We start from the raw sequence: 144,179 nt of genomic DNA, 5'->3' as shown, positions 1-144,179 counted from the left end.
CTGTGCATTGATTCCTACATACTTGCTTATTGCACTTATTATACTACTCTATGTTGACAATATCCATGAGATATACATGTTACAAGTTGAAAGCAACCGCTGAAACTTAATCTTCTTTTGTGTTGCTTCAATGCTTTTACTTTGAATTATTGCTTTATGAGTTAACTCTTATGCAAGACTTATTAATGCTTGTCTTGAAGTGCTATTCATGAAAAGTCTTTGCTTTATGATTCACTTGTTTACTCATGTCATATACATTGTTTTGATCGCTGCATTCACTACATATGCTTTACAAATAGTATGATCAAGATTATGATGGCATGTCACTCCAGAAATTATCTGTGTTATCGTTTTACCTGCTCGGGACGAGCAGAACTAAGCTTGGGGATGCTGATACGTCTCCGACGTATCGATAATTTCTTATGTTCCATGCCACATTATTGATGTTATCTACATGTTTTATGCACACTTTATGTCATATTCGTGCATTTTCTGGAACTAACCTATTAACAAGATGCCGAAGTGCCAGTTGCTGTTTTCTGCTGTTTTTGGTTTCAGAAATCCTAGTAAGGAAATATTCTCGGAATTGGACGAAATCAAAGCCCAGGGGCCTATTTTTCCACGAAGCTTCCAGAAGTCCGAAGATGAAACGAAGAGGGGCCACGGGGTGGCCAAACCCTAGGGCGGCGCGGCCCCACCCCTGGCCGCGCCGGCCTGTGGTTTGGGCCCCCCGTGCCGCCTCTTGACCTACCCTTCCGCCTACTTAAAGCCTCCGTGACGAAACCCCCAGTACCGAGAGCCACGATACGGAAAACCTTCCAGAGACGCCGCCAACGCCGATCCCATCTCGGGGGATCCAGGAGATCGCCTCCGGCACCCTGCCGGAGAGGGGAATCATCTCCCGGAGGACTCTACACCGCCATGGTCGCCTCCGGTGTGATGAGTGAGTAGTCTACCCCTGGACTATGGGTCCATAGCAGTAGCTAGATGGTTGTCTTCTCCCCATTGTGCTATCATTGTCGGATCTTGTGAGCTGCCTAACATGATCAAGATCATCTATCTGTAATTCTATATGTTGCGTTTGTTGGGATCCGATGAATAGAGAATACTTGTTATGTTGATTATCAAAGTTATATCTACGTGTTGTTTATGATCTTGCATGCTTTCCGTTACTAGTAGATGCTCTGGCCAAGTAGATGCTTGTAACTCCAAGAGGGAGTACTTATGCTCGATAGTGGGTTCATGCCTGCATTGACACCTGGGACAAGGATGTAAAGTTCTAAGGTTGTGTTGTGCTGTTGCCACTAGGGATAAAACATTGATGCTATGTCTAAGGATGTAGTTGTTGATTACATTACGCACCATACTTAATGCAATTGTCTGTTGCTTTGCAACTTAATACTGGAGGGGGTTCGGATGATAACCTGAAGGTGGACTTTTTAGGCATAGATGCAGTTGGATGGCGGTCTATGTACTTTGTCGTAATGCCCAATTAAATCTCACTATACTCATCATGATATGTATGTGCATGGTCATGCTCTCTTTATTTGTCAATTGCCCAACTGTAATTTGTTCACCCAACATGCTGTTCGTCTTATGGGAGAGACACCTCTAGTGAACTGTGGACCCCGGTCCAATTCTCTTTACTGAAATACAATCTACTGCAATACTTGTTCTACTGTTTTCTGCAAACAATCATCTTCCACACAATACGGTTAATCCTTTGTTACAGCAAGCCGGTGAGATTGACAACCTCACTGTTTCGTTGGGGCAAAGTACTTTGGTTGTGTTGTGCAGGTTCCACGTTGGCGCCGGAATCCCTGGTGTTGCGCCACACTACATCCCGCCGCCATCAACCTTCAACGTGCTTCTTGGCTCCTCCTGGTTCGATAAACCTTGGTTTCTTTCTGAGGGAAAACTTGCTGCTGTGCGCATCATACCTTCCTCTTGGGGTTCCCAACGAACGTGTGAGTTACACGCCATCACCCCTGCTATTTCCACTAGTGAAATTAGCTCTTCCCTCTTGTCATCGTAGATTAGCACTTGTTATCTTGCACTCTTGCAAAGTACCTTTCTTGATGGTTTGCGAGTACAATTCCAAATGTACTCACGGTTTTGTCCCTGGCTATTTACTTGGCCAGACTTGGAGGAACACGACGGATGAAGAAGGAGTTGGCGACGTCTATGCGAGCTAGGAACGTCTTCCCAGTCAGTTGCCTGTAGGGTTATGGCAGATGACTTGGGCTCTACGCTGTTGAAGTGATGATGCTACTCTGATGTTTAGTTAGGCCCTTCGAGGCTATTATGTAAGTATTGGTCATGTGACCTTATTGTAATTTTCTTATTCCGCTTTGTAATGGATGGTGTAATTTGATATCAGTTCGGTTATGTGTTCACGGCGCACTGATCATGGGATCGTGAACTATATACATAACAGGGTATTTCGGACAGTTAGTCCTGGGTCCCCACAACATGGATGAGAGAAACTCATGTAACAATCAAAGCAGAGCATTTGCAGATAATAATAAAACGGTGTCCAAGTACTAAACAATCCATAGGCATGTGTTCCGTATATAGTCGTACGTGCTCGCAATGAGAAACTTGCACAACATCTTTTGTCCTACCAGCCGGTGGCAGCCGGGCCTCTAGGGAATCTACTGGATATTAAGGTACTCCTTTTAATAAAGTACCGGAGCAAAGCATTAACATTCTGTGAACACATGTGATCCTCACATCACCGCCTTCCCCTCCGGTTGTCCCGATTTCTGTCACTTCGGGGCCTCGGGTTCCGGACAGCGACATGTGTATACAACTTGCAGGTAAGATCATAAAACAATGAATATCATCATGAAACAATAACATGTTCAGATCTGAGATCATGGCACTCGGGCCCTAGTGACAAGCATTAAGCATAACAAGTTGCAACAATATCATCAAAGTACCAATTACGGACACTAGGCACTATGCCCTAACAATCTTATACTATTACATGACCAATCTCATCCAATCCCTACCATCCCCTTCAGCCTACAGCGGGGGAATTACTCACACATGGATGGGGGAAGCATTGTTGGTCGATGGAGAGGCGTCGGTGGTGATGATGGCGATGATCTCCTCCAATTCCCCGTCCCGACGGAGTGCCAGAACGGAGTTTCTGGTCCCGAGACGGAGTTTCGCGATGTGGCGGCGTTCTGGAGGGTTTCTGGCGACTTCGACTTCCTTCCTCACGTTTTTAGATCGAATCCTTTAAGTAGTCCAGAGGAGGGCATCAGAGGGCAGCCGAGGGGGCCACACGCTAGGGCGGCGCCCCCCCCCCTCCAGGCCGCATCGGCCTAGCGTCTGGGGGCCCTGGGCCTCCCCCAGGCCTTCCCTTCTGGCTCCGTGATTCTTCTGGTAAAATAAGCCCTTTGGTATAAATTCCGAGGATTTTCCCGAAAGTTGAATTTATGCACAAAAACGAGACACCAGAGCAATTCTGCTGAAAACAACGTTAGTCCGTGTTAGTTGTATCCAAAATACACAAATTAGAGGCAAAACAATAGCAAAAGTGTTCGGGAAAGTAGATACGTTTTGGACGTATCAACTCCCCCAAGCTTAGCTTATTGCTTGTCCTCAAGCAATTCAGTTAACAACTGAGTGCGATAAAAGAACTTTCACGAACACATTTTCTCATATGATGTAAATATTCTCATGATATGGCTAACACTTAGGCAGTTCATAATAAGATACATGCAAATAAGATCATCTAATAGCTATGTCAATCATGGAAAGGTACCAACAATTAATAATAAGCATCATGAATCATGTCTATAAGCAGGGTTGCAATGTTCATAAAAGGGTATGATAAAGTGGTATCTCGCTTGCTCGAATTTGAACAGCAAAAAATAAATGCCCAGGCACCTCTGAGGTTCATAGAAAGACTAGAAATAGAGACCGTCAAAGATAAAAGCATCAAAGTTATACCACAGTCAATCATATTTTGGGACAAGCATATTATACTAAGAATGACAGTTGTGCTCTCAAGAAAGTGTTCAAAGAAAAGATGGTGACACAACATGAAAGTAAAAGATTGACCCTTCGCAGAGGGAAGCAGGGATTAACATGCGCTAGAGCTTTTCATTTTTAAAACAGGAGTAAAATTATTTTGAGAGGTGTTTGTTGTTGTCAACGAATGGTAATGGGTACACCAACTACCTCGCCAACCAGACTTTCAAGAGCGGCTCCCATGAAGGACGTTATTTCTACCAGCAAGGTAGATCATCCCTCTTCTCTTTTGTTTACACACGTACTTTAGTTTTATTATGGGTGACACTCCCCCCAACCTTTGCTTACACAAGCCATGGCTAACCGAATCCTCGGGTGCCTTCCATCAATCTCATACCATGGAGGAGTGTCTATTTGCAAAATTAAGTTGCTTACTGATGAATCAGAGCAAAACGTGTGAAGAGAATTATTAATGAAGTTATTAGTTGGGGCTGGGCACCCCGTTGCCAGCTCTTATTATGAAAGTACGTCAAAAGTAAATGACAAGGTTGAAAGATAAACACCACATACTTCCTCATGAGCTATAAAACATTAACACAAATTGAGAAGCATTTTGAAGGTTTAAAGGTAGCGCATGAGAATTTACTTGAAATGGTTTGAAATGCCATGCATATGTATTTATGGTGGACACTTTGGAACAACTTGGTTTTCAGGGGTTTGGAAGCACGAGCAGCGTTCCCGCTCAGTACAAGTGAAGGCTAGCAATAGACTGGGGAGCGACAAATCAAGAGAGCAGTCACTGTCATAATCATGCTTGCGGCAAAATAAATTAACGGAGGCATAAAAGTGATACAAGAACTCTGAAGCAATGTAAATCATCGAGGCTTAATTGACTTTGGTTCAGTCATATGCATGCGTGAACATGTGCCAAGTCAATTCAAATGAATTATTCAGAGGAGGATACCACAATGTCATACCTATTTATGAATAAAACAATGCAAGCAAACATCCATGACATGCTACTCATATTAATAAATTGGAGCTAAACATGAGAGATCATGAACTACTAGACTTTCTTAAATGACATATACCTCACATGAACCAACTAAGCATGCTCACATGGATGAGTATATGTACAAAAATGAAAACAAATAGAGTTCATACCAGCCTCTCACCACAGTCGAATTGTCGTAGATCGTCATTATTGCCTTTCACTTGTGTAGCTTGAATAATATGAATTGAAAACCATGCTCCAGCCACCGAAGACCATTGAACTCATAATGAACTTTACAAAACCAAAGAAGAACAGCAAATATTTTTGGTGTTTTCGAATTGGAAACAAGAACAAGAGGATACAAGCAAACAAAGCAAAATCTTTTTGGATTTTCTTATAGCAAACCAACGATAGCAAATAAAGCGAAATAAATGCAAGAAAACAAAATAAGCAAAGGGTGAAGAGAAACAACAGAAATATTTTTGGTCTTTTTGTGTTTTAGGAAAGAAACAAAACAAAAACAAGAAAATAAAAAAAAACTAGAAGAGTCACATAAACACAAAGCAGCAGGAATTCGTCAAACTTGACAGCAGTACAGTAATCGATTTTTAAGAAATTCTTCCGCTGCTCAGCTCGAAAAGTATTCAACTAATGAAAGTTAGATAACAACCTGGGGAACATGCACAAAAATTGTCTTCGCAAAATAACGTTCTGGCTGTTTTCGAGAATTTTTTTGGTAACAGTCCAGAATCTGTTTTCAGGCAGCACTTCCCCAAATATCATCTCCCTCTTATTAGAAAACCACTTAAAGATGCTAAACAAGTATATGCAAGTATCCAGCAATCATAATATGCATAGAATGAGTGATGCCGGTATACCTCCCCCCAAGCTTAGGCTTTTGGCCTAAGTGGAGTTCAATCCCATGGTGCCCATGAAGTAGCACCTCCGTAGTATGAAGATGGATCATATTCCGGGTATGTGCTGGAAGAAGCACCCGGATACGTGACGGTGTAGTCGTAGGAGGGCTCGGCGTCCTCGGAGTCATGCTGCTGGTGGAAGCCCTGTATCTTCATTTTCTCATCCACCTCCTCGTTAGAGCGTGACCATGGTTTCCTGTCAACACTGAACAAATCTGGCTGTGGCAAAGGGATTTCCCTCTCATCCCCGTCAGCAAACAACATTCTATAGACCATATTATCTGAACTAGAGTCAGCTGTAACAAATTGATGGCTCTTCATAGCAGCAATATCAAGCCTTATAGGAGTTAATTGCACATCAGTAGGATCAAGAGGAAGTTCTAGATGTGCTAAAATGCGTGATGCAATAATTCCTCCAAAAACAGGCCCCCTGTTAGACAAGCGGCGAGCAATAAGAGCACCAAGATGATAAGGTGTCTCTCCAGTGAGTGCAGCAATTAAGAAAGCAAGATGATAGCTAGAAATATTGCTAGTGTTCTCCCTACCAAGAATGCTAGTAGCAATGTAATAAGCAAAATACTTAATGGCGGGGAGTTGGATGTTTCTTATCTTGCCACGCTGAATGGTGCGGCAATCATCATTGGTGATCTCCCGATAGAGCTCCAACAAGGCCCTGGGGTTGTCCTCAATCCTCTTCGCTGTACCTACAGGGGCAATATCCAATGCAACACAAAATTCTTCCAATTTCATAGTAACAGGATTACCATAGATCTTGAATGCTTGTCGGGTGATAGTGCTTGTTGTTGAACTTGAAGCTCTCAACAAAGATTTTAGTGAGCATGAGGTATTGCTCCCTTTCATCTCCCATATAGGCGGTTAAGCCCGCCTTATCAACGAGGGTCAAGAAATCATTCAGCAACCCTGCATTACTCAAAAAGTCATAACATGGGAAAGATGAAGCGTTAGGGACTCCATTGTCCTCTTCGGGCTCGAAGCTTGGCGCGATGACATCCTCATTGTAGGATCGCCTGAATCGAGTGGCGGTCCTAGAGGGCCTTCCCGTGCTTGTCGTCTCTCTCTCAAACATTTCTCCAAAGTTATAATTATCCATCTCCCTTTTCTGAAATTTTCAACAATCATTATAAAATTTGATTTGGTGACATATAATTGAGGGAAACTACCATAGGAACTTGCTAGAGTGCTAATCATGCATCAAAACTAGTTTTTACAACTTAGAACAAGCATGCAAGCTCACTAAACATGTTATCTACAGCAGCAAAATATTCAAGATATACTCAACCAAACAAAATTCTACTTGGATAATCGGAGGAGTCACATACCGGAGAGCAAATGTGCCAAATTTCAGACAAAAATCTGGGCTGAACAAAGAGATCGAGAAATCTTGAGCTCTTGAGCAGAAACGCGAGTGAGAGAAAGCTAGTGCCGGTTTTTTCGGGAGAGAGAAGAGAGTGGGAGGAAGAGATGAATAAGTGAGGCAAGGAGGGCCCCACACAACAGGGTGGCGCGCCCCCCTTGCTGGCCGCGCCGGCCTATGGGGTGCCACCCTGGGGTGCCCCACTGGTCATCCCCAGGTGCTCCCAGGTGCGTCTTCGAAAAATAGGACCAACGGTATAATTTTTGTGAATTTTTGAAAACTTTGAAAAATGCACATTTTTGGGTATTAAATTTATTATTACTGGGCAGAAAAAGATTTTGAAATTTCTATACAACTAAAGAACTTTGCAAAACAAAAGTGCTACAGCAAGTAGAACAAGTGGAGGAAGAAAGAAATGTTGTTTACCTCCTCTATGCATATAAAAGGTATTTGTTAACAAGGTTGATCAAGTCTTGCCACCAAATAAATTTTACATAGCATAAGAAGAAATAAACCTCAAATCAATCATGTTACCTTGAACTGTATTGATATGGATCCAATCATAAGATTTTGATATCCTTCTTTAGGCTCATATATAGGACAATCAATAGTTCCCACTTTGATAGTTCTCACATTAGAAATGGTATTAACTCCACATACTTTATCAATCCTCTTGGGAAAATAAACGGTATGCTCCTTGTCATCGATATTGAAAGTAACCTTTCCTTTATTGCAATCAATAACAGCCCCTGCGGTGTTAAGAAAAGGTCTCCCAAGAATAATAGACATATTATCATCTTCAGGCATTTCCAACACAACAAAATCAGTTAATATCAAGCAGTTATTAGTAACTTGAACAGGAACATCCTCACATATACCAACAGGAATAGCAGTAGATTTATCATCCATTTGCAAAGATATATCAGTAGGTATCAACTTATCCAAATAAAGTCTCTTGTAAAGAGAAAAAGGCATAACACTAACACCGGCTCCCAAATCACATAGAGCAGTTCTAACATAATTATTCTTAATAGAACAAGGAATAGCCGGTATACCTGGGTCGCCCAACTTCTTTGGAACTTTGCCATTGAAAGAGTAATTAGCAAGCATAGTGGAAATCTCCTCATTAGGAATTTTCCTTTTGTTAGAGACAATATCTTTCATATACTTTGAATAAGGTGGCAATTTAATAGCATCAGTCAAGGGGATTTGCAAGAATAAAGGTTTCATCCAATCGCAAAATTTATTATAGTGTTCTTCTTCCTTTGATTTTAGTTTCTTAGCAGGAAAAGGCATTTGCTTTTGAACCCAAGGTTCTCTTTCATTACCATGTTTCTTAGCAATAAAATCTTCTTTGGTATACTTTTTATTTTTAGCATGCTTTTCAGGTTCATCTTCAACTTCTTCTTTATCAGAAGCATCATTCTTATCATTATCATTATCATGTTCATTACCACTTTCAGTTTCATCATCAGAAATAGAAATACTATTAGGATCATTAACAGGTTCAGAGGATTCTACAACATTTTTATGTTTTTTCTTCTTTTTCTTAGAAGGAGCACTAGGTTCAATTCGTTGAGAATCTTGTTCAACTCTTTTGGGATGCCCTTCAGGATATAGAGGATCCTGGGTAGAGACACCGCCTCTAGTTGTTACTTCATAAGCATGTTTCTCTTTAGAATTATTTTTTAACAAGTCATTTTGCACTTTAGTGAGTTGATCAATTTGAGTTTGAACCATTTGAAAATGTTTAACAAGCATCTTAACATCATTGGAGGTTCTCTCCACAATATCATGCAAATTTGTAATAGCTTGAGAATTTTCCATTAGATGATTCTCTACTCTCATATTAAAATTTTCTTGCTTAACAATATAATTATCAAAATCATCTAAGCATTGAGCAGGAGGTTTTGAATACGGAATATCTTCCCTAGTAAAGCGTTGAAGAGAGTTTACCTCAATCATGGATGAAGGGGGAATTATCTCACATATATCTTCTATGGGAGGTAAATTCTTCACATCTTCGGATTTAATACCTTTCTCCTTAAGAGATTTCTTGGCTTCCCTCATATCTTCATCATTTAATTTAATTAAACCCCTCATCTTCAATATTGGCGTCGGAGTTGGTTCAGGTGTAGTCCAATCATCATGATTCCGGCCTATTTTAGCCAATAATTCTTCAGCTTCGTCTGGAGTTCTTTTCCTGAAAACACAACCAGCACAACTATCCAAATATGCTCTAGACTCAATGGTTAGTCCACTATAAAATATATCAAGTAAATCATGCTTTTCCAAATCATGTCCAGGTCGAGCTCTGATAAGAGAACAAAATCTTGCCCAAGCTTCTGGCAATTTCTCTCCATCTTCCTGGTCAAAGCTATAAATTTTCTGCAAAGCAGCATGTTGAGCACTAGCAGGAAAGTATTTCCGAAAGAAAACATCAAGCAAATCACCTGGACTTTTAATAGAGCCAGGAGGCAAATTATTATACCAAGTTTTAGCATCATCCTCAAGCAACGAAATAAGTACGCATCTTGACATCATCAGAAAACAAGCTACTCATAGAAGAGAGTTCATTCATGCGTTCTACAGCACTTTCTTTTTCAGTACCACAAAAGGGTGTTTTCTCAACAATAGCTATATGAGATAGATCAAGAGAAAAATCATAATATTTATCCTTAATGTTTATAGGAGATGTGGAAAATTTAGGATCAGGAGACAGCTTATATCTAACAGTATGTTGTGCGAGAAACTTTTTAATTTTTGTTGCATCAGTAATAGCATTGCATTTATCAATAAAATCATCATTAAGCTCCACATAATCCTCATCAGGATCATCACTAGAATAATCAACAGACTCAGGTGAATTAACAGGTGTAGCAGCATTTTCATTAGGAGTTTCAACATTTTCAATTTGTCTAGACCTAGCAATTGTAGCATCTAGAAAAGATCCCAATGAACCACTATCATCAAGAACAGTAGAAGCATCATCAATATTATAAGAGTTTTCAGATTCAGCAGAAGTACCAGCAAGTGAAGCTTGCGGCGGTGAAACAAGTTGACTTATCAGAGATGGTGAATCAAGAGCAGCAGAGGTACTCAGAGTTGTACCTTTTCTTGTAGTGGATGGTAATATGGCGACTTTAGAATCGCGAGATTTACCCATGATGGAGAATTTGCAGCGAACAATATCAATCCAAGTGAACTTCCAAATAGAGCTATGCTCCCCGGCAACGGCGCCAGAAAATAGTCTTGATAACCCACAAGTATAGGGGATCTCAACAGTCTTCGCGGGAAGTAAAACCCAATTTATTGATTCGACACAAGGGGAGACAAAGAATACTTGAAAGCCTAAACAGCGGAGTTGTCAATTCAGCTGCACCTGGAAACAGACTTGCTCGCAAGAGTTTATCAGTATTAACAGTTTTATAGCAGTAGCAGTAGTGAAATAACAGCAGCAGTGGAACAAAGACAACAGTAGTGATTATAGTAAACAGCAGGATTAAAATACTGTAGGCACAGGGATGGATGACGGGCGTTGCATGGATGAGAGAAACTCATGTAACAATCAAAGCAGGGCATTTGCAGATAATAATAAAATGGTGTCCAAGTACTAAACAATCCATAGGCATGTGTTCCGTATATAGTCGTACGTGCTCGCAATGAGAAACTTGCACAACATCTTTTGCCCTACCAGCCGGTGGCAGCCGGGCCTCTAGGGAATCTACTGGATATTAAGGTACTCCTTTTAATAAAGTACCGGAGCAAAGCATTAACATTCTGTGAACACATGTGATCCTCAGATCACTGCCTTCCCCTCCGGTTGTCCTGATTTCTGTCACTTCGGGGCCTCGGGTTCCGGACAGCGACATGTGTATACAACTTGCAGGTAAGATCATAAAACAATGAATATCATCATGAAACAATAACATGTTCAGATCTGAGATCATGGCACTCGGGCCCTAGTGACAAGCATTAAGCATAACAAGTTGCAACAATATCATCAAAGTACCAATTACGGACACTATGCACTATGCCCTAACAATCTTATACTATTACATGACCAATCTCATCCAATCCCTACCATCCCCTTCAGCCTACAGCGGGGGAATTACTCACACATGGATGGGGGAAGCATTGTTGGTCGATGGAGAGGCGTCGGTGGTGATGATGGCGATGATCTCCTCCAATTCCCCATCCCGGCGGAGTGCCAGAACGGAGTTTCTGGTCCCGAGACGGAGTTTCGCGATGTGGCGGCGTTCTGGAGGGTTTCTGGCGACTTCGACTTCCTTCCTCACGTTTTTAGATCGAATCCTTTAAGTAGTCCAGAGGAGGGCGTTAGAGGGCAGCCGAGGGGGCCACACGCTAGGGCGGCGCCTCCCCCTCTAGGCCGCGCCGGCCTAGCGTCTGGGGGCCCTGGGCCTCCCCCAGGCCTTCCCTTCTGGCTCCGTGATTCTTCTGGTAAAATAAGCCCTTTGGTATAAATTCCGAGGATTTTTCCGAAAGTTGAATTTATGCACAAAAACGAGACACCAGAGCAATTCTGCTGAAAACAACGTTAGTCCGTGTTAGTTGTATCCAAAATACACAAATTAGAGGCAAAACAATAGCAAAAGTGTTCGGGAAAGTAGATACGTTTTGGACGTATTAGAGATGCCTCCCATTGATGATGAGATGCTCCAGAATTTTGATCTCTCCATGTACACTCATGGTGGTCTTCCTCCTCGGTATGCTCAGGACCATGATACTACTGGAGATAGAGAAGATGATGATGATGATGGCAACGAACAGTATGATGAGGATGAGGATGATGAAGAGGGTGATGGTGATGCTAGTGATGATGGCTCTCCACCCACAGGGACCGAGTTCTATTGACGGGAGCGCTAGCATCCCTACTCTTTTCTTCGCCTTTGTGGTGTTCCGATGCCAAAGGGGGAGAAGAGAGTAGAGTCTAGGATCACAGGGTTCCTTGGTCGCACAAGCCATGCTTGACATTTTATTGCTTCTTATTTGGCTTGTGCTTATTTGTTTGCTTTTTCATTCCAAGAACCACTTGCTACTTTAAATAATTCGTGTATGGACAAGTACTTGTATACTTAATCCCTATGTAGGATGATTATGTGCTATGCTTATATATCTTGATATGCACATGTCCATACCATGCTTGTTTCCTAAAGATATTGGGGGAGCTTCTAATATTCCACAAATGGTGCACTTTGCATTCAAACGCAAATTCTCCAAGTGCATACATTATGGGGGAGCTATCTTAATATCTTATATGAAACGAAGGTTTAAAGCCTATCATAATATCTATATGTGACTCTAGCTCGGTTTGTCATCGTATAACAAAAAGGGGGAGATTGTAAGGGTATTTTACCCTTATCCATTATTTTGGTAACTATGACACCGTGCTAGAAGTATTTGGTCTAATACATGTCTACAAGATGATTCCCAGATATTAGCCAAAGAGGTATAATGGTGTATCAATGGAACAAGAAGGCAATGGGAGAACCCTCACTTCGATGAAAAATCAACAAGGTAGTTTCAGCACCCGGCCGGTCAGTGGCCCGATCAAACCGGCCCTGGCGCCGGTCAGCCTGGCGTCGATCGACCCCAGGACTGGTGCCAACCGGGTGATATTCAGTATGCTCGGAGAGCTCGTCCGGTTTGGGTCCGGTTGAAAGAACATTTCCCGCCCTTTTGGGTTTTGTGTGTTTGACGTCAACACTATGTATATTTTTATGTGTGTTGATGTAGACAGGTACAAGCCATCAAAAATTATGTTGGATCGGTGTATTGGTTTAGCTGTTCTGAAGTTCTGCAGGTTTTCTGTATCTAGCGGAAGTTCCGGCCTAATCTGGCGGAAGTTCCGGCCTGACTTTTTCAGCAGAAGCTTCTCAGCGACGTCTGTGCTCAGGTTTTCTCTTCAGGACCGGAAGTTCCGGTGGAGTTGGCCGGAAGTTCCGGTCAGCGGAACTTCTGCCCAACTTCCGGGCAAGTTCCGAAATTCCGTGTTTGTGGCTCAGTATAGTCCAGTAAGGTTTTCGCAAGTTTCCGGAACTTGGCCGGAACTTGGCCGGAACTTCCGGCCACCGGAAGTTCCGCCCAAGTTCCGCCCCTTCTTTTGCTTTGCAGGAATTTTATCAAGGGCGGAAGTTCCGGCCCGAATGGCCGGTACTTCCGGTGGAAGCCGGAACTTCCGGCCATCCTGGCCGGAACTTCCGGTGTAAGTGGAATTTGTCCCCAACGGTCAGATCTGAAAGCTCCACCCATATAAATAGCTTTCTTCTCCAAAGGGACAAGTTGCTCAATCATTGCAAGAAAAATCTGCCAAGCTTCACCACCATTAGAGCCACCTCAAGAACACAAGATTTGCAAGATCTCCTTCCTCCCCCAACCAAAGCTCTTGATCTTTGGGGATTCGAAGGAGAAGACACCGATCTACATCCTCACCGAAGCGTTCTTCATTTCCCCCTCTCTTGTTTGAGGGATCTCATGCTAGTGTTCCTATTTGGTTCCCTAGTTGATTTGTGTTGATGTATTGTTGTTGATTGTTGTGTTGTAACAGATTTGGGAGCCTCCAATTTGGTTGTGGATGTGTGCCCCAAGAACCTTGTAAAGGCCCGGTTTCCGCCTCGAGGAAATCCCTTAGTGGAAGTGGGCTAGGCCTTCATGGCGTTGCTCACCGGAGATCTGAGTGAAGCCTTCGTGGCTGTTGGTTTGGCTTTCGTAGCAACCACACTCCTCCAAACGTAGACGTACCTTCTTGCAAAGGAAGGGAACTACGGGAATCATCTCCGTGTCATCGCGTGCTCCACTCTCGGTTACCTCTATCCTATTCTATCTCTATATTGCTTAGATATATCTTGCTTAGTTGTTAGCCTTGTCATATAGGTAAATTCACTTAGTTGCATATCTAGAGAATTTACCTTTTGTGTCAAGCCTAAATTGAAAAAGAACTAAAAATTGGTTAGCACCTATTCACCCCCCCCCCTCTAGGTGCGGCATACGATCCTTTCAATTGGTATCAGAGCCTCGGCTCTTATTTCGGGCTTAACCGCCTAAGAGTATGCCGGACGAGGAACCATCGGAAGGGGAGACTAGGCCGGTCACCATGGATGACATCAACTTGTTGAAGTCATACATGGATGCTCAAACGGAAAGCATGAGAAAGATGATTTCCGAGCTTTTGACCCCTCCCCGTCCCGTGGCTCCCACCATAGAGGTTAATATCACGGATACGGTTGTAGAGGGTGATACTTCGGTATTACCCTCCGCTACCGCACCCATGAATGGTGATAACTTAAACACTATCAAACCCCCCATTGCATCTCCCAAGGGAACTAGTGGAAGTGAGAGCTACAATCGAGTACCTCCACCTTTCCAATCACCCGATATACCGGTTCCCCATCCTCATATAAACATCCGGGGCGACCCACCTAAGTTTTCCGTTAATGATTACGATACTTGGCCATTTGAGTTTAGCTCTCATGTTCGCAGTGCCTCCAATGAACTTTGGAGAATCATCGAGGAAGGCTTCAATCCTTACAACCCCAAGAAGTTGACTAGAAGAGAAGCGGTTGATAGTCAACTCAACAACACCGCCTTGCACATGATTCAAACCGCCATGGGGACAAAGGAGTTGACTCGTGTTCGGCATTTCACCACCGCCAAGGATGCTTGGGATGCTTTGGCCGCGAGTTGCATTGGAAGCGAGAGCACAAGAAGGAACAAGTATAATGCTCTTCGGAATAAAGCCGAAGGATTCATGAGGCTTCCGGATGAAGATCATGAAGACATGTATGGAAGACTTCTCACCATTGCCGACGCCTTCCGGATTGTTGGTGTCTCTCACATTAATGACTCTTGGATCAAGGAGAAGTACATTGAGTGCATGATGCCGTTCGAGCCTATTGATGTCAAGACTCTTGTCGGAAGAGAATGCTATGCCTCTCTCACCTCTCAACAAGCCGTGCACGAGATGCAAGCTCTCAAGGTGCTTGAGCAAAACTCTCATGATTCCCGCAATCGTGCCATTGGGATGACAAAAGGGTCCAACCTTGCCTTGGTGGTCAACCCCGTGCAAGAAGTGATTCCTCAAGAATCTTATAGGGCATCTTGGAGCATGACCTATCCGGAAGACTTGGAACACCACTACCATGACCACATGGCATTCCATGCAAACACCTTTTGGATTGATCCTTCCAAGGCCAAGGAGGACAACATCAAGAGAAACAACTCAAGGGGTCCCTCAAGCTCGGGCCCAAGAACAAGATCTTGCTACAATTGCAATGACAAGCGCCATTTCATTGCCGAATGTCTCTATGAGAATAGGGAGACTCATGGTGGAAGGCTCATCCCCAAGGACAAGAGCAAAGACTCAAAGGGAAAATATTCAAAGCCCCTCAACAAGAAATTCTACAACAAGAACAAGAAGGGCAAGAGGCCCTCAAGGATTGTGCTAGTGGCTAATGAAGAATACTCTTCCGATGAGATTGCAAGTGCTAGTGATGATGATGAAGAGGAAAGCTCAAGAGAAGTGGCCGCCATTGTCACCACCAACATTCCCTCTTCCTCTCTCTTTGATTCACCCAATGAGAACCCTCAACGCAAGAATGCACATTGCTTCATGGCAAGGTCCACCTTGGACACATCAATTGTGCTATCAACTCAAGAAGAGTACACCTCCGGAGATGAAGATGTTGAAGATGAAGAAGATGCAACCTCAAATGGATTGGTTGCCCTTGCCTCCCTCGCTACTAACTCTTCATCAACAAGCGAATCTCCCAATGAGGTCATTCATGTGGAGGAAGAAAGTTGCCTCATGGCTAAATCTTCCGAGGTATCATCTCCTAACCCCTCTATGCCTAACATTGCTAATGATCTAGGGGTTGACCCCGCTAGTCTAAAAGTGAAACAAGAGATGCTAGAGTTTGATGAGTTCATTAGTAGCCTACAAGGTAACACTAAGAAGCATGTTTCAAGTCTCATGGTTCGTATGGCTCAACTAAATGCTACTCTTGAGAAAAAGTGCCAAATAGAGAGAGAAGACTCTCTAGAAATACATGCTCTTAAAAATGCTCTTGAGGAATGTCAAGAAACCATAGCATCTCTTGAAGAGAAGCTAGAAAGTCTTGAAGAACCTCAAGAGAAACTTAACAAGCTCACTAAAGCTAGAGATCTTGCTAGAGCTAAGACTAAAGTGCTTATAAAGGAAAAGGCCAAATTTGGTGTTGATCATGAGAAACTTGTGAAGGATCTAGATGAACTAGATAAGGCTCACAAAGCCTTGAAGAGTGAATACTCTCTCCTCTCCGAGTCTTATGAGCAACTTCAAATTAGGCTTGCTTCATATGACATACCTAGTACCTCTACTCCTTCATGTGATCATGCAAATATAATTGAGGAAAATGCTAGGTTGAAAGATGAACTTGCTAGGACCTCCTCTCCCCAAAGTAAACTTTCCTTGGATGATCTTTTGAGTAAGCAAAGGTCAAACAATGGGAAGGAGGGACTTGGTTTTAATACCAAGGCTAAAAAGGCAAACAAGAAAAAGACCAAGCCCGCACATGAGAAAGCTAATGGTGAACCCCGAAAGGGCAACACCATTAATGATGATGGTGCGGGAATAGATAACCCTCACTATGTTCTCTTTAAAGATTATTATGGTGATGTTTATGCTAAATATGTTGGTCCATATGATGGTTATGTTGCTTGGTCTATTTGGGTTCCAAAGACCCTTGTTGCTAACAAAAGAGGACCCATTGAAAAATGGGTACCTAAATCCAAGAATTGATCTCATGTAGGACTATGCCGCCGGAGGTTCAAAATGGGTACTTGATAGTGGATGTACAAGTCATATGACCGGCGGCAAGAACCTGTTATCACCAAAATTTGACCAAATCGGAGGTGGGCCACGATCAAGATAAGCCTGAAGGTTATTCTTGGAGAGAACACGAAGATCGGCCTTTTATACCAAGTTGGGCTTAATTGCCCGTGTATCTGTAAAATATTAGATTGCATCTTAGTTTAGAAGTTAGAATCTTACTCGTGCACGGTTTGGTGCACGCCCACATTAGAAAGTCCCCTGGACTATAAATATGTATCTAGGGTTTATGGAATAAACAACAACTCACGTTCAACCCAAAACAAACCAATCTCGGCGCATCGCCAACTCCTTCATCTCGAGGGTTTCAATCAGGTAAGCGACATGCTGCCTAGATCGCATCTTGCGATCTAGGCAGCACAAGCTCCACGTTGTTCATGCGTTGCTCGTACTGAAGCGTCTTTGATGGCGAGCAACGTAGTTATCATAGATGTGTTAGGGTTAGCATAGCTCTTCGTATAACATGCTTACGTAGTGCAGCCCTTGCATGTCTAGCCGCCCTCACGCCTATCTCAGGCGTGGGGGCGGCACCCTGCTTGTTCATCATCTAGTAGATCTGATCCGTTACGATTGCTCCTTGCTCTGCAAGGATTAGTTTAATATCTGCAATAGTTAGGCCTTACAAAGGGGTGGAGGATCCAGCGGCACGTAGGGTGGCGTTCGCAAGTCCTAAACAGGATGTTCCGAGGATCAACGTCATGTTGGTTTTTAGGCCTTGTTTAGGATCGGCTTATGAGCACCGTGCGTGGCCGCGAGGCCCAACCTGGAGTAGGATGATCCGATTATGCGGTGAAAACCCTAAATCGTCGTAGATCTCATTAGCTATATTTTGATCAAGCAGGATCACCAAGTATTCGTGCACCCCGTACGGATCATGGGTGAATCGGCTCTTTGAGCCGATTCACAGGATAACCTGAGAGCCGATCGAGGCTCGTATTTAATGTTTACGTGTATGCCATGCGCAGAACTAAGCGAGGCATCCCCATCACCTTCCCGACCAGGTATAGGTCAGGTGGCACGCCCTGCACTTCGCATCGCCGCGTGTGACCAGAAGAGCATTGCGGGCCGTCGCTCGGAGGGGTCTCAGCCAGCCGCAGCTCTAGGCTCTTCCCGGCTCTACCGTGTTGCCAGGCCGCTGCCCGCCGGTGGGTTTTGGCAGGCAACACATTCTGGCACGCCCGGTGGGACAATCGTCTACATCAACCACATCGCCATCTACATCTGAGATGGCGGCGGACGGCACGCCAGTCACCTACGAGGAGCTGCCTGACGAGCTCAAGAAGAGATACGACGAGATCAAGGTCACCCTCGAAGCCGACCTCATCGGCTCTTTCCAGAGAACCCGTTCCCATGGCATCAGATGGAAGGGATTCTCACCGCAAGGTGCACTCGATGGGATAGATCTCTCTGCCCCGTCGGAGGAACGCACCAGGGGCCTACGGCAGGAGATCAACTACTTGGTGGCTCACTCGCTACACCGCCACTCTGAAAACCTGGTCAACGTGTTGGAGCGTCTCGCTCTGCGCGTGATCCAGGAGATCATGAGCCACCAGTACTCGCCGTCAGGACCAGCTCTCGGGACGCATCAAGGAGAGTTGCCGCTCCAGTCCCGTCCACCGCTGCCATATGCGTTGGCAGCACCACCTGAAGTGCCGGCTACACCGGCATTCGTCGTCTACAAGATTGGTGGTGATCCTAGTGACTACCAGTTCTTGACCGAGGCGCCTAAGGAGATCCCTCAAGGATACGCGTGCACGTATGTGCCAGATTGTGGCAACTGGGCACTCTCAAACCAGGCCACAACATCAGGGACTCCGGCGAAAACAGGAGAAACGTCGGCTACACGAATCCCAACGGAGCCGAGGTACGAGTATGGCGCATTGGCATAATACAAAGCCGATACCTGCAGTCACCTGTCAGATTCGGCTCGGGGGAGGCGCATATGGTTATCAGACAGACGCATGGGCAAGAAATGTCGGGAGCCGATGGAGAATCGGCCAGTAAAAAAAAAAAAAAAGGGGGGGGGTGTAGCAAGTACAGAAAGATCCAGTCCAATGAAACATCATTTGTCTCTGAAGGCCCTACTGAAGAAACACACCGAGGGCGAGAATGGCGTCGACACGGACGCGATCCGCCTCAGCAATCTCAGCCTTGTCATCCTCGTCCTTACCCGTCACCAGCTGATGGCTCAGGGTACGGATTTCAGCCAGATCGGTCTTCAGACCGGCCGTGAGGCTTTTTGCTTCGTCTTGAGAACGGGCAACGAAGGCTTCCTTGTCCTGGATGAGCTGTTTGGTCACCCTTACCCTCTCTTCAAGATCCTCCAGCTCCTTGCGCAGGGTCTCGAGTTCAGCACGAGTAGCAGAAGTATCCGTCTTGGCGTCCAGAGCAGCCTTCTTCTCATTAAGCCGTCGACATCTTTCGGCGATATCGGCCCTCAGCGGAAGTTGGGAGTGGCGAAGAGCAATCCTTTGGCGAGCCGATTGCACCCTTGACTTAAAGACCGGCAGGGTAACAGCGGGCCAGAGCTTCACTTGCAGGGTCATAGGGAGATGAAGCTGGATATCCTCGAGAATGCCTTTGGCTTCCTCGGAATCTTCAATCAAAGTCTCAGTTGGGGCAGAAAGCAAATCTTTGAGACGCTGGAGCGGACCACGGACCGTACTAGGGATCGGCTCCCCACCTGCCTTGGAAGAAGTTGGTTCGATGGATTCTGGATCGAACGAGAGCAAGCTCGAGAGATCATAACCCTGGCAGGGCAAACCAAGTGAGTTTAGCAGGCAATGGTGGAATTGATGGGGCCAAGGAGGAAAGACTTACCTCTCCCAAGGAAGGGGGAACAGCCGATGCAGTGACGATCGGCTTTTCTGCGGACTGAGATGGGTTAACCATTTGGGCAGCCGCCACCGCCGGGGTGGCCAGGTCCAGAGTGGCGGACGGCATCTGCATCTCCTCGACGTCTCCGCTGGAAGTTTCTTCGGCCTACAAGAGGAAATGATTAGCCGATCTGTACGTAACGACGGGAAAGCCTTAAGTATGATCAAAGAGATGATTACATTTGAGACCTCCTGGCTTGATGAAGAGGGTCGTGGGTCTTTGCGAGCCCTCTTGACGCAGCGCTTCTTTGTGCGTGACCCCGATCTGTTTGGAGCTTGGGGGGCAGGGGGTTCAGTGATCGATTTTTCCTTGGGAGCCGGCGCTGGTGAAGCCGTCTGGCTTTGGGTGGTGGACCTCTCGGAATTGCCCGAGCTTGAGTCCCCTTGACTGGTTTCCTCAGCTCCGCTGGAGGTTCCTTCAGTGGAAGGCTGTAGGAAAGAGCATGAGCGTACTATAAGCAAATGATTGAAAGCGGACAAGCGTCTGCAGGGTCGGGACCGACTTACACGCAAGCTTTCGTGAGCCGGAGCTTTACGCTTCAGGGTTTTTCTGGCAGCCACCTTCCTCACCACCGTCCTCGCCTGAGTCGAGGCTCGGGGGGCAACCGGTCCCGAAAATGCTTTACTCTTGGGAGCCGATTTCGGTGAAATCGGCTGACCCTGCATTATGACTTTCTTCAGAGGTGGCGAGTTCTGGCAGAAGAGAACCACTGGTGCAGGGGGGAGGAACACGAAAGGGGAACCATCGGCTTGAGTGGGAGCCGGACCATCTTGTTGCTGCCAGGAGAAAGGATTAGGTCACAGATAATCGCCGTAAGGCGGGTACAGGAAATGCTTGATGGTACCTGGTCTGCAGGGATGTCATACTCGGCGTCGAGCTCTCTCAGCAGTGGTCCTAGAGCCTTCTGGAAGACGTGGGTCTTCCACATAGACCACCAAGTTTCAAAACCATCGGTGGTGGAGGAGAAGCGGAGGTCGTGAGGAATTGGGATGGCCAAAGCATCAAAGAAGGTATAACACCTTTGGGCGGTGATGATGTCAGGCAGGTCAGCTCTACTTGCTGTCAGATGATGTAAGAAGAAGTGTGGAGGCACCTGTCCGAGACCAAGCTGTCGGGCTGCCACGACCGGTTGGTAGCACTCATAACCAGGCTTTGTGATCCGGTTTGAGGTACTCATGCCAACAGGGAGGAAGCAAGGGCGAATCATGATGGAGTACAAATGCTGTGTGCCGGCATCATCGGCAAGGTCACCCAATCGGAAAGAGACGGGGTTTTCAAAGTTTGCCGATTCAGTATAAGGATCAAACAGGGGGTTGTCCAGACCTTGGAAGAAAATCTTGAACCACCCTGCTGCTTCCTTGGGGATCAGCCTGCTGCCCGGGAGACCATACAGGGCTTGGCCGTAGCTGGTGCATCGGATTTCCTTTCCATTCACATCCGGAAAGGTGCAGGTGGTCAGTGGTGGGAAGTCTGGTATCTGGTTTTGGAAGTATAGTTGTGCCCAAAGCTGAATGAACCACCAGGGGCCGCCAGTTTTGACTGTCTTTCGATGGAACAGTTTGACAGACATCAGTTGGAGGGATCGATAAATCTCTCCAAGGAATAGTTTGCCTAGGCCGAGTTGGGTGCCTTTAGCAAGTTCATAAGCCAGGGAGAGGTAATTCTTGGTAGGAGCAAGTGATGGGCCGCAGAATATGAAGTGCTCCAGCCAGAAATTCAGAAAGGCTGTGTGCTCCCTCTCTGTCACGGGGCCTTTGTTTTTCATGTAACGATTAAGGTAGGCACCCCAGCTGGTACACTCTTTTTTGGAGGAGAGGGTGAAAGGGACTTTTGGCAGTTTGAATGCAGAAGGGCTGGGGGATGCAATGTCCAGCCCCGTGATCATAGCCACATCCAGTAAGGTTGGTGTCATAGGGCCATGACCAAACATAAAGCAATTCAGTGCATCAGACCAGAAGTAGCCGATGGTTTTCAAGATGTTCTCGTTCTTCTCAAGGGGAGATAATGATAGTGACAGAGCATCGGCTATCCCTATGGTTTCCCAAGTGGCATAGTGGGATTTTGATACTCTATTGTACCATGCCACCCAACCTTCAGGAGGATTAGGCCAGGCTCGTAGGCAGTCGGCCCAGGAAGTTAGATCTAGGTTTTGGCTCACAAAGGGGATTCTGTTAGCTTCACACGAAATTAACAGGGCAGGACTCTCAGAAGAACGAGGACCGAGGCACATCGAATTTGCGAGAGAAGGGTGTGGCAGGAGGATATCTGAAGCCTAAAATAGTAGCGGAGCGAAACATTAATTCAGGTGTTTGCCATTAATCTCATGTCAAGTCGAACAGCGAGAGGGGGGTTGAAGATTACCTTCAGTCCGGAAGCTGTGGTATCGGTGTTGGATGATTCCGCCATGGGATGCGTTGAAGGAGCCGGGGGCGGCGTGGCCGAGATCTGTGTGGATGGTTGTGGGTTGGAGCTGTTCAGGCGGCGATTTGGGGATCTGAGTTCGCCTTTTCAGATGGAGGTCGCAGGTTACCGTTTGGAAGGACGGTTAGGTCTACGTTCCTCGTATTTTTATAATGGAGACCGATGCAATGCCGTCGGCTCTCTTTGGAGATTGCGTGACTTTGACCATCGGCAAAACAATTGATTGGAGAATACTTCTTCATTAACAGAGGAAGGTTTGTTGCAATGAAGAGCCGATAGTTCAAAGGGGAACAGAAGAAGAGCCGATTGCTCGCATCTTGCTGGTGCTATGTCACTAGTCCTCGCTACCTTCGTCGTCAGCATCGCAGCTGTCACCGGCACTGTTTCTGGAGAATGCCTCGTCACCGCTGCTCTAGCCCTCGGCTGGAGTTTTCTTCCTCTGCGTCATCGTCATCATCTTCACTAAAGTCCCACTCGGACTCCGACATTGGCTCACTGGGGGGAATAGATTGGAAAGAAAGGTCGGTGGCCAGATCAGAGGATGAAGAGGGTTGATTGGTTGTCACGGTTGAATAATGGGGAGCTTGGCGGAAATTTAACGCCATTACAGTTTCCAAGGAAGTGATGCAGAGCTATCGAGTTTTCCGGAAGAGCTGACAGGGCATAATGATGACGGAAGCTGCGACGACTCTGCTATATCATGACATGACCCGACGAAGGAAAGCATGATGATTTTGGAAATGTTATTTCCAAAACCAGGGGGGCATGTGTTATCACCAAAATTTGACCAAATCGGAGGTGGGCCACGATCAAGATAAGCCTGAAGGTTATTCTTGGAGAGAACACGAAGATCGGCCTTTTATACCAAGTTGGGCTTAATTGCCCGTGTATCTGTAAAATATTAGATTGCATCTTAGTTTAGAAGTTAGAATCTTACTCGTGCACGGTTTGGTGCACGCCCACATTAGAAAGTCCCCTGGACTATAAATATGTATCTAGGGTTTATGGAATAAACAACAACTCACGTTCAACCCAAAACAAACCAATCTCGGCGCATCGCCAACTCCTTCATCTCGAGGGTTTCAATCAGGTAAGCGACATGCTGCCTAGATCGCATCTTGCGATCTAGGCAGCACAAGCTCCACGTTGTTCATGCGTTGCTCGTACTGAAGCGTCTTTGATGGCGAGCAACGTAGTTATCATAGATGTGTTAGGGTTAGCATAGCTCTTCGTATAACATGCTTACGTAGTGCAGCCCTTGCATGTCTAGCCGCCCTCACGCCTATCTCAGGCGTGGGGGCGGCACCCTGCTTGTTCATCATCTAGTAGATCTGATCCGTTACGATTGCTCCTTGCTCTGCAAGGATTAGTTTAATATCTGCAATAGTTAGGCCTTACAAAGGGGTGGAGGATCCAGCGGCACGTAGGGTGGCGTTCGCAAGTCCTAAACAGGATGTTCCGAGGATCAACGTCATGTTGGTTTTTAGGCCTTGTTTAGGATCGGCTTATGAGCACCGTGCGTGGCCGCGAGGCCCAACCTGGAGTAGGATGATCCGATTATGCGGTGAAAACCCTAAATCGTCGTAGATCTCATTAGCTATATTTTGATCAAGCAGGATCACCAAGTATTCGTGCACCCCGTACGGATCATGGGTGAATCGGCTCTTTGAGCCGATTCACAGGATAACCTGAGAGCCGATCGAGGCTCGTATTTAATGTTTACGTGTATGCCATGCAGGAACTAAGCGAGGCATCCCCATCACCTTCCTGACCAGGTATAGGTCAGGTGGCACGCCCTTGCACTTCGCATCGCCGCGTGTGACCAGAAGAGCATTGCGGGCCGTCGCTCGGAGGGGTCTCAGCCAGCCGCAGCTCTAGGCTCTTTCCGGCTCTACCGTGTTGCCAGGCCGCTGCCCGCCGGTGGGTTTTGGCAGGCAACAGAACCTCGTCAAGGAGTTGAGGCCCAACATAAATAATATCACCGTCTCCTTTGGCGATAATTCTACATCCGAGGTATTGGGTTTTGGCAAGGTTGTGGTTGCACACAACATTACTCTTGTGGATGTCATGCTTGTCAAAACCCTTGGTTACAATTTGCTTTCCGTTTCCGCCCTTGGCAAGATGGGTTTCGCCGTCTTTCTTGATAAAGATATTGTGGTCCTCTTGTGGAGCAAGACTCTAAAAGTCACATTCGTTGGGTATCGCGAACACAACTTGTATGTGGTGGACTTTTTGGGGACCACCACGTCAAGTGCGATGTGCCTATTCGGAAAGGCGGACGTGGGTTGGTTGTGGCATCGCCGCCTAGCCCATGTCAACATGAGAACTTTGCAAAGTCTTCACAAGGGGAACCATATTGTGGGACTAATGGAAAATGTGTCTTTTGCCAAAGATCGTGTTTGTAGGGCTTGTGTTGAAGGCAAAATGCATGACTCTCCGCATCCAAGCAAGACCATCATCTCTTCCAAGAGGATCTTGGAGCTCCTTCATGTGGATCTTTTTGGTCCCGTTACTCATGCAAGTCTTGGTGCGAAGAAACATTGCTTGGTGATTGTCGATGACTACTCAAGATACACTTGGGTCTACTTTCTCAAGACGAAAGATGGGACTCAACAAATATTTATTGACTTTGCTACCGAGGTGCAACGCCAACACAACCTCCTCATTATGGCAATAAGAAGTGACAACGGCTCCGAGTTCAAGAACTACACACTCAATGATTTTCTTAGTGATGAGGGGATTCGTCATCAATATTCCGCTGCTTACACCCCTCAACAAAATGGTGTTGCGGAGAGGAAGAACCAGACTCTTATGGATATGGCAAGGTCTATGATGGCGGAGTATAAATCCCACTATAACTTTTGGGCCGAAGCCATCTCCACCGCTTGTCACTCCTCCAACCGGCTCTATCTCCGCAAGGGCTTGAACAAGACTCCATATGAAATACTCACCGGGAACAAGCCTAATATCTCATACTTCAAGGTGTTCGGGTGTAAGTGTTTCTACAAAATCAAAGGAGTTCGTTTATCTAAATTCGCTCCTAAAGCTTTGGAGGGTATATTTGTTGGTTACGGTGCCGAGTCTCACACTTATAGAATCTTTGATAAAGCCTCCGGGATTATCATTGAATCTTGTAGTGTGAGGTTCGAAGAAAATGATGGCTCCCAAGTGGGGCAAGTTGATGTTTGTGCAGGTGATGAAATACCTCAAGATGCCATAGTAAGAATGGGTGTGGGATTTTTCCGCCCCGTTGAGGGACACGGTGTGGCGTCTCGGGAAGGACTATGCTCTACCACGGTGGAGCCCTCATCTTCTCAACATCAACAAACCCCATCAAGTGAAGCAAATGATGCACCAACCCAAGAACAAGAACAAAACCCTCCCTCTAATGTGCAAGATCAAGGACAAGATCAAGGACAAGATCAAGGTCAATATCAACCAAGAATTCATGATGGTTCCGACGAGTATCCATTCGATATTTGCTCCGCACCAAATGATGTCCAAGATCAAGCACATGATGTTGAGCACTCACAAGAAATTGTAGTTGCTCAAGTTGAAGGTCAAGACGGGGACCCAAAAGATCAAGTTGATCAAGTGATACCTCCAAGGCCAAGAAGAACCAAGGAGGAGATCGAGGCCCGTCATCTAGCAAGAAGAGATAGGAACCTTGAGCTTCGTGATCACACTCATGATAAGGTTCTTGGTGATATAAGGGCAAAGGTTTCCACAAGAAGGCAATTGGCTAATTTTAGCAACCATCATGCTTATATCTCCTTAGTGGAACCCAAGAAAGTATTTGAAGCCCTTGAAGATTCGGATTGGATGGAAGCTATGCATGAAGAACTCAACAACTTCAAGCGCAACAAAGTGTGGACCTTAGTAGAGAAGCCAAAGGAGTGCCGCAATGTTATTGGCACTAAATGGATATTCAAGAACAAGCAAGATGAGTTTGGCAATGTTGTGAGGAACAAGGCAAGATTGGTAGCTCAAGGGTTCTCTCAAGTTGAGGGAATTGACTTTGGAGAAACCTATGCTCCCGTGGCTCGCCTTGAGTCCATCCGTATCCTTCTTGCTTATGCATCACATCATAACTTTAAGTTACAACAAATGGATGTGAAAAGTGCATTTCTTAATGGTCCTTTGCATGAAGAGGTTTATGTTAAGCAACCCCCGGGTTTCGAGGATCTCAACTTCCCTAACCATGTCTACAAGCTCGATAAAGCTCTTTATGGTCTCAAACAAGCTCCTAGAGCTTGGTATGAGCACCTTAAGGAATTATTGGTAGACCGTGGGTTTGATGTTGGGCTAATCGATCCCACTCTTTTTACTAAGAGGGTCAATGGGGAGCTTTTCGTTTGCCAATTATATGTTGATGATATTATCTTTGGCTCTACTAACAAAGCTTTCAATGATGAATTCTCAAAGCTTATGACCGATAGGTTTGAGATGTCTATGATGGGAGAGATGAAGTTCTTCCTTGGTTTTGAGATCAAGCAATTGAGAGGAGGAACCTTCATCAACCAAGCAAAATATCTCCAAGACATGCTCAAGAGGTTCAAGATGACCGAGATGAAGGGTGTTGCCACTCCTATGGTTACCAAATGTCATCTTGCACTTGATCCCAATGGTAAAGAGGTGGATCAAAAGGTATATCGCTCCATGATTGGATCCTTGCTTTACCTTTGTGCATCTAGACCGGACATAGTGTTGAGTGTTGGTGTGTGTGCAAGGTATCAAGCTTCTCCTAAGGAGAGCCACATGATAGCTCTCAAGAGAATCTTTCGATATTTGGTTGATACCCCAAGATATGGTATTTGGTACCCCAAAGGCTCAAGTTTTATTCTCAATGGGTACACCGATGCGGATTGGGCGGGAGACAAGGATGATAGGAAATCAACCTCCGGGGCTTGCCAATTTCTTGGCAGGTCCTTGGTGTGTTGGTCATCTAAGAAGCAAAATTGTATATCTCTCCACCGCCGAAGCCGAATATGTTGCCGCCGCAAGTGGATGCACTCAATTGTTATGGATGAGGCAAACTTTAAAGGAATACGGTGTCATTTGTGACAAAGTGCCTCTATTATGTGACAATGAAAGTGCTATCAAGATTGCCTATAATCCGGTGCAACATTCAAGAACGAAGCATATTGAGATCCGGAATCATTTCATTAGGGATCATGTTGCCCGTGGTGATATTGAACTCATCTATGTTCCTACCAAAGATCAACTTGCCGATATATTCACGAAGCCTCTTGATGAAGCAAGGTTCACTTATTTGAGGAATGAGCTAAATATCATCGATTCAAGGAGTATAGCTTGATCATCTTGCAAACACACCTTCGTCTCAAAACTTTATTTGTTTTAGATGTGGGCATGGAGATAGGGGGAGTGCGGTTTAAATTATTGAGCTATCCCTCCCCCCATAATGCCAACATTAAAGATTTCATTCTCGTTATATCATATGTTGATATGTGAGCTTAAATGATGAGTATTGGTTTGGACCCAAGATATATCTTCGCGGTGCCATATCATAACACTCATATATGGTGGCCTAGGCCACCGCACTCTTCTTCGTGAAGAGTTGGAGTTGTTTGGATCTTCATTGGATTTTATTGACATCTCCTTGTTTATGGGACATCACTCATTTTTGGCCTTCATTTGATTTATTTGCAAAAATGAGTGATCATGTACCATCTCACAGTTTGGCGTATCTGTCCTAAGCCTATCTCATCTAAGACATATCCTTCACCTTCTCCAAGTGCACCTTGTTCGTGTCAAAATCCTGTTTTTGGGCACAGTTTCCTGTTCCACCGGAAGTTCCGGTCGTTTCGACCGGTACTTCCGGCCGGTATCCTTTTCGCCAGTTCAGCCCTGTTCGTGTCCAGCCTGGGTGGTTCCTGAGAGACCAGAAGTTCCGGCTCTAACGAGCGGAACTTCCGGCCTTAAGTGGCCACTATATAACTGGGCCGAACGGGTGAGCAGTTCCATCTTCCTCACTTTTCCCCTTTCCAAGATCTATTTGGTGGTGCTCCTCCCCTGTGACGGCTGCTGCTCCTCCGGCCGGATCTCCCTCCTCCGGCGCTCCCCGCCGGATCATCTCCGTGGATCGGCATCCTCTCCCTCTTCTCCTCCATGGCTCCCCCCGGTTTGTGCCCTCTCCCTCTCTATGTGTGGGTAGACCTCACTAGATGAAATATAGGGCATACTCTAGGCAAAGCTATGGTAGAAATCCTCTAGATGCCTTTCCTCTACTAGATCGTGCTTAGGATGTCGTGGTAATGCGGTTCTCTTAGCCATTGCCTCAGATCTGGTGAGAAACTGCCGCTGTTTTCGAACAGCCGGAAGTTCCGGCCCTTCACGCCGGAACTTCCGCCCGGGGCGGAACTTCCGCCGGTTCTCACCGGAACTTCCGGCCTGGCGATTTTTTCTGCTGTTACCTGATATCCTGTGCATGCTCTGGCGTTTGGCCTCCTTGCTTATGTGCTTTCATTCATCATTCCTATCTTTTTGATTCCGTTATCAGGTGGTTCCAAGAAGAGAGGCAAGGATCATGTGGATGAGGTTGAGGAAGAGCTTGAGCAAACCCGACCATCCAAGCTCACCGCTCGCCAGCAAGCTGCAGCTGCTCAGAGGCTCAAGTCACCGGCTGTTCGTGGGAAGAACATACATATATCCGTGAAGGGCATGCAATATAATGAGTACAAGGAGCTCCGTGACATGAACCCTTACCTCACCCCTCGGAACAATTGGGTTGGGGATAAGCGGTTCCACAACAAGTCCCAAGAGGAGATATTCTATGAGATCTACATTCCATTCAAGAAGGGGGTAGCCCCTCAACATGCTATTGACACCGGGAAGATGGCCGCTAATAAGTACTTTGAAGAAGCCTATGCCATGTGTGGAGAGTTTGGGCTCTATCCCATTATGGAGCTCAACAAGGACTATGATGTTGGGTTGATTCAACAATTCTATGCCACCGTCCACTTTGAGCAAGATGAAGCAAGAACATTTCGGTGGATGACTCATGAGAGGCTCCTTGAGTCTAACTTGGCAAAGTTTGGAGCCGCCCTTGGATATCCTCGCTACCCGGGTGTGAATGCAAATGGTTGGAGGTGCCATGATAGCTCATGGGCTCAAACAAGGGAAGTCTTGGAGAACCTCTACATCCCCGGTTGGGGTATACCGGGCAAGAGTGCGGATCTTCTCCCTACTTGGGATATTATGCTTAGAGTCTACCGGGAAACCATTGGACCAAAGGGTGGCAACCTTGATGAGATACATCTTTATGAAGTGGATCTAATGGCAAACTCTTTTGCTAAGAAGGGCACCGGTGAGAAGATTGATGTGATGGACTACATCTATCATGAGATGTGGTCATGTGTGATGGAGAAGAAGCTTCCCGCCTTTGCTCCGTACATTATGAAGCTCATTGAGGACACTTGGATGCATACTTGTCAGGCTAGACTCGTTCAATCCATTCCACTCACTCTCACATCCCATGAAGTGAAGTCATTGAGGGCCAAGCGCCACAACTCTCCTCTTGAAGATGTTAACCCCATGGATGAGAAGCCACCTAGTTGGGCTTCCAAGCTAGCACGCCGCATGAGACAGATCTTTTGCCTCACCTCTGCAGTCAACCAACGTCAGTATCAGCAGCATGTTGAAGCCAAGAAGTCAAGGGTTCGTCAGAAGAGCATCATGAGGGCACTTGAGGTGGAAGTGTCTCCCCCCGGATCCGAGGAGAATGTCACTTCGGAAGCTGAGTGGGTCTCTCGTTATGGTGTCCCTCTTCCTCCGGATGGCCTTGAGATCGAGTCTCCTCCTCACACTCCTCCCTATCCCGGCGCTTCATCGAACCTCCCTCCCGGCTGGGCTAACGCCGACCCTTGGGGCGCGTAGATTCTCTTTTTCCTTTTTGGTGCTTTGATGCCAAAGGGGGAGAGTGAGACCTTGTTAGGTTGCTCTTCGGTGGGTATTTGCATGGGGGAGTCACAAGCTCGTGTTGGCTTTGGTTTTATTGCTTGTGATTCTAGTTATCTTTATGGTGTCGAACTATGTCTTAGCTATTTGGTTTGTAAACTCTATCTATGTGCTTGGAACCTTATTTGTGTATGGTAAACTCCGTATGTGAGTCTTCCTTGGTTATCTATGTGTGCATGATCTTATTATCCATATGCTTATCACTATGTTGTATTGCTAACCCTTGGAAGACGGATGCAAGATATAGGGGGAGCTTCTTATGTACCATTGCTCATATCTAGGGGGAGCTCCTCTATATCTCTCACATTGTTGTTTACATTATCTATTCCTTGCAAATACTTGTGTTGTCATCAAACACCAAAAAGGGGGAGATTGAAAGAACATTTCCCGCCCTTTTGGGTTTTGTGTGTTTGACGTCAACACTATGTATATTTTTATGTGTGTTGATGTAGACAGGTACAAGCCATCAAAAATTATGTTGGATCGGTGTATTGGTTTAGCTGTTCTGAAGTTCTGCAGGTTTTCTGTATCTGGCGGAAGTTCCGGCCTAATCTGGCGGAAGTTCCGGCCTGACTTTCAGCGAAGCTTCTCGGCGACGTCGTGCTCGTGTTTTCTCTTCAGGACCGGAAGTTCCGGTGGAGTTGGCCGAAAGTTCCGGTCAGCGGAACTTCCGCCCAACTTCCGGGCAAGTTTCGAATTCCGTGTTTGTGGCTCGGTATAGTCCAAGAAGGTTTTCGCAAGTTTCGGAACTTGGCCGAACTTGGCCGTAACTTCCGGCCACCGGAAGTTCCGCCCAAGTTCCGCCCCTTCTTTTGCTTTGCAGGAATTTTATCAAGGGCGGAAGTTCCGGCCCGAATGGCCGGTACTTCCGGTGGAAGCCGGAACTTCCGGCCATCCTGGCCGGAACTTCCGGTGTAAGTGGAATTCGTCCCCAACGGTCAGATCTGAAAGCTCCACCCATATAAATAGCTTTCTTCTCCAAAGGGACAAGTTGCTCAATCATTGCAAGAAAAATCTGCCAAGCTTCACCACCATTAGAGCCACCTCAAGAACACAAGATTTGCAAGATCTCCTTCCTCCCCCAACCAAAGCTCTTGATCTTTGGGGATTCGAAGGAGAAGACACCGATCTACATCCTCACCGAAGCGTTCTTCATTTCCCCCTCTCTTGTTTGAGGGATCTCATGCTAGTGTTCCTATTTGGTTCCCTAGTTGATTTGTGTTGATGTATTGTTGTTGATTGTTGTGTTGTAACAGATTTGGGAGCCTCCAATTTGGTTGTGGATGTGTGCCCCAAGAACCTTGTAAAGGCCCGGTTTCCGCCTCGAGGAAATCCCTTAGTGGAAGTGGGCTAGGCCATCATGGCGTTGCTCACCGGAGATCTGAGTGAAGCCTTCGTGGCTGTTGGTTTGGCTTTCGTAGCAACCACACTCCTCCAAACGTAGACGTACCTTCTTGCAAAGGAAGGGAACTACGGGAATCATCTCCGTGTCATCGCGTGCTCCACTCTCGGTTACCTCTATCCTATTCTATCTCTATATTGCTTAGATATATCTTGCTTAGTTGTTAGCCTTGTCATATAGGTAAATTCACTTAGTTGCATATCTAGAGAATTTACCTTTTGTGTCAAGCCTAAATTGAAAAAGAACTAAAAATTGGTTAGCACCTATTCACCCCCCCTCTAGGTGCGGCATACGATCCTTTCACCGGTCGCCGGCCCGGTATGGACCGGCCGATCCGGTCCTAGGCCCGGTCGGACCGGGTGGAGGACCGGGCGCCCCGGCGCTCAACCGGCCAGTGCCCTGACGATATTCTGCGGGACAACTCCTAGCTCCGGTCAAGACCAAACCCCAGCTTCGGTTTGGACCGGCCGGTCCGGTCCCAGGCCCGGTCTGACCGGACCCTACGCTGGACTGCCCGGTCCCTGGCCCGGTTGACCGGGCTGCTCGAGAAAACTGCTGATGTGGCAAGTCATCAACGGCCATATTTCAAGTGACACTATATATACCCCTTCTCCTACCTCTGAAGGGGTAGGCACTACGCTACAAGCTGTTTCTTGAGCTCTCTCTCTCTCTCTCATACTCCATTCTTAGAAACACCAAAAGCCTCAGATCTCCCTCCTCCTCCACCCAAACGCAAATCCCTCCGGGGAAACGATAGAGGAGGACCCGATCTACTGTTCTGCTAAGCCAAATCTTATTCCCCCTAGTATGCATCAAGAAACTTGCTCTCTAGGGTTCTTTGAAAACCCTAGGTTGGCAAGAGAGGTCCGGAAGCATCCGGGCTGTGGATTTGCTCCTGACAAGATTGTGAAGGTTTGGAGGCTACCTCAAAGTCTACCACAAGTGAGTGAGCTATTCCTTCGTGGGACAGGCTCCGGAGAATAGGGCGAGCCTTTGTGGCGTGGGGAATCCTTCGTGGGACCTCCACCCCTCCAAACGTGACGTACATTCTTGCAAAGGAAGGGAACACAGGAGTAAACCCTCGTCTCCACGTGCTATCGGTTATCTCTAACCGAACTCCTTACTTGTGATATAACTGCCTGTGAGAGCCTTCATGCTTGAGTTACTTGTATCCTCATATAGGTTGTTTCACCTAGTTTGCATTAGGCTCATCGTTCTATTCTGCAAAGCCTAATATTGCAAAGAAAGAATTAAAATTTGTAGAAACCTATTCACCCCCCTCTAGGTTTACCATCTCTGAACTTTCAGATGGAAATGATACTAGGGTTAGTAGGGTGGCCGGTCAGGCGTCTTAAGGAGTTAGGGTCCATTTACTCAATGACAGGTGGGCTCCATATGTCGGAGGCGGGTTAACGGTATGAGTTTCATACCTCCATACCCGCCTTCGCCAGACCCAGTGGGTCAGAAATTTTACCATTAGCAGACACATGTCTTTTTTTCCACCATACCCTCCTCCATTTGATGGGGTACCCGGCGAGTTAACGGGTGACGGGTACCCATTTCCATCCGAAGGCGTGGCTAGCTTGGCGCACGCCCCACACCAATGCCTCCTACGCACCGATGCCACTCCAAGGCGGCACGGCGATGCTGAACCTGGGTGTTGGAGTGAATTCCGCAATGTCGGCCGCCTCGTGGACTCTCTCGCTCTCCTCCTCCGGTGCACCCTTGCCGCCTCCATGTCGGCATCCTAGCGGACTCTATCCCTCGCCTCCACCACCATGTCAGCGTGCAAGCGAGCTCTAACCTGCTCCACACTGTCTCCAAAGCCTCCGCATGTGTCGCCACTGCATTTTCTATTTCCTAGTTCTCGATGTTGTCCTCCTCCTACCGGCTCCACCTTGCCTCCACCACGGCCTAGCTCGCCTGACGGGTCACCGCCCCCGGGGAGCCGCACACTGTGACGCATTTGGCGGCAGTGACCGCCGCTGTCATGTCCACCATGTCATCTCACACAGATACTCAGTCACTGACAGCCGTACCCACAGGAGTGTGCACTTGTGTATCTATGTCCAGCAAAGCAATGCAAGGACCTACCAAGTCCAAGCATGTCTGGCCGACACGTGGTCCAACCCTAACTCCACACCCACTTTTTAAAAAAAAAAAAATAGAACTCCACACCCAAACACCCAAATCCGCACCGAGCTGGACTAGAATTCCGTGGCGCGTCTTCTTGCCGCCTCTTCTGTCCCAAACTTGACCGCTACCCTTCTGCTCCCGCTCCTCCCAACCCCGCGATCGATTTCCGCAATCTCGTCACGTCTGCCCCGATCTTGCGCGCGCTGCTCCGGCCATGGGCGCCACGGTCCATCCCCACTCCCTGGCCGCTCACGGATCCGCCGCCGCCGCCCGCCGTGCCTGCGCGTCCTCCAGCAGCATCCTCATCAACCCCGCTTGCGTAGCACCCGCCTCCGCCGTCGCCGTCGCCAAGAAACCGAAGCGGACCGGACCGTGCCACGAAGGCGACTCTCCGGCGAAGCGCGCACGCGGCGCTTGCGGGGAGGTCCAGCCCGATGCCGCCACCAAGGTCAAGGCACGCCCGCGTCCCGGCAGCGACGGGGACCGGTGCCCCGCGGGCTCGGTGCTGGAACCCCTCTGCGTGACCAAGAACCAGGCCAGCGCCTCGCCCGTTCCTCTTCCCGAAGTCGCGGCGCCACCGAAGCACCCTGCCTGCAGCATGAGCGAGCTCCTCGAGAAGGCCCGCCTCGCCAAGGCTCGCTCTGCCGCCCCCGGCGCTGCCGCCGCTGCCGACGCGGAGGCCGTCTGCCGGCGCGAGATCGAGCGGCGGAGGGCGGAAGCTCGCCGGGAGATCGAGCGGGTGGTGCGGACGGTAGAGTTCAACGACCCTTTCATTGATCCCCGGGACGTGCTCAAGTGAAGCTTGGGATTCATCTCGCGGCAGCGGAAAGAACGAAGAGAGGATTGCTACCCGCCCAAGAACTCAACCTTACGTATGCTTGGTAGAGTAGATTACTCCGAGTAGATGGTGCGCACGCTGGAGTTGTGTTCAGCCACCCTTTCATTGATCCTCGTGTAACGCTGAAGTGAACATTGGGGTTCATCTCGCCGCAGAGGGAAGAACAGAGAGAATCGATCCCGTCCATGAAGTGAACTTAGTTTAGGCTTTTGGTTAATTAGCCTTTTTTAGATGTGGTTACTTAGCCTGAGGAGACATGTGTCTTGTGTTTGTGTATAGATGGGTTACATTCTTAATTACTACTAGCAGTATATATTACTAGAGCCATTCCCTCTGTCATTAAGTCAAGAAATAGTGGGGTGATGATGATGACCATAAAACAATGCATTGGGCAGCATGGTGAAAATTATGTGTTTCAAAAGAGATGGGAGGCATGGGCTTTAGAGATCTTCACACTTTTAATAGAGCAAAGGTTGCAAAACAATGTTGGAGACTTATGGAACAACTGGATTCTTTATGTGCAAGAGTAATTAGAGCTAGATATTACCCTGATGGTAATCTTCTTAAATCAAAATTGAAGAGTGGAAATTCATACACTTGGCAGAGTGTGATATATGGTTTACATGCTTTTAACCGTGGATGCATTTGGAGAGTAGGAGAGGGTGACCAAATTAACATATGGGATTCTTTATGTGCATGAGTACTTAGAGCTAGATATTACCCTGATGGTAATCTTCTTAAAGCAAAATTGAAGAGTGAAAGTTCATACACTAGCTTGGTAGAGTGTGATGTATGGTTTACATGCTTTTAAGGGTGGATGCATTTGGAGAGTAGGAGAGGGTGACCAAATTAACATATGGGAGGATGCGTGGATCCCTACTAGCCCAAAAAGGAAGGTTGCTGACCTTATTAACCCAACCACAAGATCATGGGATGAAGAACTTATTCGAGAGAATTTTTGGAGTGTCGACGTTAACAGAATTCTTGAAATCCCATTGCCTCCGACGGGTATGCAGGATGTTGTGGCATGACATTATACTAAAACTGGTACGTTTATTGTCAGATCAGCGTATCACCTTGAGTGGGACTACCAATTTGGTTGATGCCATCCTGATGTGATGAGCACTGGAAGTCATGGCGTGTTCTGCATGGTTTTCTACCTTGTAAAGGAGTTCTAAAATCAAAATCACCATATTGGACATAGTAGCCTTTGCCCAATGTGCAATGTAGGATGCGAATATATTCAACATACTTTATTCTCTTGTCTGAGAGCACAACAAATATGGTCTGATCTTGGGTTGTGGAGTGCAATCAGTGAAGCTGTCAATTTTTATCAATCAGGTTCTATTTGTCTGGACCATATACTTCCGAACCCCAGATCTTGTGCATCTATGGGTAATATTGGATTACCAAAAATTATATTGACATGGGCTTGATATATTTGGTGGAACCGAAGGCATAGAACACATGGAGAAAATATTCAAATACCCATGTCTATCGGTGTGCTGCCTACAAATTATTGTAGAGCTAAGAAGAAACCAATTGAGAAAAAGGAGACCTGGAGTTGTCCGTCGGAAGGATGCCTCAAAATAAACGTTGATGCGACATTCGATCTAGATATTGGTACTGGTAGTATAGGGGCAATTGTTAGAGATTTAAATGGAAAATTTATTGTTGCAAGCTGCAAGGAGATTCTTTTTCTAATTGATGCTATGATGGCTGAAGCTTACGCATATGAGAGATGGACTCGGCCTGGCACAACATTTGGGATGTCAAAATTTCATAACCAATCTGATAATGTGCAGGTTATTGAGACTATGCTTTTGGGTGTCTTCTCCTCGACGTCTTCTGCAGCTATATATGATGATTGCAAGATCCTATCTTCGGGTTTTCGAAATATCACTTTTTCTACAGAAACGGCAAAGCTCGAGAGCCTCCTTTCTTGTCCCTAACAGGCAAAAGAGGTGAGTTCTAAATTAAGAGTACAAGGGAAATGAGTTCAGAAGAAAATGATAATTAGAAGTGAACCAGCACTTAACAAAGGGCCGACCTAACAACTAGTTAACTGGAGGCAAAAGAGTAAATTACTAGTTAAGTAGAACGTTTTGAATTCCATCAGGAAGAACATTTGGAGAAATAAGAAATATTCTTACAAATCAGTTTCCGGCTTTCCTCAACAGTGTTGAGTTCTTCCGCATCAACAATCTAATTAAGTTCACTATACCATCTAGAAAACAGAGTGCGGACATTTTGACAGCACATCAAGTAAATCAAACGGATCAGACAGTGACTCTGGCTTTGATGGAGTTTCCATTCCAGCATCCTATGCAACATACAAGGATCTGAGCATTATCCCATCAGATAAACTTATTCGGATGATAAATATGTAACTACATGATAGCCATTATTCACTTTCAAGTTTCAAGAGCCCTCTGAAATTAATAGGAATCTCAACGGATTACAAAGTCAATGTTACATCATTTAAGAAACCAGAATACAACTACAGGAAGCCTTTAACAATCTCTCGAATTCAAGTGATAGATGATCTCACTTAAATGATAGCAGCATCGAATTCCAAGGGAGCAGCTTTTCTGCATGTTTTGTTCGCTAAGTGCCCAAGGAATAGAATCAGTGGTTGCCCTCAGAGGGTTGTGCATAGGAGAATGTAGCCTGTGGAGGAGCTGCCGGGGCTGGAGGGCCAGAGGCTGGGCCTGCACTTGGTGGTTGATTTGGCTGATACATTGGTGGAGGACCTGGAGGTGCTGCGCTGTTGGACATGGGGGCACCTGGGGCTCCAGACGTTGGAGGCGGTAGCGTCGGAGGCCTTGGGAGAGGTGCCATCTGCATAGGCATGGAACCAGGAGGGCCCCCTTGTTGCGGCATCTGCTGCATGGGTGGGCCACCAGGGTAACCTGTTGAACATTTGCAGAAAAGCAGTCACATAAACGATCTTTATTTTGTTTGTGCAAATGCCTCAATGGATCAGAGGTTAAAGTGTTTCATCGAAAATAGAAGTTCAATACTTCTGAGGAACAGCCACATCAGCTTAGTGAGCATTTATGGCTCCTCTAAGATACAGTGAGTGTTTCCCTGTAAATGCACTCCATAGGAAGTGAACATCAACAGCTGTGATCCTGCCTTTAACTGGTGAGAGGCAACACGTCTTATGGAGCATTGAATATTATGATAGTACTAAAACTTATTATGATCGAGCTGGATTTACAACTACCTCCTTAGGCTGGTCATAGTGGGGAGTAACTTAGACTAGTAACATATGCCATGTTACTAGTCTAGGTTACTACCTTCATAGTGGGTAGTAACTTATATGTGCTGTCATGCATTGTATCATTTATTATGTTGTAGACTCATCTTGCTTTGAGGTGTGTGATGTTATGGTAACATAGCTAGTTACCACCTCACTCTCTTTCTTTATTTATTAGCATGTCATGTCACCAAAATGCCTTGAGATGTGTGATGTTACTAGCTATGTTACTCCCACTATAAGCAGTCTTAATGACCCTAGCTGAACCAATTCCACAGCAAAAAGATATGCCGAAATACACTAAACCACAAAGCTAAAGTACATTGCTCAGAAAAATCACGGATGCCATTTGGAATATTTGAGAGCTTATCCATCCTCTCCAAGTAATTTAAATTAACTATAAACTTCTGAATTTATCAAGATAAAAAAATCGTTGGCTTTTCACTGTTTTGACATCATTTTTAAAAAGATCTGCCCATCAAAATTGGATTGTTACATCATATGTCACCTTCATATAATTGGTCTCAATTCATAAGTTTCACTCTCATGATCCACAATACATGGTAAAACTGTAGGTAAATCTTAATAAATATAGAGACATACATTTTACACAGCGTATCACATGCAACTTATGACTGGCTGAAACATCTGGCTTGAGGAAGTATTTAGCAAAGACTTGAATTGGTAGTGTGAACCACGTAACCTGGTTGCGAATCACCCATAACAGACATACACAATAGCAAGATATGCTACAATTTGACACAATATACTAGTCTAGGACTGGTAACTAACCACTGCAAGTGCTGGTATGAATCTATTTATTACGCCATCCATCAAATAGTGATCCTCCACCAAGGGCTAGATTGTTTTCTTCTTCAATAACTCTAACAAGGGCTACATTCATAGTGATCCTCCATACGTTTTTCTATATGGAGCTTTTGCCTACACAGTCATGAAGGAGACAGTAACCTACTACACAATTTCGGAAGTGTCCCCTGCCCCCTCTCCTACCTTTTCCATACAGCCTTTAGTTACCCTTATCACAAGAACCAACATCTTTGAGCACTTGATGTGGCACAAAGTTCCAAGAAATGCATGCTATATTGCTACAGTAATTGACAGTAGATTATGTTTAATATAATAATAAGTTTATATAGTCAATAAGCCTAAGATAGGATGCAACATATAATAAATCGCGTGTGTAAATCTATACCTAATAATAAAGGGAGGATTGTTTCCTTGGTCCAACACTTTTTTGGACCGATTTGCCCTCCCACCAAATCGCATAATACTGCTAAAGCCATTGTATACCGGTTGGTTCGTTTCGTTTTTCTTTTTTCTCCGCTAGCCGAGAGCAGGCATAGAACTGCTCTGCGCGAAAGGAGACGACCCACGCGGTGCACACCACGCCAGGCCCGCGCCGCCGGCGCGGCTCCCGCCGTCGTAATGCATCCCGCCGCCAGGGACACTTCTTCCAGGCCCCCTCCGCCAGAGACCATTCTGCGCGCCCTCCGGCCGCCGGCCGGGCGCTCGCCGACCGCCAGCGCCCCTCCGGCCAGGCAGCCGCCGCCAGCGCCCCTTGTGCGAGATTCCCGCCGTTTCACGGTTGTCTTCTTTTATTCTTTCCGGCCTCCTCTCGCCGAACAATCCCCCCAGGTAATCCCCAGGAACAGGGATCAAGATCAAGATGGAAATTGGAGCCGCCAGATTGGGCTGGGCAAAGATTGGGGTTCAGCCCCAGTTTCTCTCGCGTGCGCGCTGAAATTTGTAATGACTGAACGCATTCAGGCATGCGGGGGATATGGATCATCAGCAACGCGTCGTCCATTGCCTGACTCTCAATTTCTTACCAAGCGACAACCAGCAACAACGATTGTGTCCTACAGGGGACGAGCGGCGCACGCGAGCGAGCAGCCCCGGGTGGCGGAAGCGGGCGAGCTCGGGCAGGGATGGGCGAAGCAAGCTCCAGCGGCCGCGGGCGAGGTGCAGCATGGGCGAGCTCCGCGAGCGAGCAAGCGCGGCGAGCTCCGGCAAAGGACGAGCGAAGCGCGCGAGCGAACAGGCGCAGGCAGCGGCCGCGGGCAAGCTCGTGCAGGGGATGGCCGCTGCGAGCTCCGGCAGGACGCCCGTGCGCGGGCCATGGCAGTGGCGGTCACGGCGAGCTCGGGCAGTGACGGCCGCGGGCGAGATCAGGCGGAGACGGCCGCGGGCGAGCTGGAGCAAAGGATGGCCGCGGGAGCTCCGGCAGGGGACGGGCGCGGCGAGCTCGGGCAGAGGGCTGGGCAGGGGCACGGCAAGGTCGGCCGCTGCTCCCTCCAGCTCCGTTTGCGATGGCCACGCGATGGGACAGAGGCCTGCCGTTCGTCAATCCTCTTTAACGACAGAAGAGGAATTTCCATTCCATTTGTTTCCTGCTTTGCAATCAGGCCAACGATCTGAATATAACTGTAACAGTTCAGGCGTTCAGGTGGTTTTTTTTTTGTCCAAACGGAGTTCAGTTCAGGAGGCCAAATTATAGATAGCCTAGAACTATATCCCCGTAAATGGATGATAATATACTTGAAAGCTGTTGCGCGGATCACAGATATAATGTTTACATGAGAATCATGTTTTGTACTGTGGTAGCAAGTATGATTAGAATCCGTGCTTTTCTTCGGAACTACAATACCTTATAGGAGTAGTTAATTAGTTCAACAAATAAATAGGTATGTATTTAAGTTCACGTGTAAACGAATATAAAGATGACTGCACATAGCAATCAGCCACATTCAAGTGAACAACATAATTTCTGTTAGATATGAAAAAAAATTCAATAAAAACTATGCCACTCAAAAGTTAAAAAAAGGGTTTGATGCGGGCGGCGCCATTGCGCGATGCAAAAGGAGGAGGGTCGAGAACGGAGCCATCGATGAAAAGGGGGATGGGGGCTCGGATTTGATCGCGTTTGTGTAAAAGAGGCGATGAGTCGGTGGAAGATTACTAGGGGCATCATGGGATTTTTGAAAAAAACTCACCGATTAGGGATCTAGGTATGGGTTACAAGAGAGAGGTTCGTTTTCTGGAGGTGCTCATAGAGGTAGGGTGTGCGTGTGTGCGTTCATATTGCTGAGTATATACACGTGTATGTGACCGTCTGCGTTTGTACTGTTTTTTTTTTAAATAGAATAAAGTGTGGTCAATTCTCAAAAAAAAAATATAAACGATAGCAATTCAAATTAGTGTGACACCGTAGCAACGCACGGGTTTTGTGCTAGTATAACTTATGTACAATCTAGTGACTAATCAAGATAAAAAATGCCACACTATTCTAACATAAACTTAAGACACTAACAGATTCTCAAATTAAGCTATATACTGCCAAAAAAATCACAGATTTCATGATTTGACAATAGAAAAAGAAACATTTGAACCAGGCATCTAATTTTTAGGATACTTTTAGAAAATGTTCCACATTTTTGTTTGTTTGTTTGTTTCAGTGCAAATAGTGAGTATCCATGACGGTTAACATCAGTTAGTTTCAGCTTAAACTGGTCATTTCTATCTCAACTATGGCCAAAGCTATGACAAAGAAAAAGCATATGCAGGAGCAATATAGGTTACTCCCTCCGTCCGGAAATAGGTGGCATATAAAGTTAGTCAAAAAGTCAATCATTTCTATGTTTGGCCAAATAAATAGAAGGGGATATTAACTAAAATGTCAAACAAATACATTATGAATATATCTTATGGTGGATGTACTGATATTGATTTGACATTGTACATCTTCATAACTTTGTATTTATGTTTGGTCAAACTTAGAAAGCATTGACTTTTTGACTCAGTTTATACTCCACCTATTTTGTGACAGAGGGAGTATCGAGTTATCAAGTTAAAGAGCAGTAGCTCAGATTACAAAAGTTATGAACTGTACAATTTAAACAAAATGTGTGATCAGAGATACACAAAGAAAGATGAAAACAGTATTGATGTTTACCTTGAGGACCAGGAGGACCAGGAGGAGCTGGTAAAATAGGAGGCCTAACTCCTGCAAATGGTACACCAGGTTGTTGCATATAACCTTGTGGCATCATAGGTGTGGGCAGAATCGGAAGGCGGGGACGGGGCATATTTCCAGGAAATTGCATCATATGTTGGTTGAATGGAGCACCGACTTGGAATGCTGCCGCTTGTCCAAGATGCTCTTTAATCCTTTGATCAATCAAACTTTGAGTTTGCTGCTCCTCAAATTGCTGATAGTAGCTTCGAACATTTGCCTAAAGAACATTCACATGAGTAAAATTACAGAAACAGGAATAAACTAGAACTATGAAGATAAAAAAGATGAATACCTTATGTTTGTATCCAGCGTTGTGTTGCTTACGGACAGACGGCTGCACCATTTTTGAGAAGTAGTTAACTCAAAGATATATAAAAGAACAGAACAAATCATAGCAAAGGGCGAAAATGTTCAAAGTGCACTACCGGATTCAAGAGTTTATGAAAGAAAATATGTAGATGCCAGTGTATGGCATTTCATTGTATCATAAATAAAAAAGTTAACCAACTGAATAAACGAAACCAGTGATGGCTTGTATTTTGAGAACATCTCACTGCACTCAAATGCACACACAATCTTAAATTTCACATATATTAGTGCACATTATTTGAAGCTTATACATCAATAGATGACCACCTATTGCACAATTTATGTTCCAGCTATAAAAACATGGTCACCAAGTCTCTCTCCTTGCAGTCTTAACTGAACATAAATTATCTCAAAGACTACATCTGTAAACAAAATAACCTGGGATTTCTAAGTGGCACGTATTTCTTGAGAAATGTACATGAGTATAACACAATATCCTGCAAGTACACAGAAAGTGTAGATGCTCGGCAAAGCTAATCTTTATCATATGCCTGACATAGCAACACTAGTGCCAACTAGGCTAAGAACATACAGCTGCACATAATCATATGGAATCAAAATACGTTTAAAAAAAACCCATATAATCTTGTTTATTGTGTAGCATTTACAGATAGTGGATAGAAGGAAACACTAACCGAGTCATGGGTGAGGTATGTGTCGCAGTAATCGCAGTAATACCTGCAAGCAAAGAACGAGGGGGTGTCAACTGAAGCGAAAAGATAAACAACAGAGTAAAGCAGAGTAACCAATTCACGAACAGAGCACCAGGTCATGGCAGGAAGTACAAAACCATCGACGCACTGAGCAAGCAGGACAAGACTTTTGCTCGACCGATTCTCTACGCTAAGCCCCCAAATTCCTACCATAGCACGAATCTATCTACCTAGCTACGCGACCAAAGTGTTAAAATCGTAAAATCGCACTGCCATCCTCTCCAATCGTGGAGTAAGGGGCTCGCCCCGACCCCAAAACGTAGGAATTGGCGCATCCTCTAGCTTTCCCCTCATTACAAAATCCCCTTCCCACCGGTTCCTCGCGGTTCCAACATGCGCTGCCGCAGCAGAAATCTACACAAGCAACCGTCGGGCGCCTAAGCTAGGGTTTCAGATCAGCATGCCGCTTCCGTACAGCCCCAGCCCCCGCCCCCGCCCCACACAAGCTACCGCCGCCGCACCCTACGCTAAAAGAGGCAAGCACTCACCGAGGCATCGCGGCGGCCGATGAGGGAGTCGACGGCGGCGACGGGAGGAAGTGAACCTCGTCTCGGTCGCAGGCGAGGTCGGAGAGGAGGACAGGACGAATAGGCGTCGCGATTTGTTTTCGCCCTTAAACCCTCGCGTATTTGTTTCCGGGTTGGGCTCCAGCCCACGGCCCAAATCCGACTCCACTTACATCCCGCAGGGCCCACGTGGCAGTGACTGCGTGCGCGTAACCCCTCTGCCTGCCCCCATCGTCCTCCCCACTCCTCTTCCTCCGCCCGCCGCACAGCAGCCCGCCGGCGGCCGGAGATGGCGCGCCTCCTCGCCGTCCGGGGCATCTCATCGTCGCCGCAACTCGCGTGGAGGGTAAAGCAGACAGGTGACCTGCATATTTTCTTTCCGCCTATATTTCATCCTTTAGTTACACTGCTGACTTAGTGAAACCCTGTTCGTTGAGATTTACGGATGAAATAGGGAAATTGCCTTGTTATGATCTACTCGCCTGTATCTGTAGAACTTTCCAGGTAGAATAAATCATTTCCCTGCAAACTGTGTTCACAAATGTAGTGTATTACATTCCGGATTTGATCTAAGATTAGTCCGTCCCCATGCGAGTTGCACTCCGTAGCTGTATTCAGTGTTGTGAGCACGTCATGCTGTCTGACTCTGACATTGACATGTCTATTATACTAATGCCTTCTTTTTATTTTGTTTGAAAATCTCGGCTTGCCGCACGACAGAAAACGAGATTGTTCAGATGTTCCGGCCCCCGGTTCCTCGGGGCGAGGAGGCGGTAGCAGCAACAACCGGTGAGCGGAGGTACACGCGATCCGTGCGAGTCATGGATGAGCGGTTCATCAGGATCCTCAAGATATTCAAGTGGGGCCCTGACGCCGAGAAGGCGCTGGAGGTGCTCATGATGAAAGTCGATCACTGGCTGGTGCGGGAGGTTATGAGGACCGATGTCGGGGTTAACGTGAAGATGCAGTTCTTCAGATGGGCGGCGAAGAAGAGGAGTTACGAGCACGACACGTCCACCTACATGGCGCTGATACGCTGCTTGGAGGGTGTGGAGCAGTATGGTGAAATGTGGAAGATGATCCAGGAAATGGTGCGGAATCCTGTGTGTGTTGTCACCCCCGTGGAGCTGTCAGACATCATCCGGATGCTGGGTTATGCCAAGATGATAGGCAAGGCAGTTGCCATCTTCTACCAGATCAAGGCACGCAAGTGTCAGCCGACTTCGCAGGCGTACAATAGCATGATAATCATGTTGATGCATGAGGGGCAGTACGAGAAAGTGCATGAGCTTTACAATGAGATGAGCAGCGAGGGGCATTGCTTCCCGGACACCGTGACTTACAGTGCGCTCATCTCTGCTTTCTGCAAGCTTGGTCGCCAGGACTCGGCGATTCGGTTGTTGGATGAGATGAAGGACAACGGGATGCAGCCAACTGCTAAGATATATACCATGTTAATAGCTTTGTTCTTTAAATCGAACAATGTTCATGGAGCATTGCGTTTGTTTGAAGAGATGAGACACCAGTACTGCCAACCAGATGTATTCACTTACACTGAGTTAATCAGGGGACTTGGTAAAGCCGGGAGATTCGATGAAGCATGTAACTTCTTCCATGAAATGCGGCGAGAAGGCTGCAGGCCTGACACAGTTGTTGTGAATAATATGATAAATTTCTTGGGCAAGGCTGGTCGTCTGGATGATGCTATCCAGTTATTTGAGGAGATGGGAACATTGCGGTGTGTTCCTAGCGTGGTCACATACAACACTATAATAAAAGCGCTTTTTGAATCTAAATCTCGTCTTTCTGAGATTTCATCATGGTTTGAGAGAATGAAGGCAAGTGGAATCTCCCCTAGTCCATTCACCTACTCAATTTTGATCGATGGATTCTGCAAAACCAACAGGACAGAGAAGGCTATGATGCTACTGGAGGAGATGGACGAAAAGGGCTTCCCTCCATGTCCAGCGGCATATTGCAGCCTGATTGATGCTCTTGGAAGAGCTAAACGGTATGATCTTGCGCGCGAGCTATTTCAGGAACTAAAAGAAAATTGTGGCTCCTCCAGTGCTCGAGTGTATGCAGTGATGATAAAACACTTGGGGAAAGCTGGACGGCTTGATGATGCTGTAGATCTTTTTGATGAGATGAACAAACTTGGATGCACTCCTAATGTTTATGCTTACAACGCTCTCATGGCTGGGTTAGCAAGAGCAGGCATGCTTGATGAAGCTCTTACTACAATGAGAAGAATGCAAGAGCATGGGTGTATTCCTGATATAAATTCATACAATATTATCCTGAATGGACTGTCAAAAACAGGAGGTCCTCATCGTGCAATGGAGATGCTTTCTAACATGAAGCAGTCTGCAATAAAACCAGATGCAGTGTCATATAATACTGTTCTTGGTGCCTTGAGTCACGCAGGCATGTTTGAGGAGGCAGCTAAGTTGATGAAAGAGATGAACGTCCTGGGATTTGAGTATGACCTTATTACATATTCATCTATACTTGAGGCGATTGGAAAGGTTGATCAAGAATGAACACAAAAAATTCACGTAAGAATAGGATACATAGCTTTGTTAGTGTTCTACATAAAACATGTTGATCCAAGATTTGATACGTTTGAAAGATTTTCTCCTAATGTTTTGTGCAGCATTGCATCTGTCGGTAGCAAAAGCTATGCTTCTTTTCGTGCTATTCAAGTGAACTTTTACATGGTGAAATCATGAAAGACAGCAAGGGAGTCCAAAGTAGAAGGTGTGTATTTCACTGTTCTATTAACAGGAGGTCAAAATCATCCTATGTCCTGTCATCTTTGTTTTTTGATTATCTACAGCTGCCTAAATATATTCATTCTGTGGACGGTTTCAGAAATGACTTTTGTTCTTTAAGGTACAAGGGCACGGGGTGATGTTACCGGAAACTAGTAAAACCCATAAAATGCAACAGATTAAGTTTCAAAACACAACAGAAAGTTGTCGAATATTCGTTTTAAATTCGTTTTTAGTAACGGGATAATATCTCATCAGCATCTTCATCACACATTGACTAATTCATCTACCAAATGTGGTTGAGCGATCAATTTTTGGTCCATTTCAGCTACTTATGGGGGGATGACATGGACTTGTGCAGTAATGAAGAAGATAGGGACGAAACTTCTTCTGAAGAGACATGCATGGTCCTTTGAAGTAATGAAGAGGATGAGGGACGAAACTTCTTCTGGCCAGCTGCAGGCCTAAATTGTTCTATAAAATGGTGGCACTTGGCGCCTTGATTCATTCATCTGGCAGCAGACAATGTCAGCAATGAGAGGCCCGAGTGTGGCGGCCATCCTGGCCGTCCTCCTGGCGGCAGCGGCGCTGGCCACGGCCCAGCAGTGCGGCTCGCAGGCCGGCGGCGCGACATGCGGCAACTGCCTCTGCTGCAGCCGCTTCGGGTACTGTGGCAGCACCTCTGACTACTGCGGCGCCGGCTGCCAGAGCCAGTGCAGCGGCTGCGGCCCGAGCCCTGGCCCCGGCGGCCAGGGAGTTGCGTCCATCATATCCAGGGACCTTTTCGAACGGTTCCTCCTCCACCGCAACGACGGGGCATGCCTCGCCCGTGGGTTCTTCACGTACGATGCCTTTGTGGCCGCCGCTGGCGCGTTCCCGGCCTTCGGCACCACAGGGAGCACAGAGACGCGGAAGCGGGAGGTGGCGGCCTTCTTTGGCCAGACCTCCCACGAGACCACCGGCGGGTGGGCCACAGCCCCCGACGGCCCCTACTCCTGGGGCTACTGCTTCAAGCAGGAGCAGGGCTCGCCAGGGAGCTACTGCGAACCTTCTGGGGACTGGCCGTGCGCTCCCGGCAAGAAGTACTACGGCCGCGGCCCCATCCAGCTCTCCTAGTAAGCAAGCATAAAACTATACACTCCCTTCGTGTCTGTTCATCTGTTGGCTTGGATTTTGAGCATGCACGTGTTTCTTGCTTCCAGCAACTACAACTACGGGCCGGCGGGGCGCGCGATCGGGGTGGACCTGCTGAACAACCCAGACCTGGTGGCGACGGACCCGACGGTGTCGTTCAAGACGGCGCTTTGGTTCTGGATGACGACACAGTCAAACAAGCCATCCTGCCATGACGTGATCACGGGGCGGTGGACGCCGACGGCCAGGGACAGTGCGGCCGGTCGGGTGCCCGGCTACGGCGTGATCACCAACGTCATCAACGGCGGGCTGGAGTGCGGCATCGGGCAGGACCCCCGGGTGGTCGACCGCATCGGTTTCTACAAGCGCTACTGCGACATCCTCGGCGTCGGCTACGGGAACAACCTCGACTGCAACAACCAGAAGTCGTTCAACGTCGGGCTCTCGGCCTCGGCTGGGCTCGCGGCGGAGTGAGACCGCGTGACTGCGATTCCTCGATCTATGCATGTGTGGATGTGATCGCCGATAAATAAATGAATAACCAGCTCGAGGAAGGAGTGATGTATGGTTTTGTGCATGTGTGTGTATGTTTGAGCATTCCTCATCGCCACCTTTATTAAGAAAATATTCTCGTTTATTCGTTTCTTCTGTAAATTGTGTGCACATATGTATCCTAGGACATCCATCATGCGACACACTTGACCCAAACTTGATTGGGGTTGGATCATGATGAATTTGTGCAAAAAAAATGACGACACGGTTTGTCAGTGATGCGATCCAACCTGTCAAATGAGTAGCAGACTTGGTGAGTTCTGCCGCAGTTAACACAAGTTCATTTTACATATTTTAACTTGTAGGCCCACGGTGTGGGAAGAACTTCTCTTTCATAGGAACTTCCTGGATTTGGACATTGAGAAATATTGTGGCCTTCCAAGGCTGTGATCACCAGCAAATGTGCTGAATGTTTCCGGTTACTGTCCACAGGGGCTTACCTAAGTACTGCTCTTGATTTGTGGCGAAGTGTTTTTTTTTTTTTGAAGAGGCAAGATCCCGAAGGACCTAGACTATGCTGCATTAGTCAAAGCGGTGGTACAAGTTACTAGAGGGTCACAATTAAAAAATTACAAATAAGTCCCTGGATTTTGCACAGATGACCTCTAAGGAACTTGCATGAATGCGATCGCCGCTAGGGGATGAACTGCGCCGGCGGCTGCCATCTTCCTCGCCGGGAACATGACCACTTAAGAAGAAGCAGGCGTGAAGCGTCGCCACCGCATCATCAGAAACGGGCCTCCGAAGGAGGTTGCTGAGACGCCTCGCTGGCATCAACTGATGCCATCCTTGGGCATCTAAGATTGATGACCATCCGTGAAACAGCTCATAACTGCAGCATGATTCTCGCTGGCCGCCGAGGCTTCTCTGTCGCTGTCGGTGCCCTCTCCCTCGTCGCCACGGCCGGCCAAGAGGACACCAAAGAGAAAAAGGAGCTCAAGCTGCCGGAGCCAGCGCTTATTCGCCGAGGTCGCGCTGCTCATTGCCCACCTCGTACACGAACAGAGAACCATCAGGGTCTGCTCCCCAACGCTGCGCCACCGCATCAGGAAACACGAGCTCCCACCCATCTTATTTGCTGAGAGGCCTGAGCCGAGGTCACGCGCCAGCCACTGCCCTCGCCACCGAAGCCGCGCCGCCGCACCACCCAACAACAGGATGCACCAGATCTGACGGAGAAGAACTTTTGACCTACTCCAAGACGCCACTATGGGACCACTACACCTAGCTCTACTATATACACTATGAAGGCTGGAGCCTCGCCTCAACCACTCCCCTGGACGGCATCGCCGCCGGTGAGGGTCTTGGTCCGGCGGTAACCTCTCCCAACTACTGTAGCGAGGTGAGAGAGAGAGGGGGGGGGGGGAGATGAGCGGGCCAGAGGTAGCACTTAGTGGCCCCCATAAACCAGCAAAGAACCTACAAAGTTCAGTGATGGCCATATACAGCTTTTACGCAAAGTCCAGAATCGAGATATACGGTACAAATGACGAACTCATAACAGTGTACTCCGTATGATAAATGTCCCTTCCCTTTGTTGTGGTGGCCATATAGATTTTGGAAATTGGGTCTACTTCTTGTGGTGGTCATATAGACGACCAACTCATGCGAATTTTTTTTAAATAATACACTTTTTAATATTAATTCCAGAAATAATAGCCGTTTTTAGCAATTTTCAGAAATAATACACCGTCGGGGCCCGTGAACCCGAAATTTAAAAATCGGGGTCAGCGAACCCGAAGTGCAGGGAATCTGCTGCCGGCCACGCGGACAAGGCTAATTTCGGGGTCAGCAGGCCCGATTCACCTTTGTCGGGCTCAGCGCGCCCGAGACGCTTTTGTCGGCCACGCGCTGCCGCTGTCGGGCTGTCTCCTGGCCAGGAGCAGGCCGTGTCGGGGAGGGCGAACCCGAAGCGGGCGATTCGGGGAAGCTGCGCCCGAAATTGAGGGCAATAAATGCCGGCCGACGCACGGTGCAGCTCGCCCAGCTCTTCTTCCTCCTGCAGCACAGCTCGCTCAGTTCATCTCAGCTCTCTCTCTCATTTGCTCTCAGTCCAGCAGCTAAATGTCTCATTTCTGAGCGATTTGTCCAGCCATTTGTTGTAGTTTGACCACCAAAAGTTGTAGAATCACCTGATCTATACATGGGTTAGTTTTTGAGGCGTTTTGGTGGAGGTGCTGTTGGTGGTGGTGGTGGAGGAGGAGCTGGTGGTGGTGTTGTTGCTGCTGCTGATGCTGCGTGGTGGTGCAGCTGCTGCGTGGTGGAGGAGCTGAGCTGCTGACGGAGGTGTTTGGCACGCTTCAAGGGTAAACCCTAATTCTTGGTATTAGATGGTGTACTCATAATGCATGTTGCGTTCGTTAGCTGCGCACATTAGTTACTGAAATATGTACCGGTAGATAGTATTTATTTAGGACTGCAGGTGCTAGATTTTTATTTATTTTAGAGTGTAGGTGCTAGATTTTTTTGACGAGTCTGTAATTTTTATAGGTGAGCAGATATGTCAGATAGATTAAAATTCGTTGTTTACTTCGGTCATGGCACGGTCCGAACAACTCCGATGGGAGCTGATCTGAGCGAGTTTCAGTACGAGGAGTTGCATCTGACAAACCCAAAAACATGGCGAGTTAGTCAGTTGAAGGAGTGGTTGACCGTGAATTTCGGGCTTAATCCCGAAGCATACACTGTTGGTGTGCATGCTTTGTGGAGCAGCTCCAGTACCCAGATTTTCTGGCGGTTGAAGCCGATTGAGCGGACCTCTCAGTGGGTGCACTGGTTGGAAGCGTGCGAGCGCAGAGGAACTCACCCCATCGCCTTAATGCTTCCCGAGGCGAAGGTGGTGAATTTCCAAGAAGGCGAGGGTGCGTTCCATCCGGGCAGGCGATCAAAGTTCGATGCTTTGGCGGCAGCGATTTCCAATCCGGGCAGAGTAGCCATGCAGCAGGTGGTCATGACGATACTGTTGAGCTTGAAAGCGTGGACGAAGAAGAAGAACAGATGCAGAACATGATGGACGAGGAAGACGAGGATGGAGTGGACAATGAGGTTGACTCAGATGAATCCGGTGGATCCGATACTTCAGATGATAACGAAGAGGCGGATCCGATCCCCTCTTCTTGGAACCATGATTTGTCGGAGGCAATGATAGTCGATGATCGGCACGATTCTGCCTGGGAGTACAGCATGAACACCATCTCAGTTGGTGCTAGATATGCTGACAAGAGACATCTGCAGGAAGCAATCACTCAGTGGGCAATGAACACGCAAAGGGTATTCAGAACCACCGTTTCAAGTCAGAAATTTTTGACAGTGGTCTGCAGCGATGCTAGATGTCCATCAAGGGTGCATGGGTACTGTCCGAAGTATGACACAACATGGGTGGTGAGCGATTTCGTGCCGCACACATGTGTCCTTAAGAGTATGTTGAAGGATCACCGAAACCTTACATCCACTCTTATTGCTCGCCTGTTCTACAAGGAGATTGTAGAGAATACAGCAATGGGGGTTAAAGCCATCCAGAAAAGAGTTCACCTTCAATATAAGTATGTAATTGAATATGGCAAGGCACTACAACTGAAATTAAGATACATTCCAGCTGAAATTAAAATACGGCTTAGCACTACAACGGAATTTAAGATACAACGACAAACTAAAACTGAATTTAAGATACATTGCCAGTACGACACATAACTCTACTTTCCCTGCGTCCACCGTGGCCATTTTCCAGACTTGTCGCCGCGTTCTTCTGCCGCTTGCGCCTCAGCTCTTTCCCTTAGTCTCTTTCTCTCCGCTTCACGAGCCTCCCTGCGCACCTCTTCCTCTGCAAACCTACGTGCAGCCTCATCATCCATCCTCTTCTGATTCACCTCGCGATTACGAGCTTGTTCCGCCCTAAGTTTCTGTATCTGCCTCTCCCGCTCTGCTTTTTCATTAGCACGAACCTTTTCCCAACGCTCCTCCTCAAAGAACGTTGCCCACGCACGCCGGTGTTTCTCCTCAACCTCCTGACGCGCCCAATCCGGCTGCTCCGTGTCTATCCAGTGAAACCATTTGCATAGGGGCGGGGGAGACTGCAGCACAAACAATAACATTAAATCACATTCATAAATAAATTAATGCCAACATAAAATTATGTCCAAACATACCGGCGGCCTGGTGGACGACGAAGCTGAACTACGGGGTGGATCATGCTCATAGCTCGCACACATGAAAAATTTCATGCCGAACTGGTCGGAGAAATCCTCCACCTGCATAACCTTTGCAAGACGGCCGCACCAACACCGCTCCGCAGTCACACCCGGGGGCAAACTTGCAGCCTTCGCCTTCGCCGGCCTAAAGTCCTGGTCAGAGCAAGGCACACTCATGATGGCTAAGGGTGAGCAAACGGGATAAAATAGAGATACAAGAACTTGTGCAATCCAGAGTAGCGATGCCTGCTTTTATAGGCAAAAATTCGACAGTGTGGCGGGAAAATTTAGCGGGAGATAGTGGCGGGAGATGATGGCGGGAAGGAGTGGCGGGAAGAAGTGGCGGGAAGGGTGGCGGCAAAGGCGGGAGGGAAACACGGCGGTGCGAACGCGAAAAGGCGGGAAAATTTCGTGCTGGGCAGAAAATCGGGTTCAATAAACCCGATTTATTGAAGTCGGGTTCAAATTGCCGGATTATTAGGTATCGGGTTCAACATGCCCGATTTTCAGAAATCGGGTTCAACCACCCCGATTACTACTTTTTCTATTTTTCTTTTTCCATCACGGCGCAGAAGGCGCAGAAGAATCTTATTTTCGGGTTCCCCAACCCCGATTTTGTGTATTCGGGTTCCTCAAACCCGATTTCGTAATTTCGGGTTCCACTACCCCGACGGTGTATTATTTCTGAAATTTGCTGAAAACGGCTATTATTCCTGGAATTAATATTAATAAGTGTATTATTTAAAAAAAAATTCGCACCAACTCATAACAGCTCATTGCATGTGCATGATCCTGTTGTTTTCAGAAAGTGGAAGTCGACACATGCAAGGCTTGTGCATTTGTTCTTATGCATGACCACGTAGCCGTGCCAGCAATTCTAGTGGCAGATTCCTGCCTGTGGAAGTAAGCAAGATTCCGTTTGGTCATTTGCCATGTGACAGGCAATTCCCTATGCTTTTTTTTCAGTTGTCTCTCTTTAGAGCTTCCCAGCTTCGACGCAGAGATCAAATTCTGCTCCGGAATTGAAACAATACAGAAGATTCAAGGATCGATTTATTGCATCTAGAAACTGTTTCATTGTGCAAAGAATGTATACATACATGTTCTATATACGTCACTGAGAATATAATCATGAACTCACATCCTGTTACTTCTACAAAAACAACTGAGCCGGTAATTTGGTCTATTGCTACACCCCCTTCATTTTATCACGAAAGGAATGTTCTAGATTTGCAGGTCACCGCAGCTGTCGCTGCCTCGAGACCTGCCTGAGGCCTGCCTCCAGGTCTTCCAGCGTGATCGTGATCATCGTCTCGGCATCGTCGCAGCTGAAATCGAGACGGAGATCCAGATTTTCACGTGCGTTGATGAGCAGTGTGTCCACCAGCCCCCCGTTCATTTGCTTACGCCTCTCCTCAGTGGTCTCCTTGGCGATAAGCTCCCCGACGGCCTGGACACTGCAGCCCGGGTGCAGCTTGAACCCGCAGAGCGGACTGGTATCGCTTGGGGTGTTCATCTTCAGGTGCATGATCTCGGCTAGTTCCGTCGTGGTGAAATCATCAAAGTCGAAAAACTTGGTGACCCTCCTGCAGAAACCGTCGTTCGAGGAGATGACACGCTTCATTGGCTCGCAGTACCCTGCAAATATGACAACTAGTTTGCCGCTGTCCATTACGGACATTATCTCCTCCAAGGCCTCCAGACCATAATCCTTATCATCCGATTTTTGCGTTGGTATCAACCTGTATGCTTCATCCACAAACAGAATTCCCCCCTCGGCATCTTTTATCTGTAGAATATATGCACACTTATGATGACAATGAATTATGCAGAGAGGAAAAACACTAGGAACCATAACTGTTAGGGAGGGAAAGGCCTATTATCTTCAATGCCAAAAGGAAACATAAGAGTTGAAGAACTAAGCGCCTCTATTAGGAGAAAACAAGTGGTGCAGAAACAGGTAAAATCGCTAGCAAGACCCCAAAAGACATTTTGAACTTGCAATGCTGCTACATCCAAATCAAGCACTAGAATCTTGTGCACCCCAAGGTAGGAACAGTAGAATGTCAAAACTTGAGAGAAAATATGGATACCTTCCGTCTCGTCTTTGGTCCAGTATGCCCCACAAATTCTCCAACAAGATCAGTTCGCTGAACTTCAGTAACTTTATCAGTAGGGAGAATCCCAACCATATGAAGAAGCTTTCCAAGAATCCGAGCAACCATTGTTTTACCTACATTACAAGTTCAATATTATACAGTGATCAGTGACTACTACCTCGGTTCTGTTTTAATCGACGCAGGCATCAACTAGCAGCATGCACATACTCAATTAAGGCCCGCGTCGATTAAAAGCGTCCGGAGGGAGTAGTTAGTAACTTAGTATTGATGGCGTTGGCACCTATGTCAAAAAGTAAAAAACACTTGCATGATGCATATAGCCGTGTGTATTGTATTTGTAAAATGTATCATGGCACTACAGTAATGGTTACATTTCTGAGGCCCATAGGGTTTAAAAGCATGTTTATCCAAGCTTTAGGATAAGTCCTTTGAGCTCACATTTAAAGTAGATGCCCTACAAGAAGTTCACTAACGCATAGCTATTCTAAATCAAATGTACCTAACCAACCCAATACATCAAACGTAACATTATAACAAAGAATACCATGATGCCTGGTAAAAAAAAAACATAATGATAAATTATGCTTAAAACTGAAGATCATTACCTGTTCCAGGATTGCCAAGAAATGCCATATGAGGTGCTCTTCTGGTAGCGATCCCTAAGCCCATAGCTCGTCGCTTCTCATCAAAAAGCATTCCTCTTGCCCATCGACGTAATTGCATTTTGAGCTCTTGCAATCCCACGATTTGTGATATTGCTTCTTCAAACTCCACCATTGCCTGTCGTTCATGGCATGCTGTGAGGGCTTTTCGTTTCCTTTGTTCTTCCATGTGGCGAGTGAGGAGCTGCAGCAGCTTCTCATTGCCAGCTCCTCCTGGGATATGATTTAAGGGGATTTTGCCTTCCTGGTGGCAACATATAATAGAACCATGTTTACTACGGAGGATCTAATTTACTTGTACTGAAATCAATTGGACGATTATTATGAATCAAGTGTAATGTACATCATCTTTAGCATAGCAATCCACATCGTAGCTTAGCAACACACTGACGGTGCTGCAATCTCCAGTTTGAAGTGCATGCCAGACAGCTAAATGCAATGGTGACATGCCATTCTGCAACAATACGAGTTAAACATATTAAATGTGTGAATGTACTCAAATAAGGTGGCCTAGAAGAGAAAACAGAAACTGAATGGATAGATCTTACATTTGCTTTGGCTCCTGTTTGTACACCACGTTCAAGTAGCAACTTTGCTGATTCACAAGAACTATTTTTGACTGCCATATGCAGGGGTGTCTCTCCGTACTGAAGAACAATGAAATCGGTAATTTATATGTTAATCTCAAAACGTAAGACAAGTGGACAGAGGAGCAAATATGATACTTCAATTACCATGTTCTTTGCCTCCAACTCAACTGTATCTGCACCTTTCCAGTTAAGCAGGAATGTGACTATATCAGTATTATTGTATCCAGCTGCGACATGAAGTGGCGTTTGGCACATCTGCATAGTATGTCAGGAAAATGTAAGCGAGATACACAGTTTGCGGACAACATTACCCATGGCATATACAAATAAGTTATAGCCACAGTTGTTTGGTAACTAGTCAAATTCCATGCAATTCAGCTCTGTAATTCACATTATCTGCAGTAAATATGTTTGTAAAAGCTGCATATTTGGTCAGTGGAAGACATGGCATTTGTAAAATGAACATTTATAAATTTTACTATATGCTGCCAGTTCTCTTTTTTGAGATGCAAATGGAAAAAGACTGCAATGACGTTCCGGCGAATTTGCACATGGCAACATCCTTTTGACCAGCAAGAAGATCAGTAAGGAAATACATATGACATGAATTAGACAGACATGTCAAAGACAATTGGTCGAATTGGGAGGTCAGTTACAGCAATGGCGTAGTAAAATATATGATAAGATCCCTTGCTAATTTGTTGTGCGAATTAAGCCAGGCGCGTGCATATATCAAGGCTCTTGTAACAGGGTACAGGACAGGATATCCAAATGCAGTCACTTCACCAAAGCAATGCCATAATGTACAGAGGAAAGCGACCCGTCTTAGATGGCCACGATCCATTTAGAAAGGGATCGAAGCAAAATTCAGAAACTATCATTATTTGGCTTTCTTGGTTCCGGAAAGGAATTTGTATCCATACTCCGAAATGCAAGAAAGGGACAGCATAGGAGCACATGAACTACACCAAGAGGAGCAAACAAGTAAAGAAGGTGGCGATGCAAGTTAACTGTACCAAAATGCAAAAAAAAAGTACTAATACCAGAAACTCGAATTGTTACAAACAGCTAACGCAGGACGATATCCAAGAGCGAGATTGATAGAACACGCCCCAGCCACACAATCGGATCAGAATCACACCGACGGAGGCCACTTTTTTCTGACGAATCTTGTTCGCGCACTCCACACTGCATGTGCCAAGAACGAGCAAAGATCCTGCGCGCATTCTGAAGCTAAAGAAAGAGAGGCGGGACGAGAGGATGGGGGGAGCGCAAGAAGCACGGACCACAGGGTTCTTGTCGTTGAGGAGGGCGGGGTTCTCCCGCAGCTTCCGCTGGACGCCCGCGAGGTCGCCGGCGCGCACGAGGCCGTGGATGGTCTCGGGCTTGGCCGGCCTCGGCCGCCCGTTCTGGCTGCCCGGCACCGGCATCTGCTGCTGCTGCTGCCGCCTTGCCTCCCCTTCCCCGTGGCCCCGCCGTGTGTGGCTGTGTGTGGTGTGAGGAGGAGCCGTCGAGGAGGGAGCGAGCGAGGGGAGGCGGGCGGGCCGACGGGGACCAATCCTCCTTTGTTGCTTGCCCTCTTAAAAATTCTTCCTTCTCCTTGTTTTATTTATTTTGGTTTTGTTTTAGTCGTCACCTGCTTTATTCTTGGCATGTATCCCGGAACATTTGTTTTGTTAGTTGAAGAGAAAAATCTCCTTTTCCTTGCATTTTCACCGCACGTCGAGTTTACTGAAATTTGCATCTAAAAGAAAGCATATTGAAATTCGGCAAAAAAGAAGAAGGTAATAGTTGAATTTATTTGACTCCCTAATTGTATCATTATTACCATGCACTTATGGCACCTACCCCGTTCTTCGCGAACAAGAATGTAAATATAAGGTTTGAGTGGATTCTTTGGCAATTCCAAGGACAAATGGGATCTTGTGTTTATTAGATAAAATCATTTGCTCGCCATAGGTATTTGCATGATTATGTATCATCACAATAATAAATAGACACGCTTTTAGGGCCTCTTTGATTTACAAGATTTCAACAACATAGGAATAGGAAAACGCAAGAAGAATACTACTATGATATGATTACATACGAAAAGAATGTGGATTTTGAACATGTTGTAATTTTGTGAAAATTGGCGGTTGATTCACAAAAAAAGGCTGAATCAGGATTAAAATATGTGCAAAAGTAAGATTATATCATTACCAAGGATTTCTGGCCTTTATGGGCTCTACCTCCTTCTTTGCGCATAGGAATGTAAGATTTGAGTGAATTGCAAAATTCCTTGTTTTTTCTTTGGAACCGAACCAAAAGAGAAATTCTTCTATTTCTCCTATGTTTCATTCATGTCGTCAAATGAATAAATAGTGTCTCGTCACTGCCAGAGTCGAACTAGGTAAAGTTTAACCTAGTTTTATACAAAAATAATATCACCAGATACATCATAAGCTATATTTTCTTATGATATCCATAGGATTATGGTTATTGATATTTTTCTACAAATTTGGTGAAGTTTTGCTTACTCGACTTAAAAAATATAAGCCTTATATCTATTGAAATGGATGGAGTACTTGGCATAGATTGAAGAGAGAATGGAGAATGGACCACACAGGACAGGTGTTTTTTTTTTTTTTTTTTTTTTTTTGAGAAACACAGTACAAACGCAGACGCTCACATACACGCGCATACACTCACCCCTATGAACGCACACACGCACACCCTACCCCTATGAGCATCTCCGGAAGACTGAGCCGGCGGATTGGATCTTGAAATTGACGAAGTCACCACAGGCGCCTCGCTGTCGACGGGAACGTCGCCTCCCACTGAATGAATATTCCGCCTTTATGAGACATGGATGTCAAATCCGGGATTTGAGCTACTCCTGAGTGAAACCACCCTCCTAACCACCCAATCTCAGGTTGGTTCTCCAGGACAGGTGTTTTTGTTCTTGCAGTTGTACGAGTGTGCAGGATAGTATTACGAGTAGGAGTGTACATGGTTGTCACTTGGATTCGTGAGGACCAGTACAGAGCGTGGCATGGGAATGCCTTCATTGTTGTCGGCGGGCACGTGCGTGCGGCACCGCGTCGCACAGCTGTTCTTCGCGGCTGGCCGCGCTCCCTGCAACTTGCCCGCCCCCATTCCTCGCACTGGCAGTGAGCTCACCGAGTGGGCGCTCCTTGCTTTTGCTCGTAGTCGGGTACAGATTTACAAGAGGTCCTCTCGCATCTTTTACATAGATAAACCAGAATTTGAGGAAAAGGCCATCCAACTTTGCATAAAACATCCTGAGACAAAAACTATAAAAGCAATTAGGTCCTGGGTGCATCCACCACCAGTCGTCAGCGACCTCAAGACGTTATCGTCGAGATGCGATGCCAAGATGCTCGATAGCATGCTTCCGGCGATGCTGCTGATTCGCCGGTCGCTTCTCCTCCTCCGAGGATGAACCACTTGGCGGTGGAGAGACGACGAGCTCCGACGAACCGAGCACTGAGAAGCCTCCGTCTTGGAGGTTGAAGTTGGGCCGCTTGTGCGGCCAAAGATCGCGGCGCCGCTGAAAGACACCACGTGATTCGCTCGAGGGAGCTCTTGCACAGAGTCTCCATAGCACCCTTCAGGCAGATGTCGATGAATACGGCCAGGGAGAGCCTCGCCACCGCCTTTCTTCTTGCCACCATGGCAAGGAAGAAGAAGCTGCAGCCTAGCAACCACTAGCCACCGGCCGCATCGACAGAGATGACAGGGTCCTCTCCCTCGATCCAACATCAGTGCGCCATGCTTCAGCTCCTCCTCGCCACCAAGGCCGGCCAGGAGTGAAACAGAGGCGCACCTTGCAGCTCCGCGAAGATACCCCACCTCGCCTCCACGACCGGCCAGGGGAACTTCAACATCGCTGCCGAGGTAAAGAGAAGAATCTGCCGCCGCAGATTTATTGTAAAAGGTGACGCCGCTCCTTGCCACCTCTCCCTCCGACCACCGGAGTAGAGCGAGAGCTAGCAGGAGCCCTAGCCTGGTCGAGATCTGACGGCTCGGATCTAGACCGCCGCCTCCACTACGGGGCACACAGACCTTGTCGGGGGGATGGCCCCCGGTAGGCCAAGACTATGGCAAGTTAGCCATATTTGAGCTTGGATCTACCGGATTAATAATTAAACCGGATGCTTGAGGTTGAGTAACTACGAACCGGTATACCGAGAGAGGTATGCCTGAGTTTGGAAAGCATACGAGCTAGGCAAAGATGTCGGAACCCTAAGGTAAAGATACCGGGGAGCCGACATGGTTTCAACTGTAGCATGTCGGCAGTCCGGTCAAAGATTCCATAAGGACAAAAGGTACTTTATGAGTGAAGCACTTCAGCTTTAATCGAAGCTATGACGCCAAAGAAGTTGATGACGTAAAAGAAGCCGGAGGAGGTCATCAGCTCCTGATTAAAGAAGATACCGGTGTCATCTGAGGCCAAAGTAGCTTTATAAAGTAGCTTAGCTCATCAAAGATGCCATTAGGGTTTCTTCTCTTGTAAGCCACCCTCTCCCCTATATAAGGAGAGGGGGGACCCCTGCGCGGAGAGGATCGAGTTTTACTAGAACAGCAATAGGATAGAGGGGCACACCTTGTAGTCCGTACCATCTTCTACCTCTGGCCATTTTGGCTAAGTTTCAATACAGATCTTGAGTTCATCGCTCTTTCTCCCTTAATCTTCCCCTCACCCGGATCACCTTGCGTACATCCGGCTCCAACTTAAGCCTACCCATGGCATCTGTCTTGACACCACCACGACAGTTGGCGCCCACCGTCGATAAAGCTTATGGTTCACTCTTTGAGTCTTTTACCTCCTTTACTTGTTCATTTTAGATCGTGTATGTTTTTTCCGACTAAAACCGCAGAGCTGGATATTTCCGCCTAGGCGTGTATGAAAGTTGTGATTTCCAAAACCGTCTTTTAAGACGTAAGCTTAAGTTTTCTGATTAAGTTGTTATCTGTTGCGAACTCGTGGATTCCTAGTAGCGATTTCCGGCACCTATGCCTGGGGGCTTGTTTCCGCGGTTATGGACGGACTGCCATTGGGCTTCGTCGCTGCTGGCGAGCATTTCCGGCTAAGGTTTTCCGGCTCGCGGAAGGTCAAGCGAGTAAGCCGGAAAACAATGAAGTCAGCACTTGCTTTCCGACATAAAACGAAACATGCAAATAATTCAAAAGGATAGCAGGATAAGTTTTCCGCCCATGCATAATTGTTTCGTCCCTAGATACTTAAGAATTTAAAGTTATATTACAAACCCTCGCTGGGGCCAAAATGATGCATTGTTTCTCCCGCAGGAATAAAAGTTCTCACTCCCCCTTGGCCGGAGAAGTCTTGCCCTCTGAGTCTTTCTTCTCGGGGTCTTCGGCCGGAGAAGACACGTCTTCATCACTTTCTCCTTCTTCAGAAGCAGCAGCGCTGGTCTTGGGTTCCTCTTGGGGAGCGTCCTTGGAGCTGGTCCAGGTGTATTGGGTTCCGGATTCCGCAGGTCGCGCCTTCGCGGCGAGCTCTTTCTGAAGTTCCTCTTCCAAGGGCTCGTCGGCGGGAAGAACGACCTTGTCGTAGAATTCATCATGCCGGATCCTGCGCGCGATACGGGTGTCGTAGCCGCTCATCGCATCCAGGCGCGCTGACATCCGCATCCGGAGGAACGCCCGTGGTCACTTGATCAAGATCAAGACCCGGATTATGTGCTAGGCACATGGTCAAGGCCATTGCAGCTGCGCCTCGGGCTGATGATGCTTGCAGATCCGTCACCAGCTCCGGCAGAACATCCATTTTCCCAACAAGCTTGCGAACGTTGCATGTGCGACTCCTCTTGATGGATAAGTTATAGCATATCTTGCGGGAGGCGAAGATGAGATCTTTGCAATCATCGCCTGCGAGTTGAAGAAGGTCATCCCGGGGGAACAAATTCCGGCGCTGCTCCGGATAACCAAGTGGCTCTGTATAAAGATAATCAGGATATAAGCATGCAATTTGAGCACAAAGTAAAAAGTCGGAGCAAACATCTGGGCAAGGTTTCAGTACCCTACCCAAAATGTTCTCGTTCAGCAAGTCCCAGTGATGCTCCGCGGTCTCCATATATTTCCGGAGTCCATTGAGCTCTTTTTGCTGCCTCTTGATGGTCTCGCTGTCAGCATTTTTCTTCAGCAACATCTCGTCCTTTTCCCTGATGTGTTCGGAGTTTTTCTCCGCCAGCTGCTTCTCGGCCTGCTCCCTCTTTAGTTCCGCCTCCTTTAGTTTCGTTTCCAAATCTTGGTACGAGGAGCGCAGGTTCTCAAGTTCAGATGAGGCTGTAGCAAGGGAAGAGGATGCGCCTATAAATAACATAAGTTAGCAACAACGTTCTAAGTCGGCATATGGCTAATGACAAAGAAGGCGGAAACCAACCTTGGGCGTCCGCCAGCTGTTTGGTCAGCTCCGCATTCTCATCCTTCAGAGTCCGGATATTTTCCGCCTGGCTCAGAGTAACGCGGCGCTGCAGGGCAATGTTCTTGTGCAGCTCGTAGTGCAGTGCCTGCTGTTCCTGTAAAATTTAAACAGGGCAGGAGTAAAAATTCCGCCTGTAACAGTGGTTTCTTTCAAAGTATCATTGCCGGAACCTTTCCGCCATAATGCTTGGGGGCTACTGGTCCAATTTTAAAAAAAAAAACTTTCCTGGAAGTAATCTTTCTCTAAGCATCTAAGCGCTAACTATTATTTGAGTTTCCGCCTACATGCTTGGGGGCTACTGGGGAGTACCTTTTGCTTGCAGATGAGCTTGTCGAAGAACTGGCCGACATCCTTCTTAAAATCCTGGATCTCCGATGTCGCAGCATCAGGTTTCCCCCAGGCATTGTTCAGCATGGCGTTGAGCAGGTCTTGTTCAAGCTCCCACTTCTCCGCCTCAGTTAACTTGTTGAAAAACTTGGTAGCATATGCCTTGGGGGTGGAAGTGGTGTCAGCCGGATCTCCAAAGTTCTTCGGAAAAACGACGATGTCGCCAGCGCCGTCTCCAGCCTTCTCGGAAGAAGTGACTTCAACTTCTCCTTGGCCTTGTACTTCCGTGTCTTCTTGGGCAGGGCCTTTGGCCTTAGGATCGTCTCCGCCCACCTTCTCGCTGCTAACCGGAATTATTTCCGGTGGAGTGTTTGCGGCAGGAGGGGGAGATGGATCAGCCTGAGGGGGCGACGGTTGAGGAGTTGGGTGGGAGGCACTTGGTGGAACTGGGGTAGAGGGACCAACAGCCGGAGATTTCTTCATATATTTCGTGATGGGCTCCTGGCTGGTGGTCCGCGTGGCAGTGACATTCGGATTCCTGCAAACAAGTGAAAGGGTTCAGACAAGAGATAATTTCGCCAAGTTAAAGTTGCATCATGTTCGGAAACTTACGGGGCGCCGGGGATGATGGGCCGCGTGCGCTGGCCAGCTGTTGAGAGCATCCTTAGGCGCGCACGCTCCGCTTTCCTTGAGTCCAGCGGAGGTGGTTTTGACGTCTTGGGCTTCTTGGCGGAGGCCTCGCCGCTAGTTCCGGCTTCAGTGCCGGAAGCCTTGGCGCGGGGACGCTTTGTAGGTCGAGGGGCCGCCTTGTGGGGTGCTTGCTCCTCTTCCTCCTCGTCGTCGTCCGGAGCCTCCTCCGCCGCGTCGCCGCTAACGGGAACACGAAGAATGGTGCGAAAGCTTTCCTCCGCCAAAGTGTTGAGCTGGAAGAAATAAACAAGAATTAAAGATAACATCAAAAAACTTGCGAAGTTTGAATCAACGAAAAGAACAAAGCTTACCGGAGGACATTGGTCGTTCGTGTATATATCCTTGATCAGTTCCGGGACCTGTTGGCCCCTCGGAATCTTCACCAGCGTCTTGAACCTCCTCTTCAGAGAGTCGGCCGGAAGATCGTGGCGGGTAACTCGGAGAAGATCATCCGCCCCGGTATAAGCGCACATCAAGCGCGCGTTGTAGCGTAGAGGCTGGATTCTCCGGGAGAACCAGCTAAGTGTGAGCTGGGCTCCGGTCAGCCCGTCGTGGACTAACCAGGAGATTCTCCGCGCAGCCTTTTCCAAGATCGGGGTCTGGGCGAGCGAAGGGACGAAGCTCCAGCTTGCAAGCTCTTCCGGAGGTTCGTTGATAAACTGGGGCAGGCCTTTGTGAACATCCGGAACTGAGGCGTTTTTCTCATAGAACCATCCGGCGTTCCGATGCGGACGGATTCGTGCGAGTCATGGGGAGGATACATGCGACTAGGGCGGAGCATAAATGTCATGCTTCCGCAGTTCACCATTGCTTTGTCCTTGGTTTCTTTCTTCACCCGGAAAAAGAACTGCCATAACTTGACGTCTGGCCGGATCCCAAGGTGTCCTTCGCAGAGAGTCACGAAGTTGGACAGGAGAAGGTAAGAGTTTGGGCAGATGTTGTGGGGCTGGAGCCCATATGTGTTGAGGACGGAGAGGAAGAATTCCGAACAGGGAAGTGAAAGTCCGCGTTCCACCCAAGCTTTGGTCATGACAATTTCTCCGGCTTCAGGCTTGGGGACGTCGGAGTCGCGCGTGAAACTCCAATGTGTGGAGATCATGCCCTCGTTCTGGAGCTCTCTAAGCTCCACATCGGTAGTTGCGCAAGGCCACCACTGGCCCCGTTCTCCTTCGCGGATCCGGGCTTTGGACGCCCTCTTGTTTTCCGCCTCCTGCACTTTTGCTGCCATCCGAGCTTGTCCCTCGAGTTCTTCTTGGAGCTCTTGAAGGGAAGGGATCCGGCCTGGAGCGGTGCTGGAAGATGCGGAAAAAGGTTGAGCTAGTCTAATGTCGGAAACATATGGTGGCAGGAATGATATGGGATCCGGGCATATGGGTTCCATTTGATTGGGATCAGGGCTACTCGGAGAGCTACCAGTACAATGCGACGTTTCGAGTGGCATGCTTCCGGCTGCGCCCATACAAAGTATTTGAGTACCCGGATCACTAAGTCTATCTTCTACACTAGGTTATCTTCTACAAGACCGGCGCACTTACCGCTAATGGCGCGGTGGCTCGACGGAGCTCCGGCGATGATGAGGTCGCCGAACTTGAAGGAAATCGTCCTGCGTGACCACGAATCGGCGGCGGAGCGAAATTCTCGTTCAACCGCGGGAATCTTGGCGCGAGCGGAGCCTTGGTTTGGCGGCGCGCGGAGTTCACCGTGGCAAAAGCTCGCCGGAGTCGAGATCTGGCGGGCGGCGCGTCGCGAGGAGGAAGACGAGGTGGTGAAAAGGGGTGAAAGAATGAGATTTTACCGAACCGCGGGGTATTTATAGACCTCACGCGGAGATTCGGGATCCAGATCCGATGGTGGAAACGGAACGGTCGCACCGTTGGATGGATGACACGTGTTTTAGGTCAAGCACGGTAAAATGACGTAAAGGTAACTTAACCACGCACTCCCGGAAATTCCGGCTAAAGATTTGCATCTGCGAAAATTTAGCGCGGGAGATGAGGAAGCTGTGCGCGGGAAGAGTGGACTTTCCGTTGTTGGCATGATCTGAAGATGGAGAATTTCCGGCGAAGTGAACCCGGAATCAAGTAAGAAGTTTTGAAGTTCTTCAAGATTCTCTTCGTTTCCGAGCTGAATGAAGTCGGAGGAATGATGAATCTCGGAGAACTTCGGGGGCTACTGTTGTGGGTATACTTTATGGGTATATCAACGGCGTGGCCTAGATCCGGCAAGCCCGGGTGGCCCATAGTTGGTGGTGAGGCATGTGGCCCATCGGGCGGCCCGATTCTTTGTAGATCGTGAAGGATGAAGTCCAGCCCAGGAACGAGGAGCCGGATCCTAACCGACCTACGAAGGAGGCCGGATCCGTGAAGGCCCATGAAGTATCCGGATCCAGCGTGACCTAGAAGGAAGGCGGATCCTTGACGTACACGGCAATGCTTTGTACCGTAGTTAGGCAACTTGTATTCCGGCTAGGACTCTCCGTGTAAACCCTAGATCCGAGCGTCTATATAAGCCGGATCCCGGGAGCCCTAGAGGCACAACCACAACTCATTGTAACAACGCGAAAGCGCCCAGATAATTCCAGACAAGCAGCAGTAGGCCCTGTCATCGTGCAGGTGTTCCGAAGCTGGGTAACTCGCGTACCACCGTCCCGAGAGCACTCCGCCCTATGGCCCCTACTTCTTCTCCCCCTCGTGAGGATCCCTCCTCCGGGGTACCGTCGATTAGTGTAACACCCCAAATTTCAATGAAAAAGAAAGTTAGAGAATTCCAGAAATACAAAATTTCAAACCAACAAAAACTTTTCTTTTGCATATAGTACCATGCATAGGACTTGTGCATTTGAGTGATATGCCATGATGATTGTTATTACTTGTATTTGTTATGCTCTAAAACCCTAGAGTGATCATGTGAAGATCACCAACCAAATAAATCAAAGTGGAAGAAATTCCCATAATTGAAAAACCCTAAAAACCCTCACATATGCCCTATGGCATTTTTATAAATTTTGACCCTAGACCTATTTTGTCTTCACCATTAGTGGAATAATGTTACTAAACACTTATCCCAACTTTTGGAAGCAAGGGTTCACAATTCAATTGATTTTCCAACACTTTTCCCACTCACATGTGATGATGACCAAATCTGCCAATTATAGTCTGGTCACCACTTTGAGCCCCTGCAATTCAATTTTCCCAAACCATTCTTTGCTAACTCCTTGCACCATTTCAAAGTCAACATCAAGGTGAACAACTTTGATGAAGACCACCCTGCCAAATTCATTTTTGATCACTAGCTATGCTCATCCAAAGTTGCAACTTTATAATAAGTTCAACAATCTTCACTTAGCCATTTTGGGCCATTTTTGAAATCCAATTTTTCCACCACCACCTCAACTCATCTCTGGTCAAATACAACTTATCTCAACACTCACATTTCACAAACATTCACCTTTTGAATTATTTCCATTTTTGATATTTTTGAATTTTCCAATTTTGAACCCTATTCACACACTATTGCAAATAGTGATCTACCTCACATTTTTCAAACCAAAGCTACACTACATGGTTCCCCTGCCCCCTCTAACCCTAAGGGAAGCATAGTGGAGCTAAGGAGGAGGAGCTAGATTGCATGGCATGGCCATGCCGGCCATGGCATCACCATGCCGAGCCTCCCCCTCTCTTCCTTGCTTGCCAACCTTGGCCCCCTCGCCACAGCACGCCACCACACTGCCTAGCCTCGCCTAGCACAGCCCTGGTCGAGGAGGAGCTCGACAACGCCGAGACCAGCTCGCGTCCATGGCGCCCTGGACGCCGCGCACGTCGCGCGTGTGCACGCCGCGGGCACACACTGGCCACGCGCCGCGCCGTCACCACAAGCACGCCCTGGACTCGCTGACCAGCCGTTGAGCATCGCCGCGTCGCCACGCAACCACCAGACATGCTCTCGACCACGACCCGTGCCCGCCGTCGCCGGAGAAGAGAACCCCGATCCGCCGCAGACGCGCCCGTCGCGGAAGCAACGCGACCAACCTAGCCACCGCCCGACCCCGTTGTCGCCGCCAATAGCATCGCCAGGAGCCGTAGAACACTGCCACCACCTCGCCTAGCTCGACCGCTCGCCGTAGACGCCGTGCCCTGGTCGACTTCTTCACGGCCAAGCCGCACCCTTGGCCATCTATAAATACCGCGTTCCCTGGACGAAGCTGAGCACACCACCACGTTCACCACCCTCCACTGCTTCTCCTCCACCCAACCACTCGCTCGATTCTTGCCGGAGTTGCTCCAATTTGAAGCCCGGAGCCCGCCAGTACCGCACCTCGCCGCCGTCGATTGGAGCCGATCCAGGAGACGCCGCCGGTGCCAGGAGCTTCGCCGTCGTCCACATCGACATCACGCACACTGCCAGCCACCGCGGGAGCCCTGGTTAGCTCTCCCACCCCCTACCCGAGCCGCCGGCGAACCTCTCTCTCGCCGGCGAGACGATGCACCTCAGCCGTTAGATCCCTCTCTAATCCTACGCTCCACGTCGCCCCGTACCGCTTCGGCGTTTAAACGCCGCTGACATGCGGGACCCCCTGTCAGGCAGCCCACGCGGGCACAGACGCGTGGTGGGCTGGCCTTGGGCCTGTTTAAACTATTTCAGCCCGTTAGCTTTTCCCGCCGGCCTGTTTAATTCAATTTCGTTTTAAACATTTTTCCAAACATTTTCAATACTGCCCAAACTTTGAAATTAAATAGTTTCCAATTGGCTAAACCAAATTTAGTGAATTTGACATTGTTGGAAAGCCACTGAAATTCTCTATCCAATGCCACTGGCCTCTTGGTCAAATTCTTTGTAGAATTAATGTGACAAAAATAACAAGCCAGGGACTTTTCCCTATTCAAATAATTCTTAAAAATCAACCAAAATAGATATTAAGTTAATTCCAACTCTAATAGCTCACTTTTGACTTACACTAATTGTTTATGCAATAAAATGGTGTGGTCACTTTGCATGATCATGCCATGGTTTAATGAATGGATATTTTGACTAGTTTAACTAGTTGATATTATCCAAAACTATTAAAGTTAAATTGTGTGAAGTCTTACACTTCATTTAAACTTGTCTCACATGAATTCATGGGATGTTTGGACCCCTGGTTCCAAACTCTCTTATATGAATTTCTTGAGATTTTAATCAAATTTAGTGTTATATAAATGGCATGAGGTGTTCCACCTCATTTAAATCATTCTACCAAATGATGATGATGATGAACATTTGATCTAGGTCAAGATGAGTTCATCCATGATTGTTGGAGAAATTAAATCTTAAGAAGATTTCAATGAGAGGAAATTATTTCTCAAGAACCCTATGGAAACTATCATTTACATAGAATACAAATCCTATTTTAATCCCACAACCCATGCACCCTAGTTTATTTATGTGTGTGCATAGAGTAGTTTGTGTGTTTATTTGTGATGTGTGGAATAGCCCTGGAATTAGTGAGTAATTATACTCGTATTCAAATTTAGACGGTAGCACCGGAGAGTACGCCGAAGAAGAAGGTTGCTACCAGGAGGAGGAAGAGGAACAGTTTGAGAACTACCAAGGCAAGCTAATTTACTATGCAAGCTTTTATTCTTGCCAAGTGCAAAGCCCCTTGGGGCAAGGCACCATGTCTTACCTTTTCTTATGTGAACCCATCCCAAGTTTTTACTTGTTTTCCAAATGATTTTCCTTTTATAGTTAACTTTGGTCAAAATACAAGTTGGATACTAGAGTAGTGAGTTAGTCCCTTCCCAGCAAAGCAAGGTAGCACCCCTCATGAATTAGAGCTAGTGCTAATGAACTAAACTACTCTAGATGGGAACAATGTGATTTGAAAGGATTTTGAAAACCTTGGAATGAAGATGCCTTCCATTGAATGAATGTTGAAGGTGAATATGACCAAGAGAAGATGGTGATTTTTGATAAAACATGATGTTGGTTTGAATGCGATACCTTTCCAATTCTCAAGTACCCCCACAATACCTGATTATGGGTAGGGCTTAACTGGAAGTTTACGCGTCTTAGTATGGGTTCCCTCTAAACAAGCGTCATCGGGGTTATGCCGAAAGCTGCCTCTACCACAAAAGAAACGATACGATATGATGCGAAATGAGGTGAATGTCCGGCCCAAGCCCTGTGCAGTTCCCAGGTTGACAGTTGGTCTTCACTGGGAGGCCAAGCTCATGGGGAGAGGTGCTCATACTAGGATTCGTAAGTGAAAGGTTATGGTTGATGATCCGCGTCTGTGTTACGATTATTCGGGAAATCCCGACGGATGAAATCAAATGTTGTGGCACAAGTGTGCAACCTCTGCAGAGTGTAAACCTATTCGAATAGCCGCGTCCACGGTTACGGACGGTTGGAAAGGCCATACGCTTTCCGATGTCATATCTTTGAAAATGATGTTGAAAGGTGATGGTGAAATGACTTGTGGTGGATTGAATTGAAATCACCACTTGAATGGTGGGAATGACACTAATGTTCCCACTTGGGTTAGTTAGCACTTGAGTAGGCTTTTCTCAAAGCTTTGTGAACTAAAACTAGCTTTATGCAAATAAACTAGAGCTTAGCAAACCCTACTAGAATGTCTAGCACTTACATTAGTATTAGTTTGCGAGTACTCAACGTACTCACGGCTTTGTCCCTGGCTATTCAAATGGCCAGAGTATGAAGATGAACAAGGAGATGACCAGCAGGATGCCTACGACAACTAAGCGCCTTCCGACGTCAAGCGTTGGCCTGTGGACTAGAGAGTCCTTGTATCTTACGCTTCCGCTATGTTGAACTATGAACTTGTGTTGTCCGTTGATCAATAGATCAACTATTCGTGTAATATGGATCATGTGATTCCAATTTGTAAGACTTATGGTTTGTAATGAATGATGACTGTGATACTTAACTATTATGCCTCGCAACAACAATATTCACAGGATTGCGATGTATGACATAATAGGCATTCGGACTTAAAAATCCGGGTGTTGACAAGTTGGTATCAGAGCCATTGTTTGACCTTAGAAGACCTTAGTTAGAATGGGCGTTCTGAAAAATTTAACTTTGAAATCAAATGAAAGGACTTATTTGTGAAAATTTACTACACTCTTGTCTTTGAGACTTTGCCAAAATTTGATCATGTTCTATCTTTTTTAAATCAACTTAAAACCTTGCCACACTTTGCACTCTCTAACTTACTCATCCAATTCTCTTTCAGATGGAGCCGAATGAACCCCTCAACACCAAGTTTTATCAGCTTGGAAACGGAGGAAGCTTGATCTTCGAGCATGACCTCGACTCCACTGTCGGATCACCTTGGCCGCCCACACCCCGAGTTTCACGGGATTCAGGTGGACGACCAGCCGGGAGAGGAACTGCAGTGGATTATCACTGCCGACTTGAGGGGCAAGGCTGGAGCCTCCCACCTCGGAGAGGATCCTTTTCTCTTTCAGGGAAAGCAAGCGGCTCGACGGGCTTGCACGTGCTCTTCAGAAGCACTTGCTCGTACGTGCGGACAGAATACCGAAGCCCTTCGTGAGGAACGCTTTGCGCATCTCGCACGGCGTAACTCGACGGAAGACCCATGGATGTGCCACTCCACCCCCGGTTGAGGCACCATGTGGATCACTTGGACTTCATGCTCTACCGGACTCGTGAGGGACCTCGACGCCTCTCGCGCTTACGCGAACCAGACCCATGCTCACATCATCGAGCAGGGTGAGGCGATCAAGCTACTCAACAACGACCGCAGGAACCTTCGCCGCCGGCGTGCCAAGAAGGACGCTACGATTCGCCGCCTTCGCGACCGGATCGCGTCACTTGAGGCCACCGTCACGGCCCGGAGGATCAGATTCGTCACATGGAGGAGGACGATGAAGGCATCGATATTCAGGGAGGAGACGCCTTTCTGAGCGATGACGATGACTTTGAGGAGGACGAGAACACCGAGGAGGAGGACTACGAGTTCCTGGAGGCCGGACAGGATGACTACGTCCCGATTGATATCAACGATGAGGAGTAGTTGCACTAGTTTCACTTATAGTAGGTGTGAGTTGTATCCCGTCCTTTGTATCGTAGCATGAGAATGGTTCTTAAAACCATTGGAGTATGTGTGTAGTTTGTACTATGTGTTGCATGAATGAATGAATGTTATGTTTGTCATGAAAAGATTACAAGTTTTCAAATGTTTTTCAAACTTAAATGAACCATAGAATGTTCCCTCTTATCTCATGATCTTCTATACCTTCAGATGGCCCCTCCGAATCGCACCAACGACGCGATGATGCAGCTTCTGCAAACCACCTTGCAGCGGGGAAACCGAGAGAGCCGAGCGCCAAGCCAACATCATCGCCTTGCGAGAACATCGCCCAAGGCCATGGAAATCATGACCACCCCGGATCCAAGCTCAAGAACTTCCAGAACACCAACCCTCCGGTGTTTAGCAAGACCGAGGAGCCCCTCGACGCCGACGATTGGCTCCAGACTATGGAGAACAATCTGGAAGTAGCTGGAGTGGAAGCCAACGAGAAGGTGTTGTTCGCCACTCACTACCTCGCTGGACCAGCTCGCGCTTGGTGGACAAGTACCCGTGCCATGAACGGAGGTCAATTCATGACTTGGGAGGATTTCAAACTCAAGTTCAGCAAGTACCATGTACCCCCGGGTCTTATCAAGAAGATGAGGGATGAGTTCCGTGAACTGAAACAAGGTCGCATGACGGTGGTTGAGTACCGCGACAAGTTTCTCACCTTGTCAAGGTATGCCCCTGATGAGACGGACACCGTTGAAAAGAGGAAGGAGAGATTCCTGAACGGGCTGCATGATGAGATGCAGACTGTCCTCGTCAACATCCCCTTCGCCGACCTCGAAGCCCTTGTTGACTCCGCCATCCAGATGGAGGGCAAGTTGAACCAAGCCAATGAGAACCGCAAGCGCCGCATGGCAAATCAGAGTGGATCAAGCCACCCCCAAAAGTTTCGCCCTAGCTCAAGCGGAGGTTTCAATCCGAGACATAACAAACCCCCGATACAGAACTCTCGCCCCGGTTATCAGAACCGAAGTGGAGGAAACTCCAAGCCAGGAGGCTACAACCCCAACTACAACAACTACAACCGCGCTCCACCTCGAGCCCCGAACACCAACAACACCAACACCAACCCCAGAACCGGGAGCAATGCCATTCCCGTTGCGAACAAGCAGGACAAGAGCACTATCACTTGTTATGAGTGTGGTGTAGTGGGGCACTACTCCAACGAGTGTCCCAAGCGTCTTGCCAAGCTCGCCGGCAACACCGCTGCTCTGCTCAGCAGCAACGCCGTGTCTCCACCGGCAAGAAGTTCGCCCCAACAACCCCAACAACCGCAACGGCCGCCTCTACCACATGAACGCCGAAGAAGCCCGGGAAGCCCCGGATGTGGTGCGGGTATGTTTTCATCAACCACACCCCTGCTAGAGTGTTGTTTGATTCCGGAGCATCGCATTCCTTTGTCACCGAAGATTTTGCATCAACAAGTAAAATTCAACCCCTCAGTTTGAAGCATGTTATGATAGTTCAAATCCCCGGATCAACCACCAAAGCCAGAAAATTTTGTAAAAATGTGCCAATCAAAATCCATGATGTTGATTTCTTTGCAAATCTCATCATACTTGGAACCAAAGGTTTGGAAGTTGTCCTAGGAATGGACTGGATGTCCAAACACAATGGTTTGATAGACTGCGCCAAGAAAGCCATAACCATGACTAGCAGCACCGGAATCGTAGTTGAGCACGTCTACGAAAAACTACCCGTAAAATTTACCCGCAACCAAAGTGTATCCAAGCCTACTGGATCAAATCGGGGTCGTTTGTCGCTACCCTGATGTGTTTCCGGATGATCTACCCGGTATGCCCCCGGACCGGGATATCGAGTTTATCATCGAGTTAATCCCCGGAACTGGACCCATCGCCCAGAGAGCCTACAGCATGAACGCAGCCGAGCTTGTGGAGCTGAAGAAGCAAATAGATGACATGTTAGCCAAAGGTTTGATCAGACCAAGTGCATCCCCTGGAGATCCCCGTCTTGTTTGTCGACAAGAAGGATGGTGCAAATCGTTTATGCACCGACTATCGTAAGCTTAACGATGTCACCATCAAAAACAAATACCCCTTACCCAAGATCGAAGACTTGTTCGACCAACTCACCGGATCCCGAGTTTTCTCGAAAATTGATCTTAGAACTGGATACCACCAACTGAAAATCCGAGCCACCGATATTCCAAAAACTGCCTTTACCACCGGATATGGGGTGTATGAGTACAACGTCATGTCATTTGGACTGACCAATGCTCCCGCTTATTTCATGAATCTCATGAATAAGATCTTCATGAACTTCTTGGACAAATTTGTCGTTGTTTTCATCGACGACATTTTGGTCTACTCCAAGTCCGAAGAAGAACATGAACAAGATCATCGGAGATTGTTCTAGAAACCACGAGACAGCACCGGTTATGTACGCCAAGTTTAGCAAGTGTGAGTTTTGGGCTGGAAGAAGTTGGATTCCTCGGACACATCTTGTCTGCGGGAGGAATTGCCGTAGATCCCGCCAAGATCAAAAGCTGTTATGGAATGGAAAGCTCCGACCACACAAACCGAGGTCCGTGCTTTTCTTGGATTAGCCGGATATTACCGCAGATTTGTAGAAGGTTTTTCGAGCATCGCTCGACCAATGACCCAACTGCTGAAAAAGGACAGAAAGTTTGAGTGGACCGACAAGTGTGAAGAGAGCTTTCAACAGCTCAAGAGTAGACTGACAACAGCCCCAATCCCTGATCATGCCGGATATCGCAAAGCCCTTTGACGTATATTGCGACGCCTCCAAGACTGGACTTGGATGCGTGCTTATGCAAGAAGGAAAGGTTGTATCCTACCTTTCTAGACAACTCAAGCAACATGAGCAGAACTACCCAACCCACGACCTCGAGCTTGCGGCCGTGGTCTTAGCCTTGAAAGTTTGGCGTCATTACCTCATGGGTAATCGATGCGAGATTTACTCCGACCACAAAAGCCTCAAATACATTTTCACCCGAAGGAGTTAAACATGAGACAACGCCGATGGATCGAATTGATCAAGGATTACGACATGGAGATTCACTACCACCCCGGCAAGGCCAATGTGGTAGCGGATGCTTTGAGTCGACTGCCGTGCCAGTTGAACTCCATGCTCGCAACCGAACAGCCTAGTTTGCACCAAGAGTTTGAACAGTTCAGACTTGAACTTGTAAGTGAAGGATTCCTAGCCAGCATCGAGCTGCAACCCACCTTGATTGGTCAGATCAAGGAAGCCCGAAGGACAACGCTAGCATTGATGGAATCAAGAAACAGATAGCCGCAGGAAAAGCCCCGGATTCACCATTGACGAAGCCGGAGTGCTTTGGTACAAAGAACGCCTCTGCGTACCATCGGACTACGACTGAAACAAGTCATCCTGCAAGAAGCCCATGACACCCTTTACTCAATCCACCCGGAGGTACCAAGATGTACCGGGACCTGAAAGAACAATTTTGGTGGCACGGAATGAAGAGAGATCGGTAGCTATATCGCTAAGTGTGACATCTGCCAGCGAGTTAAGGCAGAACACCAGAGACCCGCCGGACTGTTGCAACCCCTTCAGATTCCAGAATGGAAATGGGACTCCGTAGGAATGGACTTTATCACCGGACTGCCCAAATCCAGCAAAGGCAATGATTCCATATGGGTAGTGGTCGATAGATTGACCAAAGTCGCCCATTTCATCGCCGTCAAAACCACCTATCAAGGCCCCAAGTTAGCTGAACTCTACATCTCCAGAATAGTCGCTTTGCATGGAACCCCCAAATCGATAGTGTCAGATAGAGGATCACAGTTCACCTCAAGGTTCTGGCAGAAGGTGCATGAAGGACTAGGCACTCGCCTAAATTTCAGCACCGCCTATCACCCTCGAGCCGACGGACAGATCGAGAGAGTAAACCGAATCTTGGAAGACATGCTTAGAGCATGCGTCTTGGAATACGGATCCAAGTGGGAAGAGGCGCCTACCTTACGCAGAATTCTCATACAACAATAGTTATCAAGCCGGCCTACGAGATGGCCCCCTTTGAAGCCTTGTACGGAAGGAAGTGCCGTACCCCCTGAACTGGTCGAAGTCGGAGAGAGTCAAGTTTTCGGCCCGGACGTTCTTCGTGAAGCCGAAGAGAAGGTTCACAAGATCCGTGAGTACCTCAAGACTGCGCAATCCAGACGAAGAGCTACGCCGACAAGAGACGTCGGGAGATGACCTTTGAGATCGGAGATTTTGTCTATCTCAAAGTATCCCCCTTGAAAGGGATGCAAAGGTTTCAGCTGAAAGGAAAGCTTGCACCTCGCTACGTGGGACCTTTCCAAGTCCTCAGCCGCCGAGGTGAAGTATCTTATCAACTGGAGTTGCCTGAAGAAATGTCGCTGTGCACGACGTTTTTCCACATCTCACTCTCCCGGAAATGTCTTGAAGTCCCTGAGAAGACCGAAGTGTTCAAGAACATCGATCACCGATCGGTGGATATCAACAAGGATCTGACTTACCGCGAAGTGCCGATTCGCATCCTAGAAGAAGCTTACAGAACCACCCGCACCCGAAGCATCAAGTTTCTAAAGATCCAATGGAGCAATCATACCGAGGATGAAGCCACCTGGGAACGCGAAGACTTCATGAAGAAGGAGTACCCAGATCTCTTTAGTACCTAACTTTCTTTTTGATCTCGGGACGAGATCTTTTGTAAGGGGGAAGGGTTTGTAACACCCCAAATTTCAATGAAAAAGAAAGTTAGAGAATTCCAGAAATACAAAATTTCAAACCAACAAAAACTTTTCTTTTGCATATAGTACCATGCATAGGACTTGTGCATTTGAGTGATATGCCATGATGATTGTTATTACTTGTATTTGTTATGCTCTAAAACCCTAGAGTGATCATGTGAAGATCACCAACCAAATAAATCAAAGTGGAAGAAATTCCCATAATTGAAAAACCCTAAAAACCCTCACATATGCCCTATGGCATTTTTATAAATTTTGACCCTAGACCTATTTTGTCTTCACCATTAGTGGAATAATGTTACTAAACACTTATCCCAACTTTTGGAAGCAAGGGTTCACAATTCAATTGATTTTCCAACACTTTTCCCACTCACATGTGATGATGACCAAATCTGCCAATTATAGTCTGGTCACCACTTTGAGCCCCTGCAATTCAATTTTCCCAAACCATTCTTTGCTAACTCCTTGCACCATTTCAAAGTCAACATCAAGGTGAACAACTTTGATGAAGACCACCCTGCCAAATTCATTTTTGATCACTAGCTATGCTCATCCAAAGTTGCAACTTTATAATAAGTTCAACAATCTTCACTTAGCCATTTTGGGCCATTTTTGAAATCCAATTTTTCCACCACCACCTCAACTCATCTCTGGTCAAATACAACTTATCTCAACACTCACATTTCACAAACATTCACCTTTTGAATTATTTCCATTTTTGATATTTTTGAATTTTCCAATTTTGAACCCTATTCACACACTATTGCAAATAGTGATCTACCTCACATTTTTCAAACCAAAGCTACACTACATGGTTCCCCTGCCCCCTCTAACCCTAAGGGAAGCATAGTGGAGCTAAGGAGGAGGAGCTAGATTGCATGGCATGGCCATGCCGGCCATGGCATCACCATGCCGAGCCTCCCCCTCTCTTCCTTGCTTGCCAACCTTGGCCCCCTCGCCACAGCACGCCACCACACTGCCTAGCCTCGCCTAGCACAGCCCTGGTCGAGGAGGAGCTCGACAACGCCGAGACCAGCTCGCGTCCATGGCGCCCTGGACGCCGCGCACGTCGCGCGTGTGCACGCCGCGGGCACACACTGGCCACGCGCCGCGCCGTCACCACAAGCACGCCCTGGACTCGCTCGACCAGCCGTTGAGCATCGCCGCGTCGCCACGCAACCACCGGACATGCTCTCGACCACGACCCGTGCCCGCCGTCGCCGGAGAAGAGAACCCCGATCCGCCGCAGACGCGCCGTCGCGGAAGCAACGCGACCAACCTAGCCACCGCCCGACCCGCTGTCGCCGCCAATAGCATCGCCAGGAGCCGTAGAACACTGCCACCACCTCGCCTAGCTCGACCGCTCGCCGTAGACGCCGTGCCCTGGTCGACTTCTTCACGGCCAAGCCGCACCCTTGGCCATCTATAAATACCGCGTTCCCTGGACGAAGCTGAGCACACCACCACGTTCACCACCCTCCACTGCTTCTCCTCCACCCAACCACTCGCTCGATTCTTGCCGGAGTTGCTCCAATTTGAAGCCCGGAGCCCGCCAGTACCGCACCTCGCCGCCGTCGATTGGAGCCGATCCAGGAGACGCCGCCGGTGCCAGGAGCTTCGCCGTCGTCCACATCGACATCACGCACACTGCCAGCCACCGCGGGAGCCCTGGTTAGCTCTCCCACCCCCTACCCGAGCCGCCGGCGAACCTCTCTCTCGCCGGCGAGACGATGCACCTCAGCCGTTAGATCCCTCTCTAATCCTACGCTCCACGTCGCCCCGTACCGCTTCGGCGTTTAAACGCCGCTGACATGCGGGACCCCCTGTCAGGCAGCCCACGCGGGCACAGACGCGTGGTGGGCTGGCCTTGGGCCTGTTTAAACTATTTCAGCCCGTTAGCTTTTCCCGCCGCCTGTTTAATTCAATTTCGTTTTAAACATTTTTCCAAACATTTTCAATACTGCCCAAACTTTGAAATTAAATAGTTTCCAATTGGCTAAACCAAATTTAGTGAATTTGACATTGTTGGAAAGCCACTGAAATTCTCTATCCAATGCCACTGGCCTCTTGGTCAAATTCTTTGTAGAATTAATGTGACAAAAATAACAAGCCAGGGACTTTTCCCTATTCAAATAATTCTTAAAAATCAACCAAAATAGATATTAAGTTAATTCCAACTCTAATAGCTCACTTTTGACTTACACTAATTGTTTATGCAATAAAATGGTGTGGTCACTTTGCATGATCATGCCATGGTTTAATGAATGGATATTTTGACTAGTTTAACTAGTTGATATTATCCAAAACTATTAAAGTTAAATTGTGTGAAGTCTTACACTTCATTTAAACTTGTCTCACATGAATTCATGGGATGTTTGGACCCCTGGTTCCAAACTCTCTTATATGAATTTCTTGAGATTTTAATCAAATTTAGTGTTATATAAATGGCATGAGGTGTTCCACCTCATTTAAATCATTCTACCAAATGATGATGATGATGAACATTTGATCTAGGTCAAGATGAGTTCATCCATGATTGTTGGAGAAATTAAATCTTAAGAAGATTTCAATGAGAGGAAATTATTTCTCAAGAACCCTATGGAAACTATCATTTACATAGAATACAAATCCTATTTTAATCCCACAACCCATGCACCCTAGTTTATTTATGTGTGTGCATAGAGTAGTTTGTGTGTTTATTTGTGATGTGTGGAATAGCCCTGGAATTAGTGAGTAATTATACTCGTATTCAAATTTAGACGGTAGCACCGGAGAGTACGCCGAAGAAGAAGGTTGCTACCAGGAGGAGGAAGAGGAACAGTTTGAGAACTACCAAGGCAAGCTAATTTACTATGCAAGCTTTTATTCTTGCCAAGTGCAAAGCCCCTTGGGGCAAGGCACCATGTCTTACCTTTTCTTATGTGAACCCATCCCAAGTTTTTACTTGTTTTCCAAATGATTTTCCTTTTATAGTTAACTTTGGTCAAAATACAAGTTGGATACTAGAGTAGTGAGTTAGTCCCTTCCCAGCAAAGCAAGGTAGCACCCCTCATGAATTAGAGCTAGTGCTAATGAACTAAACTACTCTAGATGGGAACAATGTGATTTGAAAGGATTTTGAAAACCTTGGAATGAAGATGCCTTCCATTGAATGAATGTTGAAGGTGAATATGACCAAGAGAAGATGGTGATTTTTGATAAAACATGATGTTGGTTTGAATGCGATACCTTTCCAATTCTCAAGTACCCCCACAATACACGATTATGGGTAGGGCTTAACCGGAAGTTTACGCGTCTTAGTATGGGTTCCCTCTAAACAAGCGTCATCGGGGTTATGCCGAAAGCTGCCTCTACCACAAAAGAAACGATACGATATGATGCGAAATGAGGTGAATGTCCGGCCCAAGCCTGTGCGATTCCCAGGTTGACAGTTGGTCTTCACCGGGAGGCCAAGCTCATGGGGAGAGGTGCTCATACTAGGATTCGTAAGTGAAAGGTTATGGTTGATGATCCGCGTCTTGTGTTACGATTATTCGGGGAAATCCCGACGGATGAAATCAAATGTTGTGGCACAAGTGTGCAACCTCTGCAGAGTGTAAACCTATTCGAATAGCCGCGTCCACGGTTACGGACGGTTGGAAAGGCCATACAGTTTCCGATGTCATATCTTTGAAAATGATGTTGAAAGGTGATGGTGAAATGACTTGTGGTGGATTGAATTGAAATCACCACTTGAATGGTGGGAATGACACTAATGTTCCCACTTGGGTTAGTTAGCACTTGAGTAGGCTTTTCTCAAAGCTTTGTGAACTAAAACTAGCTTTATGCAAATAAACTAGAGCTTAGCAAACCCTACTAGAATGTCTAGCACTTACATTAGTATTAGTTTGCGAGTACTCAACGTACTCACGGCTTTGTCCCTGGCTATTCAAATGGCCAGAGTATGAAGATGAACAAGGAGATGACCAGCAGGATGCCTACGACAACTAAGCGCCTTCCGACGTCAAGCGTTGGCCTGTGGACTAGAGAGTCCTTGTATCTTACGCTTCCGCTATGTTGAACTATGAACTTGTGTTGTCCGTTGATCAATAGATCAACTATTCGTGTAATATGGATCATGTGATTCCAATTTGTAAGACTTATGGTTTGTAATGAATGATGACTGTGATACTTAACTATTATGCCTCGCAACAACAATATTCCTGGGATTGCGATGTATGACATAATAGGCATTCGGACTTAAAAATCCGGGTGTTGACAATTAGGCAACGACAGTGGGGCCAGCAGCTGCGCTTGCTGGGGTTCATATCCGGGCGGGTCTTCTCTTCGTCGCCGGCGAGCGCGTGGTGTCCGGCCTCGTCCAGCGTCTTGGCTCGCTGGACTTCGTCAGCGACAACGCTGGCTGCTTCGCCAACGGCGGCGGCTTCCCCAAGAACGGCCACATCATCGAGTTCGGCGCGCACCGTGTCTACCTCGACACTGTGCTTGTGCGCCAGTACCCATCACAGATGTTGGTGGCACTTTATCCACCAATGTACATAGGAAAGCGACCCGTCTTAGATGGCCACGATCCATTTAGAAAGGGATCGAAGCAAAATTCAGAAACTATCATTATTTGGCTTTCTTGGTTCCGGAAAGGAACTTGTATCATACTCCAAAATGCAAGAAAGGGCGGAAATTCAATTCGGCTCCCGGGTGCGTATGCTCCCTCTACTAAAAATATATATTTCAAAACGTCAAAAAATTTGGACAAAAAATTCTACATGTACATCTTCATAATATACGTGCGTTCGTCAAGTTTCACGAAAAACCAATATTTTGTGTGGTCTATATAAAAAAAGAGAAAGATTAACTTGTGAAAAGCATTATTTTTAGCACTGAATTTTGTCTTTTTTACACACGTCACATGATAAGTCGATTTTTTATGAAACGACTTTGTGAGCATGTAACACGTGAAGATGTACGTGCGAACTTTTAGTTTCATTTTTTCTAAAATTTAAAATGTACGTAAGATGCATTTCAAAATATAGAGAGCATATGGACCCATGTTCCAAAACACCGCTCCCAAGAAAGGGACACCAAAGAAGCACATGAACTACACCAAGAGGAGCAAACAAGGTGGCGATGCAAGTTAACTGTACCAAAATCCAAAAAAAAAAAGTACTAGCAGAAACTCGAATTGCTACAAACAGCTAACGCAGGACGACATCCAAGAGCGAGACCGATAGAACACGCCCCAGCCACACAATCAGATCAAAATAACACCGAAAGAGGCCACTTTTTTTCTGACGAATCCTGTTCGCTCACTCCACACTGCATGTGCCAAGAACGAGCAAAGATCCTGCGCGCATTCTGAAGCTAAAGAAAGAGAGGCGGGACGAGAGGATGGGGGGAGCGCAAGAAGCACGGACCACAGGGTTCTTGTCGTTGAGGAGGGCGGGGTTCTCCCGCAGCTTCCTCTGGACGCCCGCGAGGTCGCTGGCGCGCACGAGGCCGTGGATGGTCTCGGGCTTGGCCGGCCTCGGCCGCCCGTTCTGGCTGCCCGGCACTGGCATCTGCTGCTGCTCCCGCCGCCTTCCCTCCCCTTCCCCGTGGCCCCTCCATGTGTGGCTGTGTGTGGTGTGAGGAGGAGCCGTCGAGGAGGGAGCGAGGGGAGGAGGACGGGCGCGGGCGGGCCGACGGGGACCAATCCTCCTCTCTTCCTTGCCCTCTTAAAAATTCTTGTTTCTACTTGTTTTATTTTAGTCGTCACCTGCTTTATTCTTGACATGTATCCCGGAACATTTGTTTTGTTAGTTGAAGAGAAAATTATCTTTTTCCTTGCATTTTCACCGCACGTCAAGCTTATTAAAATTTGCATCTAAAAGCCTAAAAAAGGTAATGGTTGAATTTATTTGACTCACTACTGATGTCATTAACATGCACTTATGGGCCATGCCATCTACCTCGTTCTTTGCGCGTAGGAATGTAAAAGTAAGGTTTGAGTGGAAAAAAAAAGGGCAATTCTAAGGACAAATGGGATCTTGTGTTTGTTCAATAAAAGCATCTGCTCACCATAGGTATATGAGCATGATTATGTACTCTGTACCATCACAACAAAATAATATAAATACACGCTTTTAGGGCCTCTTTGATTTACAAAATTTCAACAACATAGGAATAGGCAAATACATGAATATGATAGGATTACATATGAAAAAATGTGGATTATAAACATGTTGTAATTTTGTGAAATTTGGTATTTGATTCGCAAGAATAGAACAAACACATGGATCCCAAAAAAAATCGCGATTAAACACATATGCAAAAGTAAGATTATATCATTACCAAGGACTTATGACATTTACCAAAAAATAACGACTTGAAGATTAGACAGTCTCAAAACAGTTTAATAGAAGAATTTGAGTGTGTACAATTGAGAGAGCGGGCATTGGCACTTGAACTAAAGATAGCACCTCCTAGCCATCTGGGCTATGCCCAAGTTCACACTTATGGCATTTACGGCTCTACCTCGTTCTTTGCCCATAGGAATATAAAAACAAGGTTTGAGTGGATTGAAAAATTCCTTGTTTTTTCTTTGGAACCTAACCAAAAGAGAAAAATCTTCTATTTCTCCTATGCTTCATTCATGTGAGTCAAATGAATAATCAATGTCATCAAAGGAAACTTTGGTACCCCATGTTCTTACTTCACCTTAGGTAGAATAAGAAAAAGAGACCAACCAAGACTAACCTATGATGGCATATTTTTATACAAGAAGACTATTTAGTGAAAATTCCAGAAACTCTCTCCTAACGGGAGTTGAACTCCATCCGCTAGGTACACCGTTGCGGCTCTAACCACTAGGCCAATAGAGCGAAAATAATACTTGAGATAAAAAAATGTATTCCTGCAACCAAATCAAGTGCTCAAAACGATGCATTTTGGGGTTTGTCGTTGTTCAATAAATAAGGCATTTTTTACCTTTTTTTTAATCGTCAACATATAAAATGCAAAGTTGATATCCTCCGATGCATCATAAACTCTAACTTTTTGATGATATCTGTATAGTATTATGGTTATTGATATTTCTTCTAAAAAATGATAATTTTACTTACTTGACTTTAAAAATATGTGGCTTATAATCATTGAAACGGATTGAGTACTTGGCATAGACTGAAGAGGGAAGGGACCACACAGGACAGGTGTTTTTGTCCTTGCAGTTGTTACGAGTCTTCAGGATAATATTACGAGTAGGAGTCAGGAGTGTACATAGTTGTCACTTGGATTCGTGAGGAACAGTACAGAGCGTGGCATGGGACCTTCATTGTTGTCGCGGGCACGTGTGCGTGCGGCACCGCGTCGCACAGCTGTTTTTCGCGGCTGGGCGCGCTCCCTGCGACTTGCCCGCCCCCATTCCTCGCACCTGGACCGGAACCGAAGGAGTACAGCTGTAGAGTTTTTATATGTAATTTTTATGTTTATTCAAATTATATATAGTTTGTCTATGTTGCACCACTTGAGAGTTCAAATCTTTCGTTCAACGAGGGTAATATCGTAGAATGGGAAGACGAGGGTATTGCCGTAGAAACCCAGGCCATTGTCGCTGACAGGTCGGGGCCACCAGACGGTTCCCGCGATTTTCTCTCGTCCGGAGTCCCCGAGCGCTCCCCGGGGGGCGGGGATGACCTGGGCTCTCCGGATGGATGAAAGGCCTAATCCGGACAAAAACGAGGGTCCGGGGACGCGACTGGCCGTTTTCATCCATCCGGATGAAAAAAATGCGTCTTGGGAGCCTCGTCGGGAAGACGGCTGGAGATGCTCTTATATTTGCGCAAACTGTTTGGCTGGCTGTACACCATTTGGCAACATGGGCTTTATGTTTCATTTTTTCAAATCTCCCAGGAAACAATGATGGAGCTAGACAGAGAAAAGGTAAATTCACGGACAGATTTGGTGTACATAGGCATCAGTAATTTGTTTTTAATTAAAAATATATTTTGAGTTTCAATAAAATCTTTAAAAAATGCGTATACACTCAATGATGTATCCCACAAACGTGTAAAATATCAACTTCAAATAGTTTATATTCTAAGCTACACAGAAATGACAAAAATGTAGATCTGAGATTGTGAATCTTACCGGTTTCGCTGAACATAAATGATTAAATGTATCGAGTGGAAGAAGATGTTTGCAGTAATTAAAGAGTACAGAGCTTACAATGAGTAACAGAGGAGGATTGCAGTGGTTGAATTTATTAGTGTAAAGAAAAGAACCGGGGTCCACAGTTTATTAGAGGTGTCTCTCCATAAAGATAAATAACATATTGTGTGAACAAATTACAGCTGAGCAATTGACAGAATAAAGACCATACATGATAAGATGATTAATATGAGATTCGTTTGGGCATTACAACATAATACATAGACTGTAATCCAACTGCATCTATGACTAATAATCCACCTTCTGGCTATCGTTTGAACCCCTTTTAATATTAAGTTGCAAGCAACAGATTATCGCATTAAGCAATATGTGTAAAGTAAACAATAGAATTACCCTCGGATAAAATATTATAGTTTTCTCCCTAGTAGCAATACCACATCTACAATCTTAGAAGTTATTGTCACTCTTCCAGAAAACTAGAGGCATAAACCTACTATCGAGCATCTACTTGATCACAAGCATCTACTTGATCAGAGTATCTACTAGCAACGGAGAGCATACAAGATCACAAATAACATATGACAAGAATATATAATCGATCTCAATATAGTATTCAATATTCATCGGATCCCAGCAAACACAACATGTAGCATTACAAAAGGATGATCTTGATCATGTAGGGCAGCTTACAAGTTCTAAACATGATGCACAAATTGGAGAAGACAACCATCTAGCTATTGTTATGGACCCATAGTCCAGGGATGAAATACTCACGCATCACTTCGGAGGCGGGCATGGCGATGTAGATGGCTCCGGCGATGATTTCCCCCTCCAGCAGCCAAGCGCGAGAGACATGACTAGGTGGTCGTTAGAGCTAGAGCGGTCAGCAACATGGTGAGATGGGCAGCGGCAGATGTGAGAGATGGACCGGCCGGCACCATCGCGGGAATGTCCATGTGGGGAGGAGAGGCGAGGCATGATGGCTAGGTACGGTTCGGGGATGAGAGTGGATGGGGCCAAGTGGCTAAGGTGAGGTGTGGGGAGGGTAGAGGATGAGGTGGGCTTGCCCTGGTCACTAGGCCCATAACTGATGTTGCAGCTTATATCCAAGGTAGGGAAGCTCCCAAAATGCCTCGGATATGGGGGAGAAATGGGGCAGATAGACACTTTGCGGCCAGAGTGACATAATTTCTAAGAACCACCAAATTTCTCACCATTGTCTGGAGTCTCGACCCTAGAGCTAGCCGTGCATGTCCCATGCACACTAGGATTCTTCGGTCCAACTCGAGGTCTTCAACCATCTGAATCTACTCCCTCCGTCACATGAAACATGTCGGATGTTTATCTAAATTTGAATGTATGGAGTCACTAAATAGTGTCTAGATACGTCCTAATTAGACAAACTTCTGACATATTTCATGGGATGAAGAGAGTATATTTGCCGGTAACGCCCCGATGGCTACCATGTCTAGCTCTGCTCGCCCTGCGTCTCCAAAGTTGATCCCAAATGGCTCTCCGGTCATCTTAATATACGTGGGAACGACTAGTGCTCGGCCGACCATGATTTAGCTTAATTCTCGGTTTGGTCGGTTGCAACCTGCAACACATTTGCAATTGGAAAAACTCAGCTGCAATTATTGTGTAACTCACATGACACGCAGATTATGATATAATCTAATGGCTTCCGACATGAGCGAACTCTAAGGTAATTGTGAGTCGAAAAAAAACTAAAAATCCCATAGATATTAACTTCGATTGGATATCTAGACTTGTGTAAGTTGTTATGGAAAAAAAAACTGTACAATAGTATTTCTTATACTCCCTCCCATCAGTTATAATAATTATGGATCGAAGGGAGTAACAAATATTGCAGTATTGAGAAGAGCTCACAAGTGTTCTAGCATAATATATCTACTCCTCACGAGTAGCTTATTCTTCCACATGCCATCCTTTTAGCAACGAAAACTAACTACACACGCGTATGCCTCCATGCGTACCTACGGACCAGGGTTACAGCTTCAGTGTCAAGTCAAGCTTTGGTAGCTCTGGATCTCCATCACCACAGTGGGCAACACTTCGGCCAGTCCACCGCCGCCGTGTCCTCCGGGCGTTCGATGCACGCAACCACTTGGGAAGCTCGCTCGGTGCCGCCGTGCCGTAGATGGCGAACGCGTAGCCGTGCAAAGAAAGATCTCCGTTCGTGTGGGAGATTTCATTTTTCTTTGTCGCCAAATGGGATAAGGAAAGAGATGGTTAAAATTGTCTAATCAAAAAGTATTTTTCTTTCCTGTACAAAGTTGCCACAACATGTCTAAGCTAGGTCATCAGAATCGGCACAGTACTCCATAATACTTTGGCCAATCAAAAGCAATTTTGACAGTTTTGGAGCCTACTGACAAGGACCTTAACTGATATGATTTAACTAACTAGCAAACAGTGGCAATCTTACTACAAGGACATATCATGCGCAAATAGTCAGGGGCGGTAACATCACCACAAACAAAAGCCTTGTCAGACGAGAAACAAACAAACTCAGCGCAAATGAAATTCTTCCAGCCAATCTTTGCAAACACGCGATGTTACAAAGTACATACACAGGCACACAAGCCTTCATGGCATGTTTCCAAGTTGTAAGGCAGAGAACAGAACCAGAAATCATATATATCTTCCATGCTAAAGGTTCTTTACTTTCTGAAATAAATGGACCACGCAGGTTTTAGGTCGAATGACGAAATAATCTCCTATGTGATCTAGGGCTACAGGTGCTGCGAACTCAGTCCATCCTTCCCTTGAGCACTCTCCTGAACTCCAGTGGGCGTTCTGCAACCAGGAAAATAAAGTTTCAGAATGTAAGGAAGAACTTCAAATGAACTGACAAGCACCTTCTTCTCTGAGCTCATACGCACAATTACTAATGTTATGGCGCATAATAACAAAACAGTATTGGTTTAACAAACCTGATGTTCAAATATCAAACACTTGTTGAATGGGTTAGCATTTTAAGGGGTGCACCTTCGCACAGCAAGTGCCCAAAAAAATAATGAATTACATAAGTTGGTAAGTATTCAGTTAGCAGAAAGATGCTCACATACTCACATGTGTATTTTTGGTATAATAATATGCATACAGTAAAAGTTTAAGATACATGCGGAACTTACACAATGGGAACATAACCTCCCCAGCCACTTGGGCAATCAGGATCAACAGAAGACAACAATGCTTGTGAGATTGTCTCAAATAGTTCTTCGGGTTCATTTACCAAATAAAAATTTGAACAAAGAATTTGTCGTATTTAGAGTGCAAAACTAGATAACGGAAATTACTATAGCACTCTGATGGCATTTCTCAAGCAAGTAAACGAACCACGTCTGGTTTATACATGCATGGACTCACAAGCACCATATAATGATTCTCAAGCACTACCAGAAACCACAAAATCTTTTGCCAGCTCCCTGCATAAAGGAAGCAATTTAATCAGATTACCTGCTACAGATATAATAGCAAGAGACAAGAAAGCCAGCACTAGGATCCACAAGAATCAATATTTATCATGTTTCAAGAAACTCGACATGAAGCACTGTGGTATAAGAAAGTACATATCAGACGGAAATAGATGTGGCATACTGCCTACATTAACAATGCAACTTTGTATGGCTCACAGCCAACCCTAAAACAAGATAAATCTACGTAGCAATACTAATATATAGGCCATATTAAGTGATTTCTTTGTTATGGGTGCTTTTTATGCCCTAGTTTGGTTTTTCTGAACTTCTTGGTTCAATATTCATGTTTTCTCAGGGAAGGCACTCCCTTGTTCTTGGTGTTTTTTATACCCTAGTTTGGTTTTTCTGAACTTCTTGGTTCAATATTCATGTTTTCTCAGGGCAGGCGCTCTCCATACATCTTACAGTTACAACTGGCCGATGTTTAGTTCTTGGTGTAACTTATTAGAAATAGGGAGGATGACTGTTCACAAGAAATCAATCTTAACCCAGGATTAAATATATCTGAGGATTATGACTAAGCCTAAGCTGAATACTGATAGCTACGATACACATGCACATGGTAGATCGGTAAAATACATGGAAGTATGTGAACGAAACATAGCACACAGACAAATTCAAATCAATTGGACTTTTGAGATGTAGCAAACGCAAAAAGCCCGGCAAAAATTGGCTCGCAGAAGTATGTCCCAAACCTACATATCATGAAGTATGGCCCAAACCGCTTACGAGAGCAAGCAAGGGTGAATACTTGTGTACCAACGATTTCTTTCGCACTAATAAAATCAGGAAATCTAGTGTGAGTATGTCGGTTGGAATCTGAGGGTTGGTAGAAATGGGGAGGTAATGGATGACAATTGACAAATAACCAAATCTTACCCTGGATTGTATACATCTGAGGGTTATGACTCGGCCAAAGCTGATAAAGAGAGTACTCATCACTACGATACACATGCCCGTGTAACATATATGGAAGTTTGTGAATGAAACATGGCACCCAGACATATTCAAATCAATTTGATATTGAAAAGAAAGTAACACACAGAAATAAGCCGCATAAAGACGAGAACTGATACACTTAAGCACCAATGAAGTCCATGACACGTATAAATGGCTGGTCGTGAAATCCTAGCCCAGCAATAATTGGCTGATAGAAGTAGGACCCAAACCTACATATCATGAAGTAACTTTGTTGGCCGTCTTAGTTCAACAGACAGAAGGAATAGTAATAACAAATAAAACAGAAGGGCCAGTATAAATAACAGTAATACTGTGTCTACAGAAACAACCTACAGATTTCAGATTGAACAAATAAAGGACACACAGCAACAAGAAGAATTTCACAACGGCATCAGCATGACAATGATAAACATTCAACTACTATCAGCGAAAACAATTTCATGCATGCAGCACCAGCGATCATTCATCAGTTTTCTTATATCACGGGTTCATGTGGAGATTAACCCAATAGAAGGGCACACAACAACTACTTCCCACAGTGTCAGCAGCGCCGCAGTTAAGTCCAAATTTACATCATATTCTCCGCAGTAGCACATTTTGTGGTAATGTTTTCACATGAATCAGTACTCCTAACACCATCCAGGGCTTGAAGCTCTCACCTTTTCTCGTAGAGGAGGGCAGAGACAAGGTTGGCGAAGGTCTTGGGCTTCATGTCCCTCTACTTAGGGAGATAGTAATGTTTTTGCTTAACTACCAGTCCATGTTACCTACACACATGTGACGCAGCACACATACGTCAAACCCAAACACGAGGTAGTTGATCATCTTTACATGAAAGTTTCAATAAAACAGTTTGCAAGCAAAAGGAGACACAGCTCTAAATACATACAAATATAACATATTATGGGACCAATAGAGGGACGGTGCACAATATCAAATTACGACCTCATAGGCGACAAAAGAAGGGTAAACATAAAATGCTTGTCTGAACTAATGGCATAGAGAAGTAAGTAGCCCCTATAAGTTTTTTAGGTGGACAACTGAATTACCATAATCGCCAAAAGGAGGGAAAGCATAAAACAAATCGCCCCGGGAAGTGAGATTAACCTTTTTAAGATTCTTTTTTTAGATAACAGGCATGAAATGTCCGACTTTAAATTAATGAAGCCACGAGGTTCACAAGCGCTATTACATGCTGCGGCATACAGCTTAGCCAAGATAAGATCGAAGAACTAGAGTACCCCTACTCCAGCAACTAGAAAGCATGGGGTCGGGCTTCCCCGAAAAACAAACCGATCTAAGGACAATAAGGAGCTTGTAGGCCAACTGAATTTCAATATATTCTTTAACTGTAGAATAGGAATTGATACTGCATATTTTTCCTAGGGGGGGACATGGTGATGCTTATCAGATTCATATTCCAAAAGAATATTTTAGGCCGTTGAGATCAGGGATCGCGTACCTATCAGGGATTTAGTATCAATATAATACTGGCTGCAAGGTAACAAACTGAAGAATAAGTGAGGACGGACACATAAGGAGCAAGAGTAGGAGAGAGGTTAACCCCAGGTTAGGATCCAGAATAACCGAGTTTTGCCTGTGTACTGAGGGCAGAACAAAGAAACGCAGGGGGTGACACCTCCCTCTCTGACAATAGCAGTTCCTCCCAATAACAAACAATCAAGAAATAAACTGCAGAAATAACAAATCAGAGAAATAGGGAAGAAAAGAATGTGTAATTCTCCCAGAAAGATTGGAGAAAAATCAGTTGCAAACCTAACCGAACAACCAGAGAAGATCCCTGCAGTCGCCATGCCATGTTGATGAAGAAAAAGTAGGTACATATCCTGCCAGGCAACCAGGAAAGACGAGCAATGGCGAGGTCCTTCTAGCACGCGTCTGGAGCTCCTTGGATGGTGGGATCTCGGGGGGGGGGGGGGAATTGTAATCCATCAGAAACCACAAAAAAACTCCGATCATAAAATATTGAAGAACAACCAAGACATCTAGAAAAAGAAATAGCTCACCAAAATATCGATATTCGGCAGCAGCAGCCACTGGCGCCCACCAAACTACAAACTGCAAAATAATGAGTCAAGAGATCAAAAACCAGTATAAGAACAAAAACTGAACACTCAAACTCCCAAATGTACCGTACCTGCACCCAGAAGAACAGGTGACGCAAACCGAACAGAAGCATGCCAATAACCTGTAAAAAAACAATAATAACCTCATGCAAAACCAGAAACTACCGTGCAGTCAAAAGAAAAACAAGAGAATCAAGCACTGAACCCCAGATAACAAAAGTGAAACAAAAAGAGCTAAGCTACATCTGGCCTCAGATTTTATTCTGCACAAGGCTCTACCAGCCGATGAGTTTCAGATGGATTCATGCACATATCCTTTGCACCAGAAAAGAACATCCAGGAAAAAAGAAGGCCTTAGATTAATTCATATATATCATTTGCGTCGAAGAGACCATGCAAAAATTTGATCCGCCTCAGATTGATTGCTTTTAATCATTTGAAACAAGTAAAGTCGAAAGAGAAACAAATTCCTGATGTGTCTGCCTTGTGGATTTTACACTTTCAGCAAAAGGAGCATCAGGTGGCGAAAAACAATAAAACCAAAAGCTAAATATGGTGCATCAGTGCATACTGCTGCAGAGGTCAATTTGCAACAGCTTAACCAGAATATATCATCATTGGCCAGAAATCCTAAACTAGCTCAATTTGAAGAAAACTAGTGCAGATTACTGTCTGACAGTGAATGGCTGAGAAAACTGCAAGAAGAACATACTGATGTTAGTAATGACATTTGTAATATGCAGTTATAAACAATAAAAATGGCATGCCTTGATTCTTTGTAAAAATGTGTATACTAATCAGGTTAAGGGCTATATTTTTTTATTTTTTTTGGCAAGTTCACTGTTTTTTTACTAGCTTTAGTTATTTTATATTACTATATAAGCTATGTAAGAGAGGGGGAGGGAGCAATGTCACCGTTAGAGTTGAACTCTGTTATTGCTCCGCGGCCTCCAGACCCAATTCCGAACCACTTCTCACTTAGTTTCTGCATAGTATTATCCTTAAACTCGCAAAAGCTATCCGCCCAGCCAACTGGTTCGACAGGATCAACTCCCAGCCCGGGGGCCCGGTCATGGGATTGCAGGTTAACGGGATCTGTCCAATCTGCCACGAATGCTGACACGCGTCGTTTGAATTTGGATTTGAATTCCGTCCAAGCTTGGTACTTGTAGTGGTTTATGCGAGCCAAAGAGGTCCACATTTTCCGGAAACCAGGCTTTAGTGTAAAATGGTGTACAGAATTCGCAAGCGAATCTGCCACCGCGCCAAGGCGGACCAACGATTTGTGACGCTCAGGTCTCATCAGCCGGCAGGTGTAGCCTTGGCACACCCCCTCCTGTGGATGTGCTGTTTGGCCAGAGGGACCAAAATCGTAGCAGGGGAGGAATATTTGGCCAACCTCCGGATCAACGGAAACAACCGAGTCAAGCAACGATTTCGAAGGCTTCTCGACCTCGTTCCAGTTTGGTGAAAAAATGAATTCATCAACGTCCATGAATGCCATCCATTCGCAGGAAGGTTGATTCGTGGCTGCGCAATGAGAAAGCCCTGCTTCCTGCGTTTTGGTCCAGGGCCAGGCCACGGTGGAGACATCAATGCCAGCAGAGTTCAAACTAGAGACCTGCCCTGCTAGGTCATCCTCGCTTGCATTGTCGTATAGGAAGAATTTCTCAACACCCACTGCAGCATGGTACCTCACCCACTCAGGCAGAAACTTGGCGACGTTTCGAACCATGGTGCAGGCACATATCGTTTTCCTTTCACGTGTCACAGGCAGGCCAGTGTTTTGTGGATGGTAGGTAGCAAGTGAGGGTAAAGGCTCCTGGCCGTTGAGGGCTACGGTGACATGGAGGTTGCTGGAACTTAAAGGAGCCGGTGGAGGGGGGCACCTGATCACCTGCTGGGCTGAAGTGGTGGCGGGGGAGGAGGCCACCGTGCCATCGGAGTCTCTGCTGTAGATGCACTGGATGTTGGAAGTGGCAGTCTTGATGACCCCTTGGCGGCTGTTCGTGCCCTTGGCGAAGAGGAGAAGATCGCCTCCAGGGAGAGGGGCGGAATCAAACACGAGACTGTCGTTCCAATTGAGCAACTTGTGGAAATCCGCGGCAGGGGCAGGGGCAGGGGCAGTGGCAGGGGGAGCAGCCGAGGAGGAGTAAGAGGAAGATGAAAGCAGCAGGGGTGGTGGTTGGAGCGGCTGCTCTGAGCCGGGCAGGGGGCAGAGGTAGGCGTGGCGCCCGGGCCCGGGCCCCGGCAGCCTCCCGAGAGCGCGCGCCGGGGAGGACGCCCCACCCTGAAAGACGCACATGGTGTTCCCCACGGCAGGGTCAGCGGACAGGACGAGAACCTCCCGGTCCGGGAGGAGGACGGCATCCTCCCGGAGTTGCGGCGGGGAGTGGTGGCGGTTGGGCAACAGGCGCCGCGCGAAGGACAGATCGGCCTGTGACGTCTGGCGCGGCATCGACATTAGGGTTTCCGGCGGCGGTGGCCCCGGCGACCGGAAGAGCTGGTCCTGGTGCTGCGGCCAAGTACCGCCGCCGAGGCCGATGCTCGAGGAGTGGGCGCCGAAAAAGAGCAGCGCGCCCACCGAAGCTGCGCCGACGCAGGTGAGGAGGCGCTTGCGGTTGCGGCGGCGACGACTCGGCATGGCGGCGGGCGGCGGCTTTGCGAACGGCGGCGGGCGGCGGCGGCTCGAGGAAAGCTGGGCGTTTTCGCTCGCGCGCGGGGAGTTGTGGTGCTTTTCGTGCGCTGTGTTGCTCGGGGAATCAGAGACAGAGTTTGGATCTGGTTCCCGGAATTCTGAGAATATATGGACATCTGAATTGGAATTGGAATCGAAATCGAATTGGTTGCTTTGCTTTCACGCAACGCAACGAAACCCGTCCAAATTCGGGTCGGTTCAAATCAATTGGAAATCGAATCGGTCGCGTTACTTTGACGCAAGGAAGCCCCGCATGGCTGAGGGGAGCAGCTCAAATTAAGCTAGATCGGAACGGAAAGCATGGATCGGGGTACGCACCGAAATACAGGCGAGTAGAGCTTGGCGAGGGAGACGCCGGCGAGGAGGCCGAGGCCGAACTTCTTGGGCTCGATCTTGCCGGTGAAGCTGCCGCGGCGGCAGCCTCCGCTCGCCGGCCCCGCCCGGGAGCTTGGACGGCCGCGAGTACCCCGTCGACGACATCTCAGAGAGAGCAAATGCGGGGTTCAAAGGAGAGGGGAGAGAGTGTGTGTTGTGTACTCTGTGTCTGGTGTCTCTGTGCTGTGGTAGAGAAGCAGCTGAGGAAAGTGACGAGAAAGGAAGAGAAGAGCTGTCCCGATCCCTTTGAACAATAAGTGTCCTTCTCGGCAACAAACAACCATGTGACTGTTTCCTTTTTTTTCTTCAACAAGAAATAATTCAATCTTATGCAATATAAAAAAAGAGTGGTTTGAAGCGGATGGCATGTTACTGTTAACTGAGCCAAGAAAACCATGGTTGAAGGTCCAAAAATATGACCACATCTACAGGTACATTACAGGTCATGTGCGATCTAATCTTATTGCACTTGCATTTTGCATAAGAGCAACCAATCACTTGAAAGAAGCTCTATATTGAAGATTGGAAGGTCTCACTGCAGATGTATGTTTCTTTTTCTGGAACAGCTAATGAAAGTATAAAGTTAATGTGTGATCTTTTGAGCTATTGTTACATACAGATAGAACATATTCACCATTTCTAGAATAAGAACTCGGCACAGGTACTATCCAATCTTTACCTCTTCCAAGATCATACATCAACTTCTATGTAAGAATAATCATATCCGTTAGATGTGGAGACTGAAGCACCCGCAGTTAACGAAGGCAGAATGTGCAAGAGCTATCCAACTCCTTGGTCTGACAGAGGAAAACACATAACCTGCAACAACACCAACATATGTTCGCATGAAACTCACTTAGTTTATTAACACTACAAAAGAATAATAAGTTATTGGGTATTGCTAAGATAAAGAAGCAGACGAACCAACCGAAACCCTCTCCAAAGCTGGAGCAAGTTGCCTTCCAAAAGGATTTAGTACTTATGAAATAAATTCAACCTAAAAGACCATCCCAAATAGGATATCCAATGTAGAAACAAATTTGTATCTCTTTCCACTTTTTACATTACATGAATCTAATTGCACTTTGTATGATCAAAAAATTATAAAACTCAAAGATCAATTTTTGGTGGATAATGTGATAACACTCGACCATGCTACCAAGAAAAGGAAGCTAAATTAAGCATGGGACTTAACCTTATCGCGTTCATCCAACTTCTGTAACATCACCTTCATGCTCTACCTCTGACCCAATTCAAGTCCTCTAGTTCAGTTGTAGGTCACACAAAAAAAAAGGAAAACCAAGAGGCACAAACTAAGGGAAGTTTGCTTGGGTTTCTGTGGTGACCCAGCATACCACTGCATGGTGTAGTATGCAAGTCTGATATAACACCAATGAAACATCGTCCCACTAGTATTATATCGCTCAGAGTGGTACAACAGAAACATATGCGGGTCCAAGGCATGTCTATAGAATTACATACAGACTTTGTTACAAAAGATCATCATAGCCTCCTACTTTACAATGAGGTAAAACTGCAAATAACTCCAGAAGAACGACTCGTAGTCTAGTCTTATCACGGACTCTATTTGTAGAGTATTTAACTAGCTATACGGCTAAGAATAGATTCTAGCTAAGTAGGAGCTAAGTGTATGAAGCTAGTTCCCTTCTATGGCTAATCTAGGTTTTCTGCTTGTTGGATGTGGTATCTGACTCCTCTGACATGGTCATGTCTCTTGAAGTAGTTGTTGACTCCTCGGCCTTCGAGTTGCACTGTAGATCCTCTTTCGATGCCTTCATATCTAAGCAGGGGATTTAAGAGTGGGATGAGTACGAGCGTACTCAACAAGTTCATTATAGGAAAGAGGTGTTTAATGCACTAGCTACGGCATTAGACCAGAAAGTCTAATACCAATGCAGGTTTTCATAACCATTTCTTCAAAAGGTTGCTTTTATTCAGAAGAACTATGTCCGTCAGCCTTCACCGGTTTACTAGAACTTCATGGAGCTCCTTTCCGGCCGCGTTCTCAGTTCCATATCCCGGAACAGGGAGTGACAGGTCACGGTTCTTTACACTCTGCAGAGGTGTGTTGCTTTACCCATAAGAGATCTTAACCTTGGTGCCAACCAAGCTGCAGGCTTGTCCACACTTCCTATGGTGTGAGGCCCGGTATAAGGTCTAGCCAATCATGTTCCTCCGCTACCTCGAACACCCACCCTTTGTTGCATGCCCCGACCCTGGGTCCTCGCCGGTCCCATTATTCCCACTCACGGGTGGACCCCGACCACGACGACAGTTTGGGACTCGTTAACCAAACTCCTTCGCCGGTAGCTGCAACCCATCATAGACCGCAATACCGTGGGGACTTAAGGCTTCCCCAGCCAACCGCTTGCACTTCGAGTGACAAGTGTCTACGGACTATGCCGTGGGGACTTAAGGCTTCCCCAGCCAACCGCTTGCTCTGACAGATACAAGTGTCTACGGTAAAGCGCATCCGTTGATGAACGAGAGGTGGAAACACTTTTGACTACTCCGTCCCACTCCGGATCTTATGGTTAACACGGGTATTACGGCACAAGAATCACTGGCGACATTTGTTGTTTAATCCTAGATGGATATAAACCCTTGCAATGGAACCTCCACCATATCAACACAATCCATGGTTCCATTGCCCACCACATAGTCATGTTCATAGTTATGAAAGTAGTGGTTTTGGTTTTTATGCAATAGTGATAACCATAGTACTTTGCAAGTAATTTGATAGAAATACTCAAATGACATGAGCAAGTGATGAACTTGCCTTTCTTGGCTGCAAGATTATGCAGACAAGGTCTTCGATGCGTAATAACTCCAAATTCTGAAATAGCATCATCGTCCGGTAAGGACGATGTTTAAAAGATTGGCAAAGATGCAATAATGCATAAGAATGAGATGCAATCGCTCTAAGCGTGACCTAACCCCGATGATTTAGGATCAGTGAGTTGTAATGATTGGTTTAGGGTGTGTTGCACTTTTAGAGTGATTCACATACAAGGTTCTTATTCAAGTGTGGTTTACTTGGTATTATAAACAGGTAGATAATAGAGCATAATAATCAATTGAGCACACAAAGAATGATAATTGGCATAATGTTAACAAGTACAGAACAGTGGTCAGTTTTAGTACTATATGGCATGGTTAATGATTGATTATCATATACTTTAAAAGAATAACTTTTAAAGAACATGTACTTTGATAAAGAACAAGTATGATAATTAGGTTTGTGAGGTTCTATGGTTTTCTATGGTTCTAATTGGTTTCTGGAGTAAGTAGTAGATGGATCACAACATAGTTGGATTCATCAGCAACTAGGCTTGATTGGTTAAGATAAGCCTAGGCATCCTAAGCAATTCATTATACATGGTTGTGGTCAAGGTTGGTTTATCTTGCTAGTGATAGCTGGCTAGGACTTATAGGTTCTTATAAGCAGGGTTGATGATGGTTCTCTGTTTACTTCAAAAGAATAACTTTTGAAGAACATACTTCTTAAATAATAAGAAGTATAACAATTAAGGTTGAGGTTGTCTTGTATTAGCTATTGGGTTTCTAAGTAGAGAATGGCTGGTTCCTAAATAGGATGGTTCATAAGTATCTCACACTAGTAGGGTTTAGTGGAATATGGTTAGGTAATGCACAATATTTGGTATAGTTGTTATTAGGGTTCATCACAATGGTGTGATGCTAAGCATGGATGAATAAGGATGATGGTTTTGACAGTAGAGGCTAGGGTTTAAACTTGGTTGATCCTACTTGATCAACTAGGTTTAGTGATATGTATACATGGAATACTAAATTGCTAGTGATAGGGTTCTACATTTTATGTGAACATATGTATGTCTTTTAGTTGCTAATGATGGCTCTATGATTTGAAATAAAGTACCATGATCATCTGTTCTAACCTTGGGTTTAGGTTAGAAGCAAATTAGGGTTCACATGTAATAATGGAACTAGGTTCTAAATGTAGTTAGGGTTTAGGGTTTCACATGAAATGATGAGTTCCTGGTTTTATTACTTATGAAATTAGGGTTTTCTAAATACCCTAAAGTTCTTGAATTAATAACTTCACTTTAAGGTTGAAGTTATTAATAACTTTGAAATAAAATTAATATTGGATTTGGCATTTTATTATTTTTAATGAATTAATAAGTAAGGTAATTATTAATTAGGGTTTAAATTTCCCTAATAATGATTTAATATGATTGCAAATAAAGAAAATTAGTTTTCATATTTTCTTTATTTGCTTACTGGTTTTATTTAATTTATAAATGGTTTCTTAATTTCTGAATTTTTAATTGTATTTAGAATTTAAAATAAAAGGCTTAAATGACAAGTATTAAATAATTGAATTTTTATTAAAAATAAAAAATTTCATTTTATATTTTTATTGGATAGATTTTTCTTTTCTAAGAATTTTGATATATTATTTACCTTTTTCTGAGTTAAAATGAATTATCTATGATTTTGTAAAGTTTAAACTATTTTCTGGAATTTCAATTAAATGGAAAATACCAATTGTACCGGTTGGGTTCTACCTTAAGACGCAGACAGGTGGGGTCTGATCCGAGTCAGCTGCCTCGTTGGCGATTGGTAGGTCAAGCCAATATTCGGGCCCCACCGCCACGTAGGCATCATCGACGGCTCAACGCCGGTGAGCCGGTGCACGGCGGCGACGCCGTTCTACTGCCCCTCGGGATGAGCTAATAGGTGTTTCCGCATCCCCTCGGTGTTCTGAGAACGATGGTGGTGTCGATGCTTCCGAAAGGTCACCGGAGATGGCTCTGGCGAACACCTCCGTGGCGGTTCAATCCCGGCCACCAAGCTACTGCTAGCTAATCGCACCAATAACTCGAAATAATGAGCTCCAGAGAGGCGCAAGATCAACCTGAGGCTGTTGGTGAGCTTGGTGAAGCTCGGGGAGGCTTGGTTCACCGGAATTTGCAGCTACCGGTGTCGGAGAAGATGATCTCGCCGGCGTCGATTTCGGGTGCCTCAGCTCAATTCCTCCCGTGGCCTGGGCTTGTCGACGATGGCGGTCACGATGGTATGCTCCGCTTGGCTCGGGGAGGTCTCTATCACCGGCGGTAACGAAGACTGGAGGAGCCAGGGTGTCGGCATAGATGAATCGAGGAGAGGGAAGAGGGGAAACAGAGCTATTTCGTTGTCCAGGGTACTTATAGGGCTCAGTGACCTGCCTCGTCACGCGGTGGAGCACGGAGAGGTCGACAGCACGAAGAGGAAGACGAGCACGGCGTCGTGCTGGCCGGCATGCGGAAGGAAGGGGATGAGGACGACCCTCCCCTGATTTTTTTAACGAAGAGGTACGGGCTGCTGTTGTTGGGCTCGACTTGGGCTGCTACTGGGCCAGTGGTTGGTTGGAATGGTGGGCTGCTCGGCCAGGTAATGTCTTTCTCCTTTTTTCTTTTCTGTTTTTATTTTCTGTTTTATATCTTCAATTTGAATTCAATACTGTTTGTAAATAATTTGTAAATATGCTAATCCATCCAATATTCAGAATACTAACTATTGTTCCACTATCTTATATTAAATTCATATTTTATATTAAATTACTTGCATATTTGTGAATTTATTCAAAATAACATTTGGACATAAACTTATTTTTACTTTAATTCACTTTTTATTATGTAATCAATTCTGTTTAGATTTATGACAGTTCATACTTTCATCTCCACATATTTCAGAGATGGTTATTATGTACTGGTTTCCATTTTAGGATTAAATAACTTGCATATTATTTCATGTGAGCAACTTTTTATTAAGGTTTTGTAGGTTTGATGATAACCCAAATTAAAGCTAACATTAGTGTTATGGTCTCATAATCCTTTGAAATACCTACAGTAAATATTACTCTCCTCAAGGTTGGGTCTTAATTATATAGGTAAGTGGTTGATAATCACCCTTATGGTCTTATTTATAAGATGTATCACAAGGGGTTTTTCTCAGGTGTAATAAGTGAAGCATAAGATTTCATTAATATGCCATTCCAGGGTTCTAATGATATTTCCATAATGGCCATGGGTTTGATTCTCAATTATGGCCTGGTTTTATATTATGATCACCATAGTGATACTTAAACTAGAGTTGAGATATAATTCTGGTTTATGGAATTGGAATGACCTCATATTGCATTTACTAGGGCTTAATCTCCCCTAACCATGGTATTATGGTTACTTGCTTTATATCTTATGTGCCTCCCTAATTACTAAGGATTTGAGAATTGGTTTTTATCTTCTACCATTTAACTTCTATTATTATCCTCAATTTATCATTAAAATAACTACATTGGTTATAGTTCTTTTTATAGTTAACTTTGGTCATATGGATGTATGGTTTCTCACCATATAAAGTATAGAGTTTAACTCCAAAGTTTTCTTAGGTTCTTAAATCTATGGAATATAGATATGGTAGGATTCTACTTATGAGCACCAAGTGATTCACAAGTTAAGGTTGGAATATAAGCATATGGTTGCTTAATAGTGATCTCCCATTAATTTCATGTGGAAATGAGATCTACTTATCCTATTAGGGTTTATTCTCAATACCTCAAGTTCTTAGGGTTTATGATCATCACTGAATTAATAATGATCAAGGTTTGGCTTCCTAAGGATCTCTCATTAAATGGGGTTCTCACTTCCATGATCAAGTATTGTCTTGATCAGCTAAGGTATAGTACTTATACTTTACTTTCTTGGATGGGACTACTATGGTTGCCTCTAAAGTTTATATCCCAGGAGAATGCCTGAGATATTATGTTAGGGTTCTACTCAACAATGATGATATGATCATCTGGTCATAAGAATAGTTCTCTCTCTCAAATCCAGGTGTTGCCTCATCTATTTTTAGTGTAACTCCATAGCTTGAGTTCTCTCATATAGGAATGGTTGATTCTAGGGTTTATGGTGTACTCCTAATATTTATTTAGGTAGCTGAACTAAAGATTCAATTGTCTAACTTAGTTGGAGTAGTCCAATCCTTATTTCACTAATTCATGGATATAGTCTTATTCCACTTGGTATTTGGTTATCTCATCACTCCCAGATGAAAGGGTTTAACTCCTAATACTTTAGTTCAAATGTTGTCCTTTATTCTTAAATAGGTAAAGCTTGGATTAGTATGAATGGTCACTCTCATTTAGGAAGGACTTGAATATTATCCCAAGGTTATGGTCTTAGGATGATGTTTTGATTACATGGATGTATATCTAAGATTTATCTCAAGGTTTGTCATTGCTTCTCTAATAAATAATATAGAACTCTCACCTCTCTAGGTTTGATGTATAATAATTTGGAATGTAGAAGAATATATACTTCTTGAGTGGATCTCCTTGTTATAATTCCATTGTTGAGGTGGAATGAATACCATGAGGTTTCGTGGTAGGATCATGGATTAGTTTAAGACATGGAAAAGATAAGTGAAGAATGGTTTCTCCATTTATTATTACTTGATTTCCAAATAGATGTATGTTCATATGTTATGGTAAGGATTACCATATTATATTCTTTTATATGATCAAGTATTTGATCATTGAGTAAAGTGTTGTTGTGTTGATTATTAGTTCCATTTGATCTAACCCCTTAGATCAAATCATCTCTGCCCAAAACAAGGTTTTAGCAAAGTCACATTGAGGTTTATAGCGCTTGACTTGATGAGCTACTTCAATTCCACCAAGGTCAAGTGAAACTTCAGTTACTGTGACTGTTTTACTTTAAAGCGCGAAAATTCCCCAGATTTTCTATGCATGAATGCAATGCACACATCTGTTTCCTCTATTTTTGTAACCCCAATACCTGGGATATTACAGTTTCTCAGAGAAAAAAAGAGTGGGACTTCCTAATCTGCAGCGTGCTTCGTTCTGGACACAAAAATAAGAACACCACGTCAGATTACCTACTGTGGTAAACTGGGAACTATTTGGTAACATCATGATATCTGCGGTACTTGAATTCATGGTATTAAAATATTTGGAAATAGCAGAAAATTACACTAAACTGGATTATGCTTTCTAGTACCAGTTCTCAGAACCAAGAAGATTTTAGCGAAAGAGACGTGCGAGGAGGCATGGATCTGATAGTGCCATCTTAATGTTAGTGACACAACACAAAAATACATATCTTGGTATATTTATTAGTGAAATATAACAAGAGTGTATTTAGCATCGCAGTTTACTAGATAACTGCATTTCTCCCACTTCAGTGAATTAGAAGAGCATACAATTTGAGCAAAGAGAAAGACTATAAATGCCAAGTACTTGCTAGCAGATGGAGAATAGAGAATGGAAATTAATGGACCAATTGGACCTTAGAAGAGCATATGATTTGAGCAAAGAGAAAGACTATAAATGCCAAGTACTTGCTAGCAGATGGAGAATAGAGAATGGAAATTAATGGATCAATTGGACCTATCTAGCTGAAGTTCAATCTATACAAATACTACCTTGTTGTCAACAACGGCCATATTCTGAAACTTAGTGAAAATGTCACTCATAGTTTTTTTTTCTCTTATATACATGATAAATTCAGATACGAAGTTAATTAGTACATTACAACATTTGTTATTTACAAACATGAAACCCTAGTAGTCTTACCGAAAAACAAAACCATGAGGGGTTGGCACTGCTCCACAGAGCTTCCAGGCCAATCAATTGTACATTCAACAACCATCATTTTCTCTCTGATTCTTTGCCTTGTTGAATTCTGCAGATAGCTATTAGAACACAATTGGGCATATCAGTACAACAACAACAACAACCAAGACTTCATATCAGTATCCATCTAAAAAATGTACTATGGTATGAGTAACGGAGAGTTTTTATTGCATACTCGCACTCCTGTCATGGCCATCTGATACAGTGCTTCTCTCGGGTCTCCAGCTGGTGGCCTTGACGCTAATATGAAAGCTTGAGCCGCTATATACCCTGCTTCCGGTGTTTTGGGGACAATGTTCCCTCTTGTGTCTATCGACATAAAGGACATGTCGAGATTCTGGATCAAGTGCTCTCGTTCATTCTCGGGTATATGCTGCAGGCGAGATCTTCCTCTATCACGCGCTGCTATGTGGTTATCATCTGAGGTCCTTGACTGTCAACTTAGGTCAGCTCTTCGCCTGCTTGATGCAGAGGCTGCGGCTTTCCTTTTCTCAAGTTCTATATTTTCTTTTTCTATCTCTCGTCTGGCTCGAGCGAGTCTATAATGATACGCTTGCATCTCCTCTAAGGTTGCAGTGGTCGTCATCGGATCCGTACAATTCATGGCTCTTGTTGCTCTATCCCAAGCTTCTTGCGGAAGTGGTAGCCTCTGTCGCGGTGTAGGCCCGACATATTTGGTGCCCAAACCTCGCGAGAGATCAGCGGGATCGATGTATGGATTTCCCAGATCATTGAAAGCCTCTGATGTTTCCTCCTGTGCGCGACTCGTCTCTCCGATTACATAGACTTGATGATATGTTGTCGGGTTGTTCCTCCTGGAGTTGGTGACACCGTCACGCGGATCGGTGAGGACCGCTCGAACTGATGTAGATTTGTCGATGAAGTTGAAGCGTCGATGCTTTTCGAGTCGCTACTTAGATTTGAGTATGCATGCGACCCGAAGGACATGTTGCCGAAGATGTCGGCGAGTTTTCCGCTTGACGCGGGCTTGACGAAGCGTGGCGGCGAGATCTCTTCGTCGCCTGTCTCGAACGATGATGATGACCCCGAGAAATCAGAGTCGTCCGCCGACGAACCCGACAAAATCGGCGTTACGAGGCGATGCGATCCTCCCTGACAAGGTATCGACTTGTCAATGCCTACAGATTGTAGACTAGGGTTTTCAGGGAAGTAAAGGGCAAGTAGATCTCGATGGTTCAGCCGGAAAAGTACTCGACTGTTATGAAAATAGGGTTGTGTTGACAATGAAATCGGTGCTCTCTTTGTCCCTCGACTCCCCCTTATATAGGAGGCGGAGCCGAGGGTTTCGTGATGTACAAGTTACAAAGTTCGAGAGACTCTTTGAGTTCGTCCCGTAATAATTACAAATCAATATTCCTAATACAACTCTATCTTTCCAAAACTATCTCTCGACTAGGCTTCCGGGCTTCATAAACTTCAGGTTGTGGGCCTTCAGTAAAACCCTGGTACCATCTTCGGCAGGCCCATTGGGGATGCCTATGTCATTAGCCCCCGAGATTTTGCTTGAATCGAAGAATCAGGGAAAATCTCCATCTTTACAATTACCATATAACTTCTTCGAGTCAACATATAACTTTTATAAAACAGTCGTATATTGTACAGGGAAAATGATAATTGGGGCTAGTTCATCTAACGGATCAGGTACCAGTTAACTGCTCTTGTGGAAATCCGCCGAAACCTACTTCAAGATCACGTCCCTGGACATGATCTCGGGATACTGGCGTAATTCGACATGTGCCGCTTAAGGTCTTACCAGATGTCAAATTCCAGTCATGTTTTATCGGGTACCTAACACGTCCGTTAGGATTTTTCTTTGTATCTGCTGATGTCTACGGGAGCTTCTATTCTTGTAGACAGTGTTGGGCCTCCAAGAGCAGAGGTTTGTAGAACAGCAGCAAGTTTCCCTTAAGTGGATCACCCAAGGTTTATCGAACTCAGGGAGGAAGAGGTCAAAGATATCCCTCTCATGCAACCCTGCAACCACAAAGCAAGAAGTCTCTTGTGTCCCCAACACACCAAATAGGTGCACTAGTTCGGCGAAGAGATAGTGAAATACATGTGGTATGAATAAATATAAGCAGTAGCAACGGCACCAGAAAAGTGCTTTGCCCAGGACTGGCGTGTGGTTGATGGTGGTAATATTGCAGGCAGTACAGATACAGCAGAACAGTAAACAAGCAGCGATAATAGCAGTATTTAGGAACAAGGCCTAGGGATTATACTTTCACTAGTGGACTCTCTCAATATTGATCACATAACAGAATAAATAGATGCTAGACTCTACACTCTCTTGTTGGATGATGAACACCACACGAACCCTCAATGCCGGAGTTAACAAGCTCCACAATATTCGATGTTCATATTTAAATAACCTTAGAGTGCATGACAGATCAACATAACCAAACCAAGTACTAACATAGCATGCACACTGTCACCTTCACGCTACGAAAGTAGGCATAGATCACATCAATACCATCATAGCAATAGTTAACTTCATAATCTACAAGAGATCACAATCATAGCCTACGCCAAGTACTACACGATGCACACACTGTCACCTTTACACCGTGCAGGAGGAATAAACTACTTTAATAACATCACTAGAGTAGCACACAGATAAATTGTAATACAAAACACATTGCAATCATAAAGGGATATAAATAAGCACTTCACTATGCCATTCATAACAGTGAATAAGTATTCTGTGAAATATAGCCTAAGAGACCCACACGGTGCACACACTGTCACCTTTACACACGTGGGACAAGGAGTCTCCGGAGATCACATAAGTAAATTCCACTTGACTAGCATAATGACATCTAGATTACAAGCATCATCATATGAATCTCAATCATGTAAGGCAGCTCATGAGATTATTGTATTGAAGTACATAGGAGAGAGATGAACCACATAGCTACCGGTACAGCCCCGGGCCTCGATGGAGAACTACTCCCTCCTCATGGGAGACAGCAGCGTTGATGAAGATGGCGGTGGTGTCGATGGAGGAGCCTTTCGGGGGCACTTCCCCGTCCCGGCGGCGTGCCGGAACAGAGACTCCTGTCCCCCAGATCTTGGCTTCACGATGGCGGCGGCTCTGGAAGGTTTTCCGTATCGTGGCTCTCGGTACTGGGGGTTTCACGACGAAGGCTATTTGTAGGCGGAAGGGCAGGTCAGGGGCGTCACGAGGGGCCCACATGATAGGTCGGCGCGGCCAGGGCTTGGGCCGCACCGCCCTACCATCTGGCCGCCTCGTGGCCCCACTTCGTTAGCTCTCCGGTCTTCTGGAAGCTTCGTGTGAAAATAGGCCCCTGGGCGTTGATTTCGTCCAATTCCGAGAATATTTCCTTACTAGGATTTCTGAAACCAAAAACAGCAGAAAACAGCAACTGGCTCTTCGGCATCTTGTTAATAGGTTAGTTCTAGAAAATGCATAAATATGACATAAAGTATGCATAAAACATGTAGATATCATCAATAATGTGGCATGGAACATAAGAAATTATCGATACGCCGGAGACGTATCATCTGCTGATAAGGAAAAAGTAGCAAAGCGCCGTCAGAGGCGGTGCCACGCCGCACAGGACGGATCCTGGGGACTTACCTTCGCAAAGTATCGTGGCATTCAAAGATTAATTCGCGACTGAGGCGCTCTGAGAATATATTGTCGAGTGCCTTTTTCGGCTGCTGGAATAGCACATTTATTCGAGTCACCAGATGACTTGTATATTTTCATCTTGTCCTCCCGATGGGAGTATATGAAGAGTTATTTGTATAACTCGAAATATGCTCACCATGTCTTTTTTAATTTCATCGGGCACGCTAACAGCGTTCCCGATGTGTTGAGGGTACTCCTCGACAATGCCCTCCGATTGGGGCTTAGGGTTGATGGAATCCTGTAGGCTGACACGAGACATCGGTTAACAGACAAGCGAGGAGAGCAATTTACCCAGGTTCGGGGCCCTCGATGAGGTAAAACCCTTACGTCCTGCCTGTCTGATCTTGATTATGAAAATATTGGGTTACAATGGGGTGCCGAAGGTTTCGGCTGTGATCTCGTCGAGAGGCTAAGTGCTACGGCGACCTAGCTCTAGACTTATGGTGGCTAAAGTTGCTAAGATTGATTGTGTCCCTCGGCAGCCCCTCTCCTGGCCTTTATATAGGAGGCCATGTCTCAAGAGATTTGTCCGGGTACGACTAGGTTTACAAAAGACCTAGCTCTAAACTTTCCTTGTTCGGGTCCTCTTCGTCTTGTTCTTCAAGGAATCCTCTCCAGCACCGCCCTAGTGGCCCACCTTGCCATCGAGTATCTTCATGGGCCTCCAGTTGGGCCGTACAGGATAGGGCAATGTCGGTTACCCGATGGGTAATGCCCACGTCAGTAGTCCTTGAGTGTCTAGCCGAAGATTTTTCGGGTAGAGACTAAAGCATGCCTCCACCGAACGTTCTTCTCCCTTGATTGCTCTTGTTCATCTTGTAACTGTAGGGATTCGTAGCATAGAAAACAAAAAAATTCCTACCGCGAGAACGCAATCCAAGCCAAGATGCAATCTAGAAGATGGGAGCAACGAGGGGATGAACGAGACTAACCCTTGAAGATTTCCAAAGCCTACTGATACGTCTCCGACGTATCGATAATTTCTTATGTTCCATGCCACATTATTGATGTTATCTACATGTTTTATGCACACTTTATGTCATATTCGTGCATTTTCTGGAACTAACCTATTAACAAGATGCCGAAGTGCCGATTCTTTGTTTCTGCTGTTTTTGGTTTCAGAAATCCTAGTAAGGAAATATTCTCGAATTGGACGAAATCAAAGCCCGAGGGCCTATTTTTCCACGGAGCTTCCGGAAGACCGAAGAACACACGAAGTGGGGCCACGAGGTGGCGACACCACGTGGCGGCGCGGCCCAGGGGGCCCGCGCCGCCCTATGGTGTGGCCCCCTCGTGCGGCTCCCGACTACGCCCTTCCGCCTACAAATAGCCTCCGTGACGAAAACCCCGGTGCGAGAACCACGATACGGAAAACCTTCCGCAGACGCCGCCGCCGCCGATCCCATCTCGGGGGATCCAGGAGATCGCCTCCGGCACCCTGCCGGAGAGGGGAATCATCTCCCGGAGGACTCTACGCCGCCATGGTCGCCTCCGGTGTGATGTGTGAGTAGTCTACCCCTGGACTATGGGTCCATAGCAGTAGCTAGATGGTTGTCTTCTCCCCATTGTGCTATCATTGTCGGATCTTGTGAGCTGCCTAACATGATCAAGATCATCTATCTGTAATCCTATATGTTGCGTTTGTTGGGATCCGATGAATAGAGAATACTTGTTATGTTGATTATCAAAGTTATGCTTATGTGTTGTTTATGATCTTGTATGCTCTCCGTTACTAGTAGATGCTCTGGCCAAGTAGATGCTTGTAACTCCAAGAGGGAGTACTTATGCTCGATAGTGGGTTCATGCACATTGACACAGGACGATGTGACAGAAAGTTCTAAGGTTGTGTTGTGCTGTTGCCACTAGGGATAAAACATTGATGCTATGTCTAAGGATGTAGTTGTTGATTACATTACGCACCATACTTAATGCAATTGTCTGTTGCTTTGCAACTTAATACTGGAAGGGGTGCGGATGCTAACCCGAAGGTGGACTTTTTAGGCATAGATGCAGTTGGATGGCGGTCTATGTACTTTGTCGTAATGCCCAATTAAATCTCACTATACTCATCATGATATGTATGTGCATTGTCATGCTCTCTTTATTTGTCAATTGCCCAACTGTAATTTGTTCACCCAACATGTCTGTTCGTCTTATGGGAGAGACACCTCTAGTGAACTGTGGACCCCGGTCCAATTCTCTTTCTTGAAATACAATCTCATCGCAATACTTGTTCTCTTGTTTTCTGCAAACAATCATCTTCCACATAATACGGTTAACTCTTTGTTACAGCAAGCCGGTGAGATTGACAACCTCACTGTTTCGTTGGGGCAAAGTACTTTGGTTGTGTTGTGCAGGTTCCACGTTGGCGCCGGAATCCCTGGTGTTGCGCCGCACTACATCTCGCCGCCATCAACCTTCAACGTGCTTCTTGGCTCCTCCTGGTTCGATAAACCTTGGTTTCTTTCTGAGGGAAAACTTGCTGCTGTGCGCATCATACCTTCCTCTTGGGGTTGCCCAACGAACGTGTGAAATACACGCCATCAAGCTCTTTTTCTGGCGCCGTTGCCGGGGAGATCAAGACACGCTGCAAGGGGAGTCTCCACTTCTCAATCTCTTTACTTTGTTTTTGTCTTGCTTAGTTTTATTTACTACTTTGTTTGCTGCACTAAATCAAAATACAAAAAAATTAGTTGCTAGTTTTACTTTATTTGCTATCTTGTTTGCTATATCAAAAACACAAAAAATTAGTTTACTTGCATTTACTTTATCTAGTTTGCTTTATTTACTGTTGCTAAAATGGCCAACCCTGAAAAAACTAAGTTGTGTGACTTCACAACCACAAATAATAATGATTTCTTATGCAAACCTATTGCTCCACCTGCTACTACAGCAGAATTCTTTGAAATTAAACCTGCTTTACTGAATCTTGTCATGAAAGATCAATTTTCTGGAATTAGTTCTGATGATGCTGCTGCCCATCTTAATAATTTTGTTGAACTATGTGAAATGCAAAAATATAAAGATGTAGATGGTGATATTATTAAACTAAAATTGTTCCCTTTCTCATTAAGAGGAAGAGCTAAAGATTGGTTGCTATCTCTGCCTAAGAATAGTATTGATTCATGGACTAAATGCAAGGATGCTTTTATTGGTAGATATTATCCCCCTGCTAAAATTATATCTTTGAGGAGTAGCATAATGAATTTTAAACAATTAGATACTGAACATGTTGCTCAAGCTTGGGAAAGAATGAAATCTCTGGTTAAAAATTGCCCAACCCATGGACTGACTACTTGGATGATCATCCAAACCTTCTATGCAGGACTAAATTTTTCTTCACGGAATTTATTGGATTCAGCTGCTGGAGGTACCTTTATGTCCATCACTCTTGGTGAAGCAACAAAGCTTCTTGATAATATGATGATCAACTACTCTGAATGGCACACGGAGAGAGCTCCACAAGGTAAGAAGGTAAATTCTGTCGAAGAAACCTCTTCCTTGAGTGATAAGATTGATGCTATTATGTCTATGCTTGTGAATGATAGGACTAATATTGATCCTAATAATGTTCCATTAGCTTCATTGGTTGCACAAGAAGAACATGTTGATGTAAACTTCATTAAAAATAATAATTTCAACAACAATGCTTACCTAACAATTCTAGTAACAACTATAGGCCATATCCTTATAATAATGGCAACGGCTATGGTAATTCTTATGGGAATTCTTACAACAATAATAGGAGTTCACCCCCTGGACTTGAAGCCATGCTTAAAGAATTTATTAGTACACAAACTGCTTTTAACAAATCTGTTGAAGAAAAGCTTGGGAAAATTGATATACTTGCTTCTAAAGTCGATAGTCTTGTTGCTGATGTTGATCTTTTGAAATCAAAAGTTTTTCCTAATGAGAATCATCATAATAAAATTATTACTACAGCAAATGCCATTCAAGTTAGAATTAATGAGAATATAAGATTAATGGCTGAACTGCGTGCTAGGTGGGATAGAGAAGAAAATGAAAAACTAGCTAAAGAGAAGAATATAGCTAAAGTTTGGACTATTACCACCACTAGTAATGCTAATGCTACACATGTTGCTGCACCTTCAACTCATACTAATAAAAGAATTGGTGTTAGCAATGTTTCCACTTCTAATGCAAAGCGCGAAAAACTCACGAAATCGTTAAAGCTCATTAAATCGCTCGTGATAAAGCTGCTGAAATTTTTTCCAACATTGGGGATGATGATCCCATTGCTTTAGATTATAATGGTTTGAATTTTGATGATTGCCACATCTCTGAAGTTATAAAGTTCTTGCAAAAACTTGCTAAAAGTCCTAATGCTAGTGCTATAAATTTGGCTTTCACGCATCATATTACAAATGCCCTCATAAAAGCTAGAGAAGAGAAACTAGAGCGTGAAGCCTCTATTCCTAAAAAGCTAGAGGATGGTTGGGAGCCCATCATTAAGATGAAAGTTAAAGATTTTGATTGTAATGCTTTATGTGATCTTGGTGCAAGTATTTCTGTTATGCCTAAGAAAATTTATAATATGCTTGACTTGCCACCGCTGAAAAATTGTTATTTGGATGTTAATCTTGCTGATCATTCTACAAAGAAACCTTTGGGTAAAGTTGATAATGTTCGCATTACCGTTAACAATAACCTTGTTCCTGTTGATTTTGTTGTCTTGGATATTGAATGCAATGCATCTTGTCCCATTATATTGGGAAGACCTTTTCTTCGAACTGTTGGTGCTACCATTGATATGAAGGAAGGTAATATAAAATATCAATTTCCTCTCAAGAAAGGTATGGAACACTTCCCTAGAAAGAGAATGAAGGTACCTTTTGACTCTATTATGAGAACAAATTATGATGTTGACACTTCATCTCTTGATAATACTTGATACACACTTTCTGCGCCTAGCTGAAAGGCGTTAAAGAAAAGCGCTTATGGGAGACAACCCATGTTTTTACCTACAGTACTTTGTTTTTATTTTGTGTCTTGGAAGTTGTTTACTACTGTAGCAACCTCTCCTTATCTTAGTTTTGTGTTTTGTTGTGCCAAGTTAAGCCGTTGATAGAAAAGTAAGTACTAGATTTGGATTACTGCACAGTTCCAGATTTCTTTGCTGTCACGAATCTGGGTCCACCTCCCTGTAGGTAACTCAGAAAATTAAGCCAATTTACGTGCATGATCCTCAGATATGTATGCAACTTTCATTCAATTTGAGCATTTTCATTTGAGCAAGTCTGGTGCCATTTTAAAATTCGTCAATACGAACTGTTCTGTTTTGACAGATTCTGCCTTTTATTTCGCATTGCCTCTTTCGCTATGTTGGATGAATTTCTTTGATCCACTAATGTCCAGTAGCATTATGCAATGTCCAGAAGTGTTAAGAATGATTGTGTCACCTCTGAATATGTCAATTTATAATGTGCACTAACCCTCTAATGAGTTGTTTCGAGTTTGGTGTGGAGGAAGTTTTCAAGGATCAAGAGAGGAGTATGATGCAACATGATCAAGGAGAGTGAAAGCTCTAAGCTTGGGGATGCACCCGGTGGTTCACCCCTGCATATATCAAGAAGACTCAAGCGTCTAAGCTTGGGGATGCCCAAGGCATCCCCTTCTTCATCGACAACATTATCAGGTTCCTCCCCTGAAACTATATTTTTATTCCATCACATCTTATGTGCTTTTTCTTGGAGCGTCGGTTTGTTTTTGTTTTTTGTTTTGTTTGAATAAAATGGATCCTAGCATTCACTTTATGGGAGAGATACACGCTCCGCTGTAGCATATGGACAAGTATGTCCTTGGTTTCTACTCATAGTATTCATGGCGAAGTTTCTCCTTCGTTAAATTGTTATATGGTTGGAATTGGAAAATGATACATGTAGTAATTGCTATAAATGTCTTGGGTAATGTGATACTTGGCAATTGTTGTGCTCATGTTTAAGCTCTTGCATCATATGCTTTGCACCCATTAATGAAGAAATACATAGAGCATGCTAAAATTTGGTTTGCATATTTGGTTTCTCTAAGGTCTAGATAATTTCTAGTATTGAGTTTGAACAACAAGGAAGACGGTGTAGAGTCTTATAATGTTTTCAATATGTCTTTTATGTGAGTTTTGCTGCACCGGTTCATCCTTGTGTTTGTTTCAAATAAGCCTTGCTAGCCTAAACCTTGTATCGAGAGGGAATACTTCTCATGCATCCAAAATACTTGAGCCAACCACTATGCCATTTGTGTCCACCATACCTACCTATACTACATGGTATTTTCCGCCATTCCAAAGTAAATTGCTTGAGTGCTACCTTTAAAATTTCATCATTCACCTTTGCAATATATAGCTCATGGGACAAATAGCTTAAAAACTATTGTGGTATTGAATATGTAATTATGCACTTTATCTCTTATTAAGTTGCTTGTTGTGCGATAACCATGTTTATCGGGAACGCCATCAACTCATTGTTGAATTTCATGTGAGTTGCTATGCATGTTCGTCTTGTCTGAAGTAGGGCGATCTACTCTGAGTTGAATGGTTTGAGCATGCATATTGTGAGAGAAGAACATTGGGCCGCTAACCGAAGCCATGTTCCATGGTGGAAGTTTCAGTTTTGGACAAACATCCTCAAATCTCTAATGAGAAAAGAATTAATTGTTGTTGAATGCTTAAAGCATTAAAAGAGGAGTCCATTATCTGTTGTCTATGTTGTCCCGGTATGGATGTCTAAGTTGAGAATAATCAAAAGCGAGAAATCCAAATGCGAGCTTTCTCCTTAGACCTTTGTACAGGCGGCATAGAGGTACCCCTTTGTGATACTTGGTTAAAGCATATGTATTGCGGTGATAATCCAGGTAGTCCAAGCTAATTAGGACAAGGTGCGGGCACTATTAGTACACTATGCATGAGGCTTGCAACTTATAAGATATAATTTACATGATGCATATGCTTTATTACTACCGTTGACAAAATTGTTTCATGTTTTCAAAATCAAAGCTCTAGCACAAATATAGCAATCGATGCTTTTCCTCTATGAGGACCATTCTTTTACTTTCAATGTTGAGTCAGTTCACCTATTTCTCTCCACCTCAAGAAGCAAACACTTGTGTGAACTGTGCATTGATTCCTACATACTTGCTTATTGCACTTATTATATTACTCTATGTTGACAATATCCATGAGATATACATGTTACAAGTTGAAAGCAACCGCTGAAACTTAATCTTCTTTTGTGTTGCTTCAATGCCTTTACTTTGAATTATTGCTTTATGAGTTAACTCTTATGCAAGACTTATTGATGCTTGTCTTGAAGTGCTATTCATGAAAAGTCTTTGCTATATGATTCACTTGTTTACTCATGTCATACACATTGTTTTGATCGCTGCATTCACTACATATGCTTTACAAATAGTATGATCAAGATTATGATGGCATGTCACTCCGTAAATTATCTCGTGTTATCGTTTTACCTGCTCGGGACGAGCGTAACTAAGCTAGGGATGCTGATACGTCTCCGACGTATCGATAATTTCTTATGTTCCATGCCACATTATTGATGTTATCTACATGTTTTATGCACACTTTATGTCATATTCGTGCATTTTACGGAACTAACCTATTAACAAGATGCCGAAGTGCCGATTCTTTGTTTCTGCTGTTTTTGGTTTCAGAAATCCTAGTAAGGAAATATTCTCGGAATTGGACGAAATCAAAGCCCAGGGGCCTATTTTTCCACGGAGCTTCTAGAAGACCGAAGAACACACGAAGTGGGGCCACGAGGTGGCGACACCACGTGGTGGCGCGGCCCGAGGGGGGCCCGCGCCGCCCTATGGTGTGGCCCCTCGTGCGGCTCCCGACTCGCCCTTCCGCCTACAAATAGCCTCCGTGACGAAAACCCCGATGCAGAGAACCACGATACGGAAAACCTTCCGGAGACGCCGCCGCCGCCGATCCCATCTCGGGGGATCCAGGAGATCGCCTCCGGCACCTGCCGAGAGGGGAATCATCTCCGGAGGACTCTACGCCGCCATGGTCGCCTCCGGTGTGATGTGTGAGTAGTCTACCCCTGGACTATGGGTCCATAGCGGTAGCTAGATGGTTGTCTTCTCCCCATTGTGCTATCATTGTCGGATCTTGTGAGCTGCCTAACATGATCAAGATCATCTATCTGTAATCCTATATGTTGCGTTTGTTGGGATCCGATGAATAGAGAATACTTGTTATGTTGATTATCAAAGTTATGCTTATGTGTTGTTTATGATCTTGTATGCTCTCCGTTACTAGTAGATGCTCTGGCCAAGTAGATGCTTGTAACTCCAAGAGGGAGTACTTATGCTCGATAGTGGGTTCATGCCTGCATTGACACCAGGACGGATGAGAAAGTTCTAAGGTTGTGTTGTCTTTGTTGCCACTAGGGATAAAACATTGATGCTATGTCTAAGGATGTAGTTGTTGATTACATTACGCACCATACTTAATGCAATTGTCTGTTGCTTTGCAACTTAATACTGGAAGGGGTTCGGATGATAACCTGAAGGTGGACTTTTTAGGCATAGATGCAGTTGGATGGCGGTCTATGTACTTTGTCGTAATGCCCAATTAAATCTCACTATACTCATCATGATATGTATGTGCATTGTCATGCTCTCTTTATTTGTCAATTGCCCAACTGTAATTTGTTCACCCAACATGCTGTTCGTCTTATGGGAGAGACACCTCTAGTGAACTGTGGACCCCGGTCCAATTCTCTTTACTGAAATACAATCTCTTTGCAATACTTGTTCTCTGTTTTACGCAAACAATCATCTTCCACACAATACGGTTAACTCTTTGTTACAGCAAGCCGGTGAGATTGACAACCTCACTGTTTCGTTGGGGCAAAGTACTTTGGTTGTGTTGTGCAGGTTCCACGTTGGCGCCGGAATCCCTGGTGTTGCGCCGCACTACATCTCGCCGCCATCAACCTTCAACGTGCTTCTTGGCTCCTCCTGGTTCGATAAACCTTGGTTTCTTTCTGAGGGAAAACTTGCTGCTGTGCGCATCATACCTTCCTCTTGGGGTTGCCCAACGAACGTGTGAAATACACGCCATCACCTACAAGAGGAGGCTCTCGTTGCTGCGGTAGACGATCACTTGCCGCTTTCAAAAGCGCGTAGAAGATCTTTACGGTGCCACAATCGGGCAGCACCTCCGTACTCGGTCACACGTTCGGTGTTGATGACGACGTCCTTCTCCCCGTTCCAGCGGGCAGCGGAAGTAGTAGATCCTCCTCGGAATCCCGGCAGCACGACGGCGTGGTGGCGATGTCGATGGAGATCTCCGGCGGAGCTTCGCTAAGCATATGCGGGAGTAGTAGTGGAGGAGGGGCGCTAGGGTTTGGGGAGAGGGGGTGCCTTGGGCGCCGGCCACAAAGGGGGCAACCAAGGTTGGAAGCAAGAGTGGCCGGCCACCCTCCCCTTGTCCCTCATTATATAGGTGGAAGCCCCAAGAGTTGTAGTCCAAGTCTTCGAATAAGACCCCAAGACCAAAACTTCCCAAAGGTGGGAACCCTACTCAAGGGGGGAGTCCTACTCAAGGTGGGACTCCCACCTTTCCTTGAGGTGGGGTGGCCGGCCACCTCAGGTGGAACCCACCTGGGACTCCTCCCTTAGGGTTTGGCCGGCCAAGCTTGTGGAGTCCCTCCGGGACTCCACCTTCCATAGTGCCTTTCTTCCGGACTTTTCTAGAACCTTCTAGAACCTGCCATAAATGCACTGGATCATTTCCAAACTTGGAATATGACTTCCTATATATGAATCTTATTCTCCGGACCATTCCGGAACTCCTCGTGATGTCTTGGATCTCATCCGAGACTCCGAACAAAACTTCGAACTTCATTCCATATTTCCATATCTACTTAAACGATATCAAACCTTAAGTGTGTCACCCTACGGTTCGTGAACTATGCAGACATGGTTGAGACTTCTCTCCGACCAATAACCAATAGCGGGATCTGGAGATCCATAATGGCTCCTACATATTCAACGATGACTTTAGTGATCGACTGAACCATTTACATACGATATCAATTCCCTTTGTCACACGATATGTTACTTATTCGAGGTTTGATCATCGGTATCTCTATACCTCGTTCAACCTCGTCTCATGACAAGTACTCTTTACTCGTACCGTGGTATGTGGTCTCTTATGAACCATTCATATGCTTGCAAGCTATTAGACGACATTCCACCGAGAGGGCCCAGAGTATATCTATCCGTCATCGGGATGGACAAATCCCACTGTTGATCCATATGCCTCAACTCATACTTTCCGGAAACTTAATCCCATCTTTATAACCACCCATTTACGCAGTGGCGTTTGATGTAATCAAAGTACCTTTCCGGTATAAGTGATTTACATGATCTCATGGTCGAAAGGACTAGGTAACTATGTATCGAAAGCTTATAGCAAATAACTTAATGACGTGATCTTATGCTACGCTTTAATTGGGTGTGTCCATTACACCATTCACATACTGACATAACCTTGTTATTAATAACATCCAATGTTCATGATCATGAAACTATGATCATCTATTAATCAACAAGCTAGTTATACAAGAGGCTTACTAGAGACTCCTTGTTGTTCACATAACACACATGTATCAATGTTTCGGTTAATACAATTATAGTATGGTATGTAAGCATTATCATAAACACAAAGATATATTATAATAACCATTTTATTATTGCCTCTTGGGCATATCTCCAACAGTCCCCCACTTGCACTAGAGTCAATAACCTAGTTTACATTTGTAAAGATATAACACCTTGGCCTTCCGGTGCTTTATCATGTTTTGCTCACGTGAGAGGTTTTAGTCAACGGACCTGACACGCTCAGAAACGTATGTATTTTGTAATTCATTTGCGTCTCAACGCATCACTCATTTCCAAATGAGTCGGCATTAAATATGTTTGGTCTTTTTTTTTGACAACTTTATATGTTTGGTCTTCTGGTGGAACCTTAATTCCGCGGTCTGAAATATGTCACTAATATTGTCACACACAATATAGCTTCAAAGTTCTGACTCTGTCGGAACTACACCAAGTTCTCAAAGAACCTCTTGACTTTAACATCCTTTGTCGTTGTCAAAACAATGACATACTCTGCCTTCTTTTGTAGAATCCGTCACAATATTTAGAACTCTTCTAAATCTAGCATAGACAACTTCTAGCTCATTGTGCTACCTTTTAAACAACATTTAGTCTAATTTGAGATTGAAATTTATTTTTATATGTGATCAAACTAATATTGGTGCAACACTTTACAACAATTTGTTTGTCATTACCCCATACAAAAACATATATATATCCTTAGTTCTTTCTAAAGTACTCAAGGATATTCTTACTATCTGTCCAATGATCATCACATGAATCATTCTGGTATATGATCCTAACTTTTTAGAGCATAGGACATCTGATTTTGTACATATTATTCGTGATCTAAAATCACTCATGTGTTTTTACTCATTGTGTGTCAATTACACTCAAGTCTTGTTAAAACTTCGCATGAAAAGAACACCTTCTTAATATTTCTATATTGAATTACTTCAATATCCATTCTATGTACTTTGAATTAAACTTATTTATGTGTTTTAATCTATCTTCATAGATCTTGACACTAAATATGTTTCAGTCCATATCCTTTCATTAAAGTTAATTCTCAATGAAACCTTTTAATCAAGTATATAATTACATCATCTATAGCCAACTATATGTCATCTACATAAAGTATTATAAATATGTCTCAGCGCTCCCACTTAATTTCTTGCAGATGCAAGCCTCTTCATCGTCTCTGATGAAATCAAAAACTCTTTGACTATTTCATCTGGTGAAGATTCCAACTCCGTGATACTCACTTCATCCAATTGAAGTTTGTATACCTATCTAGTATTCCACGGACCAGCAAAACTCTTGGTTGTATCTTGTATACACCTTTAATACACACTTCTGATAAGTAATGTATTTTGCCATCTTACTAACATATCTCATAAAAGAAATATGTAGTGATTACTAGAATAATCCACATAGACTATAAGCATTACTACGGAAGATCTAATCTTATCGTAGTCAACTCTTTGAACTTTGTCGTAAACAACTTTTCGACAAGTCGAGCTTCTTCAAGGATATTTCATCCAAGTCCATCAATTTTATAGATCCATTTACTTTCAAAAAGTATTCATCCATCTTGGATTTCATGGCGTATAGCCATTTTAACGGAGTCAGGGCCCATCATAACTTCTTTGTTTGTAGTTGGTTTATCATTGTTCAAAATCAATCCTTTGTCCACAAATCATTTATTTGATCACAAAGTAAACCATACCTACAAGGTTCAATATGTACTTCGATCTCCATGGCTAAAACACTTTGTAGTCATGGGAGTCATGATCGTCGTGGCCGCTTCCGGAACCAATTCCTGATGCTGCGCTATTCTGATCATTATGCTCAGGTTCATAAACCTTATCAAATTCTATTGTCCTCCCACTCAAATACTTCGCTAAAAACAATTTCTTGGAAATAAGAAACATCGACAAACACTTTTGTCTTTGTATCCATAGTGAAAAGAATTTCCAATCAATACTTTGGGATAACCAACAAAGACATTCATCCGATTTTGGTTGTAAACTCTTAGACCAAAATTTAAAGAAAGGACTATTAAGGTTTATACCCATGCCATAACTTGTATGGTGTCATTCCAACGGATCATGATGATGCTCTATTTAGTGTAAAAGCGGTAGTCTCTAAAGCATAATCCACAAAAATTATAATGGCATTAATATTTTATCTCATCATTGACCCAACAAGGTTTGGATATATCTCTTGGATACTTCATCATCACTATGATACTCCAAGAAATGTGAGTTGTAGAACAATTTCATAACTCTCTTAGATGTTCGCTAAAACTAGTAATTCAAATATTTCCACTATGATCCAATCATAGATATTTGACTTTTCTATTACGATGATTTCCACTTTATGCTAACATTTATTTGAATCCATTCAAATGTTTCAAACTTCTTCCTTATCGAATATATCCACATATATATACTCAATTCATTGTTGGAAGTTTTTCATGAAGTAGGAGAATCTCCCGCACACAACTATGCCCAGTGAACCACATATATCATCATGTATGTTTTCACTAAGTTAGTTGCCCGTTCAACTCTTGGCCTATGAACGGTATTTTAGTCATTCTCTTTAGAAAAGATTTGCAAGCGCCAAACGATTCTAAAATCAAATGACTCCAAAAATCCATTTGCATGGAGTTTCTTCATGCATTCCTTTCTAATATGACCTAAATGGCGGTTCCACAAATAAGTGGAATTCAAATCATTTGCCTTATGGCATTTTAGCGTCAGTATTATGTGTGTGTGTTTCACCATTAAGATTTATAATAACTTATCCATCGTACATGGAGTAATGTCATAATTTGAACAACTCATTGTTTTCATTTGACCAGAGCAAAATAACAATTATTAAGTTCTTTATTATAAATTCTAAGGGCTAGATAGAATGCCAACGATGAACATAATAACACTTTATTTTTGTTCCAGACGTGCATTCCTATCATATTCCTTGTCAGTCACTTAGGCCATTGTATTCTTGTATTGCGTTGTTTTGTATGACACTTCATACCAACCAATATGGTACTAATACCCAAGAATTTCATTGTGTGACCTAACTAGGAATACAACCATAACATGTATATCATTTATATACACCTAAGCTAGACTTTCTAGTCTTTTCTTTTCTTTCTGCCAAAATATCTTTTGTAATTTCTCTTTTAGCTTTCCTCATTATTCAGAAAACACTTCATCTTTAATAACTTCTTGGTTTGTTGGTCAAATACCAATAACCTTGAGGTTCTTACTTTGAAGTTGATCATCATATGACAAGTGTTCTGGATTTCTCTATTAGTAACCTTTTAATATGATGAACAATTTCACTCATAATTTTATCCATCATATCATGACAACTTTTCGATACCATGTCTGTACATGCTAGGCTCGTAAAGTTTAACCTCAGTATTCTTATGTGCAAATTTGGCTTGCACCCGTTGTAAGCACACGTAGAATCTATAACACCCGATCATCACGTGATGCTTCGAAACGACGAGTCTTAGCAACGGTGCATACTAAGGACAATCACTTCATGGATATGTGAATATCGTTAGTGCCCCAATAGTTGGAGGATTGGGACGCCTTGCATCTTCAACCTTTTTACATTCCCATAAAACTTATGAGTTTATGTAGTCTCACCAAATTATATTCTATCATCTTGCAATAAGGTCTTAGATATCACATATATCTCATACCTTGATTATTTCTGAAAACTAAATTTTCAGCTCCTTACTTTTCAAACAGATTTGAACTTCAAGTTTCACGGAGACAAGATAACTTTAGGTACTAATTGAAACCACAACTCTTTGAATCAACAATGTGAGGTTCACTAAAAGTTTGCAATAGGACTTAATCATATCTTGATACTTTAACAATACGGTACCAGTCCGTAAAGTTTCTTGTCAGACTTAACAGTATTTCTATCTCAATTACAAGACTAGCGCATGGTAGAAAAACGGATGCCAATACTACAAAATTAATTCAAAATACTACTCGGACTATGTTTATGATAATTAGTTCATGTTTTAATCTAATTACTAATGACCTCCCACTTAATACAACATCCCACATAGTTGTTAAGTGGTACACGATCCAAATCCACTACACCAAAACCGATCATCACGTGAGATGATGTAGCTTCAATGGTGAACATCAACATGTTGATCATATCCTCCATATATGACTCGTGTTCAACCTTTCGGTTTCCGTTGTCCCGAGGCCATGTCTGTACATGCTAGGCTCGTCAAGCAAACCCAAGTATTCTGCGTGTGCAACATGGCTTACACCCGTTGTATGTTGAGTTTATCACACTCGATCATCACGAGATGCTTCAAAACGACGAACAATGCAACGGTGCATACGAGGGGAGAACACTTTATTATCTTGATATTAATGTGAGGGATCATCTTATAATGCTACCGTCGCGTTCTAAGCAAAATAAGATGCATAAAGGATTAACATCACATGCAATTCATATGTGATATGATATGGCCCTTTAGTCTTTGCGCCTTCGATCTTCATCTCCAAAGCACGGACATGATCTCCATCATTAACGAGCATGATCTCCATCATCGTCGGCGTAGCGTCAAGGTCCATGGCGCCGTCTTCATGGTTGTTCACCTCATGTAGCAACTATTACAACTACTTTGAAATACTACTCAACATGAAATTTAAAGACAACCATAAGGTTCCTGCCGGTTGCCACAATACAATAATGATCATCTCATACATATTCATCATCACATCATGGCCATATCACATCACCAAACCCTGCAAAAACAAGTTAGACGTCTCTAATTTGGTTTGCATATTTTACGTGGTTTAGGGTTTTCGAGTAAGATCCAATCTACCTACGAACATGAACCACAACGGTGATACTAGTGTTGTCAATAGAAAGAGTAAATTGAATCTTCACTATGGAGGGAGAGACAGACACCCGCAAAGCCACTTATGCAATACAAGTTGCATGTCGAACGTGGAGCAAGTCTCATGAACGCGGTCATGTAAAGTTAGCCCGAGCCGCTTCATCCCACCATGCCACAAAGATGCAAAGTACTCAAACTAAAGACAACATAAGCATCAACGCCCACAAAACAATTGTGTTCTACTCGTGCAACCATCTATGCATAGACACGGCTCTGATACCACTGTAGGGATTCGTAGCATAGAAAACAAAAAATTCCTACCGCGAGAACGCAATCCAAGCCAAGATGCAATCTAGAAGATGGGAGCAACGAGGGGATGAACAAGACTAACCCTTGAAGATTTCCAAAACCTACAAGAGGAGGCTCTCATTGCTGCGGTAGACGATCACTTGCCGCTTTCAAAAGCGCGTAGAAGATCTTGACGGTGCCACAATCGGGCAGCACCTCCGTACTCGGTCACACGTTCGGTGTTGATGACGACGTCCTTCTCCCCGTTCCAGCGGGCAGCGGAAGTAGTAGATCCTCCTCGGAATCCCGGCAGCACGACGGCGTGGTGGCGGTGTCGATGGAGATCTCCGGCGGAGCTTCGCTAAGCATATGCGGGAGAAGTAGTGGAGGAGGGGTGCTAGGGTTTGGGGAGAGGGGGTGCCTTGGGCGCCGGCCACAAAGGGGGCAGCCAAGGTTGGAAGCAAGAGTGGTCGGCCACCCTCCCCTTGTCCCTCATTATATAGGTGGAAGCCCCAAGTGTTCTAGTCCAAGTCTTCGAATAAGACCCCAACACCAAAACTTCCCAAAGGTGGGAAACCTACTCAAGGGGGAGTCCTACTCAAGGTGGGACTCCCACCTTTCCTTGAGGTGGGGTGGCCGGCCACCTCAGGTGGAGCCCACCTGGGACTCCTCCCTTAGGGTTTGGCCGGCCAAGCTTGTGGAGTCCCTCCGGGACTCCACCTTCCATAGTGCCTTTCTTCCGGACTTTTCTAGAACCTTCTAGAACCTGCCATAAATGCACCGGATCATTTCCAAACTTGGAATATGACTTCCTATATATGAATCTTATTCTTCGGACCATTCCGGAACTCCTCGTGATGTCCTGGATCCCATCCGAGACTCCGAACAAAACTTCTAACTCCATTCCATATTTCCATATCTACTTAAACGATATCAAACCTTAAGTGTGTCACCCTACGGTTCGTGAACTATGCAGACATGGTTGAGACTTCTCTCCGACCAATAACCAATAGCGGGATCTGGAGATCTATAATGGCTCCCACATATTCAATGATGACTTTAGTGATCGACTGAACCATTTACATACGATACTAATTCCCTTTGTCACACGATATTTTACTTGTCCGAGGTTTGATCATCGGTATCTCTATACCTCGTTCAACCTCATCTCATGACAAGTACTCTTTACTCTTACCGTGGTATGTGGTCTCTTGTGAACCATTCATATGCTTGCAAGCTATTAGACGACATTCCACCGAGAGGGCCCAGAGTATATATCTATCCGTCATTGGGATGGACAAATCCCACTGTTGATCCATATGCCTCAACTCATACTTTCCGGATACTTAATCCCATCTTTATAACCACCCATTTACGCAGTGGCGTTTGATGTAATCAAAGTACCTTTCCGGTATAAGTGATTTACATGATCTCATGGTCGAAAGGACTAGGTAACTATGTATCGAAAGCTTATAGCAAATAACTTAATGACGTGATCTTATCCTACGCTTTAATTGGGTGTGTCCATTACATCATTCACATAATGACATAACATTGTTATTAATAACATCCAATGTTCATGATCATGAAACTATGATCATCTATTAATCAACAAGTTAGTTATACAAGAGGCTTACTAGAGACTCCTTGTTGTTCACATAACACACATGTATCAATATTTCGGTTAATACAATTATAGCATGGTATGTAAACATTATCATAAACACAAAGATATATTATAATAACCATTTTGTTATTGCCTCTTGGGCATATCTCCAACAGTAACAACATCATTTTCTTCTATCGGGTGCGCGTCCAGTGCTCCCGATGGGAGTAGCCCCCGAGTCTAGGTGTGGATGCTTGCGATCCATGCGTAGACTCAAGTTGTGATACTCGAATGTCTTCTTCTGCCGAAGTTTTCTACAGGTCTTCATAGGTCACCCGATACATTTGTATCGGGGCTTGTATTTTTCAGTAAGGTTTGAACGCGTAAAGGATATTGAGTAACATGCCCAGCTTTGTTGGTTAACTGCCGATGGCAAAACAACGTTACCCTGCACAGAATCAAGTCCCCGGGCATGATCCTGGAGTGCAAAAAAGTTTTATCGGGTGCGCGTCCAGCGCTCCCGATGGGAGTAGCCTCAAGGTCTGGGCACGGACGCTTGTGACCGGGTGCAGACTCGAGCTGAGCATTCCATCCTTTTCTTCAAATATTACTTCACAGGAATATCTTCGAGTTCATGTTTATCGGGTGCGCGTCCAGCGCTCCCGATGGGAGTAGCCCCCGAGTCTTAGGCGCGGATGCTCGCGATCCGTGCGTAGACTCAAGTTGACCATCCGTTGATTTTTTGTTTTTCTTCGGATGCCTCCGACGGGCTTCACGACGTCACTGATGACGCAATCACTACTGCAATTCTGACTGGCAGGACACGGCCCGTTGGGCCCATCCTACTTTTGTGCGGTTCTGTTTTAAGAAATGAGCGCTACTCGCGTACAGTTACCAAGGCGTCCCCTCGATTTATGCGATCCACGATGAAAAGAGGGTCCTCTTAATGAATTGGAAACAACGACACGTTCCCACTCATTCCTCATGTTTCCTTGCCATTTATAATCTTTTAGAGCAAGCTCTCCCTTTTCCATACTTCACCCTTGCATCCTCTTCTCTTTCTTTCATCTTCTCCACTCATAATCGTTGCGCCGCCGCCGCCGCTTTTCAGATCTTCTCCAGATCCAACAATGGTGAAGAAGAAGAACTCCACCGTCGCCTCCAGCGCTGCAATCAGCGGCGCCGCCGCCAAAGCTTCTCCAAATCCACCGAAGAGAGGTGCTCCCGATGCTCCTCCTCCAGCTCTGGCGCTGCCAGCGCCGTCAAGATCCATGGCTGTGCCCAACCCTGGTGATTGGCCGGTGTCTACCACCACGAAGCGTGATGAAAAGAAGGCTCGAAGCCTTGGACTAATTTCTTCCGACGAGGGGAATTTCATTCTCCCAGGTGCGATTTCACTGCCTAATCCTCCCACTGGTTTTACCGTGATGTTCTTGTCGTTCTTGTACCGCGGTGTCTCGCTCCCTGCCCACAAATTCCTTCATCACCTTCTCCGAATTTACGAGATCCAACTATGGCAGCTGACCCCCAACTCAATCCTTCACCTTGCTATTTTTATCACGCTTTGCGAAGCGTTTTTGGGCATCGAGCCCCACTTCGGGTTGTGGAAGAAAAATTTCTTCGTGAAAAGATACAATAGTAGCGGCGGATCCTTTGTCATTGGGGGGGTTGGGTTTGTTGCTCGCAAAGAAGTTAATTACTTCAACTTTCCAATGAGAGAATATGTGCAAGGATGGAGACTGAAGTGGTTCTTGATGTCTACACACGCTTCTATTCCTGTAGACAGTGTTGGGCCTCCAAGAGCAGAGGTTTGTAGAACTGCAGCAAGTTTCCCTTAAGTGAATCACCCAAGGTTTATCGAACTCAGGGAGGTAGAGGTCAAAGATATCCCTCTCAAGCAACCCTACAATTACAATACAAGAAGTCTCTTGTGTCCCCAACACACCTAATACACTTATCAGATGTATAGGTGCACTAGTTCGGCGAAGAGATAGTGAGATGCAAGTGATATGGATGAATATGAGTAGTAATTGCAATCTGAAATAAAGATGGTAGCAAGCAAACATGTAACAGAACTTGTTGGAAACGGTGTTTCAATGCTTAGAAAAAAGGCCTAGGGACCCTACTTTCACTAGTGACACTCTCAACAATGATCACATAAATAAATAACTTCTCTTCACTTGTGCTACTTTCTCACACTCTCTTGTTGGATAACAAACACCATTCATTGTGTAGGGCTATAAAAGCACACCTCAAGCCGGAGTAAACTAGCTCCACAACATCCGGAGTTCATATTAAAGTATCCTCTAGAGTGCATAATAGACCGTTGCAATTTAGACCGAGTACTAACATAGCATACACACTGTCAACAATAGCTATGAAAGGGGGAATAGATCGCATCAATACTATCATAGTAATAGTTAACTTCATAATCTACAAGATATTACAATCATAACCTACGTCAAGTACTACATGATGCACACACTGTCAACTTTACATCATGGAGGAGGAATAGACTACTTTAATAACATCACTATAGTAGCACATAGATTAATAGTGATACAAAGCTCATGATCACATAAAGATCACATCTGAGAGAGAGATGAACCACATAGCTACCGGTAGAGCCCTCAGCCTCGGGGGAGTACTACTCCCTCCTCATCATGGGAGACAACAACGGCGATGAAGATGGCGGTGGTGTCGATGGAGATGGCTCTGGGGGCAATTCCCCGTCCCGGCGGCGTGCCGGAACAGAGACTTCTGTCCCCCGAATTGGAGTTTCGTGATGGCGGCGGCGCCCCTGGAGTCTTTCTGAAGTTTCGTCAATTGGTGTCGAGTTTTTAGGTCATGAGGGATCTTATAGGTGAAGAGGCGGTGTCGGAAGAGTCCCGAGGGGCCCACCCCATAGGGTGGGGCGGCCACCCCTCTGGCCGCGCCGGCCTATGGTGTGGAGGCCCTGGGCCTCCCCCTGGCTTGCCCTTCTGGCTCCGTGAGTCTTCCGGCGAAATAGAATTTCTGTGATTTTTCTGGATTTTTCCGAGCACTTTGGTTTTTGGGCCTTTTCTGCAATAAACAGACATAATAAACAGAAAGTGTCACTGTGGCATCTTGTTAATAGGTTAGTCCAATAAATGCCATAATATGATATAAAGTGCATATAAAACATGTGAGTATTGTCATAAAACTAGCATGGAACATAAGAAATTATAGATACGTTTGAGACGTATCAAGCATCCCCAAGCTTAGTTCCTACTCGCCCTCGAGTAGGTAAATGATAACAAAGATAATTTCTGAAGTGACATGCTATCATAATCTTGATCAATACTATTGTAAAGCATATGAGATGAATGCAGTGATTCGAAGCAATGGTAAAGATAATGATTAAACAACTGAATCATATAGCAAAGACTTTTCATGAATAGTACTTTCAAGACAAGCATCAATAAGACTTGCATAGGAGTTAACTCATAAAGCAATAGATTCTTAGTAGAAAGCTTTGAAGCAACACAAAGGAAGATATAAGTTTCAGCGGTTGCTTTCAACTTCAACATGTTTATCTCATGGATAATTGTCAACACAAAGTAATATGATGAATGCAAATAAGCAAGTATGTAAAAATCAATGCACACAGTTGACACAAGTGTTTGTTTCTAAGATAGAAAGAAGTAGGTAAACTGACTCAACATAAAAGTAAAAGAAAGGCCCTTCGCAGAGGGAAGCATGGATTACTATTTTTGTGCTAGAGCTTTTATTTTGAAAACATAGAAACAATTTTGTCAACGGTAGTAATAATTCATATGTGTTATGCATAAGACATCCTATAAGTTGCAAGCCTCATGCATAGAATACCAATAGTGCTCGCACCTTGTCCTAATTAGCTTGGATTTACATGGATTATCATTGCATAACATATGTTTCAACCAAGTGTCACAAAGGGGTACCTCTATGCCGCCTGTACAAAGGTCTAAGGAGAAAGTTCGCATTGGATTTCTCGCTTTTGATTATTCTCAACTTAGACATCCATACCGGGACAACATAGAAAACAGATAATGGACTCTTCTTTAATGCATAAGCATTCAACAACAGATAATATTCTCATAAGAGATTGAGGATTATTGTCCAAACTGAAACTTCCACCATGATCCATGGCTTTAGTTAGCGGCCCAATGTTCTTCTCTAACAATATGCATACTCAAACCATTTGATCATGATAAATCACCCTTACTTCAGACAAGACGAACATGCATAGCAACTCACATGATATTCAACAAGGTGTAATAGTTGATGGCGTCCCCAGAAACATGGTTACCGCTCAACAAGCAACTTATAAGAAATAAGATACATAAGTACATATTCAATACCACAATAGTTTTTAAGCTATTTTCCCATGAGCTATATATTGCAAAGACAAAGAATGGAATTTTAAAGGTAGCACTCAAGTAATTTACTTTGGAATGGCGGAGAAATACCATGTAGTAGGTAGGTATGGTGGACACAAATGGCATAGTTTTTGGCTCAAGGATTTTGGATGCACGAGAAGTAATCCCTCTCAATACAAGGCTTTGGCTAGCAAGGTTGTTTGAAGCAAACACAAGTATGAACCGGTACAGCAAAACTTACATAAGAACATATTGCAAGCATTATAAGACTCTACATTGTCTTCCTTGTTGTTCAAACACCTCACCAAAAAATATCTAGACTTTAGAGAGACCAATCATGCAAACCAAATTTCAACAAGCTCTATGGTAGTTCTTCATTAATAGGTGCAAAGTACATGATCTATTGAGCAAAACAATTGCCAAGTATCAAATTATTCAAGACAATATACCAATTACCACATGAAGCATTTTCTGTTGCCAACCATATAACAATGAACGAAGCAGTTTCAACCTTCACCATGAACATTAAAAGTAAAGCTAAGAACACCAGTGTTCATATGCAACAGCGGAGCGTGTCTCTCTCCCACACAAAGAATGCTAGGATCCGATTTTATTCAAACACAAAAAAAGCAAAAACATACAGACGCTCCAAGTAAAGCACATAAGATGTGACGGAATAAAAATATAGTTTCACTAGAGGTGACCTGATAAGTTGTCGATGAAGAAGGGGATTCCTTGGGCATCCCCAAGCTTAGATGCTTGAGTCTTCTTGAAATATGCAGGGATGAACCACGGGGGCATCCCCAAGCTTAGACTTTTCACTCTTCTTGATCCTATTGTATCATCCTCCTCTCTTGATCCTTGAAAACTTCCTCCACACCAAACTCGAAACAAACACATTAGAGGGTTAGTGCATAATAAAAAACTCACAAATTCGGAGGTGACATAATCATTCTTAACACTTCTGGACATTGCACGAAGCTACTGAAAGTTAATGGAACAAAGAAATCCATCAAATATAGCAAAACAGGCAATGTGAAATAAAAGGCAGAATCTGTCAAAACAGAACAATCCGTAAAGACGAATTTTTCTGGGGCACTTAACTTGCTCAGATGAAAATGCTTAAATTGAATGAAAGTTGCGTACATATCTGAGGATCATTCACGTAAATTGGTACTTTCAAGACAATGTTGGGCCTCCAAGAGCAGAGGTTTGTAGAACAGCAGCAAGTTTCCCTTAAGTGAATCACCCAAGGTTTATCGAACTCAGGGAGGTAGAGGTCAAAGATATCCCTCTCATGCAACGCTGCAATTACGATACAAGAATTCTCTTGTGTCCCCAACACACCTAATACACTTATCAGATGTATAGGCGCACTAGTTCGGCAAAGAGATAGTGAGATGCAAGTGATAGGTATGAATATGAGTAGTAATTGCAATCTGAAATAAAGATGGCAGCAAGCAAACATGTAACAGAACTTGTTGGAAACGGTGTTTCGATGCTTAGAAACAAGGCCTAGGGATCCTACTTTCACTAGTGGACACCCTCAACAATGATCACATAAATAAATAACTTCTCTTCACTTTTGCTACTTTCTCACACTCTCTTGTTGGATAACAAACACCATTCATTGTGTAGGGCTATAAAAGCACACCTCAAGCCGGAGTAAACAAGCTCCACAACATCCGGAGTTCATATTAAAGTAACCTCTAGAGTGCATAATAGACCGTTGCAATTTAGACCGAGTACTAACATAGCATACACACTGTCAACAATAGCTATGAAAGGGGGAATAGATCGCATCAATACTATCATAGTAATAGTTAACTTCATAATCTACAAGAGATTACAATCATAACCTACGCCAAGTACTACATGATGCACACACTATCAACTTTACATCATGGAGGAGGAATAGACTACTTTAATAACATCACTAGAGTAGCACATAGATTAATAGTGATACAAAGCTCATGATCACATAAAGATCACATGTGGGAGAGAGATGAACCACATAGCTACCGGTAGAGCCCTCAGCCTCGGGGAAGAACTACTCCCTCCTCATCATGGGAGACAACAACGGCGATGAAGATGGCGGTGGTGTCGATGGAGATGGCTCCGGGGGCAATTCCCCGTCCCGGCGGTGTGCCGGAACAGAGACTTCTTTCCCCCGAATTGGAGTTTCGCGATGGCGGTGGCGCCCCTGGAGTCTTTCTGGAGTTTCGTCAATTGGTGTCGAGTTTTTAGGTCACGAGGGATCTTATAGGCGAAGAGGCGGAGTCGGAAGAGTCCCGAGGGGCCCACCCCATAGGGTGGCGCGGCCACCCTCTGGCCGCGCTGGCCTATGGTGTGGAGGCCCTGGGCCTCCCCCTGGCTTGCCCTTCTGGCTCCGTGAGTCTTCCGACGAAATAGAATTTCTGTGATTTTTCTGGATTTTTCCGAGCACTTTCGTTTTTGGGCCTTTTCTGCAATAAACAGACATAATAAACATAAACTGGCACTGTGGCATCTTGTTAATAGGTTAGTCCAATAAATGCCATAATATGATATAAAGTGCATATAAAACATGTGAGTATTGTCATAAAACTAGCATGGAACATAAGAAATTATAGATACGTTTGAGACGTATCAGTTCTACATTAGGGACTCTTCAACAATCGAATCCCAGCTTCCTCGCTTCTCCGATGTTCTCGAAGCCAAACCTAAGCATTCCTGGAAAAATATCCTTTCTCCCGACGAAAAGCCACCAGTCGACAAGTTATTTGATAGATTTCTTCGGATCAAAGAAGCCGATGGTCAGACCATGATAGGTACAGAGGTAGCCGCCGTGTTTTTGAAGTGTCGAGTCCAGCCGATCATGGTTAGGGCTCACCCGATGTGGTTATATTCGGGTCCCAAGGACGAGACTAGGATAAATATCGCCGAATTATCAGAAAAGGAACTGCTTGATGAAGTTCGGCGTCTCACTCTCTTCAGCCAGGAAGATTCAATCCCGCTGGTATCTTCCCATCCACCATTTGATGCTGATAATCCGCCAACGGAGGTAAATTTTCCTCTCCATACTCTTATTGCGCGGTTTCCCTTGATCAATGTGTCTGTCATTGTACTTACTTGTTTTGCTTCGACAGATCCCCATAGTTCCCGAAGACTTGCGAGACCTGCCGAACGATACTTCTGAGGGGAGAGATTCTTCAGTCCCTGTAGGATGTCATACCGAAGAGAACACAAGCCCAAAGGATGAATGCGATGATCTGATTAATTCCGAAGCTGATTTTATCAATCCTCCATCCCCAGCCAATGATATTAGCGACACAGCGGGGTCAATGCGTGACGATGACGCTGATCATGCTGCCTTTGTTGATGCAGCTGTGGAGGAGGCCAAAGCTTCGCCTGTGAAGACGTCATCCGGCGGCTTTGCCGACGAAGATGATCTTTTCGATCTGTAAGTCCTTGCTTCCTTTCCCAGAATTTGTATTCTGTCCTTACTATTCACATTCTCTTCTTGAGTTTGCCAATTCTTCTTTTTCGCAGCGACGAAGGTTTCATCGAGCCTCCGTCCAAGAAGGCCAAATCTGGCGTTGTTCTACCTAATCATGCAGCTTTCAAGGCTTCGGCCCCTGCTGCAGCCCCTGCAGCCCAGATATCGACAGCTTCCTCCCTTTCAAAGGGGAAGAATACTCCTTCGACTGCTGCTGTCGCAACTCCTTCTTCAAGGAAACCTGTAAGTCTTTTTCTGTCACAACGCAAGCTTTCCTGAATGGACCTTGATTAGTAATCCTTCCTCAAATATCTATTTCTCCTTTTTTTCTTAAGGACTTGCGAGCTTTCATATCTTCTTTAGAGAATTTCGCCTCCCAATACACTTCCCTGGAGGCTGACAAGGCTCAACTGCAAAAGGAGGTCAAGTCTTCTTCCTTGAAGCTGGAAGGTGCAATAAAAATAGCTGCCGAAGCTCGCCAGGAAGTTGACTCCCTGAAGGAGGAGCTTGAGGTGCTGAAGAAGAGGCTGAAGGACGAAGAGGCATCCATGCTGGCCACCGAAGCTTGGGCTATTGAGAAGAATGATCTCCTTCGCCAATCTTCCTTAGCTTTGCTCAGTAATTCTCTTTCTGTTTTCTTGTTGATGATTGCTTTGTAAATTCAATCCTTTGTTAATGAACTCCTCTTATTTCGTTCTTTCACAGAGGCTGCCGATATCCCTGTCGAAGCTTTGGACAAGCTTCCGGACGATTCCCCTATGAACGCTCTGTCGATGACTATTCCTTCTCATCGTCTCATGCAGGACCTCCTCCAGAAGGGCGAAGGAGCCATGACACGGATGCACTCGTTGATCTTCCCCAAGATTAATCAAGACAAAACTTTGCGGCAGCTGATCGATGCTTTCGCCGTCAACACCAAGGAGGTTATCGAGGTATTCAAACGTACTTCGCGTACCTATGGTGCCCTCCTAGCCTTTCAACTCATGATGGGTCATGGCTTCAAAAGCCAATATTGAGGAGATCTCCAAAGAGTTGCCGAAAGAGCAAGACGGGCAATTTGTCGACCTGGGTGTCTTTAAAACCTCCTATACAACTTTTCTGAAATACAAAAACAACAGAAAATAGGAACTCGCACTGTGGCATCTTGTTAATAGGTTAGTTCCATAAAATGCATAAAAATTCCACGAAGTGTAAACAAAACATATATAAATTGGTGTAAAATAAGCATGGAGCATCAAAATTATAGATACGTTTGCAACGTATCAGCGTTCTGTTCGCAATCGCATGACTCTGAACTTTGCTCATTATATCCAGCAGCTTATTAATGTCGTTGTGCCCACTCCGTTCAATAGGAAAGACCAAGTGATAAGGATGGAAACTTTCAAGTTTCCAAACCGTGGTGATAAACCCGAGATTCCTGACTTGATGCCTTTGGAGCGCGGGACCAAGGAAAGGCATGATCCGGCTGCTAGTTCCAACTCCTCTATGCGCCCCAAGCGGGGTGCAACTCGCTTCCTTGCGAACTTATGGAAAATGTGCAAGAATACAAATGATGTGGCTTTTCAAAGTCTGGCTATGAATCAAGAGACTAGGAGGCGCCAGAATGCATTCATGGCTGAAAGAAACCACCATGTTCCTCCTATTGGCTCCGAGTTAGAGCCAGTGACTGCTCCACATTGGGAAATGCTTCCCATTGAAGACGCCATGTTCCAGAACTTTGACCTCTCCTTGTTTGCTCCCAATGGCTCTTCCCATGCTCCTCCTCCAGAACTCGGTTTAGGACTGCTCCTGCTCCTGATGCTTCTGGGTCTGGCTCTGATGGGTCTGGTGATGATGAAAACGATGGAGAGGATGGCGAAGAAGGCTCCCCAGCTACTGGGGATGAGTTCTATTGATGAGGAACGCTAGCATCAATACTATCTCCTGCCTTTTTGGTGTTCCGATGCCAAAGGGGGGAAGAGAGTAGAGTCTAGGATTACGGGCTTCCTGGGTGGGTGTTGATGTTTTGCACAAGGCATTGCTACTTTATTTGCTTCTTATTTGGCCCGTGCTACTTGCTTGCTTTCATTTCTGGAATCATTTGCTACTCTAATAATTCGTGTGTGGACAAGTTATTGTATGTTTTAATCTCTATGTCGAATGATTATGCTTGATGCTTATGTCTTTTTATATACTTGTCTATACCATGCTTGCTTCCTAAAGACATTGGGGGAGCTTCTCATATTTTACAAATATATGGTGCACTTTGCATTCAAACGCAAACTCTCCAAGTGCACACATTATGGGGGAGCTATCTTAATATCTTATATGGAATCAAGGTTTTAAGCTTATCATAATATTTATATGATACTCTAGCTCGGTTTGTCATCGTATACCAAAAATGGGGAGATTGTAAGGGTATTTTACCCTTATCCATTATTTTGATAACAATGACACCGTAGATAGAGTATTAGACTAATGCTTGCCTACAAGATTATTCCCAGGTATTAGTCCATCAAGCATAATGGTGTATCAATGGAACAAGAAGGTGAAGGGAGACCCCCCACTTCGATGAAAAAGGGGAACACTATTTTCCCTCTTCTGGCCAGACTAGAAATAGAAGGGAACAAGATCCCTAATGCTAGAACCTAAATAGCTAGAGTTTTAGCAAGTTTCTTTAGCAAACCAAGTATCTTTAGAGCTAGGGTTAGCAATGAATTAGTCTAGGAGTTATTCTTTTGGACTTTTATTTGCAGTCACACCTTATTGTAAAGTACGAGGTTGTGCCGATCTTTTGTAAAGAGTTATGTGTACTTATATAGACATGTATTGGACTCGCATGTATTTCTGTTGTGTCACTCTGAGGAATGTAATATTAGTGGAACAGTGTTTCATTGGTGTTATGTCAACGACTTGCGTACTACAACAGAGGTTTGTTGGGTCACTGATAACCCACAAGTATAGGGGATTGCAACAGTCTTCGAGGGAAGTAAAACCCAAATTTATTGATTCGACACAAGGGGAGACAAAGAATACTTATAAGCCTTAACAACTGAGTTGTCAATTCAGCTGCACCTAGAAAAGCACTAGTAACAGGGGTGATGTGAAAGCAGCAGTAATATGAGAGCAATAGTAACAGTAACACAGCAACAGTAGCAGTAACACAGAGACAATGGCATGAGAAAATAGTTGATACTACTTCTAATGGCATATAGGACCGAGTGAGTATTTGATGATGAAAGATGGACCGGGGTTCCCAGCTATCTACACTAGTGGTAACTCTCCAATAACAAGTGTTGGGTGAACAAATTACAGTTGGGCAATTGACATAACTATTATAGCATTAAGACAGAACATCAAATTTATTAATCATGTAGGCATGTTTTCCATATATAGTCATACGTGCTCGCAATGAGAAACTTGCATAACATCTTTTATCCTACCAGCCGGTGGCAGTCGGGCCTCTAGGGAAACTACTGGCAATTAAGGTACTCCTTTTAATAGAGCACCGGAGCAAAGCATTAACACTTGGTGAAAACATGTGATCCTCATATCTAAGCCATCCCCTCCAGTTATCCTAGTTGCTGTCACTCTGGGGCCTCGGGTTCCGGACATAGACATGTGCAAACAACTTGTAGATACAATCTAAGCAATAATTATAGAGCTTAAATCTAAGATCATGCCACTCATGCACTAGTGACAAGCATTAAACACAACAAGATTGCAGTGACAATAACTTCACAAACTTTATAGATAGACTGATCATAATGTAACAATTCATCGGATCCCAACAAACACAACACCGATTACATCACATGGATCTCAATCATGTAAGGCAGCTCATGAGATCATTGTATTGAAGTACATGGGAGAGAGAGTACCAACTAGCTACTGCTAGAACCCGTAGTCCATGGGGAACTACTCACGAAGCATGATGGAGGCGGTGGCGTCGATGGAGAAGGCTCCGGGGGTCGATCCTGTCCCGGCGAGGTCTTGCCGAAACAGGAACTTCTGACCCCCGAAACTAGGTTTCGCGATGGCGGCGGCGCTCCGGGAGTCTTTTTGGAGTATGATAGATATATCTCGGGTTTTCGCATCGTGGGGGAATAAATAGGCAAAGGGGCAATGTCGGTGGAGTCCCGAGGTGGGCTCCCCACACCCTGGCGCGCCTGTGGGCCCGGCCGCGCCGCCCTATGGGGAGGAGGCCGTGGGCCTCCCCCGGGTTTGCCCTTCTGGCTCCGTGTGTCCCTCGGAAAAATAGGAGGTTTGGCTTTTGTTTCGTCGAATTCCGAGAATATTGCCCGAACAACTTTTCTGGAACCAAAAACAGCAGAAAACAGGAACTGACACTGTGGCATCTTGTTAATAGGTTAGTCTCAGAAAATGTATAATAATGATATATAATGCATATAAAACATGTGACAATGATACATAAAACAAGCATGAAACATCAGAAATTATAAATACGTTGGAGACTGTAAGGGTATATTGCCCCTATGTGTGGTTTTGGTAATCAATGACAACCCCTATGGACTAATGTTTTCATTAAGTTTATATGAAGGAATATTCCATAGGTACTACTTGTATTCCATGTGTTGGATTCAAGTATGGATGCCATGAATATAAAGATACACCTTGTGTATTGGCATCAAGATCATCGATTTAAAGACATATATGTGATATGATCAAGAAGAAGAAACGGAGATGGAGTTCTTATGTGGAACTCAATATTAGCCATGCTCTATCTTATGTGAGTATGAGAAGATACAAGGTTGAGTTGGGCAAGTTCAAGATGAGCATCTTGAGTGGATCACATGCTTGAAGCTTGTCGTCCATTTGGTAATAATGGACATGTGAAGATGTGCATCAATGGAGCTTTCCCATCATAGTGTATGGGGGAGTATTTGTGAGTCTTCACGAAGCAACATTGATCAAGTGAGGCATTCCGGCTTGTGTAGAGCTTGAAGAGTTATCATCAAGATCAAGCGGGATGCGCAAGGCAAAGGTATGACCTTGATATGTTTTCCTTTTACCGGTCTCATGGTGGTTGATGGGAGACCGGATTATAGGATAGATAGTCGCACTATTAAGAGGGGCTTTCGGTTGGGTAACTTGATCACATCGTCTTAGGGAGCTCAATCCTTTGCATATTTTGCATATCCTTATTGCTTCTTGGTGTTTCTATGTGTAAGGTTCTTGAGCTTGTTGCTAGCTTTACAACAAGCCCAAGTTCATTGAAAACGGAGTTCGCATGCATCTTCTATTTGCGTTTTCGAGGTTGGGTGATTTTGTCGGTTATTCATGATATAAGGTTCTACCTTTTATATTCATGATAAAATCCCCTCCTACAGATTCTTGTGTTTCCACTTTCCATAGGATAGCATTTGTTCTTATCTCTCAAACAAAATTGGTTTCATTTGAATCAGAGTTCGGGAGCATTTGTTATTAAAGAAAAGGTAAAAGAAGAAAAAGAAAAGGGCAGGGCCAGCCGGCCGACCGGCCTAGCCACCGGCCCACCCGGTCCACAACCGGGCTCCAACCGGACCGGGCCAGGCGCCGTCCCACCCGGTCGAAACTGGCCTGGGCACCTGTGCCATCCGGGGGCGGGATCCCGTGGGCCTGGCGGCTTCCTCTGGCCCAGGCACCGGTTACCTACCGGGCCGCTCGGCTGCCACCCCGGCCCAGTCGGATGCCCCACCGGACCGCGCGCCCCTTGCCTATATGCCGCCCAGCGGCTGCCGCCGCCCGCCCGGCCAGTGGGCCGGCCCGACCGGGCGCCCAGCTGGGCTGGTCAGCGCCATTTCCGGTCGGCCGGCCTGGCAGCCGGCTAGGGCACTTTTTGGGCCCATTTTTCCTGCAGTTTTCTTGTCCTTTCCCCCCAACGGTTTTATTTGCTCCTAGCTATAAATAGACCCTTCTTCCACCTTGAGCAAGATAGTTCTTCCCATTCTCTCTCCTCCATTGTTGCATTTTGAAGAACTTGCTCTCCCCTTTGATTCCTCCCATAACTCTTGCTATTTCTTGAGGGATCTAAGAGAGGAGATCTAGATCTACATCCCCACCAATCATTTTCTCCTCTAAGTGAGGGGAACCCTTTGGATCTAGATCTTGGAGTCTTTTGTTGACTTTCCCCATTGTTCTTCCTCTCCAATCTCATCTTAGCATTTGTTGCTTGGGTGGGATTTGAGAGTGAAGGACTTGAACACCTCTAGTGTTCTTGCTTTGCATCATTGCATAGTGTTGAGCTCTCCACCACGATTAGTTCGAGTGAGAGACCGTGAGCTTGTTACTCTTGGAGGGATACCTCCTAGTTGGCTTGGCGGTTGGTGCTCCGGTGATCTCTTCAAGAAGATTGTGAAGAGGCTCGGGCTTCTCCTTCGTGGAGCTTGTGAAGTGGTTGTGGAGCTTGCCATCTCCGGAGCGGAGGAAAAGCTAACCATAAGGAAAGGGCCATTATCCTTCGTGGGTGTGGTTCGGAGAATAGGGTGAGCCTTCGTGGCGCGGGGAATCCTTCGTGGGACCTCCACTCCTCCAAACGTGACGTACCTTCTTGCAAAGGAAGGGAACACGGGAATACATCCTCGTCTCCGCGTGCCTCGATTATTTCTATACCCGAGCTCTCTTTCCTTGTGATAGCCATCGTGCTTGAAGTACATATATCTTGCTATTACTTGTGCTACATATATCTTGTGCCTATCTTGCTTAGCTCTAGTTGCTATTGTTACACTCAGTTGAGCTTAGCATATTTAGGGTTTGTGCTTGTAAACTAAACGATAGTTTAATTCCGCATTCTTACAAGACAAATCCGTAAGAGTTTTTAATTGCCTATTCACCCCCCTCTAGGCGACATCTCGATCTTTCAGTTGGTATCAGAGCAAGGTCTCTCCTTGTTTAAGGCTTCACCGCCTTGAGAGTAAAGATGTCGGCTAGTATAGTGCACAATGACACAATTGTCTTTAATGGCACAAATTATCATTTGTGGCGAAATTGCTTACTTTGTAATCTTTGGACCTTGTGTCCACATATAGAGCAATTTCTAGATGTCGGTTTTTCTCCTCCGATGGATTCTCAAAATCTATCTTTAGAGGATGAGAAAAACTTACATCTTGAAGCTCAAGTATCTAATGAGCTTTTATTCTCCTTGAGACCCAATTTTCGTAGGTTCTTGATATATATAAAGCGAAAATCGTCTCATGAGATGTGGATCAAGCTTAAGGAAATGTTTGGTGGTTCCACTTCTCAATTGGTCGGTGGTGACTCCGAGGAGCTCTCTTCCCCTTCACATCATGAAGAGCTCCAAGTTGCTTCCACCTCCGGTCGTGATGAGTTATCATCTTCTTCCACTTCACCAACATGTAGCAAGACACGAGGTAATGATATGGTGAGTGGTGAGGAAAATTGCAATATTGATATTGTGCTCAAGAGTGATGATTCTTCATCTCTATCCCATTGCAATGCTTCCTCTTTGGACTTAAACACATCTAGCATTGAAAATAATCTACATGCTTGTGTTGATAGTCCTTGCATATCATGTGTAAATTGCTTACATAGATCTCATGATGATATGCTTACCTTATCTTGTTCCCATAATCAAAATTCTTCTATTTCCTCTAGTTGGTTGTTGACTAACAATGTAGAGGAAACCGAACACTCTATGGATCAAGATACGATTTCAAATGAGGATTCAAGAATATCTTCATCTTCATTCTTCGGTTTGCACATGTGCCTTATGGCAAAAGGATCAAAGGTATCTCCTACTTTGACTCCTAACACATCCTCTAACGATGAGAATGATGATGATGATAATGATGAAGAATACAATACCTTGGTGCATAATATGGCAATGGTATATGCTTCTCTTCATGGTAATAAAGAAGCTCGTGCTAATCTCGAACACTCTATGGATACCTTGAATAAATATAGGGAAACCATAGTGGAGTTGGAGTCCCATGTTGAAAATGGGTAAATGAGATTCACTCTCCTCAAGCATGAGCTAAAAGATGAGAAGCATACTAATTTTATGCTTACACAAAAAATTGAATCCTATATGCATGAAAATGAGAAAACTATTGTTGATGCTTGTGCTACTAACTCTACTTCTTGTGAAGCATCTATCTTAAAGGAGAATGTTGAGTTGAGGGCTCAACTTGAGTTGCTAACTAGCAATTATAGGGAATTTGAAGAAAGTCATAAAAAGCTCTCGGGCTCTCATGATGACCTTCTAATTTCCTATGATGGGCTAAAGTTAGCTCATGAGGCTAGTATCACTAAGGTAACATCTTGTGAGCCTCATATGGACATTAGCACAATCTCTACTACAAATGCTATATTGCCATGTGCTAGTCCTTGTAATCCATCTAGGCGAACTAGTGACACACCTTGTGTTGGATTACTTTCTTTGCCTTGTTGCTCTAACAATGAAGCTTCTACTTCCTCTAGTACTTGTATTTCTACTAACCATGTAGAGGAAATCAAAGAGCTCGAGGCCCAAGTCCTTTCTTTGAAGAAAGACTTGGAAAAGCGTCATGAAGGGAAATCCGCACTTGACAAGATGCTAAGTGTACAACAATCCCCCAATGACAAGAGTGGACTTGGATTCAACTCCAATAACAAGAACAAGTCCAAGAGCAAGAGCAACAAGAAGAAGGGCCAAGATGAAGTCAAGGATCCGGCCAAGTTGGTTTGCTTCAAGTGCAAGGTTGAAGGGCATTGATGACCCACAAGTATAGGGGGTGTATCGTAGTATTTTCGATAAGTAAGAATGTCGATTGATACGTCTCCGACGTATCGATAATTTCTTATGTTCCATGCCACATTATTGATGATATCTACATGTTTTATGTATACTTTATGACATATTTATGCATTTTCTGGAACTAACCTATTAACAATATGCCGAAGAGCCAGTTGCTGTTTTCTGCTGTTTTTGGTTTCAGAAATCTTAGTAAGGAAATATTCTCGGAATTGGACGAAATCAACGCCCAGGGGCCTATTTTCACACGAAGCTTCCAGAAGACAGGAGAGCTAACGAAGTGGGGCCACGAGGCGGCCAGATGGTAGGGCGGCGCGGCCCAAGCCCTGGCCGCGCCGACCTATCATCTGGCCCCCTCGTGACGCCCCCTGACCTGCCCTTCCGCCTACAAATAGCCTTCATCGCGAAACCCCCAGTACCGAGAGCCACGATACGGAAAACCTTCCAGAGACGCCGCCGCCGCCAATCCCATCTCGGGGGATTCAGGAGATCGCCTCCGGCACCCTGCCAGAGAGGGGAATCATCTCCCGGAGGACTCTACACCGCCATGGTCGCCTCCGGAGTGATGTGTGAGTAGTCTACCCCTGGACTATGGGTCCATAGCAGTAGCTAGATGGTTGTCTTCTCCTCATTATGCTTCATTGTCGGATCTTGTGAGCTGCCTAACATGATCAAGATCATCTATCTGTAATGCTATATGTTGTGTTTGTTGGGATCCGATGAATAGAGAATACTATGTTATGTTGATTATCAATTTATATCTATGTGTTGTTTATGATCTTGCATGCTCTCCGTTATTAGTAGAGGCTCTGGCCAAGTTTTTGCTAGTAACTCCAAGAGGGAGTATTTATGCTCGATAGTGGGTTCATGTCTCCGTGAATCTGGGGGAGTGACAGAAACCTCTAAGGTTATGGATGTGCTGTTGCCACTAGGGATAAAACATTGATGCTATGTCCGAGGATGTAGTTATTGATTACATTACGCGCAATACTTAATGAAATTGTCTGTTGTTAGCAACTTAATACTGGAAGGGGTTCGGATGATAACCTGAAGGTGGACTTTTTAGGCATAGATGCATGCTGGATAGCGGTCTATGTACTTTGTCGTAATGCCCAATTAAATCTCACAATACTCATCATAATATGCATGTGCATGGTCATGCCCTCTCTATTTGTCAATTGCCCAACTGTAATTTGTTCACCCAACATGCTATTTATCTTATGGGAGAGACACCTCTAGTGAACTGTGGACCCCGGTCCAATTCTTTATACTGAAATACAATCTACTGCAATACTTGTTCTACTGTTCTCTGCAAACAATCATCATCCACACTATACATCTAATCCTTTGTTACAGCAAGCCGGTGAGATTGACAACCTCGCTGTTTTGTTGGGGCAAAGTACTTTGGTTGTGTTGTGCAGGTTCCACGTTGGCGCCGGAATCCCTGGTGTTGCGCCGCACTACATCTCGCCGCCATCAACCTTCAACGTGCTTCTTGGCTCCTACTGGTTCGATAAACCTTGGTTTCATACTGAGGGAAAACTTGCCGCTGTATGCATCACACCTTCCTCTTGGGGTTCCCAACGGACGCGTGCTGTACGCGTATCAAGCTCTTTTTCTGGCGCCATTGCCGGGGAACGAAGAAAAGTTACAACACAAAGATTTTCAACTCCCATGTCAACATCTCTTTTTCTGGCGCCGTTGCCGGGGAGATCAAGACACGCTGCAAGGGGAGTCTCCACATCCCAATCTCTTTACTTTGTTTTTGTCTTGCTTTATTTTATTTACTACTTTGTTTGCTTCACTAAATCAAAATACAAAAAAAATTAGTTGCTAGTTTTACTTTACTTTATTATCTTGTTTGCAATATCAAAAACACAAAAAATTAGTTACTTATATTTGCTTTACTTATTTCAACATGTTTCCTTTTAATTTTACCATAAAAGACATGCCGGTAGGACGTGGGTCTATAATTGGGAGAAATAATATAGAAGAATTTTTCAATCATGTTAGTACCGTTGAAGATTTTGAAGATAGACACTTGGTAGAACTTGCTCCTACTTATGAAATTGCTGCTGCTGCTTTAGTTCGCATGTTGGAAACTAAATTTGTTAATCTCAATCCTATAATCCAACACATGTTTCTTACACTAGGTGATATGGAAGAAGGGGAAAAGAAAGATTTTGTTTTAGAAACCCTTCTTAGAGAATTTGGTGGTATAGCAAGAGAGGCTAGAAAGGTCTTTATTAAATATAAGATGCTTGGTTCTTATACCAATTTTGTTAGTCTCCTTGAAAATATGGACATGGAGAGAGTAAGGTACACTAATAATATTAATGATGGTGGGGAGATCAAAGCACCAATACCATGTAAGCTCCTAGCGATGAATGAAGCGCTAGAAAATAACTATGCTTGGCTTGTTCCTGAAAATTTGTTTGATGAGAGTAGCAAGCCCAAGACTAATGAAAAGGGAGCCGCTAAAACTTATGTATCCAATATACTATGCATGGTTGAGAAAACTCCAAACCCCGCTGTAGATACACCGTCTTTTGATAATACTTGATACACACTTTCTGCGCCTAGCTGAAAGGCGTTAAAGAAAAGCGCTTATGGGAGACAACCCATGTTTTTACTACAGTACATTTATTTTTATTTTGAGTCTTGGAAGTTGTTTACTACTGTAGAAACCTATCCTTATCTTAGTTTTGTGTTTTGTTGTGCCAAGTAAAGTCGTTGATAGTAAGGTTCATACTAGATTTGGATTACTGCGCAGAAACAGATTTCTTTGCTGTCACGAATCTGGGCGAAATTCTCTGTAGGTAACTCAGAAAATTATGCCAATTTACGTGAGTGATCCTCAGATATGTACGCAACTTTCATTCAATTTTATCATTTTCATTTGAGCAAGTATGGTGCCTCAATAAAATTCGTCTTTACGAACTGTTCTGTTTTAACAGATTCTGCCTTTTATTTCGCATTGCCTGTTTTGATATGCTTGATGGATATTCCGATTCCATTGACTTTTTGTAGCTTTGTGCAATGTCCATAAGTGTTAAGAATGATTATGTCACCTCTGAACATGTATATTTTGATTGTGCACTAACCCTCTAATGAGTTGTTTTGAGTTTGGTGTGGAGGAAGTTTTCAAGGATCAAGAGAGGGAGATGATACAACATGATCAAGGAGAGTGAAAGCTCTAAGCTTGGGGATGCCCCGGTGGTTCACCCCTGCATATATCAAGAAGACTCAAGCGTCTAAGCTTGGGGATGCCCAAGGCATCCCCTTCTTCATCGACAACATTATCAGGTTCCTCCCCTGAAACTATATTTTTATTCCGTCACATCTTATGTGCTTTGCTTGGAGCGTCGGTTTGTTTTTGTTTTTGTTTTTGTTTGAATAAAATGGATCCTAGCATTCTTTGTGTGGGAGAGAGACACGCTCCGCTGTTGCATATGGACAAGTATGTCCTTAGGCTTTACTCATAGTATTCATGGCGAAGTTTCTTCTTCGTTAAATTGTTATATGGTTGGAATTGGAAAATGATACATGTAGTAATTGCTAAAATGTCTTGGATAATGTGATACTTGGCAATTGTTGTGCTCATGTTTAAGCTCTTGCATCATATACTTTGCACCTATTAATGAAGAAATACATAGAGCTTGCTAAAATTTGGTTTGCATATTTGGTCTCTCTAAAGTCTAGATAATTTCTAGTATTGAGTTTGAACAACAAGGAAGACGGTGTAGAGTCTTATAATGTTTACAATATGTCTTTTATGTGAGTTTTGCTGCACCGCTTCATCCTTGTGTTTGTTTCAAATAGCCTTGATAGCCTAAACCTTGTATCGAGAGGGAATACTTCTCATGCATCCAAAATACTTGAGCCAACCACTATGCCATTTGTGTCCACCATACCTACCTACTACATGGTATTTCTCCGCCATTCCAAAGTAAATTGCTTGAGTGCTACCTTTAAAATTTCTAATCCTCTACCTTTACAATATATAGCTCATGGG

At 45.0% G+C, this 144,179-nt stretch overlaps 5 protein-coding genes across 19 annotated transcripts; 2 read left to right on the top strand and 3 right to left on the bottom strand.

The window, feature by feature from the left end:
- Positions 1-37,211: 37,211 nt before the first annotated feature.
- Positions 37,212-43,824, bottom strand: LOC127344928 (U1 small nuclear ribonucleoprotein C-1). The gene is made up of 5 exons (XM_051371306.1): positions 43,676-43,824; positions 43,110-43,152; positions 42,398-42,439; positions 42,043-42,322; positions 37,212-37,719 (listed from the first exon to the last, which is right to left on the bottom strand). Exons 1-5 carry the CDS (start codon positions 43,681-43,683, stop codon positions 37,436-37,438), a joined length of 657 nt encoding a protein of 218 aa, XP_051227266.1. The 5' UTR covers positions 43,684-43,824; the 3' UTR covers positions 37,212-37,435.
- Positions 43,825-43,872: 48 nt separating this feature from the next.
- On the top strand, positions 43,873-46,453 carry LOC127344926 (pentatricopeptide repeat-containing protein At3g16010). Its single transcript, XM_051371304.2, has 3 exons — positions 43,873-44,052; positions 44,414-46,251; positions 46,350-46,453. Exons 1-2 carry the CDS (start codon positions 43,983-43,985, stop codon positions 46,234-46,236), a joined length of 1,893 nt encoding a protein of 630 aa, XP_051227264.1. The 5' UTR covers positions 43,873-43,982; the 3' UTR covers positions 46,237-46,251; positions 46,350-46,453.
- A 441-nt stretch (positions 46,454-46,894) lies between these two features.
- On the top strand, positions 46,895-48,238 carry LOC127344927 (basic endochitinase A). The gene is made up of 2 exons (XM_051371305.2): positions 46,895-47,582; positions 47,670-48,238. Exons 1-2 carry the CDS (start codon positions 46,993-46,995, stop codon positions 48,073-48,075), a joined length of 996 nt encoding a protein of 331 aa, XP_051227265.1. The 5' UTR covers positions 46,895-46,992; the 3' UTR covers positions 48,076-48,238.
- Positions 48,239-53,375: 5,137 nt separating this feature from the next.
- LOC127344925 (uncharacterized) lies at positions 53,376-81,543 on the bottom strand. Of its 2 annotated transcripts, none has more exons than XM_051371301.2 (7): positions 81,417-81,543; positions 55,857-55,967; positions 55,671-55,769; positions 55,466-55,576; positions 55,066-55,366; positions 54,434-54,573; positions 53,376-54,129 (listed from the first exon to the last, which is right to left on the bottom strand). In XM_051371301.2, exons 2-7 carry the CDS (start codon positions 55,965-55,967, stop codon positions 53,578-53,580), a joined length of 1,314 nt encoding a protein of 437 aa, XP_051227261.2. In that variant the 5' UTR covers positions 81,417-81,543; the 3' UTR covers positions 53,376-53,577. The 2 variants fall into 2 exon arrangements, with proteins under 2 accessions (XP_051227261.2, XP_051227260.1); XM_051371300.2 differs by lacking the exon at positions 81,417-81,543 and adding an exon at positions 56,999-57,281.
- Positions 81,544-86,679: 5,136 nt separating this feature from the next.
- LOC127344922 (glycosyltransferase family 92 protein RCOM_0530710) lies at positions 86,680-93,977 on the bottom strand. Of its 14 annotated transcripts, none has more exons than XM_071821913.1 (5): positions 90,769-93,977; positions 90,638-90,689; positions 89,270-90,533; positions 87,306-88,819; positions 86,680-86,967 (listed from the first exon to the last, which is right to left on the bottom strand). In XM_071821913.1, the coding sequence occupies exon 1, from the start codon at positions 93,339-93,341 to the stop codon at positions 91,581-91,583; it is 1,761 nt and encodes a 586-aa protein (XP_071678014.1). In that variant the 5' UTR covers positions 93,342-93,977; the 3' UTR covers positions 86,680-86,967; positions 87,306-88,819; positions 89,270-90,533; positions 90,638-90,689; positions 90,769-91,580. The 14 variants fall into 14 exon arrangements, with proteins under 14 accessions (XP_071678014.1, XP_051227242.1, XP_051227246.1 ...); XM_051371282.1 differs by having other exon boundaries at positions 86,680-87,599; positions 88,530-88,819; XM_051371286.1 differs by having other exon boundaries at positions 86,680-87,599; positions 88,727-88,819.
- Between the last annotated feature and the right edge of the window lie 50,202 nt (positions 93,978-144,179).

Source organism: Lolium perenne, chromosome 6 (genome assembly GCF_019359855.2).
Source record: "Lolium perenne isolate Kyuss_39 chromosome 6, Kyuss_2.0, whole genome shotgun sequence".
In the NCBI taxonomy this organism is placed as follows: domain Eukaryota; kingdom Viridiplantae; phylum Streptophyta; class Magnoliopsida; order Poales; family Poaceae; genus Lolium; species Lolium perenne.
Note: the sequence above shows the minus strand (reverse complement) of the source record. Positions and strands in the feature narration are given on the sequence as shown.

What these genes read in the sequence shown, in the direction of transcription:
- LOC127344928 (XM_051371306.1), bottom strand. An exon ending in CATACCTCACCCATGACTCG is followed by an intron (nt 42,440 to 43,109) that starts GTTAGTGTTTCC and finishes AAAATGGTGCAG; the next exon opens with CCGTCTGTCCGTAAGCAACA. An exon ending in ACGCTGGATACAAACATAAG is followed by an intron (nt 42,323 to 42,397) that starts GTATTCATCTTT and finishes AATGTTCTTTAG; the next exon opens with GCAAATGTTCGAAGCTACTA.
- LOC127344926 (XM_051371304.2), top strand. Translation starts at nt 43,983, where the DNA reads ATGGCGCGCCTCCTCGCCGTCCGGGGCATCTCATCGTCGCCGCAACTC. An exon ending in GTGGAGGGTAAAGCAGACAG is followed by an intron (nt 44,053 to 44,413) that starts GTGACCTGCATA and finishes GCCGCACGACAG; the next exon opens with AAAACGAGATTGTTCAGATG.
- LOC127344927 (XM_051371305.2), top strand. Translation starts at nt 46,993, where the DNA reads ATGTCAGCAATGAGAGGCCCGAGTGTGGCGGCCATCCTGGCCGTCCTC. An exon ending in GGCCCCATCCAGCTCTCCTA is followed by an intron (nt 47,583 to 47,669) that starts GTAAGCAAGCAT and finishes TCTTGCTTCCAG; the next exon opens with CAACTACAACTACGGGCCGG.
- LOC127344925 (XM_051371300.2), bottom strand. Translation starts at nt 57,142, where the DNA reads ATGCCGGTGCCGGGCAGCCAGAACGGGCGGCCGAGGCCGGCCAAGCCC. An exon ending in TCAACGACAAGAACCCTGTG is followed by an intron (nt 55,968 to 56,998) that starts GTCCGTGCTTCT and finishes CATACTATGCAG; the next exon opens with ATGTGCCAAACGCCACTTCA. An exon ending in TCTTGGCAATCCTGGAACAG is followed by an intron (nt 54,574 to 55,065) that starts GTAATGATCTTC and finishes CTTGTAATGTAG; the next exon opens with GTAAAACAATGGTTGCTCGG.
- LOC127344922 (XM_071821912.1), bottom strand. Translation starts at nt 93,341, where the DNA reads ATGCCGAGTCGTCGCCGCCGCAACCGCAAGCGCCTCCTCACCTGCGTC.